Source organism: Lycorma delicatula, chromosome 8, assembly GCF_047948215.1.
Source record: "Lycorma delicatula isolate Av1 chromosome 8, ASM4794821v1, whole genome shotgun sequence".
In the NCBI taxonomy this organism is placed as follows: domain Eukaryota; kingdom Metazoa; phylum Arthropoda; class Insecta; order Hemiptera; family Fulgoridae; genus Lycorma; species Lycorma delicatula.
Genome location: NC_134462.1, coordinates 49,894,009 through 50,025,879, shown reverse-complemented (window position 1 = coordinate 50,025,879; position 131,871 = coordinate 49,894,009). Strand labels below are relative to the sequence as shown.

At 29.4% G+C, this 131,871-nt stretch overlaps 1 protein-coding gene across 4 annotated transcripts; it reads right to left on the bottom strand.

Annotated features, from left to right (window-relative positions):
• Nucleotides 1-15,647: 15,647 nt before the first annotated feature.
• Nucleotides 15,648-119,518, bottom strand: LOC142329154 (proton-coupled amino acid transporter-like protein acs). Of its 4 annotated transcripts, XR_012757430.1 has the most exons (10): nucleotides 108,139-108,314; nucleotides 46,116-46,299; nucleotides 35,041-35,191; nucleotides 31,158-31,282; nucleotides 29,307-29,391; nucleotides 28,205-28,477; nucleotides 26,665-26,843; nucleotides 24,807-24,979; nucleotides 20,969-21,170; nucleotides 15,840-15,972 (listed from the first exon to the last, which is right to left on the bottom strand). XR_012757430.1 is itself a non-coding variant. In XM_075373501.1 (9 exons), the coding sequence occupies exons 2-9, from the start codon at nucleotides 46,292-46,294 to the stop codon at nucleotides 15,731-15,733; spliced, it is 1,407 nt and encodes a 468-aa protein (XP_075229616.1). In that variant the 5' UTR covers nucleotides 46,295-46,299; nucleotides 119,389-119,518; the 3' UTR covers nucleotides 15,648-15,730. The 4 variants fall into 4 exon arrangements, 3 of the variants coding, with proteins under 3 accessions (XP_075229616.1, XP_075229615.1, XP_075229617.1); XM_075373501.1 differs by lacking the exons at nucleotides 20,969-21,170; nucleotides 108,139-108,314 and adding an exon at nucleotides 119,389-119,518 and having other exon boundaries at nucleotides 15,648-15,972; XM_075373500.1 differs by lacking the exon at nucleotides 20,969-21,170 and having other exon boundaries at nucleotides 15,648-15,972; nucleotides 108,139-108,312.
• Between the last annotated feature and the right edge of the window lie 12,353 nt (nucleotides 119,519-131,871).

The window sequence follows — 131,871 nt, the reverse complement described above, 5'->3', positions numbered from 1 at the left end:
CAAGGAGTGCACGGCAATGGAGGGAAAGCCAAGCCCAAAGGGCGGCTTCCCGTGAAGTCTAGTAAGGCGGAAAGCGGGGGTGAGGTGATCGGTCCTGAGCGTGAGGTCGCTGGGAGGAAGCCTGCTGCGAGGCAGGTGAACTCTGGGTCTGACGGCTTTGGACGGATCGAGGAGATGCGGGCCGAGTAGTCCAAAATCTCCTCTAAAAAGGAGCAGTTGGTCGACTCCTATTTGAGCGAATGTGCTATGTTGATTTCGGGTCTGGCACTTAAACGTGAAGGCCTCCAGGGCACCAACCTTGCCTTGGACTCGGTCGTGACATGGCTGTCCGGCAAGGTCGATCAGGTAGTGGAAGGAGTTAGGGGCTTCAAACCGGTGACGGGTGAAGCGTTTGGCGAACTCCACAGATTTATAAACGGTTGGCGGAGAAGGTGAAGAAACCTGTCTCCTTCGCTCGGTAGCTGCCGCGCCTGTGCCTAAGCGAGTAGGTCCACCGCCGTCGGCCCAGGTGCCGGCAAACAAAATTAAGTGGGCCACTGTTAAGGTGGTCCACTGAAACCTGGTCCGGAGACTTCGTCGGTAGCGACAGAGCTAACCCTTAGAAAGGTTCTGGATCCGAGGAGAGAAAGGACTCAGGCCTCCCGGGTCACCAAAACAAGGGAACATAGCGTCATTTTGGAGGTCGTAAGTGAGCGACAGGCAAAGCAGTTGCTGAAGGCCGACGTTCTGGTGAAGAGCGGGCTGAAGGCTCAGTTGCTGGCGGAGCGGAAGCCGTAGATATTGGTATACGATATGCAAAGGGCAACTAGGGTGGAGGAGCTCGAAATCCTCAAGGCGGTACACGGTCAAAATCCATTGTTGGATATTGCCGTCGAAGATTTCCTTCGGAAAAATTAGGTGGTTCGGCAGCTGAGGAAGAAGGTTTCCCGGAAGAGGCACTGGGTGTTATAGACCTCGCCAAAAATCCGGCAGGTGTTTGTGGCCGGTGGAAGGTTGTTTTTCGGGTGGACAGCATGTAGAGTGGTTGACCATACAGAGGTCGCCCGATACTTCAAGCGTCAGGGCTTTGGGCACATCTCTCTCCGCAGCAGAGCGTAGTCGGAGATCTGTAGGTACTGTGCTCTTTCGGGACATAGGGCAGCCAATTGCCCTGCCAAGTCTGCACCTGCCAAGTGTGCCACCTGTACTCTGGTTTAAGGCAATGATGCTGGACACCGGATTGGGGGTAGGCAGTGCAAGGCGTACGAAATTGCTCGAGCGAGAGCTGTAAAAAAATACAGCTTATGGCGACGCCTGAACTGGAAGAAGCCGTTGGGGACAATCTCCGCCATTTAGAACGCTTGCGCCTGGGGCAGTTAAATCTGCATCATTCCCGGGTGGCCACTAGCGAAGTCATAAGGCTCCTCGAGGAGCACGACCTCAAGGTCTCCTTGGTCCAGGAAACGTACGCGATTGCGGATAGGGTGGTCGGCTTCCACGGGTGGATGTTATTCATTCTCGTGGAGGACGGCCGCTCTCCGCGATAGTGGTTGGCCAGAAAACACTCGTTGGGTGTTTACTGGATACCCTATGAGATCGTTTACGGAAGCGGTCTAAGAGCTCCAGATTCGTGTCGCTATAATGGATCAGCACAGGTTGAGGCGCGTGGGATTAGAATGGCGCGTGGAGCACAGGGAGGAGGTGGAATTGTTGGCTGAGCAATACAGCTGGGCCATCAAGACTGGCTGCGATAGGAATAGGATAACAGGAAGCCAGTCCGCTGATCGGAGAGTGCCTGAAAATGTCATGGCCACTGCTTTCAGGGAGCCGTCTGTTAAACGCAGGCGGAAACTCGGGAAAAAGTGGTGTTCCTCTGAACTTAGCGTGCTGTGCGCTAATTTGCGATGGAGCAACCCAGGGGAGGATACTTGGAGGATTTGGTCGGTTTGGCCAAGGACCTGGTAGCCGGTGATCCCTTCCAGTTTAGAAGGTCAGTCGGCAAGTCTCCGCCGAGGCCCCGGTCCTCTGCAAAAAAGGTCTCGGAGGCCCCTCGGATAGTGGAGCGCCTGGATGCTGCGGATTGCACTAAACTCCTGGCCGAAAACTCTGCTAAAAATTGTGCGGGGAAGACTGTGGTCGGATCCGCACAAGGAGTGCACGGCGATGGAGGGAAAGCCAAGCTCAAAGGGCGGCTTCCCGTGAAGTCTAGTAAGGCGGAAAGCGGGGGTGCGGTGATCGGTCTTGAGCGGGAGGTCGTTGGGAGGAAGCCTGGTCGCTGGGAGGGTTAGGTTCGCTAGGGATAGATACCAGCGTCGCCCCCTCACGAGGATTATCGACGACGTGCGCACTGAGCATCTGTGGATCTACCGGCTCGCCTGTAATGAGTATGTTCATGCCATCAAGGAAGCCAAACTCAAGTTTTGGCAAGACTCCATGCGCGAGTTGCAGCGCAACTCCTGGCAGCTCGCAAAGTCATGTTACAGGCCGGAACCATTCCACGTGCTGTCCAGTGTTCGATGCGGGTTTGGTGGTCGAGACCACAGTTTAACATCTGTGGCGACTTACCGGGCGTTCCTGGATACTCTGTTTCCGGATGCTCCGGAGGATGAAACTGAGATCGGCCTCAGGGCGGGTGATACACTATTCCCTGGCTTGCGGGCTGTGGATCCCGTAGATATAGACGGAGTGGTTTCTTGAATGGCACTGAGAAAGGCACCGGAGATTGACCAACTTGACTCGGATATATTTTATCATCTGCTGCCTATCATAAGAGAGCCGCTTGGTAGACTCTTCTCGGGGTGTCTGATTAGTAACTACTTTAAGCAAGTATTGGCGGATGCCGTCTCAGTGATGCACAAACTTATGATTGCTCGGAAAGACTATGGGTTGTCGGGCCGTCAAATGTACATGGTGTACCGAGGTGTCTTTGAAAGCATGACCTCTTACGCGGCGCCCGTTTGGGCGCATAGGTTGGATATGAATAGAGCACTACTTCAAAATTTAATGAGTGCCCAGCGCAGAGCCTTGATTGTAAACAACCTCCTTCGAGGCTACTACCGTACTGAGAAAGGCTCTCCCAATCGATTTAGTGGTAAAGTTCGGGCTGCCATGTGAAAGTTGCGAAGAGGTCGTGAGGCCGAGGTATTTGGGATGCGGTTTTGGGCCGGGCCAGTACCGGAGCGGAACGGTGATCTCAATGCACCGGATCTAAATTTCGTTCAGTTGCTCGTCTCCCGTCTGCGGAAGAGATTGCATGGCAGCTGGAATGGCACGCCACGAATAAGGGAAGATCCTTGTATAAATTTATACAGGGTCTGGGGGGATGGCATGCCTCAAGTTCATTTTAAAGGACAACAGGGGCCCAGGTGCTCACCAACCATGTCAATTTGAACCATTATCTTTTCGGTTCCGCCTGGCGGCTGATGAGCTGTGCGTCTGTGGGGAGGATCCAGTCAAAGGAGCATATGATGTTTGATTGCCCTGCTCTTTGTGGGGGGGGGGGCAGAGACCGGGCCACCCTGGAACTTAGAGATCAAGGGGAAAATTGGCCACTCACAAACGGCGAGTCAGTGTGGCGAGAACCGCATTGTCTGTATATACAATAATGTATTAATAATACATAATAATAATATAATAATATTATAAGGCATTTGTATGAATAAATAATCTATAACCTAAATAAGAACAAATTTTTATTCATATTCAATGACGACAAAATAAAAGAAATACAAAATATATGTTAAAATAATATAATAAAAACATAAAACAATTCAGAATATTTTATAAAGTAACTATTTTCGCTTTTTCATTGCAAACACATCAATTATATCGTCATAATTTAATGTTTTGGCAACATCTTTTTCAATTGATATTATAGACATGTTTGTTAATCGCTCTTATCCGGTAGAAGAAGGAAGGTACCACTTTACATTTTTTAATTTGCTAAACGAACGTCTGCAGAAAGCTGCTATTACAGGCATTGTTATGAAAATCCTTAATGCTATGTCTAGATTTGGATACATGTTTTGTAATGAGACTTCGTCGTTTTTTTGCAAGATTTGAAAAGCGTCCATGTCCCTTAAATTTGCAAAAACTTCCATGGCTTGATATTTGAAATTCACAATTTCACATACAAATTCTGTTGTATCTAAGTCGCTATTATATTTGAATGCTAGGTCTGTTGCACAACGTGTTCATTTAAACTGAAGAAGTTTGCGACTCTTGTAAAGCAGTAAATCTATCATTGAGTTGTATCAGTATTATATATAAAACTTCAAGGGGAAAATTGGCCACTCACAAACGACGAATCAGTGTGGCGAGAACCGCATTGTCTGTATATACAATAATGTATTTCTTTTTTTTTTAGTAATGCACTTTCATTCATGGCAAACGAATCATCAGTAGCTTTCTCACCAGGCATATTTTTTATTTGGCGCCGTCTCTTTTCTGGAATGTAAGTTTCAATATTTGTTGTCTCGGTTAAACCTTTTGCTGAATTGTGGAACGAATCGCAAAAATCATTTTGGTTCTGTTGGATTTCATTTTTCAGAGGATTTATCATTTTCGCAGCATTTTGGACTGTGGTTTTTCTTTCTTGTAAAAGTAAATTTACTTTATTTATCTTTCCTAATATTGCATTCCAAAATATTGACAGTGCAACAAATTTAAATTTTGTTAATTTTAGCAACATTTGAGCATTTGTTGTCTACTGTAACTTATCTTTGCCCATCACATTTCGTTAAGAAGTTGATTATAAAAGGCATTTGATTTCGTAAAACTTTAACCGCGTTAGCTTTCGCGGACTACCTCATGTCACCTAAACCTTTAAGACGAACAGATAATTTTTCCTTTAAAAGATCCCATCTAATAGTAGAATTTAGAAAAAGTTAAACAGTTGTTGAATTGTTTCAAAACATGATTTTATTTCATTCAGAGGCTTGTGCAGCATGAACGCCTATTAAATTAAGGCTTTGAGCCATACATGGAACAATCTTCGCCATATTGTTTGAACGTAATATCCTGGCTTGTACCCCCTTGTATTTACTTACCATATTCGCTCCATTATCATATAATTGTCCTCTTATATTTTTAATATTTAATCCGTCTAATGCTAACTTGTTTTCGATGTCATTCGCAAGTGCTTCGCCAATTTTTTCATGTGTCAATAAAGTCTATGAAGGTTTCTTCAATGCTACATTTTTTCATGTTGGGATCAATGTTAACGTAGTGCAAAATTTGCGTCATCCTTTCCTGGTGAAAAGTGTCAGGTGTGCTATCAAATAAAATAGAAAAATATTTTGCTTTTTGAATATTTGAAGTAATATGTTGTCTAATTTCAGAAGCAACTATATTAATTATATCATTTTGTATTATAGGAGAGAAATAATTAACTTGATTTTTCTTATTACTTTCAATATGTTGCGCAATAATAGGGTCGTAATGACTAATTTATTCTATCGTGTTCAGAAATTTTCCACATTCGGGATGAACATTTTTTTCACACGTTCTTCTCAAAGCGTCATTATTTTTTACGCAGTGCAGAATGACATCCAAAACAGTTTTTAAAATATGCCTCCACTTTTCTTTTTCTTTTAAAATTTCTTCTTGTAATTGATCGTCTATAAAACCACGAGACTGACTGCTGTCAGTCTCGAAACCCCGCAATAGTCCATACATTCTGATTTTTTCCAAAAATAATACATGGGAAACAGAAGAGTGCATCTTTTCGCTTTTAATATATCAACCAATTTCTGACTACTAGTTCTGCGTTTGACATGGTTTTTACAAACCATTTTTTTTTAATCAAAATACCTGTTCTCTCTATCAGGATAAACACTTACATTATCGCACAATTCTGGTCTATGTTGAACAAATATTTCTATGTTATTATTAGTTAAGTGCCATGTGGGATCATTGAAATCTATTATTTTTGCATTATTATCAATATCTTCTAATTTAACATAAATACATGTGCATTGCTTCTCGATTTCCTAGTTTTGATATTCAATTGTACTTTTCGCTTTCAATTTCACATGAAACATGACTACTTGTAGAAGGCAGATTTAATTCAGTTGTTAAGCTTGAACGAACTAGAGGTGTAGATGATTTTTTAAGAAAAATATCAATCGAAGTTATATTTTTCTTTATATTTTCAATCTTCTGTTCCCTTATCTTTTTAAACTGTGCACCGGACGGATTTTTTGGTGGCATTTTACCCTAAAAGTGGTTTTTAATTAAAATTTGGGTTTTTATTAATATAATTATTTACAGTACATACTTAGTCAGTATGCCAGTATGTTGTATATAAACAAAATTATATTTCTTTTCTAGTATGTTCTGTTCCACAAAAGAAAGAAAATATATAAAAATAATTACGAGAAAGAAACATAGCTGATCTTATGAACGAGGAACGACTAGGAGTATAAGAAAGAGAGGGAGGGTGATGCGCGCGTAATAATACGTGTTTGTCTAATGAGTCAGGGGGCGAAATACGGCCAGTAACAGTCGGTGTTCATTCTGTTCATTCTTATGGAGTAGAATGGTCAAGTAAAGTAAAAACCACGTGCAACTCTCAACCGGGTCGGTATCCTTTGTTTTGCGTCCGTGGCGCCTAACGTGGACCTGGACGTAAAAAAAAAAAAGTTTGTCAAGCAGACACAGCGGTTGTGTAGACGGTTTATGCTATAGGTACTTCACAAGCAATTTCATTCACGCAGTTCATTGAAGCGTATCAAACACATTTTTTTTACTGATTATTAATTCTGTTTATTGAAGCTATATCAAAATGGAAGAAATAAACAGAACAATTCATTCAAGAAATTTAAATGCAACCTACATTGAGGGACAAGAAGGTATCGGATTACAGCGATAGAGTACAAAGAGAATTGTACTGGGACGGTATATTTACTATTTTTGGAGTGGAGGATATATCAAAAAAGGAGTTAGGTAAGTAAAAACATAACTTTATAATACTTATTTTATGATTTATAAAAAAGTAATATTTCAAAATTATAAAATAGATATTCTTATTACAAGATCTTCAACAAAATCAATATTTTACGTATTGTTTGGAAACAGGAAACTCAAAGATTTACTGAGTTTTAGCAAAATATTCAGAAAATTTATCCCTGGTTTTTAGTGTTATCGAATTAGCTCGGTGAATCACGTCTGCTGACACACTTTTCAAACCAAAAATGTGTTTGTCACCATCATCAAATCTAGTTCATCTAACATTTTTTATCTGTTAAGCCTCCGGAACTACCGTAAGGTATTACTTCAGAAGATGAATGAGAATGATATGTGTGAATGTAAATGAAGTGTAGTCTTGTAAACTCTCAGGTCGACCGTTCCTGAGATATGTTGTTTAATTGAAACCCAACGACCAAAAAACACTGGTATCCACGATCTAGTATTCAAATCCCTACAAAAGTAACTATTTTTACTAGAATTTGAACTTCAGAACTCTCGACTTCGAAATCAGCTGATTTGCGAAGACGAGTTCACCATTAGACCAACCCGATGGGTTTTAGCCACCTGTAACCCACACAAAATTATGTAGAACACATAATGATAATGGATGAAACTAAATTTTGATCTACACCGATTGGTCGGTGAAATATGCGCCATTTATTAGCTAAAATGCCAAAGGAACATTCAATGTATCTTCATGCTAAAGTTACTCTTTTATTGAAATTTTCTTAACATTGAGCAATTCTTTCCTCCGTAATGCCGAAGCAAGTTTTCTGACAAAAGAAAATGCGTCATTGCCAACTATTACGTAAGGGTACTTTTCAGCGGAATTTGGTAATAAGCTTGGTTCTGTAATTCATAAAGAACTTTCACAAAAGGTTTTGAAAAGCTTTGAATTCTTAAAAATTCTTGAATCGTTTGATCTTCCACATGATCCAACCTTTATTTAAGTGAATCAGTAATTTGCATCGCATATTGCAGAGAGTACCGTTGAAAAGTAGTTTTTGTAGTTGTAGTACATTGAACCACTGCTGGGGGGCTGCTTAGTTCTTATGTGCTTTCCATTTATCGTGCCAGTAAAATATGGAAAATTCATGTACTTTTCAAGTCCTTTAGTAATTTCAAGTCATCTGTCTGTGAAAAATTGAGGGAAAGCAGATTCAGCAAGACTGAACCATATTGCACTGCAGATGTCTTTTACAATAACAGCAGCCGTAGTTTTACTGAAGTGAAAATTGTAATAGAATTCATTAAAAGAACATTTCTTTTTGTAATTCTTTACTCTTGTAATAAAATTTACTGATAAAATTTGTATTGTCACCTTAACAATAAATTTTTAAAATATGAAAATGTTAAAATATGTACTTATAGTTCACTTTCCTAGAGTTATGACAAGTTTTTCTTCTGGTGGTGTGCTTGTTCTCATACGGGTGTTCTATTTAGTTATTTTCCCGTTTATTGCACGGAGCAAATCGTCAGATGAAGACTTTGACATCCATAGGTAATTAAAAACTTTTTCGTCATCTTCCCTTACTTCATTGAATAAAGTGAAAAAATGACCGCTCTGTGGTCTACTACTCACAATTGGGTGTACTCACATACGTCATTGCTTCCATTGTCTTCTCCATCTACAGTATATTAAGGATAACACCAGTATCTCTTCAAAATTTTCGCTCATATTTTTCACCTACTGTACTATTTGTATTGATTCTAAATAAATCATTGTACTGGTTTAATTTTTTACTAATAAATGTTTTTATCTATGGATTGTGCTAGTATGTTTCACATCTGGCAGCACAGAAGTAATGTCATCCGACTCGTTATATGAATTAATGTGGCATATCTAAAATAAATTGTTTTGGTAAATACTTCAGCCAAAACCACTGTGTGTGTCATTAACCTAAGTTGTAAGATGCTGGGTAAATAAAATACCCAAGGTGGATAAAAACCAGAGAACCTGTTCAATATCCTCAGGGATGGATGAATAAGAAATTCTCAATGGCTGAGGATAGAAGAATCCAGCCTGAGGAAAATAATATTACTAGCAAGCATCCAAGTTTAGCCTCTGATAAGGATCAGGATTAGCCAAAAAACAAAAATGGAACGTCAAAAAGAAAAAATAATTATTGAAAATTGTTGACTATAAATGTAGCAACCTGGTATAACTAGTAAAAGAGATTAGTGAATATCTTAAAAAAGAATAATATAAAGGTCACAGTAATAACGAAAAAAGGAAATTTTCAGGATTGTGTCATAAAGAAGATAATGCTGTTGTACTGTTGTATCAGCCAACATCAAAGATCTAGCAAAGGAGTTGTCATTTTTATACATCAAAGTTTAAAATAAAAAAATAGAATTTCATTTCTGACAGAATTATTTTGGTTTGAGTAAAAAAATGATACAGGATACATGTTCATTATTGGTGCTTATACTCCAGAAGAAGGTGTCAAGACAGAAGAAAATAAACTTTTCTATAAACAATTACAGCACTGCATTTCCATTATCAAGGAGTGTGATGATCTATTGCTGATGGAAAATTTATGTGGGAGGATTGTTAATTAATTGGTCATGAAGTGTGTTAATATGTTTGAAGAAACAGTTCTTAATGGAAACAGGAAAATTCAGGGATTTTGCTGCCTATAATCAGCTGAAAATTATCAAGTTTTTCAGAAAATGTGTAACATTCATAAGTTTACATGGGCAGCAGTAAGGTAGATCAATCATAGATTATATTATTGTAAATCAGAGAATGGCCAGGCAGGTTTGTGATGTGAGGATCTTTAGGGGATTTGATCTTTACACTGACCATTATCTGCTGGTAGGTAGCCTGTACTTAGATATCCAAATGAGCAATTCCTGTCACATTTGTTTGAGTTAAAAAGAAAGGCCTGTAAACTTGCTGTTGGGAGATTGCACAAGAAATATTTAATTTTGGGATCCTCTTTAACATTGTAAGAGTTAATTACAATGAGTCTTTCTGACTTCCCAGATACAGGCATAATGAGTGAACTTTTAATTTCACATTCTTTAGTTTCCAAAATTCTATTCTTTGAGGCATTCTAGTTGTTAATGAAACATCAGATGGCTGTAAGGTATGCATATTTTTAACTCAGATTTTTTTTATTAATTAAGGTTTTAATGATAAATAATTTATAAATATAAATATATAAAATATTTTTATTGTTAATAGCATTTATAATAATAATAAATAAAATAATATAAATTTTAAATAATGTAATTACTGTTTTTATTAATTAGTTGTTAGCAATAAATACAAAATAACTATTTAACATACATCTAAATACACATGTGTAGTAAAGGAATATTTTCCTTTCATTTTTTCAAATTACAATGCATATGTAAATGTTAGAATTACCACCTGTTCTGAATTAGGACATCCAAAATTTTAAGAAAATTTTCAGCATCCCAAATTACATCTAAGGATGCATTATATGGCGGGATGCCAACTTATCCAAAACACACACAAAATATGTGACAGAGATTCAGTGACCTGCAATGTGTACTCAATGTAAAGTTTGACCCACAATGTATACCTATGAATACTGAGATAGCAATATGGTTCTATTACTAAAATTTTACATGTTGGCAGTGAAATCACATTGCCAATGATGTTATGCTTTGTTTTTAATCATTCAGTGGTTCATAACAGTGGTTAGTGAACATCTGTTCAACTAACTGATGGTACAACAAGCTGATGGTACGAGTTTTCTGTTTCATGTGCTTTTGGTTTAAACTTTCATTGCAGAAGTGAAGCTATGGAATATTTGTCAAAGAAGGAAGTGGTGTATTATTACTGTAGATAATTTAAAGTTGTGCTCGATCCTAACATACTATTTTTTTCTTTATTTTACTAGAGTTGCTTTCTGCACAACATTAAGTCCCAAAATTGAACTATTTTCACCATGTCTAGTTCAAGAGGCAGTGAAAAAAAAGGAAATTGAAAAAATTGAATGTTTTATGTGTGTACAGAAATGTTTGGCAAGGGAAATATAGGTTGTTGAAGCCATACAGAACAGACAGTTATAAAGTCTTTTCTAATAATTGCTTCTGTGAATTTAGTATTGCACTTGGTGGAGAAAATTACATTAAAAAACATTCAAACAGTGATAGCCAAAAAAAAAAAAATAATAAAGAAACAAGTAGCAAAATAGGAAAAGAATTAGAATGTTATTTCATATCATCTGAAACAAAAAGAAATTTAGTAATAGCTGCAGAACTATATTTGGTTTTTCATACTGTGAAACACAGTTTATCATATTGAAGCATGGGTTGTGCAATAAAATCTCCCCTCTTATATTTAATGGCCCCCAACATTTTTTCAAAGGTTGCTTATGGTAGAACAAAGGGTGAAATTTTGTTTTTATTGCAGTGGCCCCTAAATCAATCTCTGAAGTTACCAGTGATCTAAAAAAGTAGATTATTTCTCTGTAGCTACAAATGCACATAATAGAAAAAATAGAAAACTGTGGTTGATGTATATATTTCACTACAAAAAAAGGTATTGAATGTAAAGTTCTTGATTTTTATGAGGATCCATAAGAAACTTAAGATTCTGTTTTTTGAAACATCAAACGTAGGCTTCAAGAGCATTTCCTGGATTCTAGATAATTCAAGCTGTACCATAGACAATATTAGTGTCAATTTTGAGAAGAAACATTCGGAATATCAGCTTTTATCAAAGGAAATACAAAATAATAAAAGCCAATTCAGCCTATATTTTTCTTAGAGCATGTAAGGAAGCATGTGATGTAGTAAGTTTAGGTATTGAAGCAGTTATTCTCAAAGTATTGAGCCACATTCCTTTTTCTGCCAAAAGGAGAGAAGAGTTGAAGGTTATTTTACATTTTGTTGACTTAGAATAGATTCTTAGGCATGTTTGTGCTAGATGGTTTTTCTTGAAACTTGCAGTTGATTAGCTTTTACTGATCTGCGATGCTATTGAGAGCTATTTTAAAAGCATGGAAGATGAAGAGTATCCTGTTTTTCTTAGGAAAATATTTGATAAGAAAGTGCTACAAAAAACCAAGTCCGACTTATAAAACGTAGCAACCTTTTTGAGGATTGTATTAAACTTTTTGAAAAAGAGGATTTAAGTGTATCAGAGGCATTTGAATTAGTATTCCAAGAAATAAACTTACAAAGAAACAAAAGGATAGGTTTTTTGAAATTGCAGCTGAAGATGTATTAGAAATAATGACCTCTCAAGAAAAAGACTTTTTGAAATTCAGACTGTTTGAAATTCTATGAGGAAGCTTCCAGTACTTAGAGAAATTACTTCGATTCACAGAAAAAAATATTTGTGGCATACTAAAGATCCTGAATCTAAGAGACCATTATGTTTCAAATATCTCAAAGACTCTGTGAAGACACTTACTTAATCTAGAATCTGATGTTAATTTGGATGAGTTGTATGAGGAAATCTGCATGAGTTCTGGTAAAATAAATGTTACAACGTGAACTATATAGAAGGCGAGACTTTAGGTATGAAATGGAAGAAAATTATAAAGGGGATATTTGGCACCTCTATAAGCTCATATGCTTTACTGTAAACATTCCTGGTAGTAATGATTTTGTTGAAAGAATGTTCTCTCTCATGACTCTACAGTGGAAGAATCCAGAAACAGGTGCTCAGCTGACCTCATAAAAAATAAAATTATAATTTCTACAATTGTTACATATCTTGCAAAGATTATTTAGTGAAGAATGAAACAGAACAGAGAACTTTTAGATGCTGCCAAATCAAACAAGAAATACAGTTTCAAGTCATGAATTTGTGCAAGTTTACTGTTTTCTCCTCATATAAGTGTTTCAAATTAAGTTGTGTTTTAAATATATAATTAAAAACAGTATATTATATTGCTATTTTTTTATTTTCTAATGTTACTGTTACATAGTCTATTCAGTTTTGGTTTTTCATGAATATATGAATTTCTTTGTATTATTTTTAATAAACTGTTTCGTGTAAAACTTTGGGTATGATGAACAAGTGATCTTCATATGTTCAATAAGGATCTCTCTTTACACTTATCAAAAGGTGGCAATTCTAGCTAATTCATATATTAAAACTAACATTGTATGTAACAATGTTTTATAAAAAACGTTTGGTCACATTTCATTATTTTGAAGAAGTAAAAAAATTACTTCAGAGTACAAAATTAGTGAATACTGTTATTAACCAAATATGGATAATTAAATATATGGAATTATGCATAATGTGAAATAATGATTTTAGTTTAAAACCTCAACATTTTCTGCTTTTTTTTGTTTGTTTGGTTGTTGACCTAATGAATTGCATTAGAAAATTTTCTATTAATTTGGATAATTTTCTAACTTATTTAGTTTTTTTATATTTGTGTAACCAAAGAATAGAGTTTAGTTATTATACACAGTACATATAATAACTAACTACAGTTTAGTTATTATATATACACGAGTGTAAGTCAATTATTAACCGCAATTTAGTTATATTTTTGTTTATGTTAGTAGTACTGTTGTGAGGAAAGGGGGACGACAATAAACAGTGTGCATTACAGTGAGATGCTTACTGCCAAGCTGAAGCCTGCAATTCGAAGCAAACGCTGAGGACTGCTATTGAAAGGTGTTGTATTGTTACATTACAATGCCCGTCCACATATTGCTGCTCACACTGCTGAAATGCTACAGAAACTCAACTTTGAAGTACTGGCTCATCCTCTGTATAGTCCTGATCTCGCCCCTTCTGACTACCACTTGTTTGGTCAATTCAAAGAGGCATTAAGGGGCCATCGACTTACCTAAGACGAAACAGTGAAAGAAGCGGTGCACTACTGGCTTGCAGCTCAACCAAAAACCTTCTTTTATAAGGGCATCAGGAAGTTTGTGCAACGATGGACCAAGTGCGTTGAAATGCAAGGGGACTATGTTGAAAAATAATGTATATGTAAGTTTCCTATTTGTATTGCAGTAAAATTTATAACTACATTGTGGATAATAATTGACTTACCCTTGTGTATATATATATATATATGTTTAAATAAATTTGGGAAAAACTATACTATATACTAAAATAACTAATACTGTATACAAAATTGTCACCCCCCCCCCACCAATGTCTTTTTGGCAGTCATGATTTTTTTTAATTTTTAATATTTATCTCTTGTTTTATGTGACTAAATAGAAAATTTTTTAAAAGAAAAATTCAGTTCTCTTCGTAAATGATGGGAAAATATTTTTTTATTTTTTATTGTCATTATTTCCTACTATTATAGTATAAAGTTACATCTTGAAATAACTCTGACATTCAAAATATTCTCATTGAAATTTCAAGAAGTTTAGTCAGAAAAATTAAGTTAAAAATTAGAATATTTCATCTGATTTCAAAGTTTCAGCTAAATATCACTAGCAACCTGTTTTTGTGTTTCTCTATATTTCTTCTTATTTTTACCAAGCTGCAGATTTTTCATTTTTGTTTTTATTTTGAATGGCTTTTGTAACTTATAGGATGTTTTTTGTAAGACTATCCATATTTTAAATAAAATTACAACTAAAATGTATGATATAAATTGAATTAATAACATAGCAAAAACCTGCTTTAAAAATTATACTAAAAAGTTAATTAAGCAAAGGTTGGCTTCCAAACAAAGCAAGTCAAAAATCTCAGTTTATCAATATTTTTTGTTGGTAAGATGAATGTTTGCTGCTTAGTATTTTATACTAAAAAAACTACTTTTGAGTTTATTTAACAAATAAGTTTCATGTAATTAGTACAATACCATTTGTTTGTGTTACTAATGTCATTAGTGTACATTCTCTTTTCTAAAATTCTTAATTTACCTCAAATATTTTGAGTGTTTACAAAGTATCGAATTCATAATACACCTTTGGATAACATACAAAAATTGACTTCCTAGTAATCATTCTTTTTTTACGCTAAATGAATCAAGATGTAGAGACTTTTCTAAAATATCCTATCAGTAGCCATTTTTTTAACTTAACCCTACTCCACAATCTACTGAATTGTAATTCTTCAAATTGTTCTATCTTACTTTTTTCAGTGGCTTTTGTTCAGTTTCCTTGAATTCCAGCATCCCACACTTTTTTTTTAATAATCTTTCAGTATTCATTTATAAATTTCAATAAAAAAACATTTAGGAGGGAGTAAATCTATTTATATCCCATGATTAGTATAGAAGAGCTGATGAATCTCCTGTCTAGAAAAACCAAAATATATGATGTTCTCAATATTCTTTTTTGTACTTAAGTAGTCCATCACATCTTTATAACCATTGTTAAAAAAGAAATTAGGAAACAATAAAATATTATTTAAAAAAAAATTAAGTATTTAATTACTTAAAAATTATATATAAAAAAAAAGATTGTATGTATCTTTTTAAAGCACTAGGAATGAAAAAGTTGTGCTAGATTAAGAACTAGAAGTTCATGTTAATGATGTTCAAGGAATTTTGGTGATTGTCTCGCTCCATATTATTTAATAGTTTAACAGTTAGATGTTAGAACATAATGTTTGAAAGACTAGATTGTTAAATTTCTCTTAGTGAAAACTTATGTTTTATTTCATCATATTAATGTTCAATAGCTCTATAGTGAAGTATTTGATAGCTCTGGATTTCTTGTTTAAGCTTTTTCATATAATATCTAATTATAATCAACTTACTTTTATTTCATCTTGGTAACATAAATTATTTTTTATTTGTATCTTTTAAACTTTATTATATCTCAAATTATAATTTTATTTGATCACTTAAACTACCATTTATTAATATCACATATACTCCATTATTATAGCTTCAACACTGTAATAACAACCCGTTGTTAATCCAATTATTGCTACTATTAAACAAAAAAAATTCAATATTAGACGCCAATTAAATCTTCCAAAGTCAGATGGCCAACGCAATAATGTGTCACAAATTGGTGGATATATAAGTGCTAATGTTGTTCCACAAACTGCACCAACAAGAGAAATGAATAATCCTACATTCGGAACACACTCTGCTATTACAACTGTGAACAGAAAAACATTACAATTTTTTAATTACTTTGTATTAAATATGAGGGAAGTGAATAAAAATCAGTAATAACTGGTCAAATGTAATAAATACTGATGAAATATAATAACTAGAGTTAGGAGAATAACATTTTACTATTACTGATAAGTAACAACTGAAAGGAATCAGTATTTTTGTGTAATGTACTGAATTATATACTTACTGATAAAATGATTTATTCTCATGGACCTGTCTCAACATGTTTGCAAATTAAGTCACTATGTTATCACATTTCCGGTTTATTCCTGCAGTTTGTTCTTGGACTTGGAACTTGTTCCTTTATTGACATACTGCTGTATTGATACACATGTTTAATACTAGAAATGTTGTGACAGCGAAAGTGAGATGCAATCTGATGCATCATTAACAAAAGTAGAATGCAATAGTAGAGCCGCATCTGTTACTGCCCTATAGAAGAATACAATTGTTTTGAACAGATTGTTATTGGCAAAAATAGTACCAGACAAAGAAAAGGTTTGGAATGAATAAAAAATGATTATGCATAAAGTATTGGAGAAACTATTTCCATAGAAAAAATAAATAGGATCTTAAATAACCTAAAAACTAAAGTAAAATAAAAAATAGATAAAAAGATATTAGGTAACAAAAGTATAAACAGAAAAGCATGGGAAAAAGTTTTTATTGAGATACTGGAAAAATATGAAAACCCTATTGTAAATAAAATACCAGGTGGGCTTGCTGTTGGGTTTGTTACAAAACAAAAATGTTAAGAATCAAGTGTGGCAGATGAAGAAACATCACCGAATGTGTCTACTGAAGTTACTAGTCAACCTTCAGGAAAGGAAAGAGCTATTCAGAAAAGGAAGAAAAATAGGTATGGGACTGAAGAATCAGCTTAAATAAAATACCAGGTGGGCTTGCTGTTGGGTTTGTTACAAAACAAAAATGTTAAGAATCAAGTGTGGCAGATGAAGAAACATCACCGAATGTGTCTACTGAAGTTACTAGTCAACCTTCAGGAAAGGAAAGAGCTATTCAGAAAAGGAAGAAAAATAGGTATGGGACTGAAGAATCAGCTGCTTTATCCACAACTGAGTTTCATCGACTGGTTCATATTGAACAGCTGGACTTTATTAGAAACAGAAGAAACACTAAGAATTAAAAATGCAGCTTTTACAAAACAAAATTAGAGATCAGAAAGAAATACCTGCACTAAACAGGAAGATGAAAATTTTTTATTATCAGATTATCTTGTCTTGAATTAATTTTTCTTACTGTATTTTACTGTTTTGTGTGAAATAAAATATTAAATAAGTTTTCCCTTCACACCTTTCTTGAAATTAGAAAATATACAAAAAAATAATAAATAAAATCACAAAGAAACAAATAGAGAAAATTATCACTGGACCAACAACCATCTGGTTGATATGGAACGGTCCATCTGTTGTAGTCAATTGATAATAAGATTGACTAGATTGACCAGCTTAACCAAACTGTTGAACTGATCTATTTTTCTTGTTTTGTGTTTATTGGTATCCTTTATTATTTCTTTTATATTTAATTACATAAACTTTAATATTAAATAAAATTAATTAATAATTACATAAAAATACATTACAAACAAAAGTTACTATTACTTGGTTTAGTTCAACAATTATATCATTTACAGTCATTTTTAAAGTATGTGTAGCAAAAGAGCCATAATTTCATTTTGCTTTGCTTCATTTTGCTTCGATTTCATCTTTTTCAACTACAACTTCTTCCTCTTCATTCTCACATTCTTGACATCTCTCTTCATTTACATTAAGTTGATCATGAACGATTTTTCCTATATTGCGCAACATTGCATAAGCAATAACTACCTTCAGCACTTTTTCCAGTTTCACTCTAATTAAAATGGCTAATATTGGAAATCGGATTTTCATTTACTGAACACTCTTTCTTTAGAATGTTATTTGTTAAAAGTCGTTTCTCCTACAGACCATGGCTGACTAAATGATGTTAGGAGCTAAGGAGCTGCACCATACCCGCTGTCTGCCAACAGTCAGATGGCACCATTTAATTTGGATATTTCTTTACATACACTGCTCCACCTCCAACAGTAGCTTCGATGCTTGTTATTTTCCCCTCCGCATTGCATGTGACCTGCAAGTTAATGCTCACATAACCCTTTCTGTTGATGTAAGAATGACCAAAAGCTTTCAGTTTTTTTATCGCCAAATTAGTGCAGTCGACTGCTCCGATTACATTCAGCATTTTCAACTTGTTATTCCATTTTCTCTAGCTTCTGTAAATTCATCTACTATTTGGGGAAAATTAATCTGATCAGGAGCTTTAGAAGTAACTTTCTTTAGAAACATCATTATATATTTTATTGATTGTAGTTTTGTGAATTCTGAAATCTTCAGCAACACCGTTTTGGTACCACGGATCAAACAAGCATCTTAAAAATATTTCCATTTTACATGGGGTGCTTACAACCCCTCATCTTGTTTCATTAGTTTCTTATAAAAACAAAGTAATTAAGTGTTCCACAGATTCCTTGTTAAAATGAACCAGTTCCTTGTACCTGTCTTCACTTATAGATTTCTTTCCCTAAAGTTTTTAGGTTTACATATTCTCATGAAAACAGCCATCTCTCTTGTTCAGTAGAAGCTTTCAGTATGGGTCTTAGATTACTGAAAAAAAACTACAGTAATTACTGATGATTTTAAGTCATTAAAAACTTTTATTCACTCCTTTTAAAGTATTTACTGGGAAGAATCTATAATTTTGGTAAATACTGATAAAGTAAAAAGACTACTACCGGAAATTAAAATGTTGCATAATTACTTATTCTTTATACACTTAAACTATAATATTTACCAGTAAAAGTAATTACCAATTTTTATTCATTTCCTTCCATACTGTTAAAAATTAAGTTTTCCTTTGTTAAAGGTTGTGATTCATAAGATTTTAGAATAAAGAATATAAACATTATTATATTTCATAAAAAATTGCACTCAAAAAGTGATGTGGCTAGGTCATTGTCAGTTTTAATTCATCTCATCATGAGGATGAATTCACATCCTGTTTGGATGACATTCATCAGGTTTAAATTTGAACTTTTACTTATGAACAGAACACCTGTTTTTTATTGCTATTATTAAACATATTAATTCTAGTAATTAACAAACAAATGAATGCAAAAAATACAATGAAAATTATATTTTTCAAACTAAACTTGTATGCTAATATCATTAAACAACTTACAAGATGGCAGTGTACAAAATTACAAGATGAGCCATTGTTATCTTATTCTCCTCCACCACATTACTTCTATAATCCTTTTTGCCTTTGTAATCTTACATTTAATATCTTTCTTAAGTTTATCTAACCTCTTGGTCTCTTCTTATTAACAGCACAATTCAAAATATTCAATACGATTCTTTTTTCCCTCGTTATCCTAATACGCCTAAGCAATTTAAATTTGCTCTTTCTAACTTGTACAAATACTTTATGTATTTGTGAGAAGCCTTACTTAATGCATTCCTCATATAATTTCTTTTTCTTTTTACCATGTTTTTAAGAATTTTCTTCCTATTGCTTGTAATTTAATTTTTTCTGTGATTCTGAAACCCAAACCTCTGCACATACATCGGACTTGACATTTAGAACATGCAAGATCCAAGTTTTGTTTACATACTTCTTACACTTTTGGTATATAGGCATTAGTATGTTTAATAAATCCTCGCAATACACCATATATATTAAAACCGGACTAATCAAATTAAAAAAACCAATGGGAGTACATATAATGGATAATCCTGAAAAATATCAAAATTATAAACATGTATTTTTTCTCTGTCAAAACGTAAATATTGTATTACATGTACTTTAAGTCATTGAAGAATATGTATATATAGTATTTAAAAATTTATAGTAAGAATTAAAACTTATTTTTAACAAAAAAAATTATATTTTACAAAGTTGCATAATTTTTTTTCACAAAATAACATGTTTTTTCCCCAAAAATATTAAATTAAAAAAAAATAACTGTAAAAACTGCTTTGAAAAAATAAAAAAATTATTCTTATTTTTATCTTATTAATTTTATAAAAGCAATCAATTGCTTCTTTAGCCCTCGGCAAACATTCATACCTCTTTTCATTTGGATCAGTTTATAAAATGATATCATTGGCTTCTTCAGTTGTTTTTAATAATTCCTCAAGTTTTTTGACTGAAATTTCTTTCAGTGTGTTTTCCGTTTCTTCTGTTTTTTTATCTTCTTCCTCATGTGCCTTTGGCTGCTCAATTTCAAGATTATCATTGCTTAGTTATTTTGAATGGAATTCTAATAATTCTCTAACACTTTGCAAATCTACTTCTTCAAAGCCAAGGTCTTTTACCAAATGTAGCAATTTCATCAATAACATCACTGACTGGAATATTGAAACCACCAAACTCACTGGCACATTCAGACAAAAGATTTTGCCAGACTGCTCTCATGCAGCTGCCTGTTACTTCTTCCCAAGACTTGTGAATGTTTTTAACTGCTTGTTTAATATCAAAGTTTTCTGAAATTCTTCTAGAGTGATTGGATTATTTCCAGTTGTAATTTGAATTGCTTGGGCAAAAGTTCTTTGCATGTAATGTGCTTTGAATGTAGAAATAACTCCTTAGTCCATTAGTTATAGTAAAGAAGTTGTATTTGATGATATTAATATAACCTTTACATTACTGTTTAAATCATTAAGTGAAGTGGGATGCCCAGGGTATTATCTAGGATTAAAAGAACTATAAAGTCTAAATTATTTTCTTTGCAGTATTTCTCAAATGTGGGACAAAAATGCATATGAACCATTCTTCAAACAACTGCTTTGACACCCAAACGTTTTCATTTAATTTCCAAATTACTGGAAGGGATTATGTATTACAGCCTTTTAATGCCCATAGGTTCATTGTACGATAAATTAGCACTGGTTTTAATTTGAAATCACCTTTGGCATTACCTCCAAGCAGAAATGTTAATCTATTCTTGGATGCTTTATAATTTGCTGTCTTCACTTCTTTTCTTGCCAAAAATGTTCTCGTTGGCATTTTTTCAGAGTAGGTTGTTTCATCAACATTGAAGATTTGACAGTAATCATATCCATTTTCTTCAACTCTTCAGGATATTTGGCCACTGCATCTTTATCAGCACTTACCACTTGCCTGTTCATAAAATAATACATGTAATACTGTAATGGCTATTGCATATTAGATAGTTGCCATTCGGGCTAAATTTATTAATAAATAAAATTACAAACGAATTTAATTTTAACAGAATTGAAGAATAAACTTATTGTAGTGCTCTAATCATGTAGACTACAATCCCTGAAATTAAGTTATCAACAATTCAGAGGGTTTGCAAAAAAAATTCTAACTTGTTCAAGCATACTAATCAAATTTGTTACCGCTTTTATTAAGGGATAGTCGCAAATTTTTTTTTCTTACCTAATCAAGGGATTCCTGCATTTCCTTGGCCAATATTTTTATATTTTTTTCCACACTCATTTTTTGTAAAGTCCTCCAAATTAACCTTTTTAGTAAGGTGTTGTATGATTTCTGTGCCCAGAGCATCAAAATATTCACTTAATCTGTTTTCTGAAACTCTCTTCGAAGTTATTTCTGAAATAACTGCCATACCGCTGCAATCTTTACAATTTTTTAAAATTGGTACAATAACACCCATATTATTTCCTTACTGCCAGTTCATATCTTGAATTTGTCACTTTTTTCCTTCATCTTCAATTTTCAACTTCCCTCTGCCTATCCCCAAGCCTATATTTAGTAACCTTTCAAAGTATATTCTCCATCTGTCTCATGATTTTTTCAGCCCCTGTCAGTTTCCATTCTCATCTTCAGTAACTAACTGCTATGTTAGCATATTTCAAATAAAATCTTGTTTCTAAGGGATTCAAAGTGTGCTGCTATTGTCTGAACAAACAAGATAAGGGTAACAAATTTGGACATTACATTTGTTTCCCCATTGGGTAAATGAAAATATTTGAAACATTAAACAGTTTATCAGTTTCTCAAAATAATCATAAAAATATTAACAAAAATAATTTAAATAAATTTGAAATATTCATTTGATAAATGTAAACATAACCTCACTAAATAATTTAAAATTGATTTCAATTAAATCACTGAATATTATTTTGAAAAGTGGTTCAAAATATGTAATGAAATAAAGTTAAAGAAAAACTATTATTATGTTATAACTTAACTTACTATAATAATAAATTTTTGTTTGAATATTGATAATAGAGTATTTATAAATTTTGCACTTCCATAAAACTTTTGTTTGTGACTTAACAGACTGGGTACAAGTGAATTAAAAAAATTTAACATAAAAAATATAATTCTGTATTTGTGAAGTTCCTATATTCATTCACAATAAAAATAATTTACTTTTTCAGTTTGTGTATCACATAAGTTTGTAAAGATTGACATTTTTTATATTTAATAAACCATTAATAAACACTTTAATGCAATCATTAATCAATCAGTTCTATATAGTATTAATCAGTTGATGTTAATTTAAAGAATATAAATATTAATGTAAAATAAAAATAAATAAATAAAACAAAACCAGTATGCATGAAACACCAAAAAATTGTTTCTGTATTCTAAAAAAAATTAAACAATTGATGACTAAAGTGATACTGATAATTTTGAATTAACAGACGAGAAACAAAAAATGATTTATTGTACTATTTGTGAAATTAAAAAAAAAAAATTATACCAACCGTTAATTTTTAATGTGTTAATAACTTGGTAGCATTTATTTATAGTTAACAACATTTATAATAATAGTTATTTTAATACAGGCAAAACTTTTGTTAAGCACTGCTATTTTATAGGTACAAGAAAAATTATTTTGAATTACAACTGCTAAATTAGGTTTACTAATAGTAGTATATCATAATATTGAGTTAATTTAATTGAAAAGTATTTCAAAACATCATAACACTTTAAAATAACTAAATACTGAATGACTTGCTTTAAAATTAATGGTTTTCTTCTAAAGGTCATCGAAGTTAACTATCAGTCCCTTCTACAGTGAAACATCCATCAACACTGGCTGTGAAATTCCTTCCTGGAAGAAATCTGAAAGAAATTCTTCTTGGTCTTTTAGTGAAACAGTTAGATTTGTTTCTTTAAAAGTAATTAATCTGTAATTGATTGATTTATGCAATATTCTGCAAGTCTCTTGATAATGTCTACAACTTTAATAAATCAGATTTTAATGCTTTCCAGATCTATTGACTGAACATGAAGCATTAAATAATGACAATAATAAAGAATAGTCAACATTAAACTATACTTGGTTCACTCTTTCTTTGAGATAATTTGTTCTTGTATTAAGTTTTCAAAGAGTTTTTTTTTGTATGATTGATAAATAAGACTATCAGATGAATTGGATTTATTGATCTTGGCCTTGAATTCCAGACCCTTTTACTGTATATTAATTGTATGAATACAACTCTTTTCCCAGGAAAAGCGATCACTAACTCTGTGTTATCCTTATAATAGTTTCTCTGTTTAAAAAATTACTTCTTTAAAACTATTCTACTTATTAATTTTTATAGCTACTTTATTTTTTCAAATTATTTTGTTAGGTATTTATCAGTAAGCAACATATTAATAATAAGAACATTTAGATTACTTAATATTTACAAACGATTTTCTTATAATTTTCACAAATTTAATTTAGCATTGATTCTTGTGTCATGAATTATTACCAAGCAAACTGTTGTATGCTGTCTTACTAGACTACACCCAGCATCAGTGATCTACAGGCTTATTAAACCTGGTTCTGGCTTTTAAAGTTTACTCTTACTTCACAGCCTTCAATTTTCAGGATGCTACTCCAGGAACTTCCAGGTGTTGTGGACCATCAATTTGTGAAAAGGTGCAGTTTACTGTCTTATTTATCTTCTTATTTGTTATTATTATTTCATTTTTTAAAATTATAGCGAAAAAATATTATAAACACTACTTTTGAGTTATATCTTATGCTTAAAATAAAATTATATTAGATGTTATTTACAAAATAATTGAATTACATACTTGGACTATCCTCAATGAGTTCTTGTGAATGATTTATGTTTCAGTTGGATCCATTCGTATGTATTGCATGACTGAAGATATGCGAAGTTGTTATTTCATGAAGTAGATATTTGAGTGACTTTTTAAATTCTCAAGGTTAGGTAATTCTTGTTATAGGATATTTTTAAGATGGTCAGTATAAAATCATTGACCAATATTACGCTGTTCCTATATTTAGTAAAAATAACTCGAAGGAACTGTGGTTGGGATGGGCACTTAATGCCTGATGAGGGCCTTAGATCTTCTGTGAAGAGTTTTTTAATTTTGTTATATTGTTCTTCCACAACACATGATCTGGTATAATGTCCTCTCTCACCAGCCATCCTTCTTTCTTATCCTTGTCTTTTCTTAGCCACATTGATATATAGATAAGATATGATTCTGTTTGATCCATGCTGAGGATGCTGGGACGTATAGATTCTTAGAGATAATCTAGTGTAAGGAGCTGCCTATAAACCACGTTAGAGAACTCTTTCTTGGGTAGTGCCTGCACATTAAGCATATTAATGGTTGAAGAGATTTCCTGGTAAAATAGAGCTTCTAAATCTTTTATAAAACATAAATTATGATACACGTTGAGTCGTACACTCTGGGCAGAGGGCAGGAGCAGATTTGTAACCTAAACAAATCTCAAATTACACCTAATAAAAATATACAGTTCTTCTTACATAAGTTAATAAACTTTACACTTACATGTTATTAGAACCACGAAAGTCCTAAAAAGTTTCTCACATAAAATTGGCCTTTTAAATGGTCCATACTTTTCTGTTATAATTGGCCATACAATTGTTACAGGAACATAAAACTGAAGAGTGTATGATAATAAAATTCCAAAAGATATTACCAATTGTACTACTTCAGAAAATCTGTAAAATTATAGATATTATAGTTAATCATTAACTTATTTAAATGAAATAAAATAAAAGCAATTTAAAAATAAATTATTTTATAGTAAGATATATGAATGTGAAGTACACTGGTTTTCAACATGAGTTTTTTTATTTTTGCGTGATGATATAGTCACATAAGCTTGTGCATGGAATATGGAAATGAAATTCTGAAGTGTATGAAAAATTCCACGCCTGACTGGGATTCAAACCTGTGACCTCTGGATGAGAGGCCAAGCGCTTCCACTCTGCCACAGAGATCAACATTTAATTTGTCTTTTCTAAAAAAAAAGAGCTTGTTTATCTAGCTAAATTTATTATTATTTTATAATAGTCTTTTATGTAATTTAGTAATCAGTGTGATAAAATGTTTAAATGTAAGTAACGAATTTTTAAGAGTAGCTTGTTTTCTAAATATATGGGTCTCTACAAGATATTTTCATAACTACTAACTAGTTCCTTTTCCAATTTTACTGATGATACTTTTGTTCAACGCCCATTAAATATTTAATAATCTAATATACTAAAGGGTATGTATGGTGGGTGAGGGGGGGTGGTATTACTGAGTTTTATGGAGAATTATGGGAAGATTTGAATCTGTGAATTTTCCATTGTAAAGTTTGTTACCGCTACATAATTTGAATGATACGTATACATATTTAAAATGTAAGAGTGTTTTTTCTGTAACACTTAATTGACAAGTAAGTCAATATTGAACAGTATGAGAATTGTTGTTCATAGCTTATAATAATAACTTTATGTTTATTTTCACATATTTTTATTGTTATAACTGTAATTTTTTCAATTTGTAATATTTTAATTACTTTAATAACAATTGATAAGAATGTTTTTTAAAGTTTATTGTCTTTATTAGATAAGTTTAAAAATTTTGTACACCAGATGAGTTCATTGATAAAAAATCACTTATTTTCATACTTACATGCACATGCTTGTGCATACATACACAGTCCACATAAACACAATTTAACTATTTTGTATAATATATATAATAAAGTTGTAATTGTGCAAAATTCTGTTTTTAACTTTAAAAAATGCTTTTTTTAATAGTATGTTTAAACCAATACTTTTTATCAGTTTCAATAAAGCTTCTTTATTTTGTAGAGAAAATTTTCTTATAGTCACATAATACATTTCTTCCAGATTATTTATGCAGAAGCTATAAAATATATTTAAATTAAAAATTACAAAATCTACAGATGATTTGAAGGTATTTTTTTTTTTTTATAATCTTCTATGATATACAGTTTGATATCATTCCAGAACTCAAAGTATTTTAACTAAAAACTTTAAGAAATTCGTGGAAAAATTTGCATTATTGTTCCTAAAATTTAAATAGATTTAAAAACTACTTTTTAAAATATTCTTTTAAAAAGGAAGTGCAAAAATATTTCTTCATTCTACCTAGCTAATACTTTGTAATAATCTGTTTTTTATTTCTATATATTACTTTTATTATTTTAAATGAACCTCTAATATTAACATACTTGAAAGTAAGTGTTTTAACAAGTTTTAATTCTGGCTTATTATACCAAATGACTGTGAATTATAATAACATTAAATCTTCTTTGTTCTTAAAATAGTTTAACTATAATATAAATATAATGTATTTTATAGACCATATTTTATAGACCATTTATTCATACATTTCTTTTTGAGGTAGATTTAAAGTCAAACTGCCTTTGACATCATCTCCATATTTTAGATATCCAGTGAATCCAATGGATATTAGAATACCAGTGATGACTGACATTCCAATGTTAAGTACACCAAAAGGTGTATCAAACTTCTCTGGGTTGCGCATTTCATGCTGCAATGGAAGTACCTGAAAAAAGTAAACAAAAAAGAATCATTGACCAGCATGATGCAATGTGATAACAATTATTAAAAATTCTTTCAAAATTACATGGAAATTGTACGTCAAAACAGGAACTTTAAAGTTAAGTATGTAAAAAAAATATCTGAAATTATAATTTTCATATGGTTTTGAGAGTGAGTTGTTAATTATTTTTTTAATTTTATAAATTTATATCGTTTACAATTTAATGAGAATAAACTTTTAATTAATGTAAATTGCTATTCAGTATATGAAATTTTGTTAGTTATCAATAAAAATTATATTTATATCTACATTTCCTTTGAATTGCTCACTCTTAATAGTGAAAAAGAGGGAGTATCTACATTTAACACCACATTAGGAAAATATGTTCATATGTCATTTCATTTCGGTATACCCTACATACTACATCCCTAACAATTTGTTTTACATACTCCCAACGTTGCCTGCCTGCATAATTTTTTCCTTATACTTGTTCTTCTAATATTTTCGACTATTCCAGGATGCCTTAATATGTGGTCTATTAAAAGCTTTAGCTTTAAAATCAAGAATTTATCTGTGTGCTATTCTCTGTCTCATTAAAAAATATAATTTTACTCATAAAAAATTTTACTTACATAGGTATAACCTCAAATCTTGATACACAATTTTCATAAAAAAGAATTGCAATATAAATAAAGTTTTATGAATATGAACAATAATATTCACAGTTTAAAATATCTGTCTTCAGAAATCCGTGTATATAAATATATATTTATTATGACTCAATATCTGTTATGTTTACAAGTGCTAATCACTTAATTCCATTAAATGACTGACTGAATTAGATGCTACATGCATGTGCGTGCAAATTGATCCACTTGGGCCTGCGCAAATCTTCATGGTGTGTTACATCAGTGCTCATAACTTCTGTATCTTGCTGAAAATACACTCTGATCAGTTTCTCCTTACAAGCCAAAAGAAGTATAACTTCAAAAATAAACAACTGGGATGCATCGTAATATTTTCCTATTTGCTTTTGTGTTTTTATTTGCTTATCTTGATATTTCACTCTTATATTATATTATTTGTGAGATCAAAAGTATGTCTCAGTAATTAACTGATCTCGTAGGGGAAGACACCCACCACCACCTCCTCTATACCTAGCCTTATGGACTTTATCAGAGATCATCTCCAAAATCTCGACATTTGACATATTTCAGTCCACCTCAGCCAGAATGCCACCGATGTTAATTAACTGTTATATTTTTACAACTATGTAACAATTGTAAGAATGTTTACATATATTTACAATTACATCCAGTTTATATTTATTTTATTAATCACCAAAAAATGTTTTCATTACTTACCAATGATATTCCTTCAAATGCATAAATTGTTGTGCCAAAAAATAATGGAAGTTGATTCCAGTTTGCCACAGCATTTCTGGTTGTTACTGAAGGTAAATCCGAACATGATATATATAAAGTTAATACGACACCAGACATAAGACAGATATTTGCTATAAAAGAAAATGGCGTCAAAAATTTCAGGTTACGAACTAGTGCTGTTAATAAAATTGGTATTAGAATTATTGCCATAAATATATGAACGTCAACTGATATTCCATGAGGCTCTAATACCTGCAACATATAAAACAATTATTATGTTAATATTTTTATATACTTTAAGCTAATTAGTATTTTTTACACGGAAATTAATTTTTTTTATAGGTTATGAATGAAATATATGAATAAATGAGAATGTGCTTTCAAAAGCAAATTGAACTTAATAACAGGACTGAATTAATAGAATGAAAATTTAAATAAAGTACAAAATAGAATTATTGATTGTAATTGTTTGAAGGTTTATCCAGTGCCAAAAATAATCTTTCAGTTTAGCATCATAAGTACTGTTTCCAGGAATATTGGACATCTCTGACTGATGAATGTTGAGTAGGTATTATCTCCAAATGATCTTTTTGTATTTAAACCATATTATTCAAAATTTTATTAGGTATAAAAGTTATTATGTATACATACAAAAAGAACCTGCTAGGCAATGTTTCAATGAGAAAAGTCTTATTGATATTGTTCTTTCCAGCAGCTGTTTGACATGCTATTCAGAAAATGAAATTTTTATGAAACATTCTTACATATATGTTGTGCTGCCAATATTAAGGTATCTAACTAGAACATTTTTTGAAAAATTAGAAAAAGATGTTTGACCACAACTCAAACACATACTTAATTAATGCCAAAATAAATTAAGATAAAAACTTTCATTTGGTTACAAAGCTGCAGTATTCAAAATGAAATGTTTAATAATCAGTACCCAACAAATTTAGTGATAATTAATATAATATGATTTAAAATGATAAAAATTAATTTATTATTTTATAATTTATAAAACTTTTTGAAGGGTTCAATGCTCATTTTTTAATATTTTAGGTTTATGAAGATTTTCACTTACTTTTTTAAATGTTGATGATATAAATATGAAGTAAACACAGCAAAATCCTAATTGTGTTATGGTAATGAATACAAATGTAGATACTCTGAAAAACAAAAAAACCTGTTAGATTTGTACAGTTAGTTGTATTTACATAATATTTACAAAATTTTTTGTACTGATCATTTTTTGAACTGCTTTAAATTCGTTGTTAATAAATAGTGTAATATACAAATGTAATGTAATATTGCATTATGGAATTATAATATTATAATATATATATATATATATTCTACATATGTATTATTATAATAATTAAATTAACAAATTTCACATTTTGGTTGTACTTAATATTACTGTTTCATATGCATTAATGTCATCAGTTATTAGTACTCAATACATTATTACTTGATTCTGCATTTAAAATGATTGCAGTATTTATTATGCATCCATTCATTAATAATAAATATTTAATAAGTGTAAAAAAACCCCAAATAACTCTAAATATTGAATTTCAACATTATCTTTGTCATAGCCAGTGCATAAAGTACATTAGGTCTAGTTATTAAAAATTAGACATTATTATTGTATTGGTACGTTTTATTATTTTAAAAAATTTCTTTACTAATTTTATTAGCACTGTAGCCTATTCTCCTTCAGTTATTTCAGTCCTCTAGCTTTTAATTCCTTTCTTTAGCACACTTCATCCATGTGAGTGAAAATTTTTATTATAATATTTGTGAATGCTTAGGTGTATTTTTTTTGTTAAATGCCATGATTGTAACAACTATAGATGAAATAACATGAGATCCAAGTTACTTATGAAATGTTATAGCCATTCTCAAGGGCAACAAATAAACCATTTCTGGCATAATAGTTAAGCCAGTTATACTGGAGTCCTTCTTTATTGAGCTGAATAAATTTTTTAAATCACCAAGCCAAGCCCAAAAAATACAGTTGTCACTAAAGTCCTACTAGTGATACTGTCACTCTGTTCATCACAGGAATGGATTATAAATCATTATTACTCTCGAAGAATACAACTTTAATTTGTGTTTGTTTTGTCTTAACTAATTTACATAGATCCAACCATAAAAATTATTGGAAAAAAGTATTGCAAAGTAATATTATTGTGCTTTTTCTGTTGTAAAATAATGCATTTCATATTGTAAACTACTTACTTGGAGCTTTAAAATTATTTTATGAATAAATAAAAGCAAAAAGACCTATTTCATTTCAGCAGAAATTAATTAATGTTTTTTTTTTTTTTAGGTGACAGTGGACCACTTTAGTCAACTCTGGTTCATGTTTTCTTTTTTTTTCTTGATTGCTTCCTAATACTTCTTCATTCTGCCAGATTTTGCTTTTATGAGTTCTTCTAAACAAACCCATGTTGTTTTTTTCTTTATTTTTAAATCTGGAGTTTGCTTTTAGCATTTTTATATTGTCAGTTTTGTTTTGTAAATCTTCTATTGTGATTTCTAGTTCTTCCATATTTTGTTTAATTTTGGTTATACAGGTCGGTGTTTTGGACATTTTCCAGTATTTCTCGACCAGTTTCCTGACGAGCCTGTTTGGTTCTGTTCTTATTGTATCCAAAGAAGGAGATTCTTTTCTTTCTAAAGTAGTCTAGAGCTGGTTCTACATCCTTATGTACCTCTTGGTTTGATATTTGTCTCCTTCTCCCCCATCAGTAAGTCGTCTTTTATTTATGCATGTTCTTAGAATTCTTCTTTCTATTCTTTGCATGACTGCTGAATAGGAAATGTTGGATTTTAGTTTGAAGAGTCTTTTGCTTCCATATGAAAAAATTAATGTTTTATAAATAGTACTTAACATATATTCTTGTTATCGTAACTTTTTTATACTCACCTAACCCATTGTGCCCATGGGCGAAGACGTTCAGGACCATCTTCAAAACAAAAATGAACTGTATCTGCAAATGTTGGTAAACTGCTTAACTTTTTTTTTACATGGATTACTTTGCATGTGTTTACCTGCAAATCAAGTTACCAGTAGACTATTATTATTATTTTATAAATTTTAATTTGTTTTTATTGATACTGATTTTAACCGCTAATAAATGCCAGTAAAATGTATTTATTAGCGCATATATCTAAACTGCAATCTAGCATTATTTTTATCACCTTAAATTTGATCAATTAAATATGGCTACAGCTATTTGGATTTTATTCTTACTTTAAACCTAATGATTTCCAGGATGATAATCCCTAAGACAGGTGTGATAGAATATATGGCTGTAAGGGTTTCACTTTATTATATTCCAAAAGGTACATTATTATTGTTGTTGTTGTTGTTGTTATTTTAAATTTATAAACATTAATTCATCATTTATCATTAATTAATTTCAAAAGTTTATATTTTAGAGCTTTGCAGAAAATTTAAATCAAATACTTCCGAGTAGTTTTAATTTAGTAGATGTATATTTTTATTTACAAATTTTAATTTAAGTGTAATTGTTTTAAATAATTTGCTACACACCTTATTTTCTAAAATAATTTAATACATTTTAGAAAAAAACTTATACACTATTAAATATGATATACAAATAAAATATTTCTTCATTAACAAAACAATAAATTCGTATATAAATTATAAATTCATATATAAAAGTGAGCTATAATATCTCACTTTTTCTGATAAAGAAAAAGCTCTATTTTCTGTTGAAGAGAAAAAAAATTATTAATGATAAAGTAAATATTTTTCAGTTGGATAATAACTTACAAACTAAGTTGATACAACCAACTAAAAAAAATTACCTATAGCTATTTAAAATTACAAACTTTTTAAACAACAAACTGAACCAAATTTAATATTTTCAAAAGTTATATCATAATATTTTCATTTGTTTATGTCACTATTATTAATGACTGTTGCTGGGGTTCTTGCCCTGGCATCAGCTGATGTCATTACTGATGGTCTTTTTGAATTAGGCTGACACATATTTTGAATATGGGTGGAAAGAGTGTTGAATTTGAATTTTGTCCATGTTCATTTAGTCTATCATTGAGTATATTTATGCATTTCAAAATGTTCACAAAATATTTATAAAACCACCAGCAGTAACAGTCGCTAATCCCATTGACTGTCATCTTTGTCATATTAATTTGTATTTATTTTGGTTATTTACAAAGACTGTTAGCATCTATATTCATTGTACAAAAGTTTTAAGTTTTGTACTTTCTTAAAATTTCAATTTTCTGTTTTCTTCTAATGTATTGCGTGTTGCAAGTATAAACATATATCATTACATATAATGATTTCATTATATGAATTCATTACCATTGTCTTTGAATTCAGTGTGCCATTATATACTGATAAGCAAACTGTGAGCTGATACAGATAAATGTTCTCCCCTTAAAACATGCATATAACATTTTTACTGGTTTCTTATCAGATTGGGTAAAAAAAGTTGGAGAAATCTATAATTATGTTGCAATAAGAATAGATGATGACATTCTAAAAATATGTTGTAAATGGATACATTAAAATGCTAGTAAAATGAGTTATTCCACTGTCAGCACTGTTATATATATGAGTATAAGAGACTGAATATCTCTTAATCCTTTCCTGTCTCATGAATTTTCATCCTAAAATTTTGAATAATGTTTTTTAATATTTAAAATTACATTATTTTGAAATATTTAAGATGCAAAAGGAAAAAAATCATAAAAAAGTTATCATAATAAAAAAAAGTGATTTAATGTAAAAGTTTAGCTGTTGGGAAAAAATAAATTAGCTTAATGTAGAAATAAAATTAATAAACTTTGTTTAGAGGTTAACTTAATAATTTGCTTGATAAATTTGGACCAAAAAAGTAGAAATAATAAATAAGTGATGCTAAGAAAAATTAAGAAAAATGACTGCGTATTAGCTTTCTCACAGTATTAGGCTTGTTATTCTTTTGAATTTTTTTGCCTGGTTAAGTTTTTTATTTCTGTGTTTTACTAGAGAATCTATTTTTTCAAGTGAATACACATGATTATTAGAAAAAATTGGAAATTCATTAATTGAGTGAAGCAAATCCTGTTTTAAATTTTCCATTTGGCATTTCATTTGTTTGTGTGTTTATGATACAATTTCAGCCAACTGTGTTTTAAGATTTTTATAAAATTTTACAGGAATGTTCGTTGTTTTTAGACTAAGAATAATGATTTTAGATCTAAGAGTAATGATTTTTTTATAAAATGTTTCATTTCAATATGATGGCTGTTACCTCTTTTAGATGGAAGGGATTGAGAGATGTTGTGGAAATTGATAGAAATTGGGGAAATTTCCATCAATTCTATTTTGAATTTATTTATTTCACTTGATTATTCTATTTCATTGTATTTTATACGTTTTTTATTTCAGTACAAAATGAGGTAACTGTTCACATAATTATCAGTTATAAATTTCTGGAAGAAAATCAATTAAAACTGCATAATTCACTTTTTGTAGCAATCTTTATAAGTTTGAAATAGATTAAAAAATGCTGGCAAAGTATTACATTAGTTTTCAGGCTATTAATAATAAAATTAAAAGAGTTAGACCAAAAAAAAAAGTTTATTTTTTTAGAGGTGGAGAATAAATATTAAGAAAAACGTTTTTAAAAATAGTCATATAAGGTTAAGTTTAACATATATGCTTAATAAAGTTTTCTCTAAATCTTTGCACCCCCTTCAATAAAGGCTAAATTATGAAAAAAGAATTTTCAGAAAATCTTTTCTGCATTATAGATCTGAGGTCAATCATTTGTAAAAATTGTAGAGATTTCTTGCTAGCTCTATTTCTGAAGTATAAAGTTTCAAAAAATCTTTGAGGAATATGTAGATCAAACAGAGATAGAACAAAAGAACAAAAAACATATATTTCAATTTTAAGAGGTGGGAGTTGATTTAAAAAAAAAATTGTTTTATTTGTATATGTATTGTAGATAATGAGTTTGCTTTAATAAATTTTCTCTAAGATGCCTCTGAATAAAATCAAAATTGGCCTTTTCACGGTATCCCCCTCATCACTTTAATGTATTTTGAAAAGAAAAATTATTTTGATCAATGTCCCATATATAGAAATATTTGAACCAAATTTGCAAATATTCGGTTCATTCAATCCTGAAATATAAGGCCAAAAGCAGTGCGACACACATTCATAAATGTATTTTTTTAGTTTAGATAAACTAGTTGGGCCTTAAAATGTAAAAATTTGCAAAAAACCTGATATCCCATTTTTGTCATGATCACCTTATTTTCGCTTTTATTGTAGCTATCCTAGCTATATTTGCTGGGAAAGTAATTGTTAATAAGCAGAACATATTTGATGATTTATGTTTTTTACAGACAAAATTATGAGTTCCAAATCTTTAAATCATGATTAGTAGTTACAAAAATTAAAATATAGCAGTGGAATTGTGTGAATACTTTTCGAAAGGTAAATTAAATACAATAGATATTTTGAATAATTTTCAGATGGGTAGTAGCTGGACGCAGTGCCTGACTGAAAACAAAATGAGAAATAATTAATTTTGAAGTAAGCAACTAGTCTGTGGAAGCAGCTATTTATAATTGAATCATAACTGTTTCAGAAACAGAGCATTTTTCTGAAGTATTACTAATGTGAAGTAGGTAAGAATATTAATTAAAAGATTTTAAAAACTGTTTAAAAATAGTTAAAAATAAGGTTTCTATCAAGATAATAGAAAAACAATCTGCTGTTCAATTAAAATTTAAAAAAATACAATTTTTTATATAATTACCAATATGTGGTTTCCATATACACAAATAATGCCTAAGAAAATAGTTAAAATTGGTCCAAGTGCAAGTCCTGCATTTTTGAATGCATCTCCCATTGCAAACATTCCAGCCCCAGAGTTACCTTTTACTAAATTGACTAGTGTTTCTAAATATCTGTAAAATGTCAAATAATAAAGTAAATTAAATATTAAAGAGTTGAAAAATAATTTCAAATAAAATTTATAAATTTTAATATTAAATGAGTTGTAATATTTTCCCTGTTAACAAAATATTAAATACAGGTTAACTAAATTATAAAATTTTGTTTTATTATAATAATAAAACAATTACATGAATGTTATTTTGCTGATGTTTGAATTGAATTGAAGAAATAATTAATCATTCCTACTTCATTTATTTATCTATTTTTCTATTTCTCAACATCTTTAAGGTCTTTCCTAAAAGGAAACAACTTTTTATAGAGGAATTTATTTATATTAGTGTTCTAATTTTCTTTAACTGATTACACTCATTAAGTTTTAATGACAACAAACTACTGGAAAAATGAAGTATTGAATTTATAATATATATAATATGTCTAATCAGGGTTTGAACCAGAAACTTGATGAAAGTTTAAGATAGTAACATTCTGGCATGCAGGCTGAAGGAGTCTGGTTTATATTTTTCTGACAATGTATTCATTAAAAAATAAATTAAATACTATGTACATAACTGATTTATATTTGTCTGACAATTTATTCATTAAAAAATAAATTACATACTATCTGTCCAACTGAAATTTTTACTTCCTTGTATGAAGTAAAGAAAGTATTGTGATCGCTAAAAATTTCGGTTTTCAGATTTCAGTGGAAATATACATTTTGACCATCCCTGAATCCATTTTGACTAGTTTTGGCCTTACATACATATGTATTTATCTTGCATAACTCAAAAACTATTAACCGTAAAATGTTGAAATTTTGGATTTAGGACTGTTGTTAACATCTAGTTGTGGACCTCCCCTTTTGATTATAGTTGACTGAACCAAAAGTGTCCAAAAAAGCCCAAAATCCAAGTATTTTTGGATTTTGGACTACTTAACTGCAGTAATAAGCCCTCATTGAAAGCTTTTCAAAGTAAATTGTTAATTAATGAAGTATGTGGGTCTTACAAGGGTAAGGCACATCAGTTTGAATCAGACTTCATCTCCTCTTTTTTTTAAACTTTTTTTAAAATTTAAATATATTGATTTATTAATAATTATTAACCTCTGATTGTAAAAAAAAAATTATGATAAATAAATTCAATAATAACAATAAACAAAATATCAGAAGTTATTAATGAAATAAAATTTTATCCACTTTTGATTTAAAAAAAAAAAATGTGTGTAAGTAATTTAATAGCCATATAAGGAAGTCATGTGTTGTCCAATCAGATTTTTAATCTATAATCTATTTAATTCAAACAATTTTTTGGTACAATTTCTATTTCAAACAAAAGAAAAGATTCTTAATGAAACAATAAGCTATTTTAAAACATGTTTTTTTAGTACAATATTACTACTAATTATTAAGAGTTTATCGAACAACTGATAACCTGATAAAAAACATTGTTTTAACTATTTTGTAAAATTTTTGTTGCACTGAATAATTTTTTCTAAATTTTTAACTTTCTAAAAAAAGACATTTATAAATAATAGAATAATTTATAAAAATAAAAAATAAAATAAATAAAAACCAACTTCAAAAAATAATAGTACCAAAAAGTTACAAAAAATTATATTTTTATTTATTCACTAAAGAAAGAAGTATTTACAACAGTTAACTATTTTTGAAGTTGGTGCCAGCCAATACAGATTATACATAAAGTTAGTACCTCAACCAACTGGTAGGCGGCTAAATGGGATTCCCACATGTAAAATGAGATCTCAAGACTATACAAGAGAGAGCCTTTCACAATCATACCTCATCTTCAATTTGTTAAGGCACATATACTTTGTGATAATATTTGTACCTAAGCATTTATAAAGTACTCTTATATCATATTTTTGTATTTGCATTTTATTGTTGTATTATATTTTTGTAGATCTCATTTTATTGTTGTATTATATTTTTGTAGATCTCATTTTATTGTTGTTAAACTTCTATTACCAATTTTGCATTGTTTGAAGTAGGATTTGTATTATAGATGATAGTTTTTTTTTGTGTTTAATTTTGGTTGGCTGGCACAGACTTCAAAAATAGTTATTTGTCATAAATACTTTTACTCTAGTTAATAAATAAAAATATAATCTTTTCTAACTTTCTATTACTATTATCTTTTGAAGTCAGTTTTTATTTTTTACTAGCAGATCCAGCAATGCTTCGCTGTTGCTAGATTTGAGTGTATATATATATATATATATATATATAAATTAAATGAACATTATGGAACTTCACAAGATTTAATCTTTCTTCTCTTTTCCTTTTCCCACTTTCCCTTTTCCAAATTTTGTTTTACCATACCCCCTTTCCTTTCCCCCATTTCCCATTCCCCCTTCTCTTTCCTTCCCCCATTTATTTCTCCCTTATTTCCCATTCCCATTTTCTTTTTTCTCCTTTCCATTTCTTTTTCATGTTTTTCCTTTTCCCCTTTACCCCTTTTACCTTTTTCAATTTTTCCCTTTCTCCCTTTTTCTCTGCATTAAATCGCATTTTTGACCATATTAAATCGGTCAAGTAGTCTTTTAGTTTATAGTGCACACACATATCAGAAACACTGAAATGGAATCGTAAAGTATTTAGTATAGTGTGTGTTGCTTTTACGTGCAACAGATAGCGCTGTTTTTAAAAAAAAGCATGTTCTTACCTGTCATAGATGTGACATCTTAGATATATAAATGTAGGCATATAAAAACACGCACGTATTCGAATGCAACGTTGTGTAAATTTCAAAGCAATCGGTGAAGAACTTTCAGAGATTTAAGATTTTGAACAAATGAACATTTACATTTTTATTTATTTTTATAAATTATTCTATTTCACAATTTTTAGTGGTGTATATATATATATATATATATACACACACACACACACACACACACACACACACAATCATATATTGTTATTTCGTTATGTATACCAGGTTATATTTATAACCTGGTTATGCATAAAGAAAATAAAAATAAATATATAATTAAAATATGAATATATTAAATGCACTTATCAAATGAGGCAACAAAATTTAAAGGAAAATTACCAAGAAAAGAATGATCGGTTAAGGAAAAATAGAGAAAGAAATGCCAAGAATATTTCCGCAGAGACTTCTCAACAACGAGATTGTATACTCTCACAAATGAGAATATACAGCAGTCGATTCTCACGGAATGAAAGTCTAGAGAATCTTGCTCATTGTGTCAGTTTAATACATAAACTTTTGTCAAACGAAACGCAAGAGCAACATTCTCACTGCCTTGGCTTGGTATTCAAGGAAGGAGAGTTACTGGAAACTGTACTCATAAAGTTTGATGACAAGACTATTGGTCTTGGAATGAAAGATGTTGATGGTTGAGCTGTTTCAGCAGTTCATACAACATTCCAAATGGCAAAGGGATATGGAGATGTCTAGCCGGAATGCTACCTCTAATATTAAGCTGGGTTGTAACTTTTTACAAACTGGAGGGTACAACTCTTGACAGGACAGTGATAGACCTCAGCAAGAAAAAATTTTGCCAAGGGGCAGATTTATGTTGTTGATTTAAAACTTTAGAAGGCATCGCCTTGTCTGATTTTGACCCAAATAAGTTACTAAATAAACCCCATGATTACAAAGTTCTGACAGAAATTATGAAGTTGTGTAATCTATCCAATTTATAGGTTTCATTATTGCGAGTAGACGACAAGGTTTGAGAGTACCCAGTTAAAAAAAGTGTGTATAGTAACTATAGAATATTATTATTTATTTGCAAAATTATAATATTTATCTCGCTTCATACAGGGTGATGTCGGTTGGAAGTTTGTTGAATGAAACTTATTTAATATTGCAAAATTAGAATTTATTATTCCATAATATAATTTTGTAATTAGGGATCATTTTTTCACTATTTTATATAAATACTAAATCTAGGTCTAATATTTATATGGAGTTAAGATAATTTAATTTCCTAGTCAATTTTCGTAGTCAATTTCCTAGGAAACAGAGCAACATGGTACTGGTGTGAGCCATCAGCGTCTAACTAAGGGTGTCAAGCTGTTCGATTTTATTGTATTTTACCTATGATTATCATTGGATTTGGTTAAAATTTGTATGGGACCATTCCGATTATATTCTTGATTAAAAAAAATTGTCAAAATGATTTACTAATGTCAGAGAATTTCGTAACATAATTAAAAATAAAACAAATTTATAACCTCCTCTATTTTTGAAGTCTGTTAATAAATAAATAAAAAAAAATGTATATATTTTTTCTTATAAATTAACTAATTAATTTTTATTTTTAATAAAATTAATGTTCATTAATAAATATATTTTTTTTAACCTCTGGGACCATCATTTGGTATTACTTCAGAGGATAAGATGAATGACAATTTTTGTAGCGTGTGAAAATGCCATGCCTGACCAGGATTCGAACAGGGGACCTTTTTTTTAACCTCTGGGACCACCGTTTGGTATTCTTCAGATGATGAGATGAATGACAGTAGCGTGTGAAAAATGCCATGCCTGACCGGGAGCAAACCCAGGACCTTACCTTTATGTAATTTTACTCCTTACTACTGTTTAAATCATTTGGTTCTAGTAATGCAAAATATTAAGATTGTTTTTGATTTTTAGTTTTTGTTCAACGAAGAACAAAAACAAATAAGTTCTTTTTAGAGTAGTTTATAAAATTTTACTTGTTGTTTTGATAGTTTTTTGTTATATTAATAACATTATTTTATGTATTAACATAATAATTATTACTGTTAACTTTTTTGTGTAGCTCCTTTAATGTTCATGTTTTGCCATTAAGTAAACTCTGTCTATGAGTAGTCAATAGTCTTGAAAATGGAAGAAGAGAATTTTCCAACGGTTGAGAGGGTAGAAGAATTTAGGGGAAATAAACCCCAAAAGACATTCAAATAAGCTGGGTGGCCTACAGATGGTAGCTTTTCTATCTAACTACCTTTGTGTTGATAGTCCATACTTAGAGAAATTTAATAGCCATCCAGGAAAATAGGAGAAAAACCAAACCAGAAATGAGGAAAAACAGTTGGAAATGTAAAAAAAAGTTTTTTTTTGACTTAAAATATTATTACCTCTTTTGATATAAAAAAAGTAGAATTGGTGGAGAAAATGAAGTACATAATGAGAGTGAATTACAAGGTGTGAAAGACCATCTTTGGAATGGAGAGAGATATGTAGATAATTGCTGATGGAGAGGGAAGAGGCATCAGGAGGTTAAGAAGTTGGCTAAAGAACATGTTAACTATAGAAAATGGATAGAAAACACAATGTGTAGCAGCACATTAGGAGTAAATAAAGAAGTATAATGTGAGTGGTATTTATAAAATACAATGTGAATACAAACGTACTTTTATTCAACGTATTTGTACGATAAAATTTGAATGTAAATCCATAGGTAAAAGTCATTTTAAACAAATCTTTTAGAACATGGGAACATATAAAAACAGGAAAATAAAAATTTCTAACCAAAAATGTGTAGCCAGACTCCTCATATAAAACAATCACAACATAAATAATATAGAAGGAAATTTGAAAAAAGATAGAAGTAAATAATAAAATCAGTGAGTGGAATAATTAGAAAAATAACATATATTCATAAATTTAGAAATAAATATTTTAATATAAAAATAAATTTTGATAGTCTTTAAGGGGTATATTTTATTTAAGTTATCAGAAGGGAGATAATGACCTCATCATGCTGGTTAACAGTTTTTATAATAAATCTTAGCAATTTAACTCGGTTACATGTAAATTATGACAGAGCAGTATAACTTTTAAATTTTAAACATTGTTGTATTTTAATTCAGGTAATTAAAAAATGCAAGAACTGCATGTAAAAGGTACCACTGAAAATATACTTTTCAATATAAACAAGAATATATTTGTTATATTAAGAATATTTTCATTATATTAATATAAATTTTTATTGCTTGGTAAATTCATAGATTTGTATCATTACATAGATTTTTTATTAAACTTGTCAAATGAATTGTAACAAATAATTACTAACATTTTGGTGTTTTCATCTCTGAAAACACCAAAATTTCAAGCTTAATATAAACTTAACAAATTATAAATTTTTTGAATTCATAAATTAAAAGCATTATAAATTATAGGTTTATATTGTCATGCTATTTTCAGTGTTCATAAGTGAGTTTGTTAATAACAATAATAATTATACGAGCATACCAGGTGGCTGAAAAGTAACTTACACCCCATCTAATTTTTTTTTTTTATAATTGAGATAATTGGATGGGGTTTGCAGTATTTTTTCTTGCACTGATGGGATACTTCAATGAATGTATATTTCAGTCTTTTTCATTTTGGGTAGTGGGAGTTGGGGCGGGTAACTTAATAATTTCAAATAGGACCAATGGTCATTTGGTATTTAATTTTAAAGAGCTTGATGAGACGTGGAAAGTAATACAATTAAAATTAAATTCTGATTCCCAAATCCAAAATGGCGGCCAAAAATGTGTTGTTTTAGATATGTAGAACTACAGTGTTGTTCCTACAGTTGTTTCCCTTTAATTTTTTTTGTTACTTAAGGTATCCTCTCTTTGGAAATTTTCTCCGATATGAGAGCTAGCTCAGTAAGCCCCAGTTTATAGTAATTGGCCCTCAGAGGGTTTGAGGGTGACTCAAACATTTTAAATGGGACATATGGTCATGTGATATGTTACTTTAAAGGTCTTTGCAAGAAAAGCAAGATGATATCAAAAAGATTAAATTCTAACTATTTAAATAAAAAATGTGACCACAAATTTCATTAAATTAATTAAAAATTGAAAAAATTAACTACTGTATTTCAATTTTTCAAATACTTCTTTTAATTAAACTTACAGCACTGAATTTAAAAATAATTAATTTATTCATTTTTTAACATTAATATTATTTCCAGAAACTTTTAAAGAAGTAATTTTTATTTCATAAGTTGGCATTGTCAGGAGCTGGTCAACAGTTAAACAAAGATAAGTTAAATTTTTTGTTGGCCTCCTTGGCACGAGTGGTAGCATCTTGGCCTTTCATCCAGAGGTCCAGGGTTTGAATCCCGGTCAGGCATGACATTTTCACACGCTACAAAAATTTCATTCATTTCATCCTCCGAAGCAATGGTAGTCCTGGAGGTTAGAAAAAAAGTTAAATTTTTCAAAATTTATATTCATTGTTGATTCGTGATTAAGTAGCTAACAGATGTTAAAGTGTAACTGCATTAGTGTTATTTGGATGAAGTTCTGTGTTTTTTTTATTAGTAAGCTTAAAAAGGTTTAAATCACAAAGGGAAAAAATAAACAAGGTAAATCAAAATTAAAAAAAAAAACTTAATTTAGATTAATAAAGTTTAACGTAAATTAGAAACCAGGTTTTGTTTTTTAACTTAGTAAAAAACCATAATTTACGAAAAATAAACTCTGGTAAAAAACAATGTTTTTTTTCAATTCAAGAAAGAGTAGAGTAGAAATAGTATTTTTATTTAGAGAAATGAAAACATACAAAGGAACATTTAATGTAATGCATAAAGGTACATACCCAATCCATTTAATGCATGGCATCGTAATCATACAATTTCCAGAATTGCAGTCACAAATTTTGATAGAAAAATTTCAATGCACTGGTTGCATCTTAGTTGATAAAAACACAAATCAACTGATTTCAAAGTTGAAAGTTCTAAGGTTTTAATCCTAATAAAGGCAGTTACTTTTGTACGGATTTGATTACTAGATTGTGGATACCATTGTTTGTACAATTAACCACATATTTCAGGATTGGTTGACCTCAGACTGTACAAGACTCCAATTCATTTACATTCATACATATCATCTTAATTCATTGTCTGAAGTAATACCTTATGATGGTTCCGGAGACTAAACAGAAAAAATGTATTGGCCCCAAGAAAACCCTCTCCGTTATCATGAAATCATACCTAGCATTCAGAGCGGTTAAATGTATGGGCTGGTATAATAGATTACACACTTCTTGCACCACTTGTCATTAATGGTTAATTAGATGGTGATATATACTATGCTTTACTGAACAAGCAGATAATTCCAGCTCTCAAGAATTTGATTGAGGTAGCTCAGAGACCAAACAGATAATCTTTATTCTTGAGAGAAGATATGTTTTCCAGTTATATGATGATCCTCTGCACTACAGTCACAACATGAAAATTGTTTTGAATTAGCAGTTTCCAATTTGATGGTTTGGTCAACGTGGGACTATTAAATGGCCAGCCAGGTCATGAGCTAAGAATTAACGGAACGCATTGAAATAGAATGTAGGAAGATTTCACCAGAAACTTTTCACAAAGTGAGAGAAGCTATGAGCAGTGCCTGTATTACTAGTTGTAGGAACAGGAAGGGCAGTTTGAACATTTAATATGAGATGAGAAGCAGTAACATTTTTTATCTGAAATAATTTTATTAAGCGGTTTTTTAATTCATGGGGCTATAGAACTTTTTGTTTAAATAAAAAATAGAAATAAGTAATTAAATCACAAACTTTTATTTACTTAAATTAAATAAAATTCTTCAAGACTGAGTTAATTAAAAGAAGTATCTGAAAAATTACAATAATTATTTTTTTAAATTTTTAATTAACATAATGATACAAATATTTGTGATTGCCATTTTGGTTTAAATAGTCAGAATTTAATTTTTTTGACATTGTTTTGCTTGTCTCACAAAGAAGTTTAAAACAATGTATCACATGACCGTATGTCCCATTTAAAATTCTTGTGCTGCCTCTGCCCCCCGCTGAGGCCAAATACTCTAAATTGGGGTTTACTGAGTTAGTGTCTTTTACAGGAAAAGATTTCCAAAAAGAGAATTGTGATACCTCAAATAACAAAAAAATTAAAGGGGAGCTATCTGAAAAACATATTGTTGGCTGCCATTTTGGAATGGGCGATCAGTATTTAGTTTTAATTGTATAACTTTTCTCATCTCATTGAGCTTTTTAAAATGATATATAAAGTGACCAATTTCTGAGTTGTCCCCCATCTCCTGTCGCCCAAAATTAAAAAAAAAACTGAAATATACATTCATTGAAGTAGATCATGAATAATTATGAATACTGTTAAACTTACTAAACATTGAATACAAGAACTGAGTAAAAATTAAAAAACATGAAATAAAAATATCAAAATGTATGTTAATCTATTACAGACAGTTAGGTGGGTTGTAACTAAAATTAGTGGGGGGGATGTTGCTCTAGAAATTTTTTTCTGGGCCTTTTCAAGGCTATGGTTAAAATATTCTGTAAAATAAAAGAACAAAAAAAAATGAATCACATAGAGTACCTGGAAGCAAGATAATAATCTAATTTTATACTTTATCACTTTCAAGACTGTGGTACATGGTTTTTAAGCTCATGCTTAAAAACTGTATTTGGTTTAACCGAATAAATAATAAAATGTCAGTACAGATAATATTTTTTAATATTATTAGATAATAATGTAATAAAATGTTCGCTTAAAAACACTACAGTCCAATGGTGCTTAATTTAAATTTCTATGTACACAGAAACAAATACGTAATTAGTTTTTACTAATTATGTTCTCTTTTGCCCTCCCAGTGTGTTTATGGACAGATTTGGCAATCAAAGAACCCTTCCTTTCTGCCATCTTCTGATCACTAAACAACGAAACCACTAAGTGGTTTAGTTGGTTTATGAAAAAACAACTAAACTATTTTCATATTCCTTTCACCGACTAAACTAAAAAAGGGAATGAATAAGGAATGTTTCATACACACACGAAGTGAAAAAAGAACTATCTTCCACCAGCATGCCAGGGTTGTCATTGTGGGAGCAATAGTGCTCTCTCTCCCTCGCAGCCTCAAATGCAGCTTCCTATGTGCACTTGTGCACAACAGTCAAACACCATACCGCTGGAACTGTGAAGAGAACAGAGCTATACAAATATTTTGTATCTTTTTCATAAACTGGGGGATGGCTACTGACATTAAGCTTAAGGATTATGTATTGTACAACTATAAAGAAAGAATTAAAGAAAAAAGGATTCATTATATTAAATGTTATCGATAATATGAAGTAGAAATAGGGGGTGCTGCAGTTCCACAGTGCCTATATACGAGCTGCTACTGCAGACATATTTAGGAGTAAAAATTTAAAGAAGTTTCAAACTACTTTGATATATGGAAGGAAACAGCTTCATAGTTGAATAGGTTGAGGTTCAAAACAAAGTTTGTCAAGCATATTCCATGATTTTATACAATCAGCATTTAATACTCTCATTATTAGTACAATACTAAGAAGGCAATGCTTTGTAACTAAGAGAACTGAGAACTGAAACGCCAGAATGCCATTTGAGTGTATTTTATCAGAAATTAACCATTGTACAGATTTATATGTGTATAACCTGCTAATCTTCATGATAGAGTGGTAGTATCTCTGCCTTTATCCAGAAGTTTCTGAGATTGAATTCAAGTCAGGATTGGCATTTTTCATATGCTGAAAAATTCATCTTTTACAAGTGACTATAATTTGGTTGTTAGTCTGTACTTGCTAAAGTAAGTTAAATACTTATAACTTTGCATTACATAAATATAAATCAATACAAAGCCAATAAGCAAAAAAATTTCACTTGAAAGTATTTTTTTATATACTATATATTTTATAAATTATTCATAAATATATTTTATAAAATATTTTTATCTTTAAAATTAAATACTCAACAAATCTTTAAGTGAATTTCTGAAAAAAGTTATTTGAAATTTATTTAAATTTTTTTATTCACTGGAATTATACTTTGAGGTAAAGTAATGGATCTCCGATAAAAAAAATATGTATTTATTGTTATGAAAAAGATTTTATCATATTTCAGTGTAGATGAAACTGTAAACTAAAATGAAAAAAGAAGAAAGTAATAATAACTCACGATGTTGGGTGTTTGACTAGAGATGCATGTGGATCGATTTGAAGTTGTTTCTTTTCAATTTTTTCCTTTTCAGTTAATAAAGGTACTTCACTAGGGCTGTGTGGGTATTTTTTATTAGATTCTTCTGCTTGATTCATTTTTATTACTGTTCCCTTTTCCAATTCATTGATTTTTGCCATTTTTCCTGAAACACAAAAACATTTTTATTAAAATATTTATTGGATAAAAAAGATTATGTGATGTGTGGAATTATGATAACATGACATTTTATTGAACATAAGAGACTAGTATGTTGTTTGCTCTCCTTACAATTCTTTGCCCAGTTACCTTGCTTTTCTTCATCTTTGTCTCTATTTATTTATTTTAGGATAATCACAAAAAATATACATATTTATACAATAGATTTATTAGTTATTTGTTCAATACTCATTCATTTGATGTAACCCCATTCATCTGTATATCTTCCAATATAAATATCCTACAGTTTTATGAATTAAAAAAATTCCGATTCACAATAGATTTTGATGCGATCCTACTTCATAATGCTGTTTTTAATCTTACATAATTTTTTTTGGAGAAGGCAGATTTGTATTCTATTAAAGTACTATAAACCATTAATGTGCTGTGCTCTGTAAACTACTAAAGTCCAAAAGATAGCCACTGCCTGACTACGTAGTTGATCAGATATCACCCAAATGTTATCTCCTAATCTTTTCCCAGTTTATGGTTTTAAAAATAATTCATTCTAAACTTTCTATACTGTGTTCAGTGCAAGAGTTATCCATGTGTTTTCTTGTTTTATTAAAACAACACTGCAAGATTTGTCATTGCGCTTATTCATAAGTGTATAGGATAATTCAGTACAATCATAATGCCTTCCTAAAAATTATAAGCAACTTATTGCTTTAACAAAGCATGCAATGACACATTGTGTTTTAAAATGTTCTTTAATCTATTCAAAAAAATAGGATAATAAAAGATAACATTTGTGGCAGCTTCTGTTGTAACAGAACAGTTTATTTACAAATTGTTAATTATTATATTGAATATTGTATATTAATGAAATATTTAAAATGTATTTAAAAATAAATTATGTTTAAAAATGAAAGTTATAAATGAAAATTATACTGAAGCATCAAATTACATTTTTATTATCAAACTTTTAAAAAAATATTTGTTAAAATTATAAAAGAAAGGATAATCAATTTACTAGATAAAAGTAAAATTTTTTAATAAAAAAATTTAGTTTTTGTTCAATTAGTTTAAACTCACTTTAGTTTTAGGAGGAGGAAAATATGTTAATAATGCTAGTGCTATTACAAAATATATATGCAAAAGATTGAATTAAATCAACTCTTGTTCTGGTCTTTTATACTATAAATCATGATGCCCTCTAAACTAAAAGTTGGGTTAAAGGATTTTTATGTGATCGCTTTAGTAATTGCTTATCGGCTGGAATTCAAAGAATCAAATATAAAGACTGAAAATGTTATGAGGTGAAAAATGAAATTTGGTGATTTAATAGTTGTATCTGAGCAGAAATTGTATCATTTGCCACAGATTATGCTGTACTGCTCTCAATGTAAGTATCTGGTATGAAACAAGAGTGGTGACAGAATTAATATGATAATCTGATACAGTTGGGAATTTAGTTGAGAAAGATCAAAGAAAGTCAAGAAATATTTGAAAAAATCATTGATTTAATCTCAAGATCAGAATTAGTGGATGAAATAATTATGAATGATATAGATATAGAATTACATTCCTGGAATTGGCTGGTACAAACATTTTTATACAATAGGAAAGAAAAAGCTAATTAATATACTAAAAGTTAATTTTTCAAACCTGGTGATAATGAAAATTGCAGCTTTGTTTTATGTTAAAATGATATCTGGTATTATATAATAGTAATTGTTTCTTTTAAAATAAACCCTTTCTTCCTATAACTGTTAGTTTTTGTAGCTGTTAGTTAAAATTGCAGCTTTGTTTTATGCTAGAATGATATCTGGTATTATATAATAATAATTGTTTCTTTTAAAATAAACCCTTTCTTCCTATAACTGTTAGTTTTTGTTTGTTTAATAAATAACTACTAACAGTAAAATTATGAATGTTAAATAATAGTAGGAGTATACAGCTATGTGTAAGTTAAAGGAAATAAAAAAAAAATTTTTGAATTCTTTTATTCATTATAACAATGGACTTAAGCAACCAATATCATTACCATTAACAGAAATATTTGAAATTTAACTTAATAATATTAAGTGTTTTTTATAACTGTTGCATTTAATTGTTTATTGTGCATATTAATTTAAAAATTATTATTATGATTATGATAATAATAGTAATATCACTATTATTAATAAAAATAATATATCACTATTATTATGATATTAATCATAATTGTAGTGAATTTTAATTATAATTTGATTTTTATTATTTTCACAACTGTTTTATATATTGTCATATAATGTGAATTATGAAGAAATACAACTGTTGCATAAAGTTGGGAATTACTAAAATAAATTCTAAATAATATGATAATATTCCCATACATTTTAATTAATGCATAGAAGTCTGTTTTCAGGGGATATCTAAAATGATTCACGTAGAAGTAAGCATTATGAAATGATTGTATATTAGTAGAAATTATTAAGGCTGCATGTCAAGTAAAATCAAGTAGCATTATAATTCTAAAGTTGTGCATGATTTAGGAATCAACTGATACAGAATGGAGAAAATGCATAACAGTTTTCAATTGTTAAATGGAAAATTGTTAGGCACATCATTTTTCTAAGCTAAAGAAATTATTTTAAATATATGTTGTATATTTAAATTAAAGCAAATATGCAGAAGAAAATAGAACAGTTTGCTTGTAGACTGAATAGATCTTTAAATGATATGATGTTTACAGTACAGTAAATTTGAGAGTGTGTGGGGGTTTGGAGATAAAATAATCATGTTTTATAGGTATTGAAAACATGCAACACCTTAAAAATATTTTTAAAAACAGTAGAAAACCAGTGAACTATAGTTAAAATCTGGTAAATAAAATTAGAAAGACATGTGAAAAATATTGGAGTTGTGAAATGATTGAGACAAGGCAAAATGATTTACATGTTAATAAGCAGTAATTTTTGAGTTAGAGAAGAACTAAAACTATTGATTATTTTCTGATGTTGTGATCTGAGTAAAAATACAAAAGGAGATATAAAAAGATTTAAATATTGCAATGATGGAAACACAGAATATGAATTAAAAATAAGTACCAAAAATATAATAACATTGAGAATCGCAAAAGAAAAAAGGAAGTACTAGACACCAAAAATAATGTGTAAGAGAACGCCAAAAAGTAAAGGAAATTTTTATTCTCCCATTCACAAGTCTTGCAACACTGCTGTTTGGCTGTAAATCATAACCTCATATCATCAATTCATTAGAAGTACTGTTTAATTGTTAAATCTTTGTGGTTATGTTTAAAAGTCAATTTAAAATAAGCAATATTCTGTCTGACTGGAATAAGGAAGAATTGTGAGTAGTGGTATGCTTTGTTTGAGATTATTTGAAAAATGTGGCAATAATATGGAGAGAGTTGTTCGAGTGGAAGTAAGATTACAAATGAGTTGTTTTAAAAAAAAGGTGAAATTCTTTCTGTGATGAGTAACAAAAAGGTAGGCCTTCCTCTTAAAAGAATAATGACATTATCAAAGAAGTTAAGCAAATGATTAACAATTATTTTCTTTCTCTTCACCGTTCTTTAGGGAATAGGTGAAATGTGTTCTGATCTCAAAATAATGCTTCGATGTGTCCTAACACAATACTTTCTTGGTCATCCTACCTCTTTGATCTATAGGTTTTTATCTCTTTTTTCTTCTTGGGTAATGTTTAATTTGGGATCCTCTCCAGGTGCATTAACCCATCTTTGTTAGTACTGCTGCAAGCTTGTCCCAAGTACAGGCCCATCAGTCAAGATGGTATGGACATGTGGAGTAGGAGGCAACCTTGTAAAAAAACCTGGGTCCATCTGGCTCCGGATGGTAACACCCAGTCAGGGTTCCTGCATAGGGTTACAGGTGAAACTGGTTAACAGTTTCAAAGGTAGAAGAGGAAGGAAGCATTTCCCAGAGGGGGAGAGGGTGGTAGGGTCTAGCAGATAGGTCCCCAAATGAAAACCCAGGGCATGTATAAAGGCTCAAAAGTGCAGTCCCATCACTTACCTATCCTACAAGACATTAGTAATGCTTTTAGGAGAAATTGAATATATAGTTGGGAGTGAATTGAATATAATCCAAGGCTGGGGATTTTCAATCGTTCTTAAAACTTTTGAAAAGTTGGGTTCCACATCAACTGACAGACATCCACAAAGAAAATCATGAGAATTTTACCAGAAGCTTTTAAATGTTATGAAGATGAAGGAAACTCATTTCTGAAACGTATAATAATTTTTATGAGATATGGGTCCATTATTTTGAGTGCAAGATAAGTGATAAAATTTAGTCTGGAAATATCAGTCATCTCCTATGACAAAAAAAATACATTACTCGCACATCTGCAGGGAAGTTGATGATGATATTCTGTTATATGGAAGGTCCAGTTTTTGTTCATCTCACAGCTAAAGGTGAAATGGTGAAGAGTGAAAGCTGCTGTTAGCTAATGCAATCGCTAAAAGAAAAATCAAGTACAAAAGATGTATTTTGCTTCAGGATAATGCTCAACCTCATACAGCCAAGAAAACAATTCTTTGTCTTCAAAATCTTTGTTTTAGTTGCTGGACTCCCACTATACAGTCCTGACTCGGTTCCAAAAGATTTTCATCTTTATGGCCCATTGAATGAAGAACTGCATAGATATTACTTCTGTTCTGATAAGGAGATCACAGAGGTGGTGCAAAATTGATTATTATGCACCTGAACAAAATGTTTCTTTCAAGAAGGGATTTAAAAGCATATTAACAGATAGAGTTAGTGCATTATGCAAAGAAGTATGCTGAGGAAATAAATTTAATTTATATAAGTGTAAATAAAAATACTGGTTTTTAAATTTCATCTTAGTTTTTAATTTTTCTTCATTCGTAGATAGTTGTGTGTAATAACTTGAAATTGAGAGGAAATTGAAAATAAAATAAATAAATCCATTTAACTTCACAATTCTATGAGACAGAAAAAGACTGATATGTAATAAAGAAAATAATTTGAAACTTGACTGGAATAAAATTTATATTAAAACCATTGTGACATAAAATGAAAAGACCAAAAAAAAACAGAAGCTATGTCTACAAGTTCTGCTGATAGTAGCAGAAAAGTTTGACAGAATAAGAACTAATTTTGTTGTGAGGAGTTTGGGATAAAGCAGAAAATTAAAAGAGAAGTAATCAAGTTTGCTGGAAATGAAGAATGGAAGCAAAAAGGGTTTTGGGTGAGAACTACAGAAAACAAAACCATTAAGGTACTTGGAAAAAGATTTGATAAGATATCAAGAGAAGAAAAGGGGAATGTTGATATAAGAAGAAAATGGAAAGACAAACTTGAGGGTATTTATTAAACATCAATCAATTTAACAAACATTGTGAAAGAAGTTGAAGAATAAGAAAAAGAATATTAATTTAAGCATTTAAATTAATATTATTTTTTATAGTGATGAATTAATTGATGTTTGGAAATACTATTGTTTAAATGAAACATTACTAGGCAACAAATTATTCTGTAAAAAAATTTGTGTTTTATAAATAAATTTGTTGATGTATATCAAAATTTATTTACTATTTTGAATTAATGTAAAAATATGTTATGCATACGAAATTTATAAAATCCATACAAAATCATTTCTAAGTACGTAGTTCTTTATTTTTTATTACTGTGTTGTTTTTTTTTAAAGTTTTAAAGATGTCCATTTTTTGTGGTAGGAATTTTATGAATGTATTTTGTAAAATGTTTATTTATAGAAATTTAAATCATGCCAGAATTGGATTTGAAAATAATGCACCAAAAGCAATAGTTATGTTTGCATTTAAGAAATGTTTATCTGAAACTTATTATGATTTTGATGTAAATTTATACACATATACTAATCATTATAAATTAACAACTACAGGAAAGCAACTAAATGAAATGCTGCATGGAAGACTTAATGAATTTCTACGAAATAAATCCATACCATCAGAATTTGGTCAAGTAAAAATTTTTTATGGAATAACTGATGTTTTTCCTGCAATTGCAGTTGCAGGTTTAGGTAATGATTCTTGTAAAAGTGTTGAATTGATCGATGAGCAAACTGAAGAAGCTGCTGTTTCATTAGGGTGGCAAGCTCTTAAAAATTTGTCTTTTGAAATGAAAACCAGAAAAAATAAAGTCGCAGAATCAAAAAACTTATTTATAACAAAATTTTATCCATCAAATAATATTGCGATTAAATTAAATCAATTTTGGAATAAATCCAGGCAGTTTATTGAAAATATAATAATACCATTTATAAAAATTAAATATTACAATTCTGATCTGTATAATCATTACAATGGATTTTCAAAACCCATAAGAATGTCTCGAGAGTTACAAAGATACAGAATGAACAAACTGTAATTAAAATCTGTATTGTATAAATAAACATGTGTACAGGTAATAATAAAAGTACAACAATTATTTAATTTTCATTTGAATAAAGTATGTATTGCGAGCAGAAGATATTAAATTATTGTATATGGATGTTTTTTGTGTAATTCAAAAGTAGCTGTTTTTGTAAACATTCCTCATGTATGTAGAATTTATGGTTGTGTTTAATTATTTTCTTTATGTAATAAAAATTACTATTTTATTCTGATTTTCGTATTTCATCCTAATTAGTAATTTAATAACTTATATTTTCTTATAATTATTGTATTTTGCACATTTTACAATTTTATATTATTTTTAAAATCACTATTTTTAGATTAGATCACTTACAGTTAAAACAAAACCAAAAACTACTTAAAGTGTATAGTTAAAAAAAAAAACATTTTTTGAATACATAGAAATGTTCTTCAGATCTTTTTAGAAATTTGAGCAGTGCCTTTGTCAGTATATTTTAAATACTGTTAATAGCACTGACTGCTTTAATGGCTAGTTTTACATCCTTCAGTTTCCAGGATACTGAGATGTCCTTAATGTGAATTAATTAGTAACTTGATTTAATTCATGGTAGAATATTTTATTTAATGCTGTGTTAGTGTTCGTTCATTAATATCTTTTGTCATTTTGGGTATTGTAAGTTTCAGGCAGTTCAAGTGGCTTGTTGAATTGGAGAAATTCAGTTAATGGATTTTATATACTGCTTGTAAGTTCACGTTTTATATATGAGCCAGTTTCTATGCAGTGCAAAGGTTTGTAAAGGTTCTATGAAGTGCAAATTTTGCAAAGGTTGATTCTGTTGCCACATAATGATGCTTCTATATTTTCTTTGTATCTGCTGATAAATATATACAAATGGTCAGTCAAAGAATTACTGCCACTTCATATTTTATTTTATTCTGGGTTGTTGTGTATCAGTTTATGTAAGTGTGTTGTAGGGTCTTGTGCACTTTGCTTGCAGTTTTGATCTATGCTTGATTTTTCAACTAATATTTTATATTATATCACAAGCATGATTTTACATGTACTTTAACAAGGAAGCTGAGATAAATGAAATGGTAGGCGAAAAAATGTCTGACTATTGCCTTAAATTAAACCCGAGACCAAATGATCTAGAAATCAACTGGTCAATATACAAATGAAAGGAAGTATATGGCTCCCAGTACAAAGTTGTTTTACAAATAAGGAAGTATCAAACATGTACAGAAAACATTCATTCTTTCATTTGGCCTAGAGTTATATAGTTGAGAATGCTGTTGTGGTTTCCCACACACATGTCCTGCTTTGAAAAAGGAGGTATCATCTTAGCACTGGTTTAATTAACATGCTGTAAGGAGTGATGCTCTTGATCAGGCTGAAGTCAAGTTTCTCTCTCAGCATTGACTTATTAAGCAATTACACTTTATTTGTTTTTACTGATGTTGTGCTGAGATTACAATTTTATTTTTGTAATTTCAGAGTGATAAGTTTTAAATAATAATACTGGTAGACTGAAGAAATGATAAATATAATTGAAAAAATGTTACGGTTGAAAATGTTATTATTTTTAACTTACACGTTCTATGTTTTGTATTATTATTTTATTAAATTCAGGCATATTTATAGGTATTACATATCTTCTCTTGGGTTTTGAATATAATAGTGTTTTTATTTTAAGAGGTATCTCTTGCTATTATTAATTAGTAAAATATGCCAGCATTCTTAAATTTCATGATAATGAGAACTGGTTCATATATCATGAAACTGGTTCATAACTGTCCCTTGGGGCTGTTGGAATTTTGCCTTATTTCACTTAATATTTCCTTGTATATATTTCTTATATATATATATATATATATTTCCTTATATCTATTTCCTTGATGCTATTCCTAAGGTGTTGAAGCCTATCATTTGTAATGATAGGCTCTTGTAATGATGTGTAGAACTATTAGGTTACAAGTAATACTGTTTACTTTCTTACTCAGGTTTCTGAAGTGCAGGATTAATGTTTCTTTCAGGATGTTAAAAATAGACATAAATATGTTGGTATATAGATGTCAACTAAAACAATATTTATTAATTCTGACATAATTAGTTAGGAGTGAAATTTTCTGACCAGTTAGGTACTTTATGTCTGTATGATTGTAAGAGAGTTAAATTTTGAAGGGTGAAAAATTGAAGGTAAATTAATGTTGTGATTGATTTTAATGTATAATCTATTATAATCTGTTATAATAATAACAGAAATTGTCACTTTCATAAAAATAATTATTCTTCTAATTATTTTTATGATATTATTATTTTATATTTTAAATAAAAATTCAGGGAATTTACTGTAATAATAATAAAAATTTGTAATCAATTCCTCTAAAAAAGGCAGTATAAATGAGATTCCATCTATACTTTTTAAACAAATAAGTAGATGTTGTTTTTTCAATTATTTTTATCCACAAAAAAAAATAGATACAAACCATTTAAAAAACATATCAAAATGATAATTTAGTGTCTTTGAGTTAGTTAATACTTTTATCAAAACATATTATAAATTCATTAGTAAATCTGAACAACTACCTTTTATTTAATTCCATGACCTCATATCTATCTAATGTACACATTAGTGTATAAGAAATACTTTATAGAACAGCATAATGAATTGAGATTTAAACTCTCATAAAATAATAAACTTAATATCACTACCTTTTAAAATACTTGTTTAGACAGTATGCAAACAATATAAGGCTATTCAAAATTATTTTTTCATTATGCTTTGGGAAGGAACTTCGTTGGAGTTGAGAAAAGATGTTTTGGAGGAATATTTTTAGGTATTTAGAAGGTGAATCGTGTAATATTTATTGTTGATTTTATTTTAATTTTTTTATTTAAGTGTTTATAAAATTTTATTTTATAAAAGTTGAAAAATAATAACATGGGATCTTATAATAGTCTGTAAAATATTCTTTGTTAAAAAATAAAAATTCTTATGATTTATAGAGTATTTAACTTTTTTTAATTTTTTGATAAAAATGAGAAATAAATGTATAAGAAAATTAGTTTGTTGGATTATTGTTTTTAATGTATTATTTCACATTTCTGGCAAATTCTTTTCTCTAGAAATATACTTTCTGCAAGAATTAGATGAAATACATTACAAAGTTTTGTTAAATTTCTTTTTAACATTCTAATGTTATTGAAGAAAGAATAAGTGTAAATGGACTGAGATATCAATTTATCACTGATATTAATTTAGCTAGTAAAATATTTTCATGATAAAATAATTTATATTAAATGAACATACATCATTGCATAATGGCATATTTATTTGCAGGAAAAATTAGTTACTTCCGAACAAGCAACATGGATTATTATGAACTTTTATTTTGTGTGTTGTTCGGTTTGTTTAAAAAATAATTACATAATATCCTGAAAACCTTTTTTATAATTGTGTAGATTTTAAACAATAGATTAATCATACAATGGTTTTTGGTGTAGTTGTAATAAGGTTCAAGGTTTTTCAAGGCCAGTTGGTTTATTATCAATGTAAAATTTTTAAAATTCATAAAGATAATTTTGGAATACTTGTATACTACATTTAAACTATGCTAAATTGAATAAATATTATATTGTTTTTACACATTATGATTATTAATATAATTACTGGATCCTGAGTAAGTTATAATTATGCTCTACTTGTTTGAAATCTCATTAATAAGTCAATAAATGAAAGCCAGTAATGAATTTATAAATTACATTTTTTATAGCTATTGAAGTGATTTACAAACAATTTTTAGTTTTAAAAAATTTGTAATAATTAATTGAATTAAAATGGTTGTTTAAATTTATTAATTAAAGAAAAAAGTACAATTGGTATTAATATAATATATATATATATATATTTATGAAATTAATTTTATCTTTGGTAAAATGTATAAATTATTCAGTTAATTACTGGTTTTGATGAAATAAAAGATTTTAATTAGATAATAATATAAGCCTGTTATCCATTGTAAATAAATAGTTCAATAAATTATTTATTGAATAAAATAGTTTTAATAATAAAAAGAAACTGTTACAATTTAAATTTATAATATAATATAAATTTATATTATAATATAAATTTAAATCATTGTTTAATATAAAATTATAATATAATGTTTGATACTAAGATTTCTGATTCATAAGATTTTGGTTATTTATTTAATTAGCTTATAAAAAATACCTATGTCCATGAGGTCAATGATGATAATTACATAAAAATCTAAATTATTGTAATAATAAACTGTACCAAATTTTATAATATAAATTTTTTAATAATAGTTATTTCTAAATATTTTCAGTCATCCTTGCATCCAATGCACTTCAGTGACTGCTGTTGATTCTCTCACCTTGGTATCAGTTGATGTTATTGCTGGTAGATTTTTAACTAGGAAACACATAATCATGGTATACTAAATGAACAAACACAGCTCAGATTAAACACATTTTTGTACTACATCACTTTTAATTCATTTTTTTTTCAAAATGAGCCTCTGATAGTTGAGTCATCTACCTTTTCTCTAACTTTTTGGTAATATATAACTTCTTCCTATTTTTTTGTTCCAGCCAAAGGTCCTTCTCTTTTTTCTGTTTAGCCTCTGGAACTACCATTAGGTATTACTTCAGATGATGAATGAGGATGATATGTATGAATGTAAATGAAGTGTAGTCTTGTACAGACTCTGGTCGACTATTCGTGAAATGTGTGGTTAATTGAAACCCAACCATCAAAGAACACCGTTATCCACAATTTAGTATTCAAATCCATATAAAAGTAACTGCCTTTACTAGGATTTGAACCTTAGAACTCTCGAAATCAGCTGAACTTTGAAATCAGCTGATTTGCAATGAGTTAACCACTAGACCAGCCCAGTGGGCTAGTCAAAGTACTTAACAATTCTTAACTTCTGTTTGGTCTTCCATTCAGTTCCATTTCAAGTATTGATCTCTACATCTTTCTTATTTGATCATTTTAGGAATCTTTTCATCTCATTTGGCTTCTTACAGTCCTGTCATTATTAGTCTATTTATTTCCTCATAATGTTTTTCTTACTTCTACCTAATCATCAGACATTGAAAATAATTTTTACATCTCATTTCTGTAGGCTGAATTTTGCTTCACAATTTGTTATTAATCATCTCTGCAGCATATATCAAGATATAAAATATATTTTGTACTGTCTACTTTTATATTCTTTGCTTTTATCTGTATCTCACAGCAGAGTTCTTCTAGCTTCTGCACTATTGTTCTTATGTAAATATAATTCATATGGTTGAGTTAAGAGATGAGAATGGTGTCTTGGAAAATTACTGTGTGATCTCTTAGATGGGCTGAAAATTCTTCATTTGGATGAAATCATTTATCAGTGTTTAAGATGCTGATCATTTAATAACCAACATTGAACAAAGTAGAATGATTGATTCTGGTAATGTTTTAATACAGTAGGGTGGGGTGTATAGAGAAATATGTTGGTTCAGTTTTCATTGATAGAACATTAATTTCTGAAGATTAATTCTCTGAACAAGTTTTTCCATTATTCGTTGCAGAGAATGGTATCTTTTCAAAGTATCTTCAATATTAAAAACTAGAATAGATTGTGTTTGATGTTTCTAGATGTTTAATTTCTAGATAGTTGAATAGCCAAGCAGGGACCTGTTGAATGGTCAGTGCAAAAAGAAATGAGATATGTTATGAAGTTCCATACTGTTGCTCATATGAAGGAAGACAAACTTCCTTCTTGCCTCCTTTTCAAAATTAATGTTAACCTTATTGTGAGGAAGGTTGAAAGTTTGAGGACAGGCTGATTATATTTGATAATGTTCCCAGCTACGATTTGTGTTGTTTGGTTATAATTAACTTGTCCTGGCTTGGTAATCCATGGATATATGTACAAATACATTCATTACACAAAAAAGGGATATAATTGAAGTCTTCAATTACAATTGAGATATCTGAAGACTTCAATTACAATTGAGACTACAATTGAGATATCTGAAGACTTCGAGAATATCATATCTTCCTTAGTGTTCAGGAGAGTCACCTACTTGTGCATGTAGGATTGAGAAGATTTTTTGATTGTAAGATAATTGTGTACAAGTTAGATTGAAAATCCATTGAAATCAATTATCAAACTGCATTCATACTTGATGGTATCGCATGTCCTCATTCTTATTCTAAATTTTTTTGTTAATTCAAGATTATGATTTCAAATGGTTCAATTTTCAATTGATTTACAAAGATGGTTACTCCCAGGTACAACATGATTCCATTAAATACAGTTCTGCATAAGCAAATTCAGTTGAATAGAGGTAAACTTTTGACTTACAATATATTTTTAATAATTACTATTTCTAGTTTCACCTACTGTAATGACTTAATCCAGTTTGAAATAAATCTAAAAGTAAACCTCCAATGAAATGATGTATGTGTGTTAATGCTACACTAGTTTTGATTAAATAAAGTTGTTTTATTTTAGTATGGTGGTATTTGTATAATTTTTTCCAGTAATTACAAATTTAGTCCACTTTTAGAATGGACAGCTGCTTAAAGATATTTCTTGTTTAGTTTTAAAATTTAAATTTATACAATAATAGTGTAATTGATATAATTACTGTTCAGTAATTTTATTATTTATTCTAATTTAAGTTGTTTAAATAATAAATGTTGTCATGACTTCCGACAATTTGTCTATCTTAATCAAGAAACCAGTAACAGGAGCAATTGTTTGATCTGAACTATCACAGTATTAAAAAATATAGATTATGACTAAAAGAACATTTGTTTAATAAATACTACAGTTTATGATTCTAATAATATAGAACATAATATTATTTTTTTCATTGATCCAAATTATGAAATATGATTGATTAAATTTGCTTTTTTTTAATTGATTTAAATAAAAATCTTGTTAAATATTTGGAATTGTTTTTCAAGATCTTTTTGAAACTATTATGGAATTCATTCATCATTATTTTTGTAGGTAACGGAATTATTAATGATACCATAATAAGCTGAAAAGTCTTCGGAAAATGATTTCATACACGTAGATAGTGAGTTATGTTTTTTAAATTATATTATTTTGATTCTTGGGATTAATCCTTGAAAATAGTTTTAGCATTTATCTTTTTTTAGAAATGTTCTATAAAAGTCTAAGACAAGAATATAGATTTTTCCTATTAGTGGAAGTTGAAGATGTCTCTTGAATTATAAATTTCACTCTATGGAGCAGTGTAGAGGATAAACTGATAGAAAAAATGTTTTTCACAGACAGTGATACATAAGCAGCAATATGGATAGCCATGCTTAATTAATTACTTGTCTTCCATCTTTTTACAGGTGTCTAAGCTTAGACTAATGTGAATTGAGCACACTGTTGACAAACATTGTGAACATACACATCCAGACTCACGATTACACAACGCTTCACATTCCAACTGTGAACAGCTCATTAAGTTTCTATTAATTTTAGAGTAAATTTGAAAAAGAAACCCTTAAATTATTAATGAATTGTTGACAATTGAATTACTTGTCTTCCATCTTTTTACAGGTGTCTAAGCTTAGACTAATGTGAATTGAGCACACTGTTGTCAAACATTGTGAACATACACATCCAGACTCACGATTACACAACGCTTCACATTCCAACTGTGAACAGCTCATTAAGTTTCTATTAATTTTAGAGTAAATTTGTAAAAGAAACCCTTAAATTATTAATGAATTGTTGACAATTGAATTACTATTATACAATTTTTTTTAATTATTAAAAGTTTATTATAACAACACATTGTAAAAGAAATTTGTGAAAATGTTTTTACAAATTATAATTTAAAAAGAATAAATTCTGCTTTTACTTTAAATATTCTCTACTAAAGGATATATTTTAACAATATATAAAATAAAAGTGACAGATTTATTGTTTTTCAATAAAAAAATTAAGATTTTACCGTTTATATCTTTACAGTTGTTATAAAACGAATTTACAGAAAATGGAAAAATGTAATTTTCTTCAATTATTGTTTGCTGTAAGCATTATTGTAATTGCAAACATTATAGTATACACTAATGGGGATTGTTTATAATAATTATAAAGATTTTTTTAATGTTTATTGAATAATGAGATCTTATGTTTTTGACAAATAATTAGTCACAAAACACTGCATATAAACACTATCTTCACTCATTGTGTTAATGCATGGTTTGTCTTGTTAATGAAAAAACAACTCGTTAATTATTTTAGAATACTCCTCTCATTACAGAAAGAGAGAAATTATTTAAAGTAATCATAATGCAGGTATTATATTTCACATAATGAAGCTTAATAACAAAGAAAAAAGATTTACTAGTAACAGTAACACTATTGATTTTATCAAATGGTAACATATTTTATTGAGAATTAATATCTATCAGTTAGTAATTAATTACTATCAGTTCATCAGTTACTGATAAAAAAACAGCCACATCTTTTCTATAATTGAATGTTTATATTTGAATCTTTATTATGTTTTTTTAAAGAAATAAAATTTATATATTAATAGTAATTCAAGAAAACAGAGAAAACACATAAATTTCACTAGAAACATGGGGTAAAACATAATTTTATTTACTTGCTTAGCATTTGATCTTCTCTACATTATTTATTTATGTAAAATCTGTTATTGATATTTATTTTAATTTTTTAATTATTACAGCAGATATTTATGTCATTTTATTTTATTATTATTAATAATAATAATAGTAATAATAATAATAATAATTAATAATAATTTGTTTATTTGCTTTGTTCGTGCAACAGAACAGTTACACAAAACCTTTGTATGTTGCACAATATCACATAAAATCACAAAAGAACAGCCACAAGTCAACAACCCACATATAAATTAAAAATACAATATTCAAAACAATAATAATAATTATACAGTCCAATACAAAAAAAATAATAATTAGAACTTTAAAAACGGTAGCTATGGAGTGGTAATAAAAACACATAGATGAAAACATACAAAAACAAAAACACAATATTACTAATACATTCCAAATAAAACAAGTTATAAGCAATAATCCTTAAAAAAACAACAATAATTTTAAAATCATGAAAGTGAGCATTACACCAAGGACAATAATCCATCCACGTAACCCTCTCAAATTTTTAATGAAGGTTTTTTTTTTACGTACATTTCAAGTGAATTTGTCCGGAATTTTTCTTTCTCCTCTTTCTTGGTTCTGTACTACTGTAAAAATTATACTTTTGAAAAAAAAAAGAGAATGTTCCGTTTTTCTTATAGGTAATTTCTAATTTTTATATAAATTTTTTAAAAGAAAACTATGTGAGAAGTTGTATAAATCTACTACTTTAATTTTTCATCATCCCGACTTTGTTTTAATTTTGCTTTTTTTTACTATTTGAGATGAAGTATTTAAGTAACAATTATTTAAAATAATTTTCCTCAGCCTGAGTTGTAAACAATATGCTCATAAAATTTAATGGGTTATTTATTTTTTCAATAACAAGTCATTAGACGGAAAAAACACGAGTTAACACAATTTGTTTGCCGTCGGTTGTGACTAATTTTTTTGTCAACAAAATATATCAATTCACTATCTATTAAATACAAAAAAAATTTAATAATAATAATAATAATAATGCAAATTAGTGCTTGACATGGCATTTACATTTCCTATTTTTTAGTAAGTGTAAAAATACAAACAGTAATTTTTATTTTTCTATAGTTTTATTTATTTTTATAATTGATTCTTTTCTAGAAAACCTCTCTGCAATGTGCAAACAAAATGCAAAATGTAATTTCTGAAACATATTCATAATTTTATTTCGTAAGTGTGCTGTTCGTTTAAATAAATATATTTAAAATTGAAAAAAAAAACAACCGCATAACGTTACAATTATCAATAATTCACTAAGAATTTAAGTTTCCTTCTAGAATTTACACTGAAATTATTAAAAATGTAAGGATGTACATCGACTAGAAATAAAGGGCTGCATGATCACTTGTGTGGATGGATGTGTGTGTTGAGAAGGTTTATCAACAGCGCGGTCACTCCACATCGGTCAATATCTAGATGGTTTTAATCTTTTAATATAATTAGTTTTCAATTTTGAAATTAATATCGCTCCCAATAGATTTATTATTAACCATTTTCTCTTATCTGTTAATACTGAGGTTTAATTCTCGACACAATTTTTTCTGATCGGATGTAATATACACCCACTCTAAATTAATTTAAAGAAATTATTACTAATGTTTACTAATGTGTTTAAACACATTATTACAAATATAAAATGTGTGTAGGAGAATTTGCTTCGTAAATATATAAATCCCACCATATTTTTACACGCTTTTCTTTAACTTGCAATGGTTCAACCGTGTCCTCAAATCTTGCAATCTTGATTAAATTCATTTACCGATGTCATACAATGGTGAGATTTTACACCAGCGACGTAAGTCTAGTTACACTATAAAATTTCATATATACACTGAACATTTATATATAAGCTGTTGAAGATGCAAGGGTAACATCTTGAGAAATGGAGCGTAATCGATAAGGTGTATCGATCAGATTGATTTTGGCTATCAATTCGGTATGAGTAGATTAATATCTACTGAAGCAGATTTTAATGTAGTAGCTAACATAAATTTTACCTTCTAAAATTTATGTACGCTAATCATTTGATTTAGTTATAACTGGTATCATAATAATAATAATAATGGAAACTAATTCTCCAGGTATAATATAAAATTAACTCCATATGAATATTTTTTAAGTAGTATTAAATTTTTTATTAAAAACAGTTTTTTTTCCTATTTCTTTTCTTGAAATAAATAAATGAAATAAAACAATTTTTACTAAAAAGTAAAAGATAATTTTGTTAAACTTTTTGAAATTTAAAAAAAAAAATAATTTTCTTGAAAACAAAATTATTTTTGTATGAATTGTGTTTTCTTTAAAAGAAAAGCATGTTTCACAAAATTAAAAAAATCTTTTTTTTTCGCTTTATTTTGAGGTGCACAACAAATTGAAATCAAGTAATGTATTTTACAGATTTATATTTTATAACAACACCTGATCTTTTCAGTTATAGGTGAATTCAGGTAGGAATTGAATATGAACGATTTAAATTTACTTTTTAGACGACTGCCCAAAAAGAAGTGTAATATATTTTGGGAGTATGTGTGTATGTATGTTTGTTCCACGGTAGCAGCTCAACGGCTGAACTGATTTATATTTATGACGTCGCGTTGGAATCCTTACGTTACTGGGAATCTCATAGGTCATAGCTCGAGTGACGGCTAGCGAAAAATTTCGCGCGGATTTCAATTTCCCTGGTGAAACTTCAGTATATTAGGGGTAAACTTGATGGTTTCTTATGTATTTGACCTGAAAAATCGAATAAAACAGGTCCCAGAACTGTAATAGTTCTCATGATATCCATACTAAACATGGAACATGAATGTAGAAGTTAATAACTTCTTCATTCCAGAGGTTTAAAGAAATGGATAATATAGAAAAGTCGTGGAAAAACTAAATAGTATAGAAAATTTCCTAGAAGGATAAACAGGATTATCTTCAGAAAAGTACCACGTTTTCAAATGTTAAACTAACATTTGAAACATTTTACTAACATCTTAAACAAACATAATGTTTAACATTAAAGTAGACGATAATGATATAGTTTATAATGATGATGAATCGGAATAACGATTGAATTTTAGGGTTAGAGCAACCCTCAAATAAGATAATTGAAATTGTCTGGAATTTTCCCAAAGAATAAGTTTTGTGAGTACTCAGTTAAAGAACGTTATGGAGTAGTTTTTCTTAACAGAGAAAATCATCATGGCTTCCAATTACCTGGATATGTATATTTTTCCATAAATTGATGATTTTTTTGTTGTTGTTTTTCTGTGCAAAAAACGCTTCCGCATTATCATTGCTATGACACGATATATTTATTGTAATGAACAAAGATATATCACATTATGTATCCAATTAAAGTAATAAAATTACCATCTGCTTTACGGCAATTGACATGAATGGCTGAAACTCAATATAATAATTCAAATACTTGAATTGTGAACGGACTTCCGCAAGAAACCGATTGTAAGATAACAACACTTCATATGCAGTGCCGCATAACGGATGCAATCCACAAGGATCGCAGTGAGCACAAAGGGTGTTGTCCGTTTGCGTCATCAGATATCCATGAGTGAGCCTAGTGGGCCCTATTCGTAAACGGCAGATAATAACTTCCTCTCGTCAGTTATTTCTCAATGAGGAGCGCGACGGTGATACAGTATTCTTAATTGGGCGAAGTTCATCGTTCACGGGAGCATCCCATTCACTTTGCCGCTCATCATGAACTACCCGCTTTACAAAACAGACAAGATCGTTAGAAGCAACGCAGTTGGTAAAAGTAAGCTGAAAACAAGCCTCTTTTGCCGCACTATCTACGAGCTTATTGTCTGAAATTACTACATGGCTGAGGAAGCAGTAGGAAGTCGCTGTTGTATTACGTCTAGTCCTTCACGAAATAACATACTGAATCTCACAAACAACAGAACACTACGGATTATGTAACAAAGATGGATCACAGCTACACTTTAATTTGGAAATTTAAAGAAAATTCTGTGAAAGTTTGTGATTTAAACTACTTACTTGAAAGGATAATCTATCTGTTGCTACGATTACTTCCGAAAAGATCCAGCGAACATGGGTAGAGAAAAATATCGGTTCGATATATGATGTAACGCAAACTGTATCCATTCAGAACACAAGAAACATTAACACAAGTAACAAAACATACATTTTCTGAATATATAAAAAATAAACTTCTATGGAATATAAAACAAGCAAATCACCAAATTACGTATGATTCTTTATGTGTGTTTGATTTTGTGTATCTAATTATGTATGTTTGATTAGTATGATTCTTTCTGGAAAACCTGAAGAATTACAGAACGCTAGATATACGAGTACATAAACTTCTGTTAGATTATCAAGTAAGTTTGACAAATTCTGTTTTTTTTAGAGACCGTGAAAAAGCTGAGTGCACTCATTCTGATATAAAAATTTATTCAAATAGTGTTTGTTTTCATTTCAGAGAAATCATATTTTTTTACAAGGTAACAAATCAGACAATATTTGTGTAACCTAAAAAAAAATCTGATGTGGACACCACATGACTTCCTTGTTCGCCTATTAAATTAAATATACAAACATTTTTGAAAGTACATAAAATTTTATTTCAATAATAACTTCTGATATTTTTCATATATTTTTTTTATTGTTGTTATTCAATTATTATTTAATGCAAATTTTTTTTTACAATACAGGATAATAATTATTAATAAATCAATATATTTAAATTAAAAAAAGGAAATGAGGTCGAATTCGAACCGATGACAAGATTAAAATATTTCATTAATTAAAATCTTATTTGGCTGTAACTCTGGAACCAATGAAAATAAGTACCACTTATGATATATCATTGAAAAGATCCCAATGAGGGCTTATTAGTGCAGTTAAGAAAAACTCCAAAATCCAATTTTTTTTTAGATTTTGGGCTTTTTTTGACATTTTTGGTCTAGTCGATTGCAATCAAAAGGGAGGGGTAGAACAAGATATTACAGCAGTTCTAAATTCAAAATTTCAATATCCTACGGCTAATCGTTTTTGAATTATGCGAAATACATACGTACGTACAAAATGGATTCAGAGATGGTCAAAATGGATATTTCCCTAGAAATCTGAAAACCGAAATTTTTCGCGATCACAATACTTCCTTTACTTCGTACAGGAAGTAAAAATACTGTAGTACGTAGATTTCGGTTAGCAAGTTTTATAATACGACCTCATTTTAATATATAAATGTAAAAACATTTTAATACGTTGTGATGTTAATTATCGTTAACTAAACAATAATGATTTAAGCACGTGTGTATAAGTAATAAAATTTACTAATACACAACTGATTTATAAAAAATATTCCTATATCATGTTAAACGTGTCGATCCCAAGGAGATATCGATTACTGATTTAACAGTTTTGTAGCTTACACATATACATTCTCTCACACACACTCCATCGCTTTATCTCTCGCTTATAAAGTGATATATTTTTACAAATCATGCTAACGGGATAAGGACAGCAAGTTCATTAAGTTTTCTTGATTATACATAGATCTCTACACGATTACGTTCAATATATATTTTGGTATGCAAGGTTTTGTACTACCTCGTATATTAAGTTGATGCCAATGTAAGAGAAGTAAAAACATTTGATTAAATTAAAAATAATCTGTAAAAAAAAATGTATTGTTTTAATATTTATTATTCTATAAAAATAAAATATTAATATATAATAAAAAGTAATATAAAAATACAAGATAATAATTAAAAATAATAATATACGAGGTCTGTTCAGAAAATAACTGAACATTTTTAACTACGCACGAACGGATTTATCTAGTGACATGCAGTTAGCAGCAATGTATTCCACATAACCTTTTCTGTAACCACGTGTTCTCGGGTCATTTAGTTTTCATGTTATTGTTATTTGAGTGCAACGTGTTTAAGTGTTAGTAGCGATTTTTGTAATGTGCGATTTTTTTACGACTGAACTTTTGTCTCGATGTCGTAGCCGTAAACCCAGCTTTCGTCTCCCGCTACGATCCTTTGCATGAATGTATCATAGTCATCGGCTTATTCAAAAAGTTGCCAACAAACGTCCACTCGATATTCTTTCTGCTGTTCGGTCATCAAACGAAGAACAAACTTTTTCTGCAACTCGATGCATGTTCAATTTTTCAGTCAAAATGTCATGGCATGATCCAACTGAGATGCTAACCTCTTTTGCGAGTTCTTTGACAGTCAATCACTGATTTGCACGCATTAGATCTTCTGAACGCGGGTGTCATCAGTTGAAGTGAAAGGCCTTCTTGGTCGAGGGTCATCTTCAATTGACTGACGACCACTTTTAAATCGTGAAAACCACTCTTAAAATTGCGTACGACCTCGAGCATCTTCTCCGTAAGTTTGTTTCAAAAGTTGAAAAGTATCTGTGAAAGTTTTCCCCAGTTTCACGCAAACCTTTACGTTGTATCGTTGCTCCCGAAAATCGTTACTAATACTTAAACACATTGCACTCAAATAACAATAACACGAAAACTAATCGAGATATCAACATCCAAGAACATGTGGTTACAGAGGACGTTATGCTGAACACAATGCTGCCAACCAAACGTTACTAAATATCTCAGTTGGCGCGTAATTAAAAATATTCGATTGTTTTTTTGAACGGACCTCGTATATAATTAATATGTAAAAATATATTTATAATATAAATACATAACATATAAAACATTCGAGTCGTATTCCAGTAGTATACATCGGCTTCAGATTTGGGCGGCGTTAAGTAAAAATTGGTATGAAAAAGTTAACAGGTAAAATACGGTGATTAATTTATTGTGTTTGGATGAAATTTAAGTCATTTATATATAAAAAAACAAAGGGTAGATAGGTGGAAAATTAGTCTTTTAAAAGATAATAGTTATTCGAAATAATCATGTAGCTTCTATCACCTCCTTGGCTCTCGTTATGTGATTTTTACATGTCGTTAGTTGTTGTTGAAATATATTTCGTTAGGTGGAGTGAAAATAGGTTAAGAATCAGCAATTTACATTAATAAAGATAATACACATTGTGTCCCACGAAAAGGTATACGCTTTTGTCTTAGTATCACTCACCCATTCCACCACCGATTCTATTGAAACTTTACAGACCTTTTAACGAAAGTTCTAAAAATGTTCTATAAAATTTCAGCCTTTTAGAATTTATAGAAACAAAATGGCGGCTTTCAAATAAAAACATCAATTTCAAATAAACCATATTTTTTATTCATTACTAAATCAAAAACGTGTACCTCTGCGTTGGACGCTGTATATTTGTGTGTTACTAAAAAACAGCGTTGTCAGTTATTTGTGGTCAGTTTATTTTTGTGAATTTGTTAAGTTTATTCGTATGAATTAAGCTGTTGTCTAGAAATAAAGGAGTAAACCACATCCTGCAGTTCTCATATAACGCAGTTTAGATGATTGTATGATATATATATATATATATATTATACATCCGTCTAGTATTTTAAATTCAAAGGATGGAACCATATAGGTTGAAATAATAATCTACAACATCGAGGAAAACCGTAATCCCGCAAAGAACACTTATACGTACATAAGATTATAAATATTGTTTAATAGTATTTAGGTAAATGCAGTTTCTTATTTCAATAACTTTTTATTGTATATTTATATACATTAAAAATTAAATATTAGGTTTATATATATTATAAACGTATTTATTTCCAAATAGCTCACCAGTATTTTAAATCCAATTCATCAATAATTTATATAATAGATGTAAATAAAATAGGTCTTTTATTAAATAATAAATACCCAGTTTCTTGTATAGTTTTAACTATAAAGATATAATAATAACGTAATTATAAGTACAAAAAGGATGAAATCTGGTTAACAAAATAGAAGTTATCGATGTTTTTGTAGCATAATTTGATAACGAAATTCACACAATGTGGTTGAGTTAAAGTTCAACCGACTATCTATTCATTTTTGCTTTCCTCTCTTTTATCTGTTTTATGACAGACAGATAGAATGACGTAATTATAATTTTGTATAAACTGGTAAAACCACATGCAGATCAGCAATTTTAATAATTACATAATTTTAATAGGTAATATTTTAATAACTATTTTATGATAGTGGATGGTACAGTTGACAAATTCCTTTGCTATGCTGTTTCATCTAACTTTTAAAATATTTTAATCATGAGTAAAACACTGTACAAAAAATAAGAGAAAATAGGTAAAAAATGCAGCTTATAAAAAGATGACCCAATAAAACTTTCCACTTTTTGATCAGCTGTAGCGCTATCAGCGGTGGAGTGAGAAGAGTAGGGATTTTCGCTTCCGCTCACCACTCTCCTGCGTTTTCAGTAGTAATTATGGTTTGGTCAGGAGTGGGTTAGTCATTGTGCGTACGCAGTCGAAATGTTTTCCAAAATCTGCAGTTCTGTGATTGCAGTGCAAAATGCTTTTCGCTTAAATTTTACTATTCCTCGAAATGAAAATGTTTCTGATCAGAAGACTATTTTGCAGCGGGTGGAGAATTTCCAAACAACGGTTCAGCGTTGAAAAAAAAATTCATCTGCAGACCTAAAAATGCTCTTACGCCTGAAAATATTGAGGCTATGAGACAGTCTGTTTTGCAGTCCACGAAATGTTCTGCATGCAAGTATGCTGCAACTGTTGGGCTTCCTAGGAAGAGGGTAAGAAAAATTTAAAAAGATCTGCACTTTCATCTTATAAAATTATGATTATCCAAGAACTTAAACCATCAGATTTTTTAAGACGTCAACAGTCATGTGAGAACATCCTGCAAAGTGTTCAGAAGATGCTGTTCTTTTATGTAGTGATGTAGCACATATCCACTTCCAGCGGTTGTATAAACAAACAAAATCTCCGCTAGTAGTCTGATCATAACCCAAGAATCCTGCACAAAAGACTATTGCACTCTGATAAAGTGACTCTTTTTTTGTGCAATTATTACAAAGATGGCATTATTGGTTTTTATTTTTTGAAGAGGGTGTAACAGTTACGGTTACGTCCCACCGTTACGTTCCCATGCTTGAAAACATAAGAATTCAACTTCATAACTTAGGACTGGAAAACCTTGATGTGTGGTTCCAACAAGAAGGCGCTACAGCGTACAGCTGGGATATCAATGGCAGGTACCTGTTTCCTGGAAAACTTATCTTGTTATGCGGTGTTTTTGCTTGGCCGACCCGTTCACCAGACTTCATCCCAAATGATTTTTTCTCTGGGAAACCTTAAATCTAAAGTAACCATAAGTTACCTTAAAATTTTCTTAAGTTACGTTAAATCTTGACGACCTCAAAAGAGTAATTCAAGTGGAGGTAGTAGCTATTCCACAAAACATGACACGTAGGGTGATGACAGCCTTTAGAAATCGTCTTCAAATGTGTATTGATAACAATGGAACAATGGACAACGTTTATCAGAAATTATCAGAACAAAGAAATTACAAATTGCTTTTAGAATCATTTTACATCTTTGGATAAACAAGTTTCTATCTCAATAATATATTGTTTATTAGCCTTTAAAATGCGGGAGGTTTTATTGAGTCACCTTAGTATATATTTTTTATCAAATAATAAAATGTATTTCATCGATGAATTAATTTTATCTTATAAGGGAAATTTACAAAATCTGAAGACGAGATTTTCTAAGATTTTGCACTTTATTCTTTTTTTAGCGGTAAATTTCAAGCCAAAAAATAAACTAAATATAATTTTTTAATTGAAATAAATTCATAAAAATATTAATATTCATTTGTGAGGAAATTTGAAGAAAAAAACGTTTCCCATCTCAATAAATAGGGTTCTTACTTTGAATGATATTCACACAATAAAAATAAAAAAAATTAAACGTTCCACCTCATAAAATAAAAAAAATTGACAACCCAACCTGATAGAAAGATCTTATTTTGTAAATGTAAATAGTTTATTAATTTACTTTTTTTTTATTTTTCCTCTTTGTTTATTCCCCCTGGAGCCGGATCCGCAACTAATCTTGAACGCAGCTCCAGGGGGTGCCTCGGTAGGAACTAAGGTTCGCCCCTAGGTAGCCGGGACTCGGTCTTTAATCATTCGCCATGCCTCTAATGAGGGGACCCAAAGGGGTCCCCCCACCGGGAATCCGGTCTTGACGCCACGCCTCTAATGGGGAACCCCAGACGGATCCCCCACCGGGACTTCAGTCTTACTTTACACCCCCCTCGTGAAGTTCCAAAGGGAGTCCCCGTCCAATCATCGAAAGTGGGATACCTAAGCGTCCCACCCATCCTGGACGAGGCTGTCCCAACCGTAGATCGTCTCCAAAAGCAAAGGCGGACGGATCTCAATTCTTGCTGCTGGTCCTATAGCCGCGACCCCCAGATGAATGCTCTCAAATTTTACATAAGAAGCATTTAGCTTCAGTTTGACAGTCTTTCCGAAGATGCCCCTCAGCCCCAGAATTAAAGCAATGCTTCTTTTTGTCGGGACCGCTGCAGCAGAACCCAGCCCGGAGCCTTACCCCTCAACACCGATAGGGTGTTGGGGGGATCCAACACCGAGGTGTCGGACCTTTCCGACACTCGAAAGAACACCCAACCGATGCGAATTAGGCCAACCTTGTGGTTTACATATATTATATTGTCATAAGTCAACTGATTAGTTTATTTGGGTAACAAATTAAAAAACCCCTTTTAATAATTAAAAACTAAACATAAAACCGATTTTAAAAACGCAAATAAAAAGTAAAAATATTTTTCTTTAAATTTCGACTACTTGAAATAAGCACAAATATTCGTAACCTACTAAATAATAATACATTAACTAGTTCTTAATTTCTTAATTTGGCTTAGACTTCAGAATATCTAAATTTAAATAAAAATTGATAAAGTCACTAACATTTTTTTTTATAGCATTTATATAACTTTTTTTTTGTTTAATTTTTATTTAAAATATAAATAAGCATACAATAACCACAAACCGTACAGAAATCAAAAAGATTTTGAAATAAAAAAGGATTTTTACTCTTCACAATTTAATACAACACTTGCTCGAATAGAATGCAGTATGAAGTAGTTGTTTTTATTAATGCCACAACATAACATTTTTATATAGTTAACTTAATTCAAATACAACTTAGCAACTTTCCCTACATTTTAGACTTTCTGATAAAACATTTATGTTTAGAATACATTTCGGTAATATACAATGTATTTAAATATGAAATGAAAGTAGAAATTACTTTATATGATTACATTAAATTTTGAGAAATGAAATATAATCATTCACCCTCAAAAAACAATTTTATTCAATACCATTATTAGAATTTTACATAGGTCGTTGTAATTGTGCCTAAATATATATATATATATATATATATATATAGTGATTCACGAAGAATGTAAAAAACGTTCAGGACATGTTCTACTGATGAAAATAAAGAAGAAAGTTCATATAAACATAGTCGGAAATACGCTTGTTTGTGTTTATATTTGTTATTTTTTTAAATTTTTATTTCGTTTGTTTTGTAATATTGAAAATTTTGTTTTGTTTAATACTCAGGTTAAAAATACCACGTTTGATATGTATTACTTTTAATAAACTTCGAAATTCTTACTTTTGTATTTAGTTTCTGTGGATTTTATTCATACCATTTAACTCAAAATCAAACTCTCTAAAAGTTTTGTTTAAAACTTTTATGTGTTTAGTACTGATTTAACAAAGTTATTTTACGCCAAATATAAAATAGTTTGTTTTTCGACCCAGATCTTTTGTCTTTTACCCCAAATTTCTAGAAAACTGCTAAAAATACAGTTCTGGGAATATTTTTTTCACTTTTCTTTTTAGGTAAAATTTCATATAAAATCACTAAATTTATCCCTTTATTTGGGTTTCAAGAATTATAGTGTGGCTTAATTTTACCGAAGGCGCAAAAAAACAGAGCGAAATCTTTAATAGAGTGACACTCGCTAATGAAGCATTTTCGAAACTATGTTTATCTGAACTGTTTTCTTTATTTTCACCAGTAAAACACACACACACACACACACACACACAAACCTGACTTAAAATTTTATAGTAATTTCATTTAATTATGATTAACAGTAGAAAATTAAAAAATTTAAACATGCTTCTTTTTAAAAAGATAAATAAACAAGAATAAACAATTCGAACTAAAAAAAGTAAAAAGTAATTTTGTTTTTAAGAGAATTCTTCAAAAAAATTACTTTCAAATAAATACTTTCAAAAAAACTTTCTATTTATACATGGGTAAAAAGAAAAGCGTGGTGTGCATTCTCATAAACGACTTTATAATTAGAACTTGTTAAAAAATTAAAAAAAAAAAAAAAACGTTTTACGCTTTTAAGTAAGAACAAATTCGATTTCCAATCAATTATAAATTATAAATTAATAATTAGTGGTGTTAAATGCCATGTTGCAAGCAAGAAAGTAATTGAAAATTTACCATATATCGTTTATTGTTCTTTATCCAAATTATAGAGATTCGTTACACGATGACACTGTTAAAATATTAAATTTAATGAAATATTATACGTACGTTACTTTACATAGAGTACTTTCTACTAGGCTGTAGTTGTTCCAGAAACATCCCCACTCATTGTATTTACAATAAGTTTAGATAGCAGGTGAGGAATTCCACTCCTCACCTGCTACTACTTATTTCTTATTTTAAATTCCATTTTTTTTCTTTTTGTAACCGTACCTTACTGTTATCATGTAGCTTGTTTACACTCCTATTAACCAGTTACATAAATTTTCATCACCTGGATGAACCTGCAACCATTCTATTTATGTTATTCCTTATTTACTTTGATTGCGAAAGCTCTTTAATCTATGGTGGTATCGACGCTGCCATCTATATTTCATTTTCCACGATGTATTTCGTCCTCCGTAACTTTCACTATATCCCAGCTTGCTGTTTGATCCTTTTGACTCCAGTCAGTTAGCATTTTCTTTATCATCGTATTTATTCTTTTAACTCCCAACTACAAGTTTAAAATACTGTCGCGTGTTCGCGGCTCGATCAGGCTATTGAAAGCTTAACAATTAAAAATGTTTATATAGTTACAGTTTATTAGTTTAGGAACATAGATAATATAAGACAAATCAATAATAATAATAATAAATGTCAATAATAAACAAATAATAATCATTGTAATCACAACCACAATAATAATAATTACAGACAGTGATTACATACAAAACAGAATTTAAAGTAATCGTCAGGATTTACTCACAGGTAGTTAAATAATGGAAAGCAGAATTTAGTCCCACTGACAAAAGACATTAACATAACTGCTAGTCTTAATACGTTTAATCACCAGTCTTGTATTAACAACAATAGTACAATACATAAGACAAGTATAAAGTTCTGTTATTGCAAATCCTTTGCTGTTCACAAATAAAACGACCCTAACAGTTTATGAATGACATTTAGTACATTATCTCTTTCACTTAGTCTAACAGTAACTCTCCGAACCATTTCTTTTTTTCGTGTAATGGAATTACTTGTGACGTCACCTTAATCGCGTCGAACTTAATTCACTCCTTCACTGATCTCCTCGCAGAATATCCTCGCTTAATTCATCTCACAGAACTATATCGTAGCACTCTTTCACAGACTTACCTTGCAGATTCCACGTCTCGCAGAACTGATTTCGTAGACCCTCCTCGCAGATTGACATCTCGCAGAAATGATTTCAACTGGTCTTCCCCGGAGTATTTATACTACTATCCTCTTTACCTTCCGGATCGGACTCAACTCCAAGCGTGAGAATAATCGTCCGCTCTCACACATTTCCATGAAGTTCCACCGTGGTCCGGTAACTCTTACGGAACAATATCTGTCTAAGTGACAGTACAATATGTCTAAGGAACAATATCTCTTACGGAACAATATCAGTGGGCAGTATTACAAAGGACGATTGTGAAACGGACCTGTTACTAAAAGGGTTTCTTTTAGTCTCTTTCTGGATTACTCTCATTATTATATTTTCTATTACTTTCTTCTTAATTGGCAGGAATCCGTTACTTAGGTCCGTTATACCGGTGTTTTTACAATAACTACCGTTGATCAACAATATGTCATTCACTATAAATGCCTTGCCGTCGTGTTTTGAAAATATACTGTTTCTATCGCTTGCGGTTGAAATAATTATATATTCGGTAATATTTCAGTTATATTTTCGGTTAATCTTCCGGAAGACTTTATTTAAAACGAATTATCGGGAGTTCAAAAAACCGTTTTGAACTAGTAAGACGAAATAAAAATAAAATTTTAAAAACATAAATTGAATTTTTATAAGTGAACTACTTTTCTTGAAATGGAAAAAAATTTAAATATTGTATTATGATCGTGAAGCCCATTGTAATCAAATAATTTGTTTCATCTTTCTGTATATTTGTTAATTTAATTAACATAGCCATCGTTTTACGTTTATTGTAATCTCTGCAGTAAGCAGAATACTAGTAACGGAAAAATTATCAAATCTATCGTAAAATTTTATAAACAGATTTTACGATGATTGATTTATCTTATTATTATTGTTATTTTTATTTCATTTCATTTGTATGAGGAAGTTGAAGGAGAAGACATTTTTCATTTTTGTTTAACTGTTTAATTAATTTTAAGTAACATGAAGGAGAGAACTGGAGAGCATAATATTAATTTATGAGGATAAGGGGATTTTTTTTGTTTATGTTAATCATTATTTATAAGTTTTGTTTTACGTTTTATTTTTCAGTGGAATTATTTCTGTTTTTTGTTGTAACACTGTATTCATTTATATGGAAATCCCTGACAACTGCTGTTTTAGTTTCAGGGGATCCTATAAAAATGTAAATTGAATGAAATAAATATAAAAAAAATAATTTTTATTGTTATTGTTATTATTATTATTATTACTATATCAGGTGCCGAAATACTACAAACCGTTTACGAGAAAGAAGGATGCGGCGCCCCAGACGTATGTTTAAATACTATGTAGCTGAATCTGGGCGAAATCCAAAGCAAGTTCTACTAAAAACAGATCAGCCATTCACAAATAATGGTTGAACAAACACACGTTCGTTACAGTGTACCAATATAACACAGTTTAAACTTCTAGTATGGTTATTTTTTAACGAGTGGATTTATAAGATAACGACTTTTGACTTGTAAACAAATTAAATGGATTTTACTTTGTATATAACGTTTTATCTTTTTTAATGTTTTAAATGATTCAAAATTAGTATTAGAACATTTTGATGTATAATTAATTGTTGTTTATATATATATATATATATATATATAATATATAAACAACATATATAAATGTAATTTATTATATATATTTTTTAATGGATGAATCAGCATACGGATGTTATTAATTAAAAAAATATCCAGAATAAAAAAAAAATATCCAAGTTATCCAATTAAAAAAATATGTTATCCAACAAAAAAATATCCAGAACCTACTGCTACATCTTTTTTTACTAAATTATTTTTAAAAAACTATTTTGTGTGTGTGCGCGTGCCTGTTGCCTCTCTCTCTCTCTCTCTCTCTCTGTGTGTGTGTGTGTGTGTGTGTGTGTGTGTGTGTGTGTGTTTGTGTGTGTGTGTGTGTGTGTTAGTTTTATGGACATGTTTTCTTGTAGTTTAGGATGTATATAGTTAAATTTTAAATTAATTAATTTTTTTTTTTTTTTACATTAAACTTCTCACATTATATTATAAGTTTTTAATTATTAAAATCAACCGTTGAATTAAAATCGTTATAACAGATTATAAAAAATTATATCAGCCGAAATATCTGTTTTAATTTATTTATTATTTTTATTCAATAATAATAAATAATTTATTAAATGAAGTTAAGGGAAGTCTGCAGTAAAACATTTTTAAAGCGGAAACTACTTCAAAAAATGTCTGCTTTGAGAAGTTTACATTTTAGAGGGTCGATTTCATAATAGGGGAATTATAAAAGATATGCGTTATTACCATAGTATAATCTGTTTGTTAATATAAAGCGTAAAATTAAATTAGAGAATTCAAAATAATCGTAATGTACTAAAAAATGATTTCATGAAATGCAGTAAATACACTATATAGTCCAAGTGGAGAACGGAATGAAATTGTAAGCCTGAATATCATCTGAATTTTGGTGGCACGAGATGCTGACTATAGAACAGTACGTTTGGTTTGGTGAAGAAAATCACTTCATGCTTCATTTTCGCTAATAATCCTGGCCCGGGATTCTTGTAATTCTTAAAGATAGCTATATCATCTTCAGTATTGGTATGTTTTTTGTTAGGTCATCTACAACCATCACGGTTACGGTACTTAACTTATATACACCGTTCAACCTAAAAGAGGCCCCATTACTCAGTATTTTGAACTAAATTCATTGCATTAAATTTGTTAAAACGCATTTATTGGAATGAGATGGGTAAAATAATGTAGAAGATGTTGGTACGACTGGAGCTGGAGCGTGGAGAATTGTTTATTCCCTGAACATTTGAGTATTGCCAGTCTGTGACGAGCCCAGGCTTTTCAACAAGGTTGCGTAATCGTATTCATAATCGTTAATCGAAGTTATTGAAAAAACTTCGTAAAACAGATTCGGTGTTACACCAGAAACGTACCCGTCAAAGGTTAGTTTTAATGACGCAAGTCGTCAGGACATTAAAGCGGCAGTTACAAGATCTCTTCTTAATCTTTGTGGAGACTAAGCCGGAAAAGAATATTTCACTAGGTTCATCCATACTACACTGATAAGAATGCTGAGATGTTATCCTATCGAATGCAGATTTTCCATTAGTTAACTAATGCTGATTATGATAACAGGTTCATTCGAGGCAACACTGGCATTTTAGAACAGGTGTTTTTCACAGATGAAGCGTGGTTTCACCTTGCTGGGTATGTTAATAGTCATAACTACTGGACCTGGGGAACTGAAACTCCGCACATTTGCTTTGAATATTCCCTTCACTCACAGAAAAAAGGCGTATGGTGTATAGTATATAGGCGACTAATAATAAGACCCTTTGTAGAAAAAAAAAGAAAAAAAAACAACTGTTGATGCTGCCATATATCAAGAAATTATCCAACAGTTCATAGCCTTATTGCGATGAGTGTGACTGCTGGTTGCAATAGGACAGCTCTACTTGCCATACAGCTCTCTGTGCTATAGAGATGCTACAGGATATTTTCAGTGGAAGAATCATTTCTAAAGAATTTTGGTCGCTAAGATCCCTTGATCTGACTAGTCCAGACTTCTTTCTGTGAAGTTACGTAAAAGAGATTGTTCATAGAGGAATCCGCATATCCTGCAGGAATAGAAGACAAACATTACCAATGCCATCCAGGAAATAGATAGTGTACAGCTAACAAGTGTAGTTAGAAACATGGTCAAACGTGTTGGCCAAGCGCATAGATTTGGATGGACATCATTTTTAACACCTTTTGTAAATTATTAACTGTTTGAAAATAAACTATTATTTATACATTAAACTGAGTGATCTCTTTCAAGCTGAAATCTCTGAATAATAAACAATTAAAGAATTATCCTAAACATTTACCATCACATTCAGGAAAGATTTTGAATACAATGATCTGAGAAACAATTTACTTTAATTGCCGTTGAACTTGTTCTTGGTATCATATTTATCGATTAGCGATATTGATTTACTGTTCGTTCTTACATTTTATTATTGTCATTGCGTCAAGCTTACTAGCTTTAAGACACTTTTTATTCGTACGATACTGTGTTGTACTTGATTCATATAAGCTGAAACCTTCGATTTTTCCCAGTATTCTTGTCAATAGCACAGCTTAAGCCTGATTAAATAAATTCTGAAAGAGTCAATCGCTTTCAATACCGCACTTTCAAACCATTTCTATTCTACACATTTAACTTCATATTTTCGGAAATTATTCGTTTATTTTATCTCATTTTCAGTGCAATCGTTACAAATAATAGCACCTTTAATTAAATCTTTGTTTTAGTTGAGTGATAGTTTATAACAAACGAAAAAAATGTACACTTAGACATTAATATTATTTTTTTCACTTAAATTTATTTTTTTTATGTTTATTTCCAAAAACTTTATTGAAAAAAATAATATTAAAGAAAAATTATTATTTTTAAAATATATAAAACTGGTTCAAACTAATGTATTTGATGAATCGCTATCGTGTATAAAAATCAGCTATAATATTTCAAATTATGAAACTGAATGTAATACTGTAACTATTTGAGGTATTCTAATAATATCAAAGTAACTCAAAATAGTAGAATATGAAACCACCTAGTGCATTTAGGTGAAAAATCAAAAATATAATATATGTAATTTACGACGTGTTAAAAACAATAAAAATAACCTTTTCTATATATCGAGTGGCTCAAAAGTCACTACCCTTCGAAAGGTCGTTATTTGAATAAAAAAAACTAATTGAAATCATAACTATCACTTTATTGAAACTACTCGTATATGATTATTTGTTACATTATTTCTCGAATTGTTTTCCATCTTTGTCGATACATTTAAACAGACGAACTGGGACGTTTAAGCATATTTGCTTGCACAGTCACGTATTGGAATCTATTTCTTCAAAAGCGTTTTGAATAGCATCTTTCAAGTCCTCAATTGTTTGTGGTTTTGTAGCATAGATTTTATCTTTAACAATTCCCCAAAGAAAAGATCCACCGATGAAAGGTCTGGAGTTCTGGGTGGCATTTTTCTTGCCTTTCGCCGTCCAATAACTTTCCCACTAAATCATTCATCAAAATAGTTTCGCACAGTTGTTGAGTAATGGGGTGGTGGGGCATGTAGAAATTAAAGTAAGTTGAAGTCGTCATAGTTCATTTGTAGCCCCGGAATGGCATAGGTTGCTAACATTTTCAGGAACTTCTCTCCTGTTATTATTCCATCAAAAAACCAAGGCCTGATTACTCCACTACATGAGATCCACCCAAAACGGTAACTCTGTGGCGGCCTCCATGGTGCGAGTGGTAGCGTCTCGGCCTTTCATCCAGAGGTCCCGTGTTCGAATCCCGGTCAGACATGGTATTTTCACACACACTACAAACAATTCATCTCATCCTCTGAAGTAATACCTAAGGGTGGCCCCAAAGGTTAAAAAAAAAGGTAACTCCAGGTTGATTTAGCTGCCTCTCAAAAACTATTCTATGGTTCTTTGAATACCAGTAGGTACAGTCGTGTCTGTTGACGTGGCCTACTAATTTTAAAGTTACCTTATCACTCAAAATTATCTTAGAAAACAACTCATTATCACCTTGTCTTACTTCATTTAATATTGTCTCGCAAAATTGAAGACTACGATCAGGATAGTTTTCCAATAGGCCATGCATGAGACGAAGTATGCAATGTGGAATTTAGCCTTATGTAAAATTCTTCAAACAGAGATTCTAGAAATAGATTTTTTAAGGCTCTGGATAATCATTTGTAAAACTTTAAACTAAGTTTCATCAATTAATGATGGCCTATCTAACCTGGGACAGTCTGATAAAGATGGATTTTCTCAAAACGTTTTCGTAAATTGTAGACAGTGCTTCGTGTTGGTGGAAGTATTGAAATGATTATTCCACTCATTTATTATTAAATTATAACCACCAGTTTTTTAAAGCAAAAAATCTCATCATTATTAAACATCTACACAGCAAGTTAGAACCAGCAGGGTCCAATGAACATAATAACAGCTGTGTACAACAGATGTTTGATTGAATAACTCTAGTGTTGAATGCACTCTAGTGTTTATGTCAATAACTATCTGATGAAAACAAAAGGTGGTGATTTAAAATGGATACAAGATTATCTCAATGCTTAAAATGGGTAGCGACGTCTGACTCACCCGATATATTGTTGTTATAATTTATTTAAAATTTTTATTATACTAGAAAAACACATTATGTACTGTGATCAAATTATCTCCAGTATCAGTAAAAAAAATTGTTTCCCATTAACATTAAATAAATAAATATAAATTTAATACAAATTTAATAAACACAATATTCTTAATTCTAACCATTGTAATTAAAATATTTTCATAATTTGCTTTTTTCAAAGATAAATTTTCCAAAATAAAAACCGTGTAAAACTTTCCGCTTCCGTTTTGAAAAGTTTCCTTGTGTAATTTTGAACTGAATAAATTTTAGTATGTTTTCAAGCTTTCACCGTTTTTTATTGAGTGGAAAAATTTCAATCTTTTTTTGATTAGGCCTCTAGAAACCACCCACACATAGTCAGAGTTATTCCTTTAGGTAGATTTCATAAGAAAGCTACCTATTGTAATGGGTACCATAAATCGACTTTCAGAAAATTTCGACATATCTTCGCGTTTCACATCCCCAGACCCCAAAACCACCGTCAGTTGAAAAGTTTATATATATATATATGGAGTTTCGAAGACAAAAAATCATACCTCACTTAATAGGTACAGTATCGAATCGGTTTAAAGTGGTCGTTAGTCCTCTAAACATTACTTAAAAATTTTGGCTGAAAAAAATGTTTTATATGACCAACCCTTACGGCAAGGGATGACCAAAGTTTTGCTGTAATTGTAAGAAGATGGGTCGTATGATAAACATACATTTTTTCACGTGCAACCATTGTCGTATTGAGTAAATTTGAAGTTTTTCTTAACTTTAAGGTGCAAATCTTTTTTATCCCCTACTTAGCACCGGTGAAATCTACCTCCGCCTTCCGGGGTGCCGAAAGAGATTTTCTTTGTTCTTCTAGTATTCTCTCATTCTACTAATTTGTTCTCGTTTTCTTTCTTCACTCCATTTTATGTCTGTTCTTTTGGCTTTCTCTGGAAGTCTATTGTTTTTATAATTTTTCTAAATTGATGTTTGTCTTTTACTGTATTTTCACTTATATTTAATTTTTAATGTCTTTATCGAATTTCGAGAACCATGATGTGAGTTTAGATTTGCTGCATTAAATCTATCAAAAATGTATTTTGTTTTTTAAAGTTTTTAAAATCTTTTTGGATCCATTCTAAAAAAGTAGCCGTAAAATTGTAACCTTATTTTTCTTATAGTATTGTAAATTTTATTTATGTTTCCGTAAATTTCGTTTTCGCTTTTGAGTTTGTCAATTCCGTTTTAAATATTTGTTCCATAAATGTTTCTACTTAAGATTCTTTTTTCCACTTTGAAAATTTCTTTATCTGAAAATTTTTGAAGTCATTTGGTTGCATATTCCGGGTAAAATGACTGTGTTGTAGTGTTTTAGTTTAGTGTTATAAGATAGTGATTTTTTATTGTAGATGTTTCTTGTTAACTTAAAAAGGAGATTCATTTTCTTGACTATTTCTCTGATTGCTTCTTTTTCTAAAACGGTTATGATTTCACTGAGGTATTTAAATTGTGGGACTCTGGATGTCTTAATCCAAAAAAAAAGATAAATAAATTGTTTTTTGATATACAATAAATTGAATTTATTTTTAAATTAGATTTTATTGTATATCAAAAGTCTTTTTATCCAGATATAAATTTTTTTATTAAATAAATAATTTATCTTTTAGAATAAAAAACTAAATGGATTATACATTAAATTATACATGAAATTTGTAATAAATAAATCACATAAAGTAAGCAGATTTATACGCAACAAAGAATTTGTATGTACAAGGACATTTATTTAATAAAATTACAATAATTTCATCGTTTTTCATTATATTTAATAATATTTCTAAAATGATTGATTACCTTTCTTCTTCTTATTATTATTTTTATTATTGAACAGACAATAATATATGTATTAATAGTAAGTATAATTCAAACGAAATAAATCATACTCCATCTTCAATTCATTTAATGTTATTGCACTGTAATTTTAGGTAAATACACGACATTTACCAGTATCTTTTAACTTTAAAGAGGAATGAAGAAATCAATGTACTTTCTATCATGACCTAGGTATAAAACTGAACTGGATCCGACCATGCCGTTCTTGGGAATAGAACAGCCGGGGAAAATGTGGAGCCTATTCGATCGTTTAGGGACTTTTCGTGCCAAAAACAAAACAGCACTACCTGAATGGAAAATGGCCAAGAACATTTAAAATGACTGGTGGGCTTCGGAATAGTCACTGTCCCACATTCTAGACGAGTAGAGTAGAACAAAGTTATCTAAGCGCAACCACCGCGCTGCGTGGTCATGGAATGCTAGACGGGTGGGAGTAAGATTGAGTCTGAGGTGTTACACAGACCCAATGGGTACGTGCGTATGCATGGTGTATTGAGTGCACCTCATGGGTGCACTCAATACACCTGATCTATGGAAATCAATCGCAATACATTGATCTATGGCAATTAGGCGCAATGTTTGTTATTTTTATTAAATTTTCTTTTTTCATATTTTATTTATTCATTTATTTAAAAAAATTTTTTTTTGAATTGTCAATTTTATTTTTCAGATAGGAAAAATAGGATAGTATTGATTGGGTTTATTATAAATGATGATATTGTATTATTCTGGTTTTTAATAAACCATGTTTTATTTGGATCAGTCATGTAAGTGGCTCAATGCTATCCATACCATCGTCAATTTACGTTATCAGTATCGTCGGTACCTGATATTTCACATTCATCAGTATTACTTCCTTCTTTTTCCTGTTTAGCTTCCGGGAATTACCGTTCACGTATTACTTCAGAGGATGAATGAGGATGATATTATGAGTGTAAGTGAGATGCAGTCTTGTACAGTCTCAGTTCGATCATTCCTGAGATGTGTGGTAAATTGAAACCCAACCATCAAAGAACACCTGTATCCACGATCTAGTATTCAAATCCTTATAAAAATAACTGACTTTACTAGGACTTGAACGCTGGAACTCTCTACTTCCAAATTAGCTGATTTATATTAGCTAATTAATTAAATATTAGAACGCATATTTATATATGCGTCACACAGTTCGGATAGAGTAAAATAATATCAATCCTCTTATATAAAAGAGAATGTCCTAATTGATTCACTGACCGATAGTCAACGTACAACCAATACTATTATAGGTAGAGACTTGAAATTTTCAGGGTACATTCGTATTTATAAGTAGGTGTGCACTAAGAAAGGATTTTGCGAAATTTTGATTTTAAGGGGTTCAAATCGATAAAAAACTAAATTTCGTGTTAACAGCGCTGTCTGTTGAACATAAAAGCAACATACGCTATACTAAATAGTTTACGATTCCATTGCAATGTTTCCGATATGTGTATCCGCTATAGACTAAAAAACTACTGAACCGATTTACGCGCGGGGAAGAAGGAAGAAAGGGAAAAATCGGAAACGGGAATTAGAGACAAATTGAAAAAGTTACAAGGGTAAAAAGGGAAGAAGGGGAAAATGGAAAAAATAAAAAAGGGAGAACGGGGAAATGGAAAGGGAAACAATGAAGGGGAAAGGGAAAGGGGTGAAGAGGAAGGGGAAGGGGAAACGTTAGCAAGGGAAAGAAAAACGGGAGAAGGAAAGGGAAACTGGAGAAAACGGGAAGGGAGAGCGAAGCGAGCCATGACCATCTGATCGTGACGGGAAGCGCAAATAACCATAGAACACGGGCGAAGCCGTGATGAGGATGCTAGATTTGGAATTGCAATAAATTTTTTGATTATCTTTATTGGAATTTTATATTGAACTATTTTAATTCATTCATAAAATTGATTGGTCTAACAAATATTATCCATTTTTCTTATCTTCATTTTTTGTTTTCCTTTATTTAAGTTTTGGGCAACATTTCATTGTTCATCATATATTCCTTCAGTATTTTTCATAAAAAATTTTATTTTTCCGTTTTATCAGGATTTAATGAAAATCTAAATGTAATATTGTTGATTAAATAATTTTTATTTATTAAAAAAAAGTATGCTATTAAAAAAGCATTGCGAGTGAAGCTACACATCTATATTGTGAGCGAAGTCACGACGAGGTACGTAGGCAATAATATAATTCGATGTTCCATAGATTTACATTCAGTTTCTCGCCTTTATACTTTCTACTAATTGTTTTTTCCTTTATACAAGCATCTTTTTGTAGGTCTATGTTGTAAATAATAATAAATGTAAAGAAAAATATAACTAACTTTAAACAATAAAAGCGTTTACTTTACCGCTTAATTTAGCTTCATGCTTTTTAATTATTTTTATCATAAAACGTATAATTATTTTAATTCTACTTTATTTTAAAGGGAAAGGCAAGTAGTTCTCTAAATAAATAAAAAAAAGAAGAAATTTGCCAAAACACCGGCTAATTTGTTAATAAACTACTGTATTTTTTGTTTGTTAATGATATAATTACAGTTCAACAGTTCACATTCAATTTGTAGTGGTACAAATTATTTCATCCAATTAGTGGTTGGATGCAGTCATCACTCTACCGGATAATGTTGTTTTATGCCAATAAAATGTTCGAAATTTTAACCACATTATATAATGCAATTAAAAAATAATTTATAATTTAAATTAAATTTTATGGTTACAAATGGCATTTTCGTTTATAAATACATTTCTTTTAATTTGGAACATGAATTAAAAAGAGATTTTGCGCAGTTATTACACGACCACCTCTGATAGAGGGCTTATTTGTGAACGTGCATGCGTATGTATGAATGTTATTGAACAATAAAAATTATTAAAATTACCTGCCTTTTTTTCAAATTAATATGTACATTATTCTATTGTATGTTTGTCTTATAAGAAATTAAATAGCAAACGTTTATTACATCTTATCACGTAAAAGTTACTCATAAAATTTAAAAAAGACAGTTTGAAAATGACTTTAAGATTGTTTTTTCTAAATATATTTTATAACTGTAAATAGAATATCTATCAACAATTAAGAATCTAATGAAAACAAGATAGGTTTTGTGTTTTTGGGAGAATAGGGAGTAAGGATTATTAATTTAACCTACAAAAGAGTAAAGAGAATAAGAAACGCGCGCGTGCGCGTCCGTGCATGCGTGTGCTTATAACATATCATGAATTGTAAAAAAAAAAAAAAAAATCTTTATGAGTTATATTTTAAGTCATATAACTATGTATATATATATATATATATATTTATTAATTTTTTCCTGGCATCATAACTCTAGAGTTATACTGCAAGAAGTACGGTAATCAGTTAAAAAATGGGGCACGATTTTTTTTTTTACATTTCTCAATTCTGATCACCCAGAACCCCCCCCCCCAAAAAAAAAAAGAGAGGTAATGTTCGTACGAAGTAAGTATGTACATGTTTTGGCGTATTTGCAGCTTAATAAGATTTGACTGGATAACCCGATTTTGATAAAATTTTGTACAGTGGCTCGTGGTATATGGGGCAATTTGTTACAAATTTGGGTTCAATATTTCCGTGGTGGGGTGCGGTGGTTTTGGGAGTAATTTTTTTCAAAAAGCTCATTACATGAGTGCATGCTTATCTCATCATTTTTAGAAACATTTTGCCCCAAAAACAAAATGCTTATAGGTTCTTGAATAATTCATAAAAATGCATAAAGCATCCTTAAACTATTTAAAAAAAAGAGGAAATTCTCAATTCGGCTCGTATCTATTTTTAATTTCTTCGCTATATAGTTTTCTCTAGTATATTATATACGGAAAAGTATTGTCGCGTGTTTGCGGCTCAATCAGTATATTGGGAGATTGACAATTGCAAGTGTTTATATAATTACAATTTATTAGTTAAAAGTAAAACAAGACAAATCAATAATAATGACAATAGTAGTAATATAATAATAATAGGCAATAATAATAAACAACTCACAATAATAATAACAATAATAAATAAACAAATAATGATCGTAGTAATCACAACCACAACAATAGTAATAGTAATAATAATAATAATAAATGTCAATAATAATAATAAAAAAACAGTGATTACATACAAAACATAATTTAAAGTAGTCGTCAGGATTTATTCACAGGTAGATAAGTAATGAAAACCAGAATTCAGTCCTACTGACAAAAGACATTAGCATGACCGCTAGTCTTAGCACTTTTAACCACTAGTCCTGTATTAACAACAATAGTACAATAGATAAGACAACTATAAAGTTCTTTAACTGCAAATTCCTTTACTGTTCACAAATAAAACTATTCCAACAATTTATGAATGAAATTTAGTACATTATTTCTTTCATTATAATCTAATAGTAACTCACCGAACCATTTCTCGTTTTCATGTATTGTCCACACCGGAATTACTTGTAACGACACCTTAATCACGTCGAACGTGTACGCCTAGAAATTCGCTTCTTCACTGACCTCCTCGCAGAGTACTCTCGCTGACTGACATCTCGCAGAACTCTCCTCGCAGGCTCACATCATAACGTCTCGCCTAGACTGATTTCGTAGAACTCATTTCAACTGGTCTTCCCGAGGATATTTAAACTGCTGTCCTCTTTATCAGCCGAACCGGACTCAACTCGAAGCGTGAGAATGATCGACCGCCCTCAAATTTTCTCATGAAATTCCAAACCTTGGTCCTGTAACTCTTCTCAACGGATAACGTTTGTTTAGGTGTGTCAGTGGGCAGTATTACAAAAAAACGATTGTTAAACGGACCTGTTACCTTTACTAAAAGGGTTTCTTTTAACACCTTTCTGGAATCCTCCCATTATTATATTTTCTACTACTTTCTTCTTAATCGTTACTTAGGTCCGTTATACCGGTCTTATTACAGTATGCTATTCAAGTCAAATTTTATACGTCGGGTTTTTGCAGATATAATCCTCTCTGATATAAAAAAACAGAATTTTAGCATTAAAATTCCCGGAACAATGAATGTATGTATTGGCTGTTATTTACTTGATATCTTCAGATTGAATAGACCTGTTTGAATAAATGATCACCACGATCTGCTGTTTAAATAATTACTAAATTAGTTAAATATTTTAAAATCCCCCGTCCTCCAACTACACTTCATTTATATAATATGATTCTGTTTTGTAAAAGGAAAGTAGAATAAATACCAAGCACAACTTTCGTAACAAAACCAGGAATCTCTTGCCGGCTTTTTTTTAATCTAATATACAAGCTAGCGTTCTCCCATCGCGGCTTCTCCCATAATATATTTTTAATGGCAAACGTATTTTACATAAATAAAAATTATTTACTCAAGAATATTAAATTTTCATTAAATCCCTGTCACGGCATTTAATGAAAATTTTGGTTTTTTTTGTGGTGGTGGTTGAATGAATAAGCTGCTGCGTGAACTAACTCTAGAGCAAGCCACATATAATTATTCGCGAGAGAAACAGTCTTTCGTATCTCAAAACCTGCCAACTTCGACTAGTGTTCTTGAGACATATTAATCGTCATTTTTAGCATCCCCGTGACGGCTTCGCCCGAGTTATATGGTTACTTGCTTTTCCCATCGTGGTCAGGAGATATTCAGCCAGTCATGGCTCGCTTTGCTCGTCCTTCCCGTCTAGCCAGAAGGTTCTGTCCATTGAACCCCGCTGTTTTCATTAAACTCATGCTTGTGATAATAATAATGATAAATAGAAATTAAAGCCTGTTCAGTTTATAAAAGATATCAGTATACTGTAATTTCTTCAGAACAATAGTTTGATCGGTACAGGACCCGAAACTTTAAGTGATCTAAGCGTGTGGGTTTCAAAACAGTCGGCCTCCACCTTAAAATTGTTAGTTATAACTGGCTATCCCGTCCTTCGTACGGGTAAAAATGTATTTTGTTCGGTTCCTAGCGTTACCAGATAAACACTACTAGGAGGTGGATCGTACTTTGTTTCTCATTTTTTAATTACTTTTATTTTATGTTTTTTAGTCAAATAACCGGAGACTGGTGCAACCAGTCCCATTATACATAAAATAACAGTGGCTACTTTTGCTGAGCCGCCACGCCGTACTCCGACGCGCCCATAAAAAATCGAAATTCAAAAAAACCCGAAAATGCTTTTTAGATATTTATTTAAAGAGTATTTACTAGTCCTAATCTAGTGAATATCTCGTTTAGTATAGTTGGAACTGGGGAAAACTTGTAATCCTTGTTTAAAATTTTTTTTACCTTTCTTCACCTCTTTAAGATCGAATTTCTAAAAATGTAGAGATTGATTTTTAGATATTTGCATGAAAATTACACGCACCAAAAAAAAAAACAAGTTGATATTTTCATTTATTACTGAGAAATTAAAAAAATAGCCGGGTTTATAAAAAAATTCAATCATTTTAACCATTTAAACTTGGCATTTAAAAAAATGAGAAATCTGTTTTTAAACATTTACATGAAGATTACAACACAAAAAATGAATTTTATATCTTCATTTGTCACCGAAAAATATAAAAAAGTAAAATTCATTGTTACTCCATTTTAACCCTCTAAACTCGGAATTTTAAAAAATCCTCTCTTTGTGTGCATTTACACCGTAAGAAGATCATGTATTCAAATTTTCATTAATTTAGTTTCAGTAATCTTTGCTGGGCGTTGATGAATAAGTCAGTTAGTGAGACAGTCAGGACAAGTTTCTTTATAGGTACAAAAGATGTCCTGACTGACTGGTTCATTCACTCATCAATGCCCGCCTAAACTATTATAGTTAGACACACGAAACTTTGAAAGAATGTTTGTTTTAAGTAACAGATGTGTGCTAAGAAAGGATTTTGCAAAATTCAACATCTAAGGGTTGAAACGGGGTGAAATGCAAATTTTCGATTTTCTCAGCTTCTAAAAGACATATCGGCTTGATTTTGTTTTAAAATATCCCTAAAAAAATACCTGAGCCAATTTTTTCATTTTCCGATATCTTGCTTTTGAAGGGGTGAAATTTGATCAAACGGAAATTTTAAAAAGTCGACGATATCTTCTAAAATTATTCATTTATTCAGTCGGTCCGACATTATAAATATTCCTGAGATGAATATTTAAAAATCAGTTTCTGGGTTTTGCAAAATTCGTCTTCTCACAACAAATGTGACTTTTCGTGAAATGTGGTAAAACTGAATTGTCACGGGAGTACTTTACCTTACTTCTGGCTGGAAATTCCGTCAGACTCTACCAGTAGTACCGAGAGTAATTCGATGCAATGAGATCAAAGAATGAATCAAGGCGTATTATTTATGGCCTCTAATACGCAAATTTTCTATGAGAAAAACATTAGAGTTCATTTGAGAGGTGATGTTTCTGGTGGACATTTTTCTGAACTACTTTTACAAGTAGGAGATGGAAAATACCCTAAATCTGAAAGAAAAATTACTATAACTGACTGTTTAGGTACGGTAGTACGTTTTTAAACTCATAGCCAAAATTTATCTCGAAGTTGCTAATGTGAAGGACAAATCTATGGAATGGTTATGCGAGAGAGCAATTCCAAGACGAAAAAATGATACAGCTGCTGATATCAATGAGATTTTGTGGAATTCATTCGAGGGAGAAAAACCTCGACGGCTCATATCGACAATTTATTCATATCTGACGGATATGAATACATATCCGTCGTTTCGGTATTGGAAATAGATAATGCAGTGCAATATCCAGTAGAGTTTTTCAACACAGTCAATCCACATGGCCTTCCGGCACACAAACTTCATCTAAGAGTTGGGACACCAATTATGAGCTGCAAAATCTTTGCCCTCCAAAACTGTGGAGTGGAACACGATTACTGTAAAAGAAAATGTAGTCTAACTACAATTATGACTGGCTGTGCCCGAATAGAGTCGGTTTGTTCCTCGTTTGCCACTAATACCTTCCGACTACCATTCGAGTTCAAAGGGATGCAATTTTCAATTTAAAGTCTGCTTTGCAATAACAATTAATAAGTCACAAGAGCAGTCGTTTAAAATTGCAACAATCAATTTAAGAGAAGTCTGTTTTTTCCACGGCTAATTATATACGGCCTGCTTCAAAGTAAATTCTATATCAAGTTTAGTAATTTTAACACCGAATGGAAGAACTACTAACGTAGTGTAAAAAGACGTTCTGACATAATTTTCGCGGCGAAGCCGCAGCGGGTAGCTAGTATATGTATGAACTTTTTTATCTTCATCAAATGAACTGATTCGATGAGTCTTTGTTTTGTAAAAAACGTTACCTTGGCAGAGTCCCTTTGTAAGTTTTGTAGCAGGTAACGTAAGTGGAAAATATATTTAAAAAATAAAATTACTTAGTCTACAAAGACTATTTCGAAGATACTTTTGTTTTTTTTTCTGCCTTCATCAACGCTTAACATTGGGGTTTTATACTGCGTAATTTCAAAAGCGTGATTTCATTCTAATATTTAAAGTATTTTCATAAGAAAATTAAATTTAAAAAAAATTGAGAATTATTTTTTTAGAGACGCGAAACTTTGAAAGTATGCTTAGTTTAAGTAGTAGAGGTGTGCTAAGAAAGTATTTTGCGAAATTCAACTTCTAACTGTTGAAATGGGGTGAAATGATACCCCATTAAAAAAAAATAATAAATATTTCTGTATTTTAGAGCCTTATCTCACATTTGAAAAAAAAATTTTCACGTTGTTTCTTTTTATTCGTTTTCTTAGTATCAAAACATTTTTTTTTCTCTTTTGCGATTCTTGAAATATTTTTCATATCTTCACTGTTTTCTTTTACTAAACCTGACCAAACGACTTAAAGAATGCATTAAAAACTAAAAGATATTAATTTTAACATTTTCTTTTATATCTAAAATATATTAAATCGGTCGTAAATTAAAATTAAGTAGGTTATTAATGAATTATTATTTATATTTAATCAACTTTTAAAAGTAGAAAAATAAAAAAAAGATTAAAAATTAATGTTTACGGTTTTTTTTTAAAAGTCTGTTTTATTTATTTCTTTAATTACTTTATTTCCCGTATATAAAATTGTCAAGAAATTATTACAATTTTATCTAAGAAAAAACAAATTTTATTGTAAAAACACGTTTATTTTTGATTCTGCGGTTTTGTTGACATTTTTTATAATTCATAAAAAAATAGAAGGTCTACTTTTTACAGAAATGATTATTAAAATTCATTCAAAAAATATAAAGGAAATGATCGCATTACTAAATTCAGCATTCTTGTTTTCATTATTTAATCTGGTTATAAGTCTGTTTTGCATAATAAATAAATAATAATTATAAAAAAAAAAAATAATAATTATCAAATAAATAGAGAAAAGTGGGTGGTTTGGTAGTAGGTGCAGAAGGAGAGCAAGAAATAGAAAGAGAGAGAAAGTGAGAATAAATGTATAACTATTAAAGCTAATTTTTATTCTCAATGCAAATTAGTTGCATTTATTTCTTTAATAATATGTTTTCATGTACGATTTTAAAATATTTTTATTACGGTAAAAAAAAATTGATAAAAACGTTTATCAATCTTTTTTTTCAATAAAAAAATATACTGGACAGAACTTTTATAGTAAGATAGTATTGATATTATATAATCACATTTATCGTTTTATTTTAATGATCGGTTAACATTTTACGTAATAATTTTATGAACGTAAAAAAGTTATTAAAAAATAATTGATGTTAGCATAACATCAATTATATTAAAAGTAACAGCATGTTACTTTTAATAACATAATCTTGAGAGCTGAGATTCTGAACACCTGTCAAAAATTTTTTTTTTTAATCTGATCAGTATATAATAATACATTATATAGATTACGTCAGAAATGGGTGAGTATGTTTTTTTATACACTGGAGAGCAGTGTATAAAAAATCTGATGTGGACATCACATGACTTCCTTGTACGTCTATTAAATTACATATACACATTTTTGCTGAACTTCATTTAAACTTATTTCATTTGAAAGCGAGATACGATCCTCCAATTCTTTAATAAAATTTGACAGTTAAACAATTGCTAAAATATTAATTTTATTTATATTAACATCAAATATTTATAGAATTATTAATTCAACAATCTTACCTGAAATATTAGATTACAGTAAAAGTCTCTTGATTACTCTTTAAATAAATTGTTTACCAAATAATCCAATAATAAAAACTGATTATTCTACACCGTAAGGTCAAAATTAATATTTGTAACCAATATACAGGAGTTCACTAGACGAAATAGTTTAATTATTATTAACTATTATTTATACAACACACCAGAAATCTTGTGCGAATTACGCACAGTGAAAAAATGTTTTCAAAAATCACTTTAAATTGAATACAGTTCAAAAATGTATTTTATCTTTCTGTACATAAATTAAATAAAATGATATTTTTAAAAATAAATATAAATTTTTAAAATAATAATTTTTTTAAAATCCAGAAATAATACGATTCTAAATTATAATTTTCAATTAGCATTAAATAATCAAATGTTTCACCCCAACTCAAGGTTACATACTCACATATGTAATAATGCCTATTAAATTACATTTACACATTTTTTAAGTAAAGTACATAAAATATTATTTCACTAATAACTTCTGATTTTTTAAAAAATAATTATTCCATTTTTAAAAACAAATATACAATTTTTATAAGAATTTACTTAGAAAATCAAAAAATAATACAATTCTAAATGATATTTTTCAATTAATATTAAGTAATCAGATGTTTCACCAAATATTTTACATATAGACATATTATGTAATGCCTATTAAATTACATTTAAACATTTTTAAAAGTACATAAAATTTTATTTCACTAATAATTATTTTACTTTTTTTTTATTATCATTGAATTATTATTTATTGTAAAACTGTTTTTACAATCATGGGTTAATAATAATGAAATCAATATATTTAAATTAAATAAAGAAAAGTTAAAAAAAAAATAAATTAAAAAAAAAACAAAAGAAGATGAAGTCTGATTCGAACCGATGTGCTTTCCCTTTAAGATCCAAATATTTCATTAATTAAAATTTTAATTTTGATTGCAATCAAAAAGAGAGGTGCACAAATAGATGTTACAACTGTGCTAAATCCAAAATTTCAATATCCTACGGCTAATCGTTTTTGAGTTATGCGAGATACACACACGCCGAAACTAGTCAAAATGGATTAAGGGATGGTCAAAATGAATATTTCCGTTGAATTATAAAAACCGAAACGTTTCGCGATCACAATACTTCCTGTATTTCGTACAAGGAAGTGAAAAAGGAACTTCATAGGATTTATCTGGATGAATCAAGGAAAACTGTAGGAAAACTTGAACAAAGTGGTATTAAAATAAAAAATAAATGTGTTTTAAAGCCATAATAATAATAATTATAAATATTTGAAATTATATTAATGCTTTTTTTTAAAAAAAAAACCGACAGTTTAGAAAAAGCAATTTTTATATTTGGGCATAATATATTAGCACAGATATAAACCAGGAGATGCTGAAAATTAATTTTTTTTTTTTTTTTTTTTTTTTTTTTTAGTATTATTTTTTAAAACTTATCGACAGAATGCTACTGTAAAATAAAATTTAACAATCTCCCCCCCCCATGCAAAAAACCATGCTTCTAACTTGCCCCGCTCAATTTTTTTCGGCCTTAAATTGATCGAACTCAAGAACTCGGCCAATCCTCATCAAATTTTCAGATGCACAACTTCATATAAAAATTATAAATACAGCATATCTAAATTTCAGATTTCTAAATTTTTATTTAATTTTCTAATTTCTGTGTAAATTGGACTTTTTATATTTTAATAATAATATTATGGTCAATCTAAATTATCTTTCTATTAGCTGGTTTAGATTATCTTTCGAACGGCGTTAAGTGAAATGAAATAACTAAAATATAGAAATGGTCAGTCAGAGGTGATTTTACTAAAAGTTATTAATGGTAATACAGTTACACCACGTTAAAAACAAAGTATTTAAGGTGTAAATGTACAAAATTTAATTTAAGTGAGCTCGGAAAATTGATGTACAGTACATCCGAAAAGTTACCGTTCCCCTTTCTGAAATTAATATGTTGCAATTGTTTTGAAAGTTTAAGGGAAAAACATACTAAAATTTACACATTTTAAAACAAACCTATAAACATTAATGTACATATTATTTTTCTTAATTTCCATATTTCCACTGCAAAAAGTAAATTTAAGAAAATTAATTTAATTTGTCCATTAAGAATCAAGAGAATATTCCTTTAAGTGTGAAAAGTACGTTAAGAAAATTATTTTGTTGTAAGTGAATAACACTTATGTAATTGTTACGTAAATTTTAAATTGCAACAATTATCTACATAAACCAGTGATTTACTGAGGTTGAATCATTAATTTTTACTAGTTGAACATATAAGAAAGATTAAACGTAATGTAACACTAAAACACATTTTACCGCTTTAAAAAAAAATCTGAACCTTTCATACTAATTAAAGATGAAAGTATTCACAAAAGAATTTTATTTCTAGAAGAAAAGTCAAAAAAACTCAAGCGCAGTTCTGCTCAAGAAGACAGTTTTTTCGTTATTTTATTTTGATTTAAAAACGTATCAACTAATTCTAATTTTTCTTTTTCTGTTTAGTCTCCAGAACCACCGTAAGGTATTACTTCAGAGGATGAAACAGGATGATATGTATGGAATGTAAATGAAATGTAGTCTTTTACAGTCTCAGGTCGACCATTCCTGAGATGTGTGGTTAATTGAAACCCAACCGCCAAAGAACACCGATATGCACGATCTAGTATTCAAATCCGTATAAAAAAGTAACTGCCTTTACTAGGATTTCAACCTTAGAACTCTCGACTTCGAAATCAGCTGATTTGCGATGACGAGTTCACCACTAGACCAGCGGTGGGTAACTCCTTGTAATCTAAAATTTTGTAAAGAAAACGACATAAGAAATAAAATAAAACTGTACATAAATATAAATAATAATTTTAATATACTGTAACAAGAAAATCAGTAATAATTTAATAATTTCGACGCCCTCACTATTTCGCAGTCAGAAACGCACTGATTTTCATAGTACAACGCACTACATACGTTCGATTAACCAATAGATCCACATACAAGCATCAAGTTTCAACTCGCTCACCGTTGTGACTCACTACATAAGAGCATATGAAAAATACACCATTACACAGTCAACATACCCTTAGATAAAAAAACAAACTCAGTCATCATGACGCCGAACAATATTCCTAATAATAGATACCTCAGATAAAGAAACGTCAACGTTCTAACTTGCAGCATCATAACGAACCAAACTTCTATCTTGTCCCCCTCAAACTTTTCAACCTAAAATTGAGCGTAACTCAAGAACGACTCATACAATCATCATAAAATTTTAACTTGCATAATTTCAGTACAATATTACACCATATCTAAATTTCAATGATTTAGTAGTTTTGTAAATTTTCGAGCCACAAAATTTTATATATAGGCCTATCTATATATACAATTGAAGTCAATATTATTTTCGTACTCCTCATATCTCAAAACGTAAAGAATATTTATTTTCATCTTTCAGGTCAAAAACCATAAGAAGTCACTCATTTTTTCCCTTAATTAACGTCCTAAAAATTTCAGTACGACTTCATTTCACCGGGGTAGCTGAAATCCGAGTGAAATCTTTCACTCGCCGTAATTCGCAAACGAAGCACATGTTTACGTGAATTTTTTCTATTATTTTCACGAGTAAAATAAGTTATGAAAGTCTCGGGAGAACTTCGTGATACACTCTGTTTATATATTTATTTCCGAAAGATTAAAGGATTTACTGTTCTATCATTTACTTATCTGATCCCCAGTTAAATATATGTGTTTACCATATCCGAGATGTAACAATAAGACAAAATAAAAAATGACAACAAAGTTCTCAGTTTTTATTTCCTGACACTGGTTATTTATTCTTATATAGTGTGAAAATAATGATATATGAAAAAGTTTTAAAAAATCAAAAAAGTCCATATTTTTCAATTTTTATCGGCTCCTCCATTCCCAGTACTACGCCCAAAGTATTTTTTTGGGCTACTTGCATTATTACTATGCTTAGGAAAACATTAAAAAAATTCGGTTAAAAAATACACAATAAATAAAAGGATAACTTTTTCCGATTTTTGGGGAACGGTAGAATTTGGGGCAAACATTTTTTTAAATGTTAAGATAAGTATTTATGGATGTACTGAAATTAATCCGCCGGGTTGGTCTAATGGTGAACGCGTCTTCCCAAATCAGCTGATTTGGAAGCCGAGAGTTCCAGCGTTCAAGTCCTAGTGAAGGATTTTAATACTAGATCGTGGATACCGGTGTTCTTTGGTGGTTGGGTTTCAATTAACCACACATCTCAGGAATGGTCAAACTGAGAATGTACAAGACTACAATTCATTTACATTCATACGTATCATCCTCATTCATCCTCTGAAGTATTATCTGAAAGGTAGTTACCGGAGGCTAAAGAAAATAGGAAAAAGAAAACAAAGAATGTACTGAGGTTAACATAAACAAGGTTTACAAATCTTTGGGAAAATTGAACCCGAAGAAATTATTTACATTACCCCTGAAGTTATTGACCCAAACGTTTTATCAAATAATTATTCCATATACACGAGTCTCTCTGCCAAATTTCATCAAAATAGGTTTATCCAATAAAAGGTTATTAAATTTCAAGCACGTCAAAATTTCATCCGTATGTACATACGTACGGATGTACGAATGTTACCTCCATTTTTGTTTTGTTTGGAGTCCCTGGGTCATGAAATGTGGAGAAATAAAAAAAACCCATGCCCCATTTTTCGACTGATTACCCCACTTAACTTCTTGCAGCATAGCTCTAGAGCTATGATTCCAGGAAAAGTAAAAACTTAATTAATTAGTAAAAGTTCAGATTAAATAAATTCTACTGGTGATAAAAAAATATTATAATGGAATCTAATTAATAGAAAAAATTTAATTGAAGTTCCCAATTATTTTAATTTTTATTAATAATGGAATTAATAAATTAACTTCATTAAATGTTTAGTGACTTTTTAAATAAGTTTTACAATCTATTATGTTGTGTTTATGGTGTGCTTATGCTAAGCTTTAGGGGGGGAAAACCTTTCCTTTTTGTAAGCTTTATGAAAAAAAATTAAAAATTTTTCTGTTTCAATAGTTATAGACTAGGTTTTACAACCCACCAATAAATCTCGCATCGTGAAATTTTCTTCAGCTTATCAAATTTCACGTCAGACTCCAAAAATATTCATTAAAATGTTTATATTATCAAAATGTTATCGGCAGATCCTTTCAAAAACGTTAATATTAATTACTTGGAATTGAAAAAAATCCTAACTCCGCTAATAATATAAACATATATAAATTTTAATGATACTGTTAAACATATAAATGTTAATAAAATTTAAATATTTTTTAAAACAAATCAGAGTTTATAATACTAACAGGATATCATTTTCTAATTAATATTTGTTTAAATTTCAAATACAGCATTTTTATAATAACTCATAAAAACATGGTCTTTTACGACATTTTTGTTTCTTACAGTTATGTATTGTCACGTTAAAAAATTACCGTTTAATTAAAAATTTAATGCTGAAAATTTGTATACATAAAAAAAAAATATTAATATATTTTCTCTATTATCTTTGAACTCAATTATACATCGTAGGAATATGTAAAAAAAAGATTCTATTATTACAATAAAATGTAATGAAATAATTTAATCAAATGTTAGCAAATTATATCCTAGCAAAAGAATGTAATTGTTATTGTTGTTTTTTTGCCTATCCGTTAACGAAGGCGATCTTAACTTCATTTACTGCTTCTCAAAACAGTTTTGGTTTGCCTCAGGACCGTAAATTTTTAAGCCACGTTATCTATCCTATTATCAGATTTTTGATCTTGTCTTTCACACATAAAAATTTATACGTGCTAGGATTTTACATGATGCAGTCGAAATTCTTAATGTTCTACTTCTTAATGGTAAAAAGAAGCTTTGATTTTTTAATAACCTTCCCAACAACATGATCCTGCCAAGAGATTTTAAAAATACGACGTTATAGTCATATCTCAAAGGTATCCAGTTTCTTTCTGGTCCCTTCTGTAAGAGTCTGTGAGCCTACGCCGTCCTTCGAAACCGAAAGGATATAACAATTTTGATAGGTCTTAATTTTTTGGCCATATTTAATCTAATTGTAATATCAAAAGCACTGATAAAAGCCCCGATTCAATTAATTCATCACTTGACTGGCGCCACTGTGATATTTCGTATCAAAATAACTGTGTTGATCAACTCTTTATAACAATCAACAAAGATTCTTACAAGGGATGACAGAGAAACTGAAAAATGAAGTGACCTTCTACTTGTCTTCTTCACATAACCAAATATTGCACAGCATATCCTAGTACTCAAGGTAATATAAGTTGTAGGCTTAGTAATATTTGAACATTTATATATATTTGTATAAAGAATTATTTATCTAGTGAATCTCTGTGTGAATCATCGTACTAAACACACGTCTTGACCCCGGAGGGAAGACACCCGCCATGTGACGGATCCGTCCGTTACGCCACCCCCTCCGTACCTTGCCCTTAGGGTCTTTACCGGAGATCATCTTCAAAAGCCTCAAGACATATTCCAGTCTGGCCACTGTCAAGATGCCACAGATGTGAATGCCACAAGCGACATTTCCATCGGTGTACCACGCCTAACGCGGATCCAAGCAGCAATGATCTTAAGAGTCCTAAACATGGCCATCCAAGTGAACTATAACCTTAACCAGGTGAGAGTAAGACCAACACGCAAAACAAGATCTAACTATTTAGAAAACTGAAAACATAAAATAAACAATAAACAACAAATACAAAATTGTGAACTAAACCAAATATCAACAAAATGCAAAACACCTAACCCAAACCAAAACACGAAACAAAGAAAAAGTAGAACAAAGATAATCAGTAAAATAAAAAAATAAAACTTGAAACAAACCTAAAATACACCTAAAAGTAATAAAAATAAGACAAACCTAACGAAACGCTAAAGAAAACAAACAAATCCTAAACGCTAATCCGAGAACAAAAACCTATGAAACACAAAACATAAAAGAACTATGACAACAACAAACAAGAAATACAACAGTCTAATCTAAGCAAAAATAAAACGTCAGACACTGACAGAAACCAAAATACAAAATACAGAAATAAAAACTAAGAAAATAATACAATGAAACGAACAAACCTAAAATAAACTGAAACAAATCTAAAACTAACCGGTAGAAAACAAACTTACCAAAACGCATAAGATCAACTCCCTACTTCCCCTATAAATACACAGAACTACTCGTCTCCAAGTCCTCCCTGACTTGTAAGGCAGCTACACAATTCTTCATTTGATGCGTATCGAGGTTGAGAAACAAACACCTTTATAATAATCATTGTAAGAATACTGATAATGAGTTGCCAGAAGTAGTAAGGTCGGAGCTCCGTGATAGCTGTTGCAAAGGTGAACTTGTGAACCACGACTTAACCAAAGGTCTGAAATTTATTCATTAAGGAAAAGTTCTGAAATTCGAAGAGCAAAATGAGCTGAAGCCCCGTCACTGTATTCAAATACATTCCATGATTATCTTCTCTTGAAGTTAAACTGTTAATCACCTTTCCAACATCTTTAAAAAAAGTATCAACATTCACATATTCTAAAAAAGAAATTATGTTCGGAATAAGTTTCACGATGTCATCCCGGCTCACACCATGAACCTGTTGTCGATTCATTTCCGATCCGTACTGTTGATTATAATAAATTTATATATAGAAATTTTTGGCTTAGCTAATTATTTACTCCAGAAATCGAATTTTTACGAAAAAAAATCTCTCTGTAAAACAAAATTTTTCAAAATTTTATAAGTCTTCTTATTCTTTCGATTAGACCTTTTTAGATCTCGTTTTGTTGTTTCCTTCTTTTCCTCTTCTTGCCGTTGTTTTCGGTATTTTTTCATTCTTTTCGAGAGTGCTTGTTTTTGCACTTTTGTAAATTTTCTGGAGCTGTTCTTTGATTTTTCTTTTTCATCTAATTTGAAATCCTCAATTTTTTTCGAAAATCTATTCTATCTGTTATTACTTTTTTCTAATTTCTACTTCCCGATGCCACCCTGTTTTTGTTTTCCTAGCTTGGTAAAAGTTAAAATAACTTTTCTGTAAGTCTATTGTTCCATTTTTCTTTTCTGCATTTTCGTTTTTAAATCTTTTATTTCTTGGTAATTTTTTTATTAGATTTTACACTATAACCTTCCTCTGTTCTTTTGGGCCCAAAAATCTTTCTTAAGATTCTTCTTTTATAAAATTTCTTTCATTAAACTTTCCTAAACACTCGCTTGCATATAAGGCTTCTGGGAAAATTACTGTTTTGTAGTATCGTAGTTTTGCTTTATAGTTTTATTAGAACAATATTTTAAAAATTAAGAATATTCTGGTGAGTTATTCTATATTTTCATTATATATTTCCAATGTAAAGTTGGAAAGTAATTGAAAAAGGGTAATTTTATTTGGTTTTTCTTTAATTTTTTTTCTTAATTCATATAATGAAATGAAATTGCATCGGTTATAAACCCCCTCCCAGAACAATAATTAGGAAATATTTTAAAAATATATATATATATTTTTTTCCGTATGGGAAGGAAAAAGCTCTGCCAGCCGCCGTCAAGCCTGCACTGACGGTAGTGCAGTCTCACCCGCTAAAAAACCTCTTCCTCTTATCATGCAGGGGCCAGATCCAAACCATATGATATATACACAGTCTCTGCATGATCACCTAGGCACTCTACTATCCGAATCTAGATGACCGGAAGGCGTCCCCAAAGGGCGATCGACGAGCGACGACTCCGAGGAGCCCCCTCTCCACCGTCCACCACCAGAAGCTGGCTCCCCTTGATTACCCTTCATCGAACTCCATGTCTCTATGGATCCGCATCTCCTCAGCCTGTCATCGCCTTTTGTCATTGGCTTTCTCTCCTATCATTGTTGCGAACGTAGTCGAGACACATTCCCATTTGTCGCTATTGCTGAACATCAATTCGATTATATTGTTGGCCTCCTCCACACTCTGATCCTCGAGCACTACTCATTATTATTAGTCTTATTTTATTTAAACAAATAAATTACTCGTATATATAAACATTTTCAGTTGTCGATCTCTCGATATCCTGATCGAGTCGCGAACACGCGTCAATATAAAGCGACTACATAAAATAAATTTTTCTGGGGTTTATCAACTTAATTTTATTCTTCAAGATTTTTTTTATGTCGGAGTTTTTTTTTTAGTGGATTATCCAGTGCTACTATTATTTATTATCTACTATACTATTTATGAGGAAAAAATATATATATAACTATGCATTTTTGTTCCAATAAATTTAGTTTCTACCACAAAAAGCAAGAATAATCAAATAAAAATCACATATTGAACAATTGCAGTTCTATTGTAAAAAATAATACAAAAAAATTACATTTAGAAAATATCCAAATAAAATCTGTAAAGGAATTATTTTTTTAGACTAATAACTAACACAAATATTTAAGTAAATTAGCTGATTAGCTCATTATTTATATAATTTTTTATTTTTATTTAATAAACAAATCATATAAAAAACAATTTATTTTTTTCGCAAAGTTCAAACGGAATATAAACAACAATGTTTACCAAGATAAAAACATTAACTTACATTAAAAGTAAATTTGCTACATTGCAGATCCACTTGTATAATTTGTTATCTATTTTTTATTTTTTTTTATATTTCCTCAATTTATTTTTCTAAGAAAATAATATTTTATAATTTATTTTTATAATTTTAATTTTGTTTTTATGTTATAGATAAATATAAAATAAAATTAACATACAAATTATTTAACATATATATAAAACATATAATAACAATTATATTAACGTAAAAGTTATAACAAAATTGTCCTGTTAATAGATTTAATGAAGACAATTATGTAATAATCTTTTTTTCTATCAATTTAGGTGACCCGATTTAATATTATATATTTGTTTTTATTTTAACAATGCGTATTAAAAATCATATAAAAAATTATTTATATTATTAACGAGTATTATTAAAATAATATAGCAAAGAAACCATTTATTGAGAACTGATTTCAAATGTTTATAACTAACATTTGTAGTCGTCACAAAAGATAAAGCTTATCTTTGAATAGGTATTTCAAGAATTATCCCATGGAAAACAAAGTTTTATATTAAATTAAAAATTTCTTGATATTTTCAGATTATTTAAAGAAAATCTATAAAGAAAATTAGAGCAAAATATACATAATTATTTATCCCTTTTTCTTTGGTAATGTAATTTCAACTTTTCATAATTTTTTTAATAGATTGTACAAAAAACATTATGTCGTCGTTAACTGAAATCGTGTAAAACACGTAGAGTTCAACGCGAAAAAACCTAATTTTTTTTTGAAAGCCGAAATAGCAATTCTTTTAAAATGGCCACCACGTAGAAACCGACCATGGAGAAAACTTAATAGAATTCTTTAAAACAGATAGAGCTTTGTTCTTAAAATCTATATATTAAATAAGATTTGTAAACAAACTGAAGAAATTAGTTTTTCTGCAATTACTCAGTAATTAATGTAGTTACAGGATTTGTTGGGCAGATAACTAGCGTGCATTGACCTTGCTCAGTCAATTATGAGAAGAGTTTCAACGGAATTTAGCATTTCTCATACTCAAAGCCTTACCTCAATGTCATTCAAATCGAGATATACAACTAATTAAGGTAGTATTCGTGTGTATGTTTAAACACTCATCACGTCAAGTGCCATTAAATTAAAAAAAAACATCGACTTCCTTCTCGCAATTCAGATAAACGTTTTGAGGGAACGTACACATCTCACTATTAAAAAATATACCCAACCCGCCGTATGTCAGCAACTAAATAAGCTATAGAATTCGTTTATATATTAAAACACTTACCACGTCAAAATCCATCAACTCAGCCAGCACCGACTTCGATCACTCAACTCCTTAAAACGTTTTGAGGGTATGTTAATTATCCTTTTCAGATCATTAGCCATTAAATCAGATCATTAGGTATGTTCGGCATCGTTTTAAAACGCTGTTACAAAATCATTTTATATGGGACCTAAGTCGGTTATTTTTTTTTTTTGTATTCACAAAGGAATTAGTTTTATTATACAATTTGAACGACGTTTATACGATGTAAAATGTTTTATTTATACTAGAAAGAAAATGACCATTTTTTCTCAGAAATGTGTATGTGTGTGTATGTGTGTGTGTGTGTGTGTGTGGGACTTGTGTATTATAATTTTTATGAGGTTACGGATTTATTTATTATTTACAAAAATAGCTTACCTTACTAGCAACATATCGATGTATTGAAACACATAATAAATTATGATATACGGCACACAAAAAAAAAGGTATTTGTGGTCATAAATATGTCACTTTTACTTGAGGCCTATAAATATATTTTCTGACAAATGATATCGGTAAACATTTAACACATATAGATTCGTAATGAATAAGAGTATACAGTAAAAATGGTTTTTTGTCAATCTGAATAGCCATTTGAGTGGTGGAAATTTTTATAAAATGTAGTTTTCTGAATCTACTTTCACTTATACTAACATATGTTACTAATCTGTGATTTATGACACGGGTTTTTTATCATATTTTGCCCAATTTTCAACCGATTTGCTTGAAAGTATTATTTTTAAAATCAGCAAACTATGTTTGATAAACTCAAATAAAAAAAAAAATTTACGCTAATAAAAAACGCGGTAGAAATGCGCAAAAAAATTCTGCAATTAAATTATCCTAATTTTTGTACCGTTTCATTTTTTTTATTGTTACAGGCATAAAAAATATCCAATAATAACGGTTTTTTTTGGTCAAAATCTGTTAAATCTCTTTAATATACTGTAATTTTTTGAAATTTTTTCACAAGAGTGTAGCATAAGACTATGAAGGGAGGCAATCAGATACCAACATATTTTCGCGGAGCGCTAATCAACCGCGGATCATGGTGATGGGAAAAGGTTAAATTGAATTAACCAATAAGAAAGCACGTACATATGCTCTCTGACTGGTTTAACGGACTGACATAGCAACTGTGTCTGACCCGTGCGGAGCAGAACGACTCCCCTAGCATGCTTAAAATTAATTTTTTAGTATAATTTATTTATCTAAGTTATAATATGTTAAAATGTCATTATTTCAAAAACAGGCGAAAAGGGGGATATCTTTTACGAGTAATTCCTCTAAATTATCTTTAAATAAATTAAAACTGTTAAAAAAGAAAAGTTAATATTGTACCGCTGTTCTAAGACACTTTTTTCCTTCATATTGATCACAATTAATGCGCATTTCGATCAGTTTAGTTTAAAAACGAACGTTTGTAATTTTTTTTTTATATCAATTATTTGAACAGAATCTAATATTTAATGTTAAACGGTTCATTAAACGTAGCTTTGATCTTTACCTTGGGACACTTAATTTTGCAAGTTCTATTCCTAGAGACGGTTCAGTTGTAGCGGAACCACCTGCTAGTAATAGGTTCCTATCTTAATCAGCATCTATAATTTTTGTTTTTCAGATCGCACACATATTTTCTCTTTTAATTTGTTTATTTATTCATCTTTATTGATTCATTTATAATTACTAAAGATTATGTTTAACAGTTGAAATTATCGTGTTATAATTATAGACTTTTTAAATGGTTCCTGAAATGTTCTTTACTCATGAACAGACATTTAAATTACAGATTAAAACATTGCAATCAAAGCTACAAATTTCCAAGAAGAAAACATTGTTAATGTTTTATTAAAAAAATATTTTAAAAAACCACACAGAAAGAATTTAATTATTAATAATTTTTTTATAGACTTAAAAACCACCTTAAATATAAGAGACTGGTTCGTCTCTTAATTTGATTATCTGAAATCTGTGCCAGATTTAAAAACAATTGCCTACAAAATCGAAATTCAACCTGTATATTTTTTCTATAACGGTTTATTAAAATTGGCTTTATTATAATATATTTTAAACATTTTATTTCATTTTTTTTAACTTCATTTTTATTTTAAATGAGGATAGGTTTACATAAAATGTCACTTCTATATGAAAAAAGGGAAGAAACCTGCAACTTGATAAAAATGAGAAAAATGGCGTAGACAGTTACTGAGCTTGCACTCAGTTTTGAAATATGGAAATATGTTTTTTTAATCTATATTTATCTAAGTTTTGTCTACTAATTTTCTACAATTTTCTCATGAGATATTCTGGGTAACAGGCTTATATATATAGTTATGATTTATAAAAAAATTGCATGTCTTATATTATTCTATTCAGACAATTTATCATTTAAAATACCTCCCACTTACATTATTAAGAAAAAATTTACAAAGGGGCCACTAATGGGAACTTACGTAAAAAAAATAAATCATTGAAACCGGTCCATTTGGTGAAGAATAAAGCTCTTGAAAAAAGAAAACAAAAATCTTAAATTCAGACCGAGCTAGAAACTCCCTCCTTTTTATTAAAGCCGGTTAAAAACCAAAGATAAATCTTCTCTTTGACTTTTTACGATTATAAATTCGGGTATTTAATATTGTAAACAGCTCTAGGTCAGGAGACCTGGCCTAATGCCAATATTCTCACCGCTGTTAGTAAGAAAAAATACAACGTCGTATTTTTTTTTCAAGTTTTTACGGAAGACAAAAAAAAAGGAGAAACTTTTTTTACGTATTTCTAGCCCTGCTAACCAGGAAATTGGCTACATAGAATTTTTTTGATATATTCGTAAATATCATTTACATCTTCTTCGTCGTTTAAAATAATAAGTTTTTTAAAGTTGCATATTAAAGTTTATTTTTTTAGAAAACATAGAGATGGTAACTTTTTTTTCACGAATTCATGGCCAAAAAACACACGTGTACCAAATAAAATATTTCAAGGTTAAACAATTTGGTTGTAATATTTCTTTATTTCTCATCTCAAATGAAAAATAAATATAGAAAAAAAGTTTTAAGAACCACTAAAAATTTGTAATTTGCTATAAAATAGTTAATGAAATTATAATAACTTTAGTGATAATTTTTATATTTAATTAAATTGTAATACAAATAAAATTGATTTAAACCATCGGTTTGGTCTAGTGTAAAACTCGTCATTTTAAATCAGCTGATTTCGAAATCGAGGGTTCTTAGGTTCAAATCCTAGTAAAGGTAGTTGATTTTTTTTCGGATTTTAATACTAGATCGTGGATATCGATGTTCTTTGGTGGTTGGGGTTCAATTAACCACACGTCTGTTGAAGAATACACGATTTACCGGTACATTTACAGTTACACTCCAATATTAATGACTATTGTTGATATGACTATAAATAAAAAAATATCATAGTAATGTTAACTTTTATAATTTGAAATTCAGCAGTATCATTTTTTTTAAATGAAAACATTTAAAAATTTCCGTGGTGGAGTGGTAGCGTCTCGGCCTTTCATCAGAAGACACCGGATTTGACTCTTAGTTAGGCATGGCACTTTTTCATATGCTACAAAATTCCATTTTCATATTTCCACGCACAAGCTTCAAAATTTGTGACGAAATCATCAATAAATAAAACCTACACTAGAAAGTGGATTGATTCAAATAGGTTTCAAAAATAGCCGTTTCTTATTTTAAAATATTATGATATAAATATATATATATATATATATTTATGTATTTATTTATTTACATAAATAAACATTTTTAAAAATTAGCAATTCAATTTGTTTTTGTATTTACGCGTTATTATTTTTTCAATTCGTAATACGTAAATAATATTTTTTTTTACATATTATTATTAATAATATATATTGTACTTACTGAAGTTGTGATACCGTTACATAAACAACACTTAATTCAGGTACGAGTAACTAAATTTCGAAGATTAAAAACAACTTCGTGTCGTATATGTTTACTCACAGCGAGCCGCTGAAAGACTGAACGAGTTTCTGGCAAATTGGTTGAATCCAAATACTATCAAACAACACCAAGCTTGATTGTCCTTCAGTCTGACAAAATAGTACTACCGCTTGCAAGATTTATCTTAACTGTATTGTATGTGTTTATTTAATCATATTTTGTGGTTGTTTTAATTAATATTTTATGTAATTCTTTAACGGTAATGAAACCTGGTTAATCGTTCCTAAATAAACCTGGTACTGGTTAATCGTTCTTATTTAAACGTTTTAAATAAAGTTTTACTCTCTTCCTTTTTTTTATGAACGTCATTTATCCATATATAAATTAATTTTGTATATAAAAAATTGTTATTTAGAATAAATTTAATTTTCATTTACTATTTATTTAAGGACTTTTTTTAATAAAAAAATAAATTACTTTTTTGTATTAAAAAAAAAGAAACAAATGCATTCCATTGTTTTAATTTTATTTTTATTAAGAATAACAGTGTGAAGTTGTTAAAAATAATAAAAGTTTAGCTTTATGAATGGTTTTTTCTGAATCTATTTCAGTCACTCTTTCAAAAAATGGTGAGCAAGTATGTATGTCATTAAATTGATTTTGCAATTTGGAAAATAGACTCCAATCAGTTAAAATAAAATAAAAAACTAGAATCGATTTTCAAATATTAAATTTTGGGATCCTCCAGGATCAATACTAAGACCTCTTTTGTTTTTAGTACATATATATACATCAATTATCTTTTAGAACTTCTACCTCAAGAATGTATTGTAGCAGTAAATTTTCTGATGATACTGCCTTGTTATGTTCTGAAAACACGTGGGAACAAACTTATAATAAAATGAGACATTACAATTAAAAATAGTTGCAGGTTGGCTTAAAGATAATTTATTTTCTCTGAATGTTGAAAAGACAGTGATCATAGAATTTGCAAACTACGAAAACAACAAATACATTTTCTTTAAAAATAAATGAACAAGAAATAAAAGGAGTGACAAGTATTAAGCTCCTAGGTACTGATATGCATATGAAATGGAAGCAGCATATTGAAAATGTAATACAGAAATTAACATTTTTACAAAATTGACTAAATTTTTAAATGTTAAGACTTTATTATCCATATATTATGGATTGTTTAATAGTGGAGCAAACTATGGGATCATGGCATGGGGAACAGCATATAAAAACACACTTATACCTTTATTAAATTTACAAAATAGACTTGTTAAATTAATATAGGAAAATAAAAAACAAATATCAAATACCACCTAATTTTCACTAGTACATCAAATTTTATCAGTTCTTATGCATAACTATAAACAGTAACAAAATAAATATAAAAATTCAAAAGTCTTCCCATTGATTTTTGTTTACCAAAAGTAAAATTAAAGTAGGCAAAAAAAGGCATCTACTCAATAATGAACCTTTGGAAACTCTTAAGAATTTGAATCCAAGAAGTGAAACTGTTGAAGAGCAATTTAAAAAAGTGAATACATGATAAAATGTAAATTTAAGGTACTCAAATATACACAAATATACTCATAAACAAACGATTGTTAACAGATTGTGAACACTTAGTTTTGTGTTTTAAGTTAGGTATATGTAAGTTTAAATTTGTATCTTCAATTAATATGTAATCAGGTCTGTGCACAGATAAATAATATTTCCTGCAGAACTGGTCTTATAATAAGTATAACTAGTTACTAAGTATTACTAGTTATTTGTATGTACCTGGCAAATAAATAATAAATTTCTCACAAATTAGTGAACAGATTTGAATGATATTTATAACTTTTTTTCTATCGAAGAAGTTTTGTAGACAGTCAATGAGACTTGAAACTTGTCATTTTTATGCAAAAAAAAGTGCTTGAAAAGTGGAGTATTTTGTAAAAAGAGATGAACATAAAACTAAAAAAAATGTTATTTAATTGAAGTAATTAATTTAATTAAAAATATTAACAAAAATAAATCTGAAAATAATTTAATAAACTAATAAATATCAAAATGTAATAAATTAAAAAAAGATTTTGTGTAAAAATTAAGATTTTTTTTTAAATACTGTATTTAAATAGCTACTGAAGAAATTCATTGTTATAAGTTCAAAATAAAAGTTAAACATTTAAAACAATCTTTTCTAATTAATGGAACTATCTCATTGATTCACCTGTCATTAATTCCCTCAATTTTCTGGACAGTTAGGAAATTAAAATATGGCATAATTATTCCTGAGAGATCTTTAGGGTAAGTAAATAAATATTATTTTGGTTAACAATTTCTAATAAGTAAAATTAAAAAAGAAATACTAAAATAAAAAAAGTTGGAGACTTGAAACCAAGTAGGTAGGAATGTTCTCTTTCTCTTAAATAGTAAGTTACTGATGAGAAGGGATTTTTTCCTCACTCACTCTTAAGGAAGTGAAAAATGATATAAACTAATTTTTCACACTAGTACATCTTGCTATAATTGATATGGAAAATTTAAACAAGAATATTAACTCCAACAGTATTTAGAGTTACATTATTCCAAGTTAAGAAATTTACCTTAAAACCAATCTGGAAAGAATTAAGTGGGATAAGATTTGTATTTTTAATCTTTATATATTTTCTGAACCTGTTTAAATAGAATTTTTAAATTGAGTATGTTACATAAAAAAGCATCATAAGGTACTATAGTACTCATATAATCACACATCAGTTTTATAAAAATACATTATAAGTTGCCCTTTAAATCATTCTTAAAAGAATAAAGTATAGATTTCATAGTTGTACAGTTATTCCAAAAATTATAAATTTATACATAACTATGTTCCAAACTCCATTCACTTTGTAAGTGTAAAGAATGTGAGCAGGCTGAAATAAGGTATGGCTATTAATCTAACAATACGAAAATGTGATATGGCTGTAGTTACGTCTATGCCATCACCTGCACTCCTCACCAATAAGAGCATAGATAGAGGTTGGAATAGACCAGAATAATCTTTTCAGTTTTGTAAATTTTTTTTTTTCAAATAGCTTAAGATAAGGTAGAATACTGCAATTGTAATCACATTTGGAAAATCTATTTGTAAAACAACAAATCTATTAATCCAATATACATCTGTTACATCAAATCATTATACATACTGGTAGAAGAATATTTCAGTTTATTAGAACAAATTTTTTAAACAATAGAATATGGTAATTATTTTCTCAATATGTAGATAACTAATAACTACATTCAACTGCAGAAAGGGGTAATAAATGTATATGAGGAGGGAACATTCAACCTAGATTCAATTACTACTGTCAACTGTATAAACAAATTTTATTTTTATATCTGTCTAGTGTTGAAAACATGATTTTTTTAAGATTCTCTTTCTAATTTTCACTTCTTCAGCTTTTTTGAAAACTGTTATAAGAAAATTTGCCAATTTTATTATGTAACCTTAACAGTTAACGAATACTGCTTTTTATTATTTCACCACGGTGCCCACAATGTAGTGACAGTGCATACAAAAATGGCAGGTGCGATTCCTTCACCTTAAAGAAAATCTAATACTTATGGATCTTATGATTATGACAGCCAAGTGTCATGTGTTCATATAGTATCAATCATGTACCTTCAGTATGTATCAGCATGTTTAGTAGCAGATATACTGTTTTTGAAGATAGGTTGATCCCACATTTTTTAAATTTAATTTTCAGGAAAAAGTTGGTAGAAATTTTTTCCAACAAATAAAATTTTACCACCAAAAGAAATTAATTTTCAAATTTATTATAAATAATTACATAATACTACACATAGTTTTTGTTACACTATTTTATAACATTATACGAGTATATACTTGCTTAAATTTTATATCTAAATAGCATCATAAAAAAAGTGTAAAATTGTGATCTTTAGTTAGAAATATTTTAAAAGAACTAATAATGACTGCTATTTTTACATTTTTATTTTAATTTTTTTCCTATATTTTCATGAAAAAGAAAATTCTTTTACAACACATGAATACTTGAATTGATGCTACCATCATCATTTTGCCAGACTCTGAATGGTTACTGCTCAATTTCATCCTGAGAGTAAGCAGACATTTTTAGAGTCATAATTATAAAGAAAAAAAGTATTTCCTCGAAAATAGGTGATGTGTGAGACTTTGGTGGTCATTTTATATAATTCGAAAATATCACTGATCCAAGAATTAAATTTGTGTTGTGGTGCCACAATCCATATTTCTGTTTAAATTCAACTAAAAGTTAACCACTACACTAACTAGCTAGACATAATATAAAAATATTATAAATCATTTTTTAAGGGTGTTAAACTAAAACCATATTAATTACAGTCAAAATCCTGCCACAGAAAGTTTACAAAACCCAGAAAAACTGGGAAAATTTTGTAAAAACAAAAGTTATATAATTAAATATGTTATCTTGTTCTCAACTATACATAATTGCAAGAGAAATACAATTTAATATACATTAATACTATAATACACTTTAATAAGACCAATTTGAACAATTATTTTTTTTTTTTTGTTAAAAACATAAAGTAGTTGCAACCGAATAGTAATAGCTCTTATATTAATAAAACAAACATGGTGTTTTTAATTGGCACTTTTTTCTAAAGTTTTTTTTTCAAGTAAATTCACTTAAAATTATCATAACATGTAAACTGATCACTTAATCTCCCTGACCCATTAATAGTTTTCATCCTACTGTTGAACTTAATTAACTGTTTTTAGCAAAATAAATATAGATGTATTTTAATTTTAGTTTACTTAAAATTATTTGTTAGCTTTTAAATATTTTAAAGTAATTTTATTTTAGTTTATAATTAGTGTCTAGTTTTGCATCATCTTATTAAAATATTGTCCTGTGTTCACGGCTTGATCAGGATATTGAGAGATTGACAAATAAAGTGTTTATACTTGTATAATTACAATGTATTGGTTTAAAAACATTAGTAAAACAAGACAAATCATTAATAATAATAATGACAATGGTAATAATAATAGTAAACGACAACAATAAAACAAATAATAAAAAACCTATAGTAATTATTAGCACAATAATAATTAGATTAATGACAATAATGGCAACAGTAAACAATAATGATATTAAATATCAGTAACATACAAATAATCATAAATGTCAATAATAATAAAAAGAAATTGCATACAAAACAGAGTTTAAAGTAATCACCAGAATTTATTCACAGGTAGATAAATAATGAAAAGCAGAATTCAGTCCCATTGACAAAAGACATAGCATGATCGCTAGTCTTAACACTTTTAACCACTAGTCTTACATTAACAACAATAGTACAATAGATAAGACAAGTATAAAATTCTTTCACTTCAAATAATTTTGCTGTTCACAAATAAAACTACCCTAACAGTTTATGAATTAAATACATTATCTCTTTCACTTATAATCTTACAGTAACTCACTGAAACATTACTTGTGACGTTACCTTAGTTGCATCAAACCTGCACTTGTAATTTGCTCCTTCACTGACCTCGCAAAATAACGCTGATTGATGTCTCACAAACTGAATCGCAGAACTCACATCTGCAGACTCTCATCTCGCAGACTCTTCTCACAGAACTGTCTTTATGACGTGTCATCTAAACTGATTTCGCAGAATGCTTTTTAACTGGTCTTCCCCAGAGTATTTATACTCTTATACTCTTTACCTACCAGATTGGACCCAACTCGAAGCGTGAGAATGATCGACTGCCCTCACATTTTACAATTTAATTTCAAACCTTGGTTTGGTAACTCTTCTCACAGAACAATATATGGTTAGTGTATCTGTGGGCAATATTACAAAAGACGATTGTTAAATGGACCTGTTATTTTGTTACCTTTTCTAAAAGGGTTTCTTTTAGTCTCTTTCTGGATTCCTCCCATTATTATATTTCATTATTTTCTTCTTAACTGGTAGAAATCTGTTACTCAGGTCCGCTATACTGGTCTTGTTATAATATATCTTATATATACAACATAAAATTTTGTGTTTTTATTTATTTCTATTACTTAATTTAATTAATCTTTAAGAAAAATGTAGACTAATTTATAGAATCAGTTATGTTCTTGCTTCTAGATGTTATTTTGTTTTTTAATTATAATATATCTTTGATTTTATAGACTACATCAGGTAAGACTAGTCACTAAATTTGAACATTTTATAAAATTGGAGAAAAGAAATCGTATGTAATTTTATTCCCCTTTTCACCACAAAATTTAATAAGAAAGGCTGCTTCAGTAATCTATTTTAATTACACTCTAACTTCTTAAAAACGTAGTTTAGGTTAGTTTGGGAGAAATACAACACTAGGGTAAGTCAAAAATTATGTTACTTAAAAAAAAATATATATTAAAAAGGTTACATAAACAAGAAGTCAAAAATATTAGAGAAAAATAATATTAAATAACCAAAGAATGGTTTTAACATATAAATCATTTACATTTAAAAAAGTATTTATAAATTTTAACATCTGTCAAACTTTTAATGAGGTAACAGTATTAGTTATCTATTATACCTTTAATAAAAACTGTTACCTCATCTAAACTTTTTCCACATCAGAAAGGTTTTATTTTCATGATAGAGCATTCTTTTTCTAATTCTCAGAACTGGTTATTTCAGTTGAAACCACACTTGCCATCTTTTCTTAATATATATATATATATATATATATTTATATTCTTTTTCAAGTGTTCAAGTTACATTTCATTCACAACAAATTCGCACCTTTAATTGCTATCTTTACAGGAAAGAAAACATCAATTATTGTTAAATATAACCAACTTAATGATGGTTTATTTTTTAACATATATCCTACTTTATTTTACATTGTATTGTAAATATTAACATTTTATTGTTTAAATTTATTTTAACTTTTTTGATATTAGTATGTAAAATCCTAATATGATATTTATTACTACTAACTTTTTCTTTTTTCTGTTTAGCCTCCGGTAACTACCGTTTAGATAATACTTCAGAGGATGAATGAGGATGATATGTATGATTGTAAATGAAGTGTAGTCTTGTACATTCTCAGTTCGACTGTTCCTGAGATGTGTGGTTAATTGAGACCCAACCAACAAAGAACACCGGTATCCACGATCTAGTATTCAAATCTGTGTAAAAATAACTGGCTTTACTAGGACTTGAATGCTGGAAGTCTCGACTTCCAAATCAGCTGATTTGGGAAGACGCGTTCACCACTAGACCAACTCGATGGGTTTATTACTACTAACTTAGTCAGAGATTTAGTCACCTGCTTTATCTATTATTAGCTTATATACCCGGCATTGCTTGGGGTCATAATTTCTTTGTAGACCCATCCATTTCTTTTTTACAAAAATTGTCACTAACTTTCTACACAAACATAAGTCTCTTTTGCATTGAAGGAACCTTTCATATGTAGCCTGTTTATTACCCTACAGTAGCAGTTTGTGAATGAAAATGGAAGTTTAAAGAAAGAACATGTATTTAAAACTTTCATACAATATGCATCACAATAACTGATGTTATCATAAAATATGTACCCAAATAACTTATGCAACTATACAGATATTTACAATTTAATTTAATTTTTAATTTGATTTAATTTGATTTAATTAATTTTTTACCATTTCAGGATGTATTAAATTTCCAAATTATTACCATTATAACATTACAATTATTACATTTGCAAAATGTAGTAGTGTTTGAAAGTATTACAAATGTTTCAGAATTTTAACCTTTATAATGTTTTAAGATTCTCACCTCTCACCCCTCCTGGAGCAGTTGCTGTAGGAAGACTAACACCCACAGTATTTTTGCTCAATTAGTATGTAATAATTGCCCCAAGTTTCACTGAAATGAGTCCTATGATGTAGGAGGAGATGTGGAATATACATACATACATATAACCCGCATACATACATACATAATATGACATTTATATTAAGAGTACTACTAATTAAATAAGTTATTTATTAAATAAATTTCTGCAGTATTTGGATGAATGAAAGAGAAATTAAAAACATCTTATTGTTGTAATGTATCTATGTTATTCATAAATCTGAAGTTATATAATATAAATTGTTAGTAAACTCTTTAAAGTTGAAATAAAATACTACCCACATGTTCCTGAATCATGTAGCTGGAAGAAAATCAAACTCTACTTTGACTTGGAAAAAAACAGCATTAACAAAACTTACCAAAATAAAAGAAGGATTAAAATATTCAGGAAATATCGTTCTAATCACTAGAGTAAAATTATATTATTGGCCACTTATCTGAATTTACTGATTTTATAACAGAAGGTGTTTCTGAATACTGTTTAATTTAGTATGCTAGCTATAATCAATAGGTGATGATCATGACTATCCACGTTGCAGAACAAGAAGTCATAATAAAAAATTTTTTATTCAGTTAATACTTATTGTGCGTATTATCTAAAATGTTAACTTAATTAAGCTTAACCAGAAATAGTGAATAGGGTAGCTAAATTAAATATTTAATGCACCCATATGTAGATATACAATATTAGAATGAGCGTGAGTATTTTATGTAGATGCTCTTACAGTTTTCATTTAGATAATGTAATTTTGGGTCAAGGGAAAGGTTACATTTTAAATAAAAAATTATAATTCTGAAATACCTATAAAAATCAGAATGATATATAAATTTATATACGATGAATTTCTTAAAATATCAGTATAGTTCGTTTTCTTTCACTTTCAACACATAGTTTTACCAATAGGGGAAGATTCTAAATGCTGATTATCTGGATTTTTTTTATGGAGTCATCTATTCTGTCTGTTGGTTGTTTTATGCTATCCTCAATTCCTTTCTGTTCTACGCTATTCTTTTAATTCTAATGTTTTAAGATATTGAAGAATAGAGAAGTTGTAGCAGTTTTATAAAAAGAACATTAAAATAGACTCTACATTAAGACTGTAATTAATAGTTTGTTAATTTGATTATAGAAGGAAGTGTAAAGGTAAAAACATAATATGGAAAGAAAGGATTAGAGCATGAAAGTGTTAATTTTAGGATGTAGAAAATAAGAAGTATATTGAAGCGAAAAGATCGGTGCAAAAGGAATAAAGAAATGCATCAAAGTAATCAGATAGCTTAAGTCAAGAGAACATGGAATGGATTGAGCTAATGATTTACTAGCTTCTTATTTGACTTTTTATATAATCCCTAATTTGGAAAAAGTGTTACTAATTAAGCAGCAAACTGACAGAGTCTCTATCTCATTAATCCCCAATAAAAACAGTCTGTACTGACTGGTGGAACAGTGTTCCACCAGTCAGTACAGTATCAGCACAGTACCACATATTAAGCAGTTAAGTAAGTGAAGAAGAAATTAAGGATAAAGATTAAGGTGAATGATGAGGTAATATTTTACTCGTATACAGAGAGTTTCTAAAATGGTGGGCTGGCTATACTTTTTCAGATTCTACTCGTAAAACTAAACAGAATATATCCTTAGGAAAAATGGCAATTTCTCCTTCGTTCTCCTCCTGTCCTCCATTTTGTTATTTTTATATAAAAATTTATATCTCAAGTTCGGGTAGACAAATCACATTAATATGGTAAGCGACTTGGAAATAAAGTTTTAAAATTAGCAAAAAATCAGGACTTAGTACCTTCGCAAATTATAAAATGGCGGCCATGTTTATTTTTTAATCCATTATATCTCCATAAATATTAGGTTTATAAAAATTTATGTTATTTATTAAAATATTAAGCCTTTTAGTTTGTACAAAATGACATTTTATTTTTGAAAATCAGTTAACAAATAGCCGAATTATGTTAGAAAATTGATGTAATTATGTGTTTATTTTCATGTCCTCCACTTTACGTTTAGTTCGATGAAATGTAATGTAGTCCTGTAAATTAGTATCAAATTACGTAATAATTTTCTCACAATAATAGATCTAATAATTATGATACAAAATTACATCAATTTTCTCCCATAACCCAACTATTTGTTAATCGATTTAAAAAAATAAAATGTCATTCTTTTCAAAATAAAATGCTTAATATTTTAGCAAATAACATAAATTTTGATAAAGCTAATATTTATGGAGATGTTACGGATTGAAAATGAAATATGGCCGCCATTTTGTAATTTGCGAAGGATTTAAGTGCTGATTTTTTGCTAATTAAATTTTAAAACTATTACCAGGACGCTTACCAATATTAATGTGATTCGTCTATCCGAACTGGAGATATAAATTATTATATAAAAATAAAAAAATGACGGACAGGGGGAAAACGAAGGAGAAATTTCCATTTTTCCAAAGGATACTTCTTGTATAATTTTACAACTACAATCCGAAAAAGTATAGCCAACCCACTGATTTAGAAACACTGTATAATTACTTTTCAGACTTCATATAAATAAGTATAAATTAGAGATGAAACAAGATTTCTTAAACATTTTTCAGAGGTAATAGTACTATGATCAGTGTGTCTATTGTTTCAAAACTGATGGTGCCAAAAAAAGCTGTGAAAAGATCTTTAAGTATATTTGGACAAGATAGTTTATTTTATGTACTTCTTTACTTATTTTTTGCATAGTATTCAGTGAAACAATTCTCTGAATAATATTTTTTTAAGCACAGAGAAAATAATAAAGTTGTGATAGATAACTCTACCCTACTCATGTTGTGAAGGTAATATTTTTTAAAAACTTAATTTGATTTAAAATAAAATCTGTTCATAATAACTAATTACTAAATGAAAAATAATATAAAAAAGTGCTAGCTCTGAACCAGTCCAGAGCAACCAATACATGAGGAAGTAATATAAAAAAAAATTCAAAATGCTATGTGTAGTATAACATGAAAACTACATGTTAAAGATGAACATCCATGATATTTACTCATTAATTTGTCAAATCTATTTAACACAAATCTAAGCCAATTTATCAATAGCGTCATCACCTTTCCTTCTAAAAGCTTTTCATTCAATTGCTGTTACTTACTCTCTTAAAAATAAATTTGGTTCAATTTATAACTAAAAAATTAATAATTTTAATTAGAAATAAATGTTACTATTATGAATAAAATGTAACACTGAAATAAGATAAATGATACAAAACAAAAAACCTTATGATATTGACTCATAAATATAAAATTAGAAGAAATTTTGTAATTCTTTTACCTGATCTCAGCTAATCGGAGACAAACGTCTGTTATGATGAAAAGATATTCTTAAAATATATACAATTATGGAATAGGTGGTTGATAAATAATATTTACAATATTTCTGATTTATCTATTGTTAGTATTCTATTAAAGCCACATGCTTGTAGACAAAATAATTTTAATTAGAAAATAAGTGATTAAGATAACACATTTAAGTGTTAAAGTCCATTACTGAATACAAACTGAGACTTATTGTTATCAGCTAATTTTAAGAAAGTTTGTGTTTAATGAACTTTGGCAACCTTTAATTCTTTTTTTACCAACCTTTAATCTTTTTCCTTTCTTTTCTGTTTATTTCTTAAAATTAATTGTCTATTTTTTATCAATTTACTTAATTTTTATCTACTGATATAGTAGGTGTAGTAGGAAACAGCTCTTTGTCACATTTCCTGACACATTTTCTCTTAGTGATTTTGACATCCTGCATCTCATTAAATTAAAAAAAGACACTTTCTAAATATGGCAGAAGAAATTTGCATCCAGATTAAACTACTGTGTAGTTTCTTCCAATAACTTTGAAAATATCTTTTGGAACCATATGACTATGGATTTAGAAATTACATCCTTTTTTAAGTTTGGTTTTAATAAAATTTTTTTTATTATATTTTGAGTATATTCATATTATTTTAGTTCATTAATCCGTAAACACTGTCGTTTTTAGAAAAGTTGTGCTTTTATTATCTTGTATATTACTTTCTTATACTGATAACCAAATTATTTTAAAATAAATCTATCAGTCAAGATAACTTTGTAAAACTGATTCAAAAAATAAAGAGGTTATAAATTCAACATGTCATTGTTTTTATTTTCAGTATTAATATGAGAATTATTTAATAATTAGAGAACTTATCACTTCTTATTGAGACGTTGAAGCGGGCGGATGATAACGCTTTCTATATAACTGTGCGGCTTCTGTCGTGGCTATTTAATCCTGTTGATAAATTCAGTGCAGATTACGAGAAAAGTCTATTAATTACATTAGATTATATAATCTTACTTTAATCGCAATGGAAAACTCGTGTAATGTTTATAATAAAGTATTTACGAACATTAAAGAAATCATAGAATGCTGCGTTTGTCGATCGTACTTCCAAACGACGTACATAAGACTAGGATCTCTAGAAAACTTTCGTAACCTGAAATCACGTAAGATCTGGAAACGTGATATATGCGTAAAAGGTTCCGGGTCGAAAGTTGGAGATGAAGAAAAAATCTTGAAGATATCGTATACTCAGTAAAAGAAAGTATAATGAAACTTATCAACACCAGGTTTCATGAATTTAATGAAAAAATAACTCATCTGAGTAGAACAGTTGAGAATATCAAGACTTCCCTGGATCAACTTAAAACTGAGAATGAAACATTAAAAAAGGAATGCTCATCTCTAAGAATTGAAAACATGAAATACCAGAGTGATTTAAATGAATTACAACAGTACTCGCGAATCGACAACCTAGAAATTAATGGGGTTCCGGAAACACAAATCGAAGACGTCTATAAAGTTTTAGAGAACGTGGCCAAACAATAAACACACCATTCAGCAGCGGCAAAGAAGTTTGCCGCTTACTTTTCTTGTAAGTATCCTATGGGATACTTACAAGAAAAGGTAAAGTTAAGCAAGTCTATTAATTAATTGATATGCAAAATGTTTGGCTACCGCAAAAGAAAAGCGATCTCTTAAATCTTATGATTTGGATGCACGACTTCCTCAAGGAACTATTTATATAAATGAACATCTCACGCGACTGAACAAAATTATCCTCGTAGAGCTAGGGAACTTAAAAAATAAAACAAGCTTACATATGTTTGGGTGAGAAGGAAAACTGTTTATAAAGAAAAAGCCTGACTCAAGAGCCGTCAGACTCACTAAGGAGGATGACATCGCTCGATTAGAAAATAAGTAACTTGTTTACAAATCGGAATGTCGGTACGTTGATTCTGATATATTTCATTATGTTTCTATGTGTTTCACTATAATTGTATAGAAGTTAATTTTTTAATGGATAACAAAAAATTTAATATTTTTCGTATTTTACTGATTATTCAGATTACAGGTATTAATTTTAGTTCGACAGGAATTGGTTAATTTTAGATTTCTTATTATTTTTATTGTGTTATTATTATTAATATTGTGTTTATTTTTCATTTCTCATCAGACATTCTAGTAATTTTTACTTGTTTGTTTAACTATTTATCCTATTTTGCCTTTCAATAATGAATTAGATGATTTCATAGAGTATGACTGCTACGATACAATAAAAGTAAATGATTTTTTTTTTAATTTTAATTCTCAATTATATTTTAACCATAAATATGACCTAAATATAATTCATATGAATATAAAAAGTATAAGAAAAAAATTTGGTGAATTTGTTTTTTACTTAAGTAATAATAAAATTAAGTTTCAAATTATTATATTTTCCGAAACTTGGATAAGTGGATGACATTGAATTTAATTTCAGTTTAGAAGGTTATAACGTCATTCAAAATAGTAAATTCACAAAGAGTGACGGTATATGTTTATTTGTAGATAAAAATATTAAGGACGAGATAATGAAAGTAGGGTAAGAAACTGCGAATTCAGTTGGTATTAATTTTAAAATTGGTAACGGGGACCATATACTGATTGCCGTTTATCGATCGCCTTCCCAGAACATACGTTCTTGCCTGATTAGCTTAGATGCTTTTCTACAAAATATAAAGACGAATGATAACGTAATTTTAATAGGAGAAGAATTTGAATATTCTTGATAATAATAACGTGATAAATTAATTTCTTAGTATTATGCTACTATATGGATTTAAATAATATATAAACAAACCTACACGATTACAAAACAGTCTCGATGGCGAAATGCAGTCGACCAGCTGCATCAACCATATTCTCTTCAAGAGCGGTTCCGTTGGGCAGAGTGATGTGATGGGGGCGATCCTGAAGACTGCTACACAGACCGTTAATTCTTTTCATATGAAACTTACAAACTTTATAAAAGATAAGACAACAACCGATAATATTATCAATAAAATAAATTATGATTATAATAAAATAAATAAACTTAAATCTAGTTTAGATAAAGAAATCTGGAACGACATATGCAATAACACTGATACTATAGATACATTAGTAACGAATTTTGTTAATAAACTTATTGACTACTTAAATAAACATAAACAGATTATTAAAATATCACATAAAAATTTACCACTAAAACAATGGGTCACTTAACATTTTGAATGGTAGCTGCTATGAAAGAAAAATATAAAATGCACCGTAAATTATTAAAACAACCTTTTAATACAAAACTAAAAGATTATTATAAGAAATATAACTCATTAAATAATATAATAAAGAAAGCAAAAATTGATTATTTTAAGTTCCATTCAAATAAAAACAATATTAAGAAAACGTGGGAATGTATTAATGAAATATTATAAATGAGAAAAGAAATTACACAACCGAAAATTGAACCTAATAAATTAAATAAATACTTTACAAATGTAGGAGAAAATGATTCAAATGCTATACTAAAAAAATACAAATAACATAAATCTGCCTCTTTCGTTAACCCTACCCTCTATTAATAAATAGCCTGTTTCTTAACCCAACAGATATTACTGAAATATTAAATGTAATAAAAAATTTAAAAAATAATTCGTCACCTGGAATCGATAGCTTTAATGCTTCTTGCTTAAAAGAAATAAGTAACTACATAGTAAAACCACTTGAACACTTAATAAATAGATGTTTTATTGAAGGATATTTCCCTAATAAATTTAAAATAGCCAAAATAATCGCAATACATAAATCGGGAAATAAAAACAACCCGGCAAATTACTGACCTATAAATCTGTTTAGTAATTTTTCCAAAAAAATTGAAAGAATATTAAAAAACCGAATAATAAAGTTTTTTGTTAAAAATAATTTTATTCATAAAAATCAGTACAGTTTTCAAGCTGGAAAATCAACAAAAGATGCAGTTTTACATTTAAGTAGAATAATAATAATATTAATAAAAATAATAAGACTATAGAAATATTCATCGATTTAGCTAAAGCATTTGACACAATTCCTCACAGAATTTTAATACATAAGCTAAATAACTGCGGTGTACGAGGACCAGTAAAAGAACTGTTTGAAAACTACCTTAAGGGTAGAACTCAAATTCTGACTCTGACTTTAAATATAAAGTCAGTGATCACAGAAAATCCTCAGACTTCGGACTACCACAAGGTACTGTTCTCTCGCCAATACTTTTTCTAATATATGTCAAAGATCTTTTAAAACTAAACCTTCCTAACAGTACCATAGCATCAGTCGCTGATGATACAGCTTTGGTTTTATTCGGGCGAGACGTGGGATAAAGTATATAAGAGCGCTACCCGTGGATTACTTATGATAAAATCTAGGTTTGAAAGCCATATTCTTACGCTTAACCTAAATAAGACGAAATATATGTAATTCTCGCCTACTGAAACCGGCAAGCCCCCTCGTGAATTTAAACTAAAACTACATACATGTTCAATAAATAATAACGAATCGATAAATAGTAACTGCTGTTGTCAGTCAATAGACGAAGTCAAGCCAATAAAATATCTCGGAATAAAGTTGGACGATCATATGAACTGGAATGTTCACTATGCACAGTCTCTATGCACATCTTCATTGTGCATAGAGACTAAAAGAGACATTGTGCATAGAGACTGCATGAGACTAAAATACCTTATTCATACTGTTTACAAAATAAACAAAGTTAAAGATCTTGAAATAATAAGAATTATGTATTTTGCATATGCTCATTCACTTTTTCAATATGGAATCGAGATATGGGGGAGGAACAGATGATACCCATCTTAATAAAATAGAAATATTTAATTACAGTAGTTTTTGATAGACCAAGGTTATATTCCAGTACAACCTTATTTGAAGAATTTAAAGTACCTATTTAACATAAAATATATGTCAAGAAAGTAATACTACACATAAATATACAAATGAATTTGAATTTAAAAATACACCGTACAATACTCGTTCAGGAGGAACAAATTATACTACATTCTTTTCAAAATTAACTGTTTGCAAAGGTCAATTTTGTATTACGCCAGTGTATTTTCTAACAAAGTCTCCAACCATTTTAACGTCCAAATAAGAAATAGATGAATGGGTGAAACACAATATATATTTTAAATTACCAAATTGAAAGACAAAAATAATTCACAGTTAACAATTAATTTAACATATTATTATAATAAATAATATACAACAAAATAAATTAATACACTTAACATTAAAAAATGTACATATCTAAAATGTGACTGTGTAAATGTAAATGTGACTGTTTAAGTGTAATGCCAAGGCAGTATAAATTCATAATAGTATTCAGTTGTCTTATCTTATGAATATTTCTTGTTGTATTATAATACATTATCTTATAATATATATATATATTTTTTTATTTCTCCATAATGAAATTATTTTTTCTCATTTTTTTAGGTTATGAATTTATTGCATTTTATTTTATTTGATTTCAATGTAAACTTAAATAATCTTACATTCTTATTCTATGTATTTTTTTAACTTAATTTTGCAATTTAAATTTTTATGTTTTTTATTTTATTTTTATGCATCATGCTACAAAAATCATGTATTTTTATTTAGTTCTTTTATAATCATTCTATTACAATGATATGAACTCATGGGTAGCGCTCAAGGTTTCTTTTACTACCTGCATCAAGGATAAATATGTTAAATAAAATCGTATATGTAATTTTCAATTTGCAATAAATAAATTTTTTTTGTCTTCAGTCATTTGACTGATTTGATGCAGCTCTCCAAGATTCCCTGTCTAGTGCTAGTGTTTCATTTTGGTGTACAACAAACCTACATCCCACATCCAACATCCTTATCAATTTGTTTTACATATTCTGCCTGCACAATCTTTTCCTTCTACCTGTTCCTCCAATATTAAAGTAATTATTCCAGGATGTCTTAATATGGGGCCTATAAGTCTGTCTCTTCTTTTAACTATATTTTTCCAAATGCTTCTTTCTTCATTGATTTGCCGCAACACCTCTTCATTTGTCACTTTATCCACCCATCTGATTTTTAACATTCTCCTATAGCACCACATTTCAAAAGCTTCTAATCTTTTCTTCTCAGGTACTCTGATCGTTTAAGTTTCACTTCCATATAAAGCTATGATCCAAACATATACTATCAAAAATCTTTTCCTAACGTTTAAACTAATTTTTGAAATAAACAAATTATTTTTTTCTGACTGAAGGCTCGTTTCGCCTGTGCTATTCGGCATTTTATATTGCTCCTGCATCATCCATCTTTAGTAATTCTACTTCCCAATAACAAAATTCTTCTACCTCCATAATCTTTTCTTTTCCTATTTTTACATTCAGTGGTCCATCTTTGTTATTTCTACTACTTTTCATTACTTTTGTTTTGTTCTTGTTTATTTTCATGTGATAGTTCTTGTGTAGGACTTCTTCCATGCCATTCATTGTTTCTCCTAAATCTTTTTTATTCTCAGCTAGAATTACTATATCATCAGTAAATTGTATCATCGTTATCTTTTCACCTTGTACTGTTACTTAACATCATGTATCTTCTTTAACATCATTTACTGCTAGTTCTATGTAAAGATTAAAAAGTAACAGGAATAGGGAACATCTTTCTCAGACACCCTTTTTTATTACGGCTTCTTTCTTATGTTCTTCAATTATTACTATTACTGTTTGGTTCCTGTAAATGTTAGCAATTGTTCTTCTCTCTCTGTATTTGAACCTTAATTTTTTAAAATGCTGAACATTTTATTCCAGTCTATGTTATTTTAAATGCCTTTTCTAGGTCTATAAATGCAAAGTTAAATGTAAGTAAATGCAAAGGTTTGTTCTTCTTTCAGCTTTCTTCTACTATTAATCTGATTGCTAAAATTGCTTCCCTTGTCCATATACTTTTCCTGAAACCAAATTGGTCTTCTTCTGATACTTCTTCCACTCTCCATAGATGTGACAGTACTGGATATTAATGTACTATGCATCTGCTTGGGGCCACCCCAATTGGGCAACAGCCTGGCAATTGAGCATCCTGCTCCTGCTCTATTTGCCTTCTTTAAGCTATTTAGTAAGTGCATCTCAAAATTAAGTCATGAACTGATCCAAATCCCAAGATACTTGATGGCCATCCTGGACTTGACTCGGTAATTCAATAGCAGCACAGTAATACTTACCTTTAATTTCTTACCCTTAATGACAACCATTTCAGTTTTATCTGGCACCAATTGTTGGCCTACTTTCTCCATCCAAAGATGTACCACATGGTAAGAGGCCTGGAACACTCAACTAATTCTTCAAGGTTGTCTGAGATCATGAGCAATGTTTGGTCATGGCAAAACCTATGAGCATTATCGCGACAGGCTGAGGAACCCTGACCACACTGTCGTACATCAGGTTCAATAGTATGGGTTTCAGAACAGAACCCTGTGAAACACCTCTGGTGACCCTACGCATCCCCATTTTAGCATGAAAAGCCATCTTTAAGACCACATTGGGGACTAGATCAGGACAATAGTTTAAGAACTTCTTTCTTTCTTTTTCAGTTTCTGTTTAGCTTCCGGAACCACCACACAGTATTACTTCAGAGTATGAATAAGGATGATAATTTAAGACTTAAGATAGTAAGATATTATATCTTGGTTGGCATTAAGATATTTTAATGCCAAGAGTCTCTTAAAACTATCTCCCAGCCTACCATTTTGTTGTTGAGATCTAATTAACAATACATCCAGGTCTGGTGATCCTGAGATATAACAAGCTACAGGTACATTTACAAGGGATTCAGTTGCCTAAGGACCCCAAATTGATGAAGTTCATTTAGCTGTTTGAAACCTAAAAATAACACTATCTCTATAAAATTAACTCTGTTTTTGAAAATAATTTATTTGTTTTTGATTCAAAATTCTTCATATAAATTTTTTTTAATTATATAAAACAATTACAATAGCAAATATCAATAGAACTTAAAAATTATTTTAATCACTGAAAATGAATGGTTAAAAATTCAAAGCCTTAATGTTTATAATAAATATAAATATAAATAATTAACATAAACCTACAATGAACTTTAAACCTAAACATTAACATATTTTAAAGATAAAAACAAAATTAAATTTATGATGCGTTACGTATTTTAAATGAAGTATTATGACACAATATACATTGAGAAAACCAAATCTAAACTAATTTAACTTTAAATTAGTAAAGCAATAATTAACTTAATTAATTTACATTAGTAAAATTTCTAAGTTAGCAAAACAACCCATAAAAATCAGCAAAGAGTAACAAAATAGAAAATAACATAAAAAAATTTATTTAAGAGATATAAGTTAGCTAAGAGGTAAGAGATGGGAAGAATAATCAGAATTACAGGATTTCTAGTTTTATGTTTAACCATATTTGAAGATAGTTTCAGAAATTGAGAATTTAAAAAAATGGTTTTATGTTTAATAAGAAATTTTATAATGAGAGTGTTGTAAATATGTATCCTCTACTGCACTGCTGTGAAATAAGTATTATCATTTTATGTATACAGTCTAGATTTAAAATAAACAATATGGAATTATTTATGTAAACTTTTGCATAATTAAAAATCACAGTAATATCCTAAAATAATATTAATCAGCTTTTAACATGAAAATTAACAAAAAAATGTTCAAAAATAAAATTAATTATAAAACAAAGTAAGATAAAATATAATTATTTATGGGAACAAAAGCATGTGCAACTCATAAATTTGCTAAGATTATTAATGTAATACATTTTTTATCTTCTGAATGTGTGTGATAACAATACTGGTTACTTCAAGGTAAAATAATTAATAAGTGATAAGGTAAAATATGTAATTGAAAGAATTTTTTCAGTGTTTAAACTATTTTGTAAATTTTTATGTACTGTTGAAAGAGTATTTTTTGTGTCTTCATTAAATAATAAATATACTGCAGAACTGCTTACAGTTCTTCAATGTTGTGAAGAATATTACATTGGTCTTCTGAAATAAATTTATGTTAAGAATCTGTAGAACTGAGCAAGAGATACAATATTAAAATTTCAGGGCAGAATAATCTAAATTAATAACTACTAATTACCTTTTAGTATTCTCAATTTTGTAAACTTATTACACAACAATTACCAGAGGTTTGTTTATATAAAGTTTAATTTGAACAAACAAAAAATTTATATGATTTGTACAACACAACAGATTTCTTCTGTGAGTATGTGGTTAATGCATCAATATGATCATTTACTGTTACATCATCATATCAGACAGTAATCACTTAGTTCCATTAATTAGTATAGATAATAGTCTGGATGAACAATAGTCTATTGTTTGTGATTTGATTTGGGGCTCCTGTGAGTGGGGGTGGCTGTGCCGCCGGGGTATTGTAGTCTATATGAACAGCTCAATATGCTACTTATACATACCAGGTAATTACAGGTTTCAAAAATCCAGAGCACATTATTAGGTAGATGATTAATCTCCTGAGGAAAATGAAGTTTTGTTATGGAAAGTATTACCAGCATAAAATCATTATCAATAAGATTTGTTCCCACATAAACGCAACATATAAAAAGTTTGGAAGGAATGGATGCCCATTACCTGAATGGGACCTTGAATTATCATCTGAGTAAGGTTGTTTGTTACATGCTGCAATTTCTTTATGGGAAGGTCACCATCCTCTTATTTTCCATATCTTTGTTTCTTGATCTCTTCTTCCCAGCTGGATTTTTTGGATGTAAATTGGACTCTGCTGTGCCTATACTGAAAATACTGGAATCTGTCAGTCATTGCAGTACACCCATGGTGTGATCTATTGAATAACAGAACTGTTTGGTAAGAACAACATCTTTTGTTATGTGTAATGTTCTCAGAATCTGTTATATGTCTAATAATTTTTATGCTCAATAAAAATATAGCTACATTTAAAATTTGGATAATTAAAAATGCAAAATAAATTTAATTTGAAAGGAAACTGGACTTAATTATTTCCCTGTTTCTGAAAAATAGGTTCTGATACATGGTTCCAGATTTTGGAAAACGATAACCTGGGAACCATTAATTCTAAATTGTTAACACTTGGATATGTCCTATTTCTGAATTTGGTAGGTACTGCTTTTAGGTACAGGAATTCAAACTATTATAATTATTATTTATTTTAAAAGTATAATACAGAAATAAGCATTTTAAATTATACTAAAGTATTTAATTTGTTCACATTATCATGTATACTAGAACTACAAATGATTTTAAATGAATAAAATCATTTACTATTTCACTTTTGAAGATTCCGAATTATTCTGTGTAATAATGGCCTTCAGTTAAAATAGTTTCAAAGTCAAGGTATTTTAAAGGTGTATTAAATTAGAAAAGAAAGAATTTTTATGAATCTTATAGTTTTTTCAAATAATTAGAAAGGTTGAATAATGTGAATCATAGCTGATTGTTAAGGATAAAGTGTAAGGACATATATATATATACATATATATAATATATACCTTCATTTCAGCTGTTTTCAATGCAGAATGCAGGTCTCTTCAACACATTTCCAACTAATATACTCTTGTGTGATCTTTTGTCAATTTTGGTTTTTTTGTCAGTTTTGCAGGTGCTGTGTGTAAAGTTTTGTCACCATCTCAGCAGTAATATTATCTGTTCTTGAAGCTCTCCAATTGATTTTATAGCCTGTGTTACTTCTTCCACTAAAATGTCTGATGCTTCTTCTTCAAGAAGGATCTTTAATTTTGACATATTTTGGTCCTTGAATAAATTATAATAATATTTTTCAATTATTTATAATTTTTCCTGATGTATTCTGCATATGGAACCATCTTCTTGTCTTAAGCCAAAAATTTGCTTTTTTTTATTCCCCAATTTGCATTTTGCCCTTACCTTCTTCCAGCATCTTCTGCAATAGTTTCATGTTAAACTGACATGTTTCTTCCTAGAAGTGTTTCCTTACAGCTATACAGAGTTCAACATATTCCAATTTATTAATAAAATATCCTGAATTCTTCTTTAGATAATAGTTTCAATTGAGATTTTTAAATCTCAACAGTGTTTATCTGATGATGCTATAGACTTAGCCGAATCAAGTATACCGTTGACAATTCCTTTATTGTGTTTTGATATGTCTATATCTTCCAAATCTTAGAACAGAGAGAACCAATTAGACAGATTAAGCTCAAAACAGCTCTTATTTTCAAACAGTTCAGTGTTTATTTTTCTTTTTCTTGAGGCTTTATATTTTTTTTCACTTTCTTTTCTTAAATCTATTTTCACTTTAGCTCTGACCATTCTTTGGTCACTTCCAACACTGATGTGGTTGAGAATATGCAATCACATATTATTGCTTTATTGATCAACTTGATGTAATCAACTTCACTCATGTAGTCAGCTGAGGTTTTCCACATCCATTTTTGACATTTTTTCTTGTAAAAAATTAATTTTCTTGTTTAGGATATAAAGTTCTTGTCCTGTAAAATCCATAAGCATGTCACCCCTGCTGTCTCATTCAACATTTCCATATCGACCAATTGCATTTTCACAAGCTCTTGTTTTTTCTGTTCTTGCATTAAAATCACCCATAAGGATTTTGTAAATGGGAGTTTTCTTTGTCTTGTATATGTGCAATATCATCATAAAATCCTTCAATCTCATCATTACTGCAGTTTATTGTTGGTGCCAAAAATTGAATGATTTGAAGCTTATAATGTTTGTTCAATTAAATCATGCACTAAGCTATTCTGTTTGATATACTTTCAGATTTCATTACTGAATCTTTTTTCTTTTGACTACAATAAATCCAATTCCGCCATATTGTCCATCATCAGTACCCTCATCTTTTCAACTTACTTCACATAATCCTGTAATATCCCAAGTCAAGTATTTTCAATATATCTTGTATTTGGGCATCTGTTTTCATTGCTTGAATGTTACGTGTTCCTACATCCAAATTCCAGTGGGAGCCTGATTTAACTCTGTGATTCTTTTCTTGCTATTTACCCTGTACTTCAAGCAGGGCTTCCTGCTGTCTTGAGAAGTTGCCCTAGGGTCTCTAGGGAATGAAGGCCGCCATATTAGAAATTTTCATATCATGTTGAAGGAATGGACCATAATCTACCATACTGGTTCATTGCATGTTGGATCCATTAGTCTGAGGCTTCCAGTTTGGCCAATCTGCCATCTGTAACCCAAACAGGAGTATAAGCTCCTGATGGCATTGCTCAAAATACCCTTTACCATTCTTTTTCTTGTTTAGCTTCTGGGAATTATCATTTAGGTATTACTTCAGAGGATGATATGTGTGTAAATGAAGTGTAGTCTTGTACAGTCTCAGTTCGACCATTCCTGAGATGTGTGGTCAATTGAAATCCA

Coding starts and splice junctions, on each gene's coding strand:
- LOC142329154 (XM_075373501.1), bottom strand. CDS start 46,294: ATGGCAAAAATCAATGAATTGGAAAAGGGAACAGTAATAAAAATGAAT. Junction 29,392..31,157: donor CCATGGGCACAATGGGTTAG/GTGAGTATAAAA, acceptor TTTGTTTTTCAG/AGTATCTACATTTGTATTCA. Junction 26,844..28,204: donor CATTTGAAGGAATATCATTG/GTAAGTAATGAA, acceptor TACTTTTTTCAG/GTACTTCCATTGCAGCATGA.